Raw genomic sequence first — 121,896 nt, 5'->3', positions numbered from 1 at the left:
AATTTATGGGGTGACGAGTATAATTCTAGGCAACATTCCACAGAAAATAGCCTTCCAAAGTTCCCAAGCTGCGAGGTGGCTCGGGGACACATTTCATTCACCAGGCCTTCACGCTCTGATCGCCCGCTCTGGAGATGGCTGGATCTCGATTTCCTTCTTGTGATCACTCCTAGCGCATGTAGCACCCCCTACACCACAATAAACATCAGCCCAGTTTCGGGAGTCACTCTGCGCTCTATGGCCTTCAAATCCCAGCATCCCGGCACTTCCGGTCCCGAGCTTCCGGCCTTGTCCCCGCGGCGCGGAGGCCTTTGGGAGCGGCTTCCTTGGAGTCGAACCTAGCAACGCCTGGGCGTCCAGTTCCGGCCTGCGGAGGCTCAGGCGTAGCTTCTTCCCTGGGTCCACTCGTCGTCAGCCCGCTCCCCTGTCGCGCGAGGTAGGAGAAGGACCCGGGCCCCTCGCAGACACCCTCCCTGCTGCCCTCTCTACAAGCCCTGTGCGTGAGCGGCGGCAGGGTCGCGAGGGCTGCGGAGCTGGCGGGCTGGGGGGCTGGCGGCGCCCAAGCCCCGCTCTGGCGAATGCGCTCCCTTAGCCAGCACTTTGTTTGGTGCTCCTTTTGAGAGGGTGGTCTTCCCCGCTCTACCTGGCCTGACAGCCTGGCCCGAAGTCAACGGCTTGGCGATGCTATGGCACCAATGAAACTTTTAGAGTTTCACAGTGGGTTACAGCGGACATTTCTAATACTTGCATCAGGTGAAGCTTTGGTATTGCCGAGTAATCGGGAGTAAGAGCAAAAGTACAGAAAAGAATGAATCAAGTACAGTCTTACAAAGATAAAAGCATATCTTCTGGGGATTGCTTCTAGGACACCCACTTTCCCTGGATACCAGACTTCCTAGGTGCTCATTCACATTCATAAGATGGCATGATATTTGCACTGTATCTAAGCATTTTCCCATTTTGTTATTGCTATGTGATTGTTATGCCGAATATTTCGGGAAATAATGAAATGGGGGTGGGGAGCCTGTGCATGTTAAGTAAAGATAAAAAATTTTCCCCAAATGTTTTTAGTTTGCAGTTGTTGAATCTGAGGGTGTACAGATAAGATGCCTGGCTGATTCTACTTTTTCCCCCAAGCCTAAAACCCCACGATTCCTTTTCATCTTTAACTCTGGTTGGGAACTTGGAGAAACTACAATAGACATTTTGAGTGTGAACTGTATCAAGGTAGAAGTCTATAAAAAGAAAGGACTTTCCCATGTAAAATAGTTTCACTGGCAATGTTGAAGTGACAGCATCCCAAATTATTTTTGAAACACCTTGGAGCGTATAGAAATCCTGAGTTGTATTATCTGTGAGCCACTCATAGTTGTTAGTAAAGAGTAATTAATTCATTTAATATTTTCTAGCCTGGATTTCCTCATCTTTAAAAATTTTTGTAATCCATTATTGGCCTGTTCAGTTATCTATAATGTCTCCCAGGTGTGTGTGCGTGTAAATGTGGTTAAAAGCCAGGAGAAAGTGTAGTTCTAAAAGCTGATTGTTTCAATACCTTATGAATAAACTACACTGACATCCGAAGAGTTTGTAAGTAGGAACTTCTTCAGTGTATGATTTGAAAGTGTGATCCCCGGAGCAGCAGCTTCAGCAGTACTTGGGAACTTTTAATCAACATTCTAGGGTCATGGAGATGGCCCAGTTGGTAAAGTGCTTACCGAAGAAGCATGAGGACCTGTGTTGATCCCTAGTACCCCTTAACCTAGTGTGGTGGCTGGTTGAAGGCAAGATGATTTGTGCTGCTCACTGGTCAGCTAGCTTGGCAAAATCGGCTCCAAGTCCCAGGGGGAGATCTTGTCTCAAAAAACAAGGCAGGCAGTGCCTAAAGTGGATGACCTCTATTTTCACATGCACACATTTACAGCTTCGTACACACATGCACAAAGAAGCTGCCATACCCACACAAAGGAATTCACATTCTAGCTGAGCAGAACAACTCATACCTGTTTTTCCACTGCTTGGGATGTGGAGATGCAGGAGTTCAAGGCCAGCCTTGTCTACATGTTGAGTTCAAAGCCAGCCTAGGCCACTTAAGATACTGTCTCAGAAATAAAACAACCCTTCCCCCGCAAATAAATCCCAATGAATTTACTTTCTGAGGGTGAAGGAATCTCCTTCACTTAAGATTTTCTGAATCAGAAGTGATTCAGATGGCTGAGGAGCTGAAATGAGAAACCTTTAAGCTTCTGGCTGATGCTCAAGTTTGAGAGCCACTGGTTTAGCAGAGGATTTCCCTCTTACCTGTGAGGGGTAGAGTCAAAGACCCCAGAAGGAGTTTATAACCCCTTATCACACTCAACCCTTCTTACACTGTCTTTTTTCCCCATATACATGTATACCTACAATAAAGTTTAAATTATAAAAGGAACTATAGAGGGGAGGGGAAAATAGGAAAGGGGTGAACATTTGAAATGGAAATAAATAAAATAGCCAATAAAAAAAAGGCACTATAAGATATTAACAGTAGTAACAAAAGAAAAGTATTTGTAATAATATATTGAGATGGAAGTAATATAAATCTGGTTTGTTACTCTAAAATTTTTGCTTTCCTGTTTTTCCACTGCTTGGGATGTAATAGAGTTGGCACTTAAATGAGATACTTTATGGCTTCTCTTCTACGTGCTTGCTTGCCAACATCTCTGTTCTTATCTAGTGATTAGCAAAATTACAAGCACTCTGATACCAGAGCAGTTAACCTGGTAGCTGAGATAGGTGTATGTGACTAATGGGCTGGTAGCCTATACAGTGTGTATACACTGGCAAGGGGAATGATTAACATCTCAAGGGGCATTGGTTAGGGTGGTGTAATATTTGTCACTCTGCTTAAAAAACAGGCAGCTGTTCCAGAAGCTAACCCAGAGTTCCTATTTGGCCCAGACATTTCATACGTAGGTATGTAGAATTGAGCATCTACTCACCTATGGCTGGAGATAAAACTCAGCAGTTAAAAGCACTCCCTGCTTTCCCAGAGGTCTTAAGTTTCCAGCACCCATGTTGGCCAGCTCCCAACACAGATACATAAATTTTGAAAAGAAAGCATATTCGGGTAAAAACTTAGAGCCAACCCAATATTCATCTCCTAAAGAACAAAGAAGCCAAGTGTTGTAGTTTTATTATTCAGCCATGAAGAAGAATATAGTATAATGAGATTACATCATGACCCCCGAAAACTTGCTAAGTGAAAGAAGCCAGGCATAAACGCCATATACTATATGGTTTTGTGCACATGAAATCTTGGCTAATCAACAGAGGCAGGAAGTCAGTTAGTGGCTTTTGGGGCAGGGGTGGGGGGAATGAGAAGGAGGGATTTGGAGTCACTGCTAAAGAGCCTCAGGGTTTTGTTTGTTTGTTGTTTGTATTTTGTTTTTATAGGATGAAGAAAATGTGATGGTTGTACACCATTTGAATATATTGAAACCGAATGAATAATACATATTATTTATTAAGACTTAAGCTGGCTGCTAAGTTACTATGTAGCTGAGGCTGACTTTGAGTTTCTGAGCCTTTTACATCTACTTCTTTAGAATAGTACCATCACGTCCTTAATTATAGTTGGAAAGGAAGAGTCTTAATCTTTTTACAACAAAGGTTCTCAATGTGAATCTTGATCCTGTTGCCATCAAATGACCCTTTCACAGGGGTCATCTAAGACCATCAGAAATATCAGATATTTATACTACAATTCATAACAGTAGCAAAATTACAGTTATGAAGTAGCAGTGAAGATAATAAGGTTCATCACAACGTTGCTTTAAACATCTTTATTAAAGCTTTGCAACATTGGAACGATTGAGAACCACTGTTTAAAAACTGAAGTAAACAGTGAACATGGTTCACTGTTATATTGACCCAGAAAATACTACACAACTATGTAAACCAAGAGGTTCACATCTCAGTGTTTTGGTCGTGGTTATCCTGTCTTTAATCTGAGCTATAGGGAGATAGAACAGGCAGATCTTGGCAAGTTGTATGCCAGCCTAGTGTATACAAATAGTTCCAGGCTAGCTAGGGTTACATAGACCTTGTCTCAAACAAACAAGCAAACAAACAAACAACAACCCCCACCAAACAAACAACAACTACAAATCACTTGTGAAACTGATCATGTCATCAAAGGTAGGCATATCAAAAAAAAAAAAAAAAAAAAAAAAGCCACCGAGTATTTGAAAGATGTCAGTTTAAAGAGTTGGTTTGCACTCCGGGGAAAATAACAGTAGAGCTAGTAAACATGCCTAGGCCAAAGAGTGGGCTCGCCATCAGACTGGTGGCCCAACAAAGAGTGCTGCCTTTTTATTTCACGTGTTAAAGAATGCAAAACAATGTTGAGCTAAAGGGTGTGTTTGTTTATTATTGTGTGTGCATGATGAGGGTGAGTATAAGCCCAGGGCGCCTGTGGTGGTCAAAGGACAGCTCTGAGAAGTCTGTTCCCTCCAGTCACCATGTCATGGGTTCTGGGGATGGAACTAAGGTCACCAGGCATAATTGGCAAACACCTGTATCTGCTGAGCCATTTCACTGGCTCCTGCACGGGGGGCAGAAATGTAAAGTCTCTGGTTATTGGTCAGGTACAGGTAAACAAAGCTCCCAAGGTGCACTGCTGGACTTGTAGTGTTCACGGCAGGGTTAACCCAGGCCTGGGCTCCCTGTCACATTGAGGTGATCGTCACTGGAAAAGAAAAACCAAACTAACAACTATTTCTAAGCTAGCAGAAAAGGCTGCACAGGAAAAAGATCACAGGAGAAACCAGCGAAGCAGAAATTTACAGGAGAAATCTGCAGAAAATGAGAGCAAATACAATTTAAAATGGAAGGGTGGGGATGTGTAAGGGGTAGGGAAAGGGGCTTAGAGTATATGAATTCTCAGAGCACTATTTTACCTCAGGAAAGGTTCTGAGAAACCACATAGACTAGGCATTGTGCCAAACAAGAAGAATGAAAGGAGTTTTCTTTGGAATTGACCAGCACACCTAAGATACAAGGTAGACGTTGCAGCTTACTGCTACATTTCCTGAGTGATTACCTTCCCCACCACCACTCCCAGTTTTCTTAAAACACTGACTTGAGTTCAGCGACACTTCGGGACCCTTTTCTAGATGCTCACGTAGTTAGTACGGTTACAGTTATGTTTGTGGTAACCACACACCTCTCCTTCAAATCCACTTTGGATTGACTCCCCCCCCCTTTCAATTTTTTCAGCACATTTAAAGACTCCCACTTGGTGGTGGTACATGCCTTTAATCCCAACAGAGGCAGGGGCAGGTGGATTGAGGCCAGCCTGGTCTACAGAACAAGTTCTAGGACAGCCAGGGCTGCACAGGGCCTGTCTCAAAAAACAAAACAAACAAAAAGACTTCCAGCTGTCCAGCAAAGTGCAGACTTTCTTAGTGACTGCCTGGTGCCTGGTGCCTGGTGCCTCCCGTCATTTCTACACCACTTCTTTTATGTCCACTTGTCTCTCTCAATAGATCTTCTTTCTGTGCTTTTCTGAGTAAATTACAGATGTTAAACTTTCCCCCAAATACACTGAGTATGGCTTATATTTGGACATTTGTTTAGTTTTAAATTTTTCATAGAAGAGCAGAGCCGAGCACACATTTGCTGGGCGTCCTGTGCAGGTGCTGCCTGGTGGAGTTACACCCCTTGCTGGGCTTCCGCCTTGGATGCCAGCATGACCCAAATTGAACATTTATCATCACTCCATAGCATTCTCTCATGCCCATTTTCTTCTCCACTACTCAGCCCCAAGAAGCGCCATTGTTGTTTTCTTGTGTGGCTGGGCTTTGCCTCTTCTGCAGCTTCACAGAGGTAAGGCGATGCCCAGTGTGCTTTTTTTTTGTAAGGCTTCTCTCAGCACAGGGTCTATTCCATGCTCCTTGTTGTGACTAGTACTGACCATCCGGGGCTCTTAGAACTAAGGCTGCTATACACACACTAAGGCTGCTATACACACACTAAGACTGCTATACACACACTAAGACTGCTATACACACACTAAGGCTGCTATACACACACTAAGCCTGCTATACACACACTAAGGCTGCTATACACACACTAAGGCTGCTATACACACACTAAGACTGCTATACACACACTAAGGCTGCTATACACACACTAAGCCTGCTATACACACACTAAGGCTGCTATACACACACTAAGGCTGCTATATACACTCTAAGGCTTCTATGCACACTCTCACATTAATATTTTGGTGCACACATATTTTCACGTTTGTCACATGAAATAGAACAGCGTTTCTAGGTGATGGAACACCTAGAAGTATTATGGAACAGCTGACCTTCCCCAAAGCTGTAACACTATATGCTTCCACTAAGGATGGATAGGTATTCCGGTCGCCATCCTCTGCTGACCTTGTGTGTTGTTGGTCTTTATAATTGCTGGCGGTATAATGGGTTTTGCCTTACATTTTAATTGATCATTGCATTTTTTTTTTTCTGTACTCAATTTTTACCTCTAAAAGTCAGGGTAATCAACTGTACCCCTCTCATTGCCTGTAACTTACATAAAAGATGTGGAACAAGAGTGGTAGATATGTTTTGATAGTTTGGAGAATTTGTAAAAAAGCTATTGTAGAAAAATGCAAATGAATTTGAAGAATTCTTTGTTTGAACTAAGAATCATTTCTTAGGCCTGGAAGTGACTGGTAGCATGCTTGAGACTCCGGATTCAATTCCTAGAATCAGAAAAATTAATTCTGGGCTGGAGAGATGGCTCAGCGGTTAAGAGCGCTGACTTCTTCCAGAGGTCCTGAGTTCAATTCCCAGCAACCACATGGTGGCTCACAACCATCTGTAATGAGATCTGATGCCCTCTTCTGGTGAGTCTGAAGACAGTGACAGTGTACTCCTATAAATATAATAATAAATGAGTCGTTAAAGAAAAAGAAAAAATAATTTTTATATCAGGAACATTTTTATATTGCTGATTTTTAACAGGTACAAATGATGGAAAATGTTCATCTGGCGCCAGAAACAGATGAGGATGATCTTTACTCTGGCTTCAATGACTACAATCCAGCCTATGATACAGAGGTAAACACTGATTCATGAGGACTTTAAGTGGGTTCCTTTTTATTCTTATGTCCTTCAGACTAAGTAACGTCTTAAAAACTAGAAAACTAATTCTTGAAGAACCTCATAATTCCTGCCAATGGCAGTGGCTGCTGCAGACGGGGAGCTCATGAGAAAGACGGTCAGAATAGGACAGCTTTGTCCCTGGACTCTTCAGCACGCTAGCCATCGGTATAAATAAAGATGTAGATAACCTGGAGATACCAAAAATCAGATTTGGTTTTCTTCATTTAAAATGTTTTAAAAAATATTTTAACATTTTGTTTTATGTTTTACCTGCGTGTATTTATGTGTACCATGTGCATACCTAGAGCCTGCAGAGGTTACAATGGGGTATCAGATCCTCTGGAACTGGAGCTACAGACAGTTGTGAGCCAGGGTGCTAGGAACCAAACTCAGATCCTCTATAAGAGCAGCAAGTACTCTAACCACTGAGCCACCCCACCAGCCTCAGTTTGTTTTTGCTTTTCCAGTCCCTACTTTCTTATTTGGGAGATGTTGACACACCTCTGATCTGGATCGTAGGCTGGGAATGCTGCTCTGTTTTCCTAGCACACACACGGCCTCGCCTTCAGTCTCCAGCATGATCTTCAAGGATGTTTGAGTAGAGACCACCTTTGTAGTACTCGAAGTTTTACCTGCCTTGTAGTTGTTTTCCTCTTATTATGCATGGATTTTATAGAGAAATTGGGACACAGAAATGAGCATAGAGGAAAACTTACAGTCATAGAGACTGTTTCTCTGAAGACTAACATACAGTGCTTGTCTTACCAAATATTTTCTCTAACACACACACACACACACACACACACACACACACACACACACATTTTTAGTTTGGATAATACAGGATCATACTGTGCATTGGTTTTTTTTTTTTCATGAATTCCCACTTATGTAAGTTAATCTGTTTAATATTTAATGTTATAATAATTACAAAGATGAAGTTATTACCAAGCCAAATTTAAATATTTTCACCCATTCACATCTGTTATAAAAGTTTCAGTTCATGAATTTTGTCAAAACAAAACAGAAAACTTTATAAAAGTTATCTTAACCTTATATGGGTAAAAGGATGAAAGCACAGTTGGGCAGCGGCGGTGCACACCTTTAATGCCAGCCCTTGGGAGGCAGAGCCAGGTGATCTCTGTGAATTTGAAGTCAGCCTGGTCTGTATAGGAGTTCCAGAACAGCAAGGGCTACATAGTGAGAACCTGTCTCAAAAAGCAAAGCAAAGCAAAGAAAGATGTGGTTAATTTAGGTGCAAGCATATGAGAATGAAACACTAGTGTTTGAAGGACTTTAGAAATTCTCATTCTGTTCTAGAGTTTTGGATTTGGCTTTCCGGAACTTTTGCTTTGGTGTAATGTAGCTGTCTGTGTATTTGACATGTAGAAAGAAAGCAAGAAGGCAAATAGGCATGGGTCATTTGTAAATCTCTAATACTGATCATTGTAAGGACAGTCGTCGGATGTCCACATGCCTGTTACCTTAGCACTCAACAGAAGAGTAGGAAACCATAGAAACCTGGGAAGATAACGAAAAAACCAACAAATTGTAACTGAAATAATTATAACAATGAAATAGCAGCTGCAGTCACCTGAGGATTATCTACACTGTACTACAACCTAGTATTTTGTTGTGTTCTCTTGTCCTTTAACATATGCAGTTGTTTCCCTTCTGGTATACAAACACACATGTATGCAGATAGAATCAATTTTGTATATTTGATATAAAGTTATAAGCATGAGAAATTCTTGTATATAATTCTGGTTATGTAGATACTTAGTTCTGATTATCCATAGATTTTTTTGTTAATTGATTGTAATTATTTTATATAGATTAGCCTTATTTATTTATTTATTTATTTATTTATTTATTTATTTATTTAAAGTGTTTTATAACAAAATACCTGAATCTGGGAACTATGTAGAGAAAAGAAATACTTAGCGGACAGTTTTGAGGCTGAATATCCAAGGTCAAACAATTGTATCAACTCATTCTTGTCAATATCATATTGCATTACCGTTTCTTAGTAACAAGTATTTCTTGGTGACATTGCCATTTGTTCTGTAATGCATCATGATGTGGAGGTGTCTCCAAGAGAAACAGACCTCATGGTGAGATAGACAGCCATAGTGGAGAAGGGCCAGTCTTACTCTTCAACATCCTGTTCTCAGGACCAGCATGGTCTGTGCCACCACACTGAGGACTGAGCCTCTATCCTTAAACCTTGGAGGTAGAAACCACATCCAAACCATAGCAGCAAGTGTGTTTTTCAGGAAGCAGACTGAAACAGATCAAAGGCAAGAGTGAGGGTTGTGTTCAGTGTATCTGAAGTTAGTCCAGAAGCAGAAAGTGAGAGATGGGCAGTTAGTAAGACAGGCTGCCAGGTAGCTCGGGAACATGCACGTCCTGCCTTGACTAGCAGTCTTTCCCTCAGACTTCTCAGGGGAAACAAAGTACAGGTCGAGTCAGAAAAGTTTATTTTTTTGGAGATGTCGGTTCCCACCTGCAGTGAAGGTTTCTGGTGTTTCACTGGTTCAAACAGAAAAGGAACGGAGAAAATATTTGCCTTCTTCCTTGTAGTGAATATGGCCCTTTCTATCCTTAGGTAGGTACAGTAGTGTGATCTTGGAATATTAGAGGAAGGAAAGGGAGGGGAGAGAGAGAAGGGTAAGCAAAAAGAGAAAGGGAAAGATTTGAATCTCATTCCACTAGCTATGAGGAAGAAAGGAGGGAAGGTCTTGTCCTTGAATATCTGACGTTAACCAGGTGATGGCACCACCCTCTTTTAGGGCTTTTGGCTATTTTAAATGACATTAAATAAATACACAGTTCTCAGCTGGAGAGATGGCTGAGCCATTAAGAGCACTGACTGCTCTTCCAGAGGTCCTGAGTTCAAATCCCAGCAACTACATGGTGGCTCACAACCATCTGTAATGGGATCTGACGCCCTCTTCTGGTGTGTCTGAAGACAGCTACAGTGTACTCATAAATAAGTACACAGTTCTCAGTCATAAAAACTGAGTTTTCTGTGAAGCATGAAGTCAAGGGTACACACCAGCAAAACTTATTCTACTTTTGAAGATCTTTGTGCAAAAGCAAAGTTTCCAAAGACTCCAGAGGAATAGAAGGAGCATTGACAGTTGGGATTAGGGGTATAGAATTGGAAGACAGGATCCTGTCTGCATTTGGAGTAAGATGGATTATAGAGGGTTTTGAATATGAACCAGAAGAGTTAACTTTGTTATACTTATTTTGAATGTTAAATTTGCCTTTTTACCTTAGGAGTTGGAGAATGACACGGGTTTTCAGCAAGCGGTGAGAACCAGTCATGGCAGAAGACCTCCAGTAAGCAAACTATAAATAAGTTTGTAGAAATGATGTCATGAATTTACCATTATGGTCGTGTTTAGGTGTACAGCCCAGTGATGCTAAATACATTTACACTGCTGAGAGGCAGAGCTTCAGAATTGTCTGCTCTGGTGAATGCAGAACTTTAAGCTGTACGGTGGTGATTCAGGCCTTAAATGCCAGCCCTTGGTAGGCAGAGGCAGGAGGATTTTTGAGTCTGTAGAGTGAGTTCCAGGACGTCATGGCTACACAAAGAAACCTGTCTGAAAACCAGAACAAACCCAGCCCAAACAAACAAAAACCTCCTGTCAGTTAATGGCTCCCTTGCTTTTCCTTCCCTGACACCCACTGGGGTTGCTGCTGTGACTGGGGAGTGAGATGATGGGTGCTGGACTTTGTCCTTCATAAATGTTCTTGAGGGTCGTCGGTATATTCTCGGTGTTGTTCACTTTCAGATCTGTGATCTGCAGGGGTTTCCTCCATTCTGTGGACGGTTTTCATCTTGTTGGTTGAGTTCTCTGGTACTCAGACTTTTCTGGCTCAGTGCAGTCCGGTTTGTCAGGCTTTGGTGTCCTGTCCTAGAAATCACTGAAGGCTAAGGCTGTCAGCTTTTCTTCTGTTAATTTCTTCCAGGAGATTTGTAGATTTTGTCTTCAGTATATTTTGAATTAATTTTATGTGTGTGGTATAAGATTTAAGAATTGGCTTCTTCCCTCTGAATGTTGAAAGGCCGTTCTTTCCTTCTTGAATGGTCTATTTTAATTTATGAATGTTCACATAAGCCAGTTTTACTACTTTCTAACAACACCAGAGTTTCCCATTGTTTTCAGACCCGGAATTGCCACCTATTCCTGTTTTTTTTTTTTTTTTTTTTTTTTTTTTTTGTTTGTTTTATTTTCTTTTGGTCTTGTTTTGTTGTAAAGATAGGGTCTCACTATGTAGGGCAGACTGGTTTTAAACTTGTAAGGATCACAGGGTTACAACACCATGTTGGCTTATTCCTTTTTCATTGTTCCCAGTTTTCTGCTAAAACTGCTGGTCTTCTGTTTGATTCACTGAATGTACTAAGCATGGTCATGCTTGTATGGTATTTCCACTATATAGTTGCTTTCTAACTTTCTTTCCAGATTTCCCCCCTTTTTGTCTCCTGTCTGGCTTTACTGCACAGTGTTTGAGATGGCCAGCAAAGCCGAAGGGTTAGTCACTGGGCTGCCTCTCCAGTCTGCCCTTTCCTCCAGCACTTACTACCTCAGTTTGAATGTCAGAGTTTTGCTCAGCTTCTCGGCCATTCCTGTGGAATGAAAAGAAATCTTGGGGGGCAAGAGCTGCCCCAGTGCAGGCTCCTTTTCTTACTGTCTTAAGATTCTATGTCTTGAGGCTGGAGAGATGATGGCTCAGCAGGAAGACTGCTCTTCTAGAGGTCCTGAGTTCAAATCCCAGAAACCACATGGTGGCTCACAACCATCTGTAATGGGATCGGAGGATAACAACAGTGTAGTTATATATAATAAATCTTAAAAAAAAAAATCATGTCTTTAGTAGTTCTCCAATGCATTCCAAAACAGAGACTTATTGATTTTATTATGGCTTAGGCTACCTCCTAGCTAGCTCATCTAACTTAGTTAACCTGGCTTTTCTAGTCCACATCCTGCCACATGGCCTGTTACCTCTCTCACTCCTGCTACATCCTACCTCCTCTGTGTCCCACTGGTGAATTCTCCTGCCTCTGCTCCTTTTCCCAGATACTCTCTTAGCCCCAAAGTCTCACCTTCCCTTTTCTGATTACCTGTTGGCCATCAGCTCTTTATTAAGACAGTCAACAAGTGAGGAAGGTGTATTTTACCAAATACTGAGGCAGGTGATGAACCGTAAGAATAACAACACAAGAACTATCCAGTACTAAGCTCTCAGCCTGTACAGCAATCAACAATTCACAAATACAAAGACACCTTCCCACAGTGTACAGAACGGTTAGCTCAACACCTGGGCACTGTGTGCGCATAGTGGTGGTTGGAGTCTCTCTCTCCTTACACTTTTCCATGGTTCCCAGGATTAAACTCGGGACTCTTGTTTGTCTAACAAGTGCTTTTACATGCTGAGCCATCTCACCAACCCTAACTTGTTTTTGGAACAAACATTTTTGTCTCAGCCCTTTAGTGTTCTCACTGGGGAGGCATTGTAAGGCCATAGTCTAGGAAGAAGTAGAATTCCTTTTTGAATGATACTCAGTTGTGCTCAACAAATAACATGTTGAGGACACTTTTACATGGTCTCTTTTGATTCTGGTTCCAGTTGTATGAAATATAATTTGTAACCTTTGCGTGCAGTCTCTTTTTTACTTAAAAGTTGAAGAAATTTGGGCTCAAAGATATTAAATATAGTAGAGGGAGGGTTGGGGTTCAAGTCCCACAGACTCCAAAGCCTGGGCCTGTTGTTTGTGTCTGTGGCTGGTGGTACCAAGTGTGCAGCATGCATTGAATGAATGGTAGATACACGCATGAAAACTGGTCTTACTTATTAGGACCTCAAGTCATTCCTAAGTCCCGTCCCTTTAAGATGAATTTCAAACTGAGTCTCCTCAGCACATTCAGTAACTGAACTCCCTAGTTTATAAACAGTCATTCTAAGTGCAACATTTCTTTCTTTCTTTCTTTGAGATTATAATTATAACATTTCTCTGTTCCCTTCCCTCCAAACCCTCCCATATACCCTTCCCCACTCTCCTTCAAATTCATGGACTCTTTTCATTAATTATTATTGCATGCGTATTTATGTATATACATATGTATTTCTATATATAACCTGCTCAGTTTATATAATGCTATTTACCTGTGTGGCCATTTGACACTGGACAGCCAACGAGTGTGCTCTTCCCTGGGGAGACCACCGAATACAGCATCCTTCTTTAGTGATGAGTCTCTTTGCATTCTCTAATGTAGCGTGATCTGAGTCCTGCTCTTTTTCCTCCCCAAGGTAACTGCTAAAATACCAAGCACAGCAGTCAGCAGACCCTTAGCTACTGGATATGGGGTAGGTTCCTTTAAGTCTAAAATATTGAGATGCTTCTTAAATATATAAAAGTTCATACAAGACAGTTCTAAATAAATTGTGCTTTGTCAATTCATAATCCACATGTTTACCTATATATTCAAAAGTCTACTTTGAGCAATAACTGGATATTTCAGTAAGTTTGATTTATGCATAACTATATCTCATTATCCTTTTCTATTTGTAGATCTTATTACTGATTGACTTCTGTTTTCTACATAATATAACAAACTCCGATATATTGTTGAGTTCTATAAGCATAATAGTGTTTATAAGAACTTAACCATTTAATAGATAAAGATCTGAAACTTAAGAAAATGTTTCAGGGATCTGTATCTGAGTTTTATCTCATTGATCCTTTAGGGAAGATAGTCTTTAAACTCCCTAGAGTAATAGTCCTTTTACCCTTATTTAACTTTCCTAACTATGTTTCGGCTCACATAAATGAAATGGCAGAAAAATGAAAGACTGAAGTGGAGTAAGTTTTAAAGTCTTTATGACCATGCACTCCACGTCAGCAAAATGGCTTCAGAGTCCAGAGGCCCTGAGCGTGCCTTCGTGGAGATGAGCCTGAGGGGAGGTTTGCATTTGGTTTTAGAGGACAGATATTTTCAGTTTTGCAGATCAAATGGTCTTTGTCACAACTAATCATGCAGTAGTGTTTGTAATATAGCCTCAGGCCATATATAAATAGAGACCTTAGTCCAGTACAACTTTGTTCACAAAGGTGGATTGTCATTTGCCTACTCCTGATAAGAGTTTTGTAAATTGATACCACACTATTACATAACAAGTGGAAAATTATTTTTGTTTGTGCTTATGGATAGAGAGAAGAAAAAATTAAGAGATGCCTACAGTTTTATCTGTAAAGTTGCAAGCTGCTATTTTAGGAATGTGTTTAATTTGTTTTTCTGCTTTTTTAGTCCAAGACATCCCTGACATCATCAATGGGAAGGCCGATGACAGGGACAATTCAGGTCTGTCTGCTCTTGTGGTTTATTTGTGCCTGTCTTGTGACGTGGAGTTTATTACAACAGATTTTTCCTCTTCTGGTATTTTAACAGTTCTAATAAAGTCATTACTTATGCAGTACTGTTAATCCACTTTTCATTGTGGGTTAACATTTGGGTTGTTTTGAATTTTCAGAAGTAGGCTTTCTTGGATTTGTATGCTCCAGTCTCAAGTGAGAGGTTGTTGAGGTTGACAGTCTGATGCTTTGCCCTTCTGGAGTCACTGGAACTCGTTCTCCTGTGCTGCCGTTTACAGTTTCTATGGATTCTCCTGTGGCATGTGCATGCCAGACGTGCAGGAGTAGCCAACAAATAAGCTAATTAGTGTGTTCTTTTCAAACTAAGACAATAACAGTTAGTTCCAGTACTTAAATTGTAGAGGGAAAAGAGGAAGAGTCGGATTGTTGCGTGAGGATACAGAAGTAAGACGTGAAGAGATGGTTACTAAAAGTCAGGCTAAAGTAGGATGTGTGTTATGTGCAGAGTTGTCAGTTGTTTGAAACGACTTTTGCTCCTTGAAGGATGGAGTTGCTCGACCGATGACCGCCGTGAGAGCAGCTGGCTTTTCCAAGGCAGCTTTGCGAGGTTGGTGCCTTCCTCCAGAACTTCCCTGTTGTTGTATATACAGATCACTTCCACTTTAAATACAATCAAACATGACACTGTGATTTTAGAAAAATCCACTACAAGTGAAAAAGGAGTAAGCTGTCTGTGGTGGTTCACACCTGTAACCCCAGCACCTACGAGGCTAAGAAAGGTGTGGGTTACATGTGGAGAGCCTGCTCTAATAGATGACTGAGAGGAAATGGCGGGTACACTTGTGCTATAGCTCATGTGGGTGGGGTCACACCAGTGTGTGTGTTATGTTGAACTTTGTACCTAAAATATGACTTGTGTAAGTTAGAACTTGATCCTAAAAATGAGAGGTGAAAATATTTGAATATGTAATCTAAATAATTAAAAGTAAAACTAACAAAATTAATGTTTATTATATGAATAAAAATGATAAAGCTAATAATCCCAGATTATCCCTTACATGCTTGATAATTGTAGAGTTCACAGAAATATAGATCTCTGAAGGAAGAAAGTGAATACTGTGGGAATAATTGATTTTGTTTTTGTTGATCTGTAAGTTTTGTTTATAGTTTCATGTTTGTTAAAACTCCTAGCAATTCTCATGCATATTTATGGAAGTATGCAGGCGCAGGTGTAACAGCTATCTTGCCTGTTGAGCTTACACTGCTTAATCAATGGTAACTTAATATGCTCAAGATTCTCTTCAACTCTGGATCATAAACTCAGCCCCTTGAATTGTGTCTCAGGTTCTGCATTTGACCCCCTTGGTCAGTCCCGGGGCCCAGCTCCTCCTTTGGAAGCCAAAACTGAAGACAGGTATGGGAGGCTTTGTGCTGCTGCTGCTCCTTTGTTTTTGTTTGCTTGCTTGTTTTGTCTTTTGTTTTCCTTTTTTTCTAGATACACTGAACTAGCTTGTATGAGCAGCACACCAATGAAACTTCATTCCCAAATCTGGGACTTAGTGAAGGATTAAAAGTCTAGGAATAGTCATGCAAGTTTATTCAACTGTTAGTTGACTGAAGTTGTCTGATTTTCATGAATAGTGATTCTCTTCAAGGACAGACAGAATTATAAATGTTATGTAATTTTGAAAGGGTTTGTTTTCAAAGAAAAATTTAGTAGTGTAACTTCAGTGGGATTTTATTTAGTTCTCAGTGTACATTAAGAGTTAACACTATTTCCCTGGAAGAAAATGGTAGCAGTTCAATATTAACATTATTCTCAAATGTGATTGCTTTGAAAATTGTTTATTTGTGTGTGCATGTATGTGTGTGTGTGTGTGTATGTGTATGTGTGTGTGCATATGTGTGTGTGCTTGTGTGTGTGTGTTTGAGGCAGGGCCTCACTATGGCCTTTTCTGGCCTGGAATGCTTTATGTGCACCAGGATGGCTCCCAGTCGGACACGTGCTTCCTCTGCTGCCCAAGATCTGGCAGGTGCCCTGCCACGGTCCAGTGAGCCTGACTGTTCTGCATCTGCCTCTATTACTAGTTGCTTGATCTTGGCAGGACTTTCTCATCTAATTTATTTTTTCAGTAAAATATAATGACAGTTCTCACATCAACTGTTTATAAGAAGTAAGTGGAGTTAAGACAGTACATTTAGTTCTGTGTGAAATTATTACACTTGACACTAAGTGTTTATTTTAATGTTTATTTATTATAAATAATTCTCTAATATAATTATTAAGCACAGTAGTGTGGTTTTTAAAAAACCAATTTTATATATATCCTTATTTGAAATCTATTTTTAAAGAGTAGTAGTATTTAATAGGTCATGTTAACTTGTGATATAGATTTTAGTGGTTGGATGATTGAAATCATACTGTTTTTTCAACAGTCCAGAAGAAAAGATTAGACAGTTGGAGAAGAAAGTAAATGAGTTGGTGGAAGAAAGCTGTATTGCCAACAGTTGTGGAGACTTAAAACTGGTAAGTTGGTAAACTAGGAGAACTCAGATTGTAAGATGTGCGGATGTCTGTATCTACTTTTAAATATGTTTGCTTTTTTTTTTTTTTTTTTTTTTTTTTTTTTTTTTTTTTTTTGCTGTGACTGGCCTTAGGGTTTGAGTAAGGGAATTATTATTTTGAGAATTTTGCCTTACAAATTCTTATATCACAATTGAATGACTGAACAATTTTTGGCATTATCTTTTTAAGGTTTATTTATATCTTATGTGTATGAATGTCTTCCTGTATGCGTGTATGTTTACCACATGTGTGCAGAATTCTGTGACGACCAGAAAAGCACGTTGGATCCCTTGGAACAGGAGTTACAGATGAGCTGTCATGTGGTTGCTGGGGACCAAGCCCTGGTCCTCCTCAGTAGCAGCAACTGCTCTTGACTCCAGAGCCACCATGCCAGCCACAACTTCTTTTCCCCTTGACATAGGGTTCCTCTGTGTAGCCTTGGCTGTCCTGGAACCCACTTTGTAGACCAGGCTGACCTGCCTCTGCCTCCAAGTGCTGGGATTAAGGGCATGCTCCACTACTACCCAGCTCCAGCATTGTTTTTTAATCTTTTCTTTGTGGTACTTCCACAACTCAGCTACCATGACTCATGATTCACATTGTGTGCTGTGGAGTACTATTTTCCCCTTTTAATGAGACAGGGTCTCACTATAGCCAAGAGTTGCCTCGAACACATGATCCTCCTGCATAAACATTACATTCTGAGTGTTGGGTTGGGTGGGGGTGGGGTAGGCATATGCTACCATGTCCAGCTTTCTAAGTTCTATATTTTCATTGAAACCTCACCAAACCTTTTTTTTCTAAGTAAACCAAAAAATCTTGGTTTGCTTTTCAGAAAATCAACTCTACATTTTAATGTGCAGATTTAATTCATTAATGATTAACTCCCAGGTTACCAGAAATGCATTGAGGGAAGAAACAGAAATACTCTCTTTAGAGTAGTGGTTCTCAACCTGTGGGTAGTGATCTCTTAAATAGGGGACACCTAAGATATTTATATTACAATTCTTAACAGTAACAAAATTGCAATTATGAAGTAGCAACAAAATATACTTTATGGTTGGGGGTTACCACAGCATGAAGAATTGTTTTATTTTTATTGTTTGTATCCTTTTTTTAAAATTGGATATTCTCTGTATTTACATTTCAGATGTTATCCTCTTCCCACTAATCCCATCCCCTGCTCCCTCTCCCAACCTCCCTCTCCCACCTCAGGGCCTTGGCATTCCCTTACAATGGGAAAAAGAGCCTTTGATGGACCAAATTCCTCTCCTCTCATTGATGCCAGAGAATGCTATCCTCTGCTGCATATGCACCTGGGGCCATGGGTCTCTCTGTGTGAACTCATTGGTTGGTGTTTTTGTTCCTGAGAGCTGTGGTGGGTTTGGTTAGTTGATCATTTTGTTCTTCCCATGGTGTTGTAGCCCCTTTCAGCTTCTTCAGTCCTTTCTCTAGCTTCTTCATTGGAGTCCCCATGTTCAGTTTGATGGTTAGCTGCAAGCATCCTCCTCTGTATAAGTATGGTCCTGGCAGAGCCTCTGAGGAGGCATCCATATCAGATTCCTGCCAGTAAGCACTACTTGGCATCAGCAATAGTTTGTGGGTTTAGTGGATGCATATGGGATAGATCCCCAGGTGAGGCAGTCTCTGGACGATCTTTTCTTCAATCCCTGCTCCTTTATTTGTCCTATTATTTCCTCAAATGAGTGTTTTGTTCTCCTTTCTAAGAAGGAATGAGGCATCCACCTCCTGGCCTTCCTTCTCTTTGAGCTTCATAATTTCCGTGAATTGTTCCTTGGTTATTCTGAGCTTTTTGGGCTAGTATCTGCTTATCAGTGAGTACATACCATGAGTGTTCTTTTGTGACTGGGTTACCTTACTCAGGATGATAACTTCAAGTTCTATCCATTTGCATAAGAATTTTATGAAGTCATTGTTTTTAATAGCTGAGTAGTACTCCATTGTGTAAATGTACCACAATTTCTGTATCCATTCTTCTGCTGAAGGACATCTGGGTTCTTTTCAGCTTCTGACTATTATAAATTAGGCTGCTATGAACAGGGTTGTGCATGTGTCCTTGTTAAATGTTGGAGTTTTTTTTTTTTTTTTTGGGTATATGCCCAGGACTGGTATAGTTGGGTTCTCAGGTCCAATTTTCTGAGGAACCCCCAGACTGATTTTCAGAGTGCTTTTACCAGTTTACAGTACCACCAATAGTGGAGGGGTGTTTCTCTTTCTCCACATCTTCTCCAGAATCTTCTGCTACCTGAGTTTTTTATCTTAACCAATTTGACTGGTGTAAGGTGAAAGCTCAGGGTTGTTTTGATTTGCATTTCCTTGATGACTAGGGATGTTGAGCATTTCTTTAGGTGCTTCTCAGCCCTTTGATATTACTCAGTTGAGAATTCTTTGTTTAGCTTTGTACCCCATTTTTTAATTTAATAGGATTATTTGATTCTCTAGAGTCTAACTTCTTGAGTTCTTTGTATATATTGGATATTAGCCCTGTATCAAATGTAGGATTTGTAATGTTCCTTTTCCAGTCTGTTGGCTGTCGTTTTTGTCTTCTTGACAGTGTCCTTAGCCTTACAGAAACATTGCAACTTCACGAGGTCCCATTTATTGATTCTTGATCTTAGAGCATAAGCCATTGGTGTTCTGTTCTGGAAAGTTTCTCCTGTGTCTGTGTGTTCTATCTCACTTTCTGCTCTATTACTTTTAGTGTACCTGGTTTTATGTGGAGATCTTTGATCTACTTGGATATAAATTTTGTACAAGGAGATAAGAAAGGATAGATTTGCATTCTTCTGCATGCTGACTGCTAGTTGAACCGACTTCATTTGTTGAAGAGGCTGTTCTTTTTCCATTGAATGTTTTTAGCTCTTTTGTCCAAGATCAAGTGACTGTAGGTGTGTAGGTTCATTTTTGGATCTTTGATTTTTATTCCATTGATCTACCTGCCTGTCTCTGTACCAATACCATGCAGTTTTTATTAGAACTGATCTGTAAAGCAGCTTGAGGTCTGGGATAGTTATTCCCCTGGAAGTTTATTTTTTGTTGAAAATAGTTTTTTGCTATCCTGTTTTTTTTTTAATTATTATTCCAAATGAATTAGCAAATTGCTTTTTTTAACTCTATGAAGAATTGAGTTGGAATTTTGATGGGGATTGCATTGAATCTGTAGATTGCTTTAGGCAAGATGGCCATTTTTACAATGTTGATCCTTCCAATCCATGAGCATGGGAGATCTTTCCACCTTTTGAGGTCTTCAGTTTCCTTCTTCAGAGAGTTGAAGTTCTTGTCATACAGATCCTTCTCTTGTTTGGTCAGGGTTACCCTAAGGTATTTTATATTGTTTGTGACTATTGTATAGGGTATCTTCCCTAATTGCTTTCTCAGCCTGTGTATCCTTTGAGTAGAGGAAGGCTACTGATTTGTTAGAGTTACCCACTTTGCTGAAGTTGTTTATCAACTGTAAAAGTTCTCTGTTGGAATTTCTAGGGTTACTTAAGTATACTATTATATCATCTGTAAATAGTGATATTTTGACTTCTTCCTTTCCAATTTGTATTCCTTTGACCTCTTTTTGCTGTCTAATTGCTCTAGCTAGTAGTTCCAGAACTATATTGAATAGGTAGGGGGAGAGTGGGCAGCCTTGTCTAGTCCCTGATTTTAGTGGGTTTGCTTCAAGTTTCTCAACATTTACTTTGATGTTGGCTGCTATTTTGCTGTATATTGCTTTTACTATGTTTAAGTATGGGCCTTGAATTCCTGATAGTTCCAAGACTTTTAATATGAAGGGGTGTTGAATTTTTCAAATCCTTTCTCTGTATCTAAAGAGATGATCATGTGATCTTTTTTCTTTGAGTTTGTTTATATGGTGGATTACGTTGATGATTTCTGTATATTGAACCATCCCTGCATCCCAGGGATGAAGCCTACTTGGTCATGGTGAATGATTGTTTTGATGTGTTCTTGGATTTGGTTTGCAAGAATTTTATTGAGTATTTTTGCATCGATGTTCATGAGATTAATTGGTCTGAAGTTCTCATTCTTTGTAGTGTCTTTGTGTGGTTAGACTTAGAAGAATGATTTGGGTAGTATTCCTTCTGTTTCTATTTGGTGGAGTACTTTGGAGAGTATTAGTATTAGGTCTTGTATGAAAGATAGATAGAATTCAGCATTGAACCCATCTAGTCCTTTTTTTTTTTTTTTTTTTTTTTCTGATTTTTTTTTTTTTTTTGCTTGGAAGGCTTTTGATGACTGCTTCTGTTTTGTTAGGGGTTATGGGACTGTTTAGATGATTTATCTGATCCTGAATTAACTTTGGTACCTGGTATCTGGCTAGAAATTTCCCCATTTCCTCCAGATTTTCCAGTTTTGTTGAGTGTAACCATTTGTAGTAGGATCTAATGACTTCTTGCATTTCTTCAGTTTCTGTTGTATGTCTCCCCCTTCATTTCTGATTTTGTTAATTTAGATATTCTCTCTGCACCCTCATTAGTCTGGCTAAGGGTATATCGATTTTGTTGATTTTTTCAAAGAACCAGCTCCTGTTTTTATTGATTCTTTGTATAGTTCTTTTTGTTTCTACTGTGGGCTCCACTTCTTTCTTCAAGAGGGAAAGATATCAGGGCACAGTCACAATCAAAGCAAAATCAATCTCTAACCATCCAGGGTCTGGGATTCCATTCATGAACTTCTGGCCTTCTCCAAGGGCTTGGATCACTTCTCCAGCTCTACCCTTTGTAGCACACACTTTGTCTTCTAGGTTCCAGCTACCTGTTCTCCACTGCTGCTGCTGTTCTTGGTGGTCATCTCATGGCACTGGCATCTCCAAAACACTGCTGTCAGTCCTGGGGCACTAATTGCCACTGAAGATGCACCTTCACCAATGGCCTTTCATGGCCTCTCACAGTGCTGAGCCTCAGCTGCTTTCCATGACTCCTTCATTCCTTCAAAACCAGTACCACCTAGGTGACTCTTACACATTATCAAGTCCAGCCACAGCACAAGGTACAACCTTGGCTATCTCTGGAACACATCCTTTTTGTGCTCTCAGAAAACAGTTCCCAGAAGATTTCACCTCAGTGATGCTGGTCTATTCTTAATCACCACTAATTTCTTAGCTCTAGCTGACCAGCATCAATAGTCCCAGTAATACAAAGGTTTTGCTTTAGTAATTCTGGTATCTTGTTAATAACAGCTGATTCATCAGCCCCAGCTAACCAAAACCACAGAATCTTCACAACCAAAACAGCAACAATCCTGATCAAAGAGTCTTTACTCTTCCCTCTGAAATCTCACAAGCCAGGCCTCCATCTTCTGCACTGTTCTCAACATTATCTTCCAAGCTCCTACTGAACATCCCACAGAGCTCTTAATATCCCAGTGGCTCTTGTAGCTCAAAGTTCCAAAGTCCTTCCACAGTCCTCCCCCAAAGATGGTTAGGTTGCAACAGAAATACCCCACTTCTGGTACCAATATGTCTTAGTCATGGTTTCTATTCCTGCACAAACATCATGACCAAAAAACAAGTTGGGGAGGAAAGGGTTTATTCAGCTTACACTTCCACATTGCTCTTCATCACCAGAGGAAGTTGGGACTGGAACCCAAGCAGGTCAGGAAGCAGGAGCTGATGCAGAGACCATGGAGGGGTGTTACTTACTGGCTTACCTCCCATGGCTTGCTCAGCCTGCTTTCTTATAGAACCCAGGTTCTATAAGAATACCAGCCCAGGGATGGCACCACCCACAGTGGGCTGGGCCCTACCCCTTTGATCACTAGTTGAGAAAATGCCTTACAGCTGGATCTCATGGAGGCATTTCCTCAACTGAGGCTCCTTTCTCTGTGATAACTCCAGCTTGTGTCAAGTTGACACAAAACCAGCCAGTACAAACAGTATTCTGGGAAATTTTGTATGGGGCTGCAAGGGCATTCAGAGGAATTTGATGTGGGGTGTGTATTCATTTGTGCATCATATAGATGCATACATGCTGGTGAAAGGCTCTCTTACCAATTATAAGTCTGATGTCAGGCTTTAGAGAAGGCAAAAGATGCAGGAAGAAAAGAAAGAGTCCTGGTGAGACAACGAGAGCAAGTCACAAGTCCAGAAAATATCAACTTGGACTTAACCTACTCCGTAAGTGTTGACGTGCCTGCTGAGGACTGCATGCTTACCAGGGTCTCCTTGGTCCTTTTGTTATGTTGTTTCTTTCTCTAGTGTTAAGGATCAAACCCAGGTACTGTACATGCTGGTCAAGTGTTTTTATCATATTCATCTCTAGCCCTCTTGTAGCATTTGAGAGAGAGAGAGAGAGAGAGAGAGAGAGAGAGAGAGAGAGAGAGAGAGAGAGAGAGAGAGAGAGAAAGAGCTGACTGTGAAGGGATGTGACCTTTTTAACCTTAAAACCCACTCCCAGTGACACCTCTTCCACAAAGCCACATCTCCTAATCTTTCCTAAACAGTTTCACCAACTGCTGACCAAGCATTCAAATATATATGGGCCATTCTTGTGTAAATGACCACAGGTACCATGTGATAGTTTGACAAATGTATGCTTTGTTTAATGCTTATGTGGGATAAAGTATATCTATGTTCTCAAACATTGATCATTTCTTTATTATAAAAGCATTCAAATTCTTTTCTTGTAGCATTTAAAAATATGTAGTATATTATTATTAATTTTTGTTCTCTTGATGCAAAATAACACACTGCAACTTTGTTTTGTTGATACTCTTTCTTAATACACAGCCTAGACTGACCTTAAATTTAATCCTCCTGCCTCAGTCTCCTACCTGATAGGATCATAGCATGTGCCATGATGCTTAGTTACAACATAACCTCTCACTATAACTGTAATATTGTACATTGGCCAGCCCCCCCCCTTTGGTTTTGCCCAGTTTTAGTTTTTAAAATTTATTTTGAAAGTTAAAAGTTTCTTCTGTATTTAGAATTAGGCTAATACATGTTTGTGAGATTTTTTTTTTTTTTTTTTTTTTTTTTTTTGTGGCTTATATAAGATCTCTTTTGTTTAATTAGCCATTCAGTTAATTGTTTTTTATTTCTGTGGTGGGAATTGAGCCTAGGGCCTCATGAGTGGCAGGTAAGCACCTCATCATAGACTACATTCCCAGTCCTTAGTTGTCTTAGTAAATAATTATGCCTCTGTTTGCAGGCATTGTTAATGTTTATGCCACCCAGGGTTGTCTTATTGAGATGTTAATGTAGATTTCTGAGTCAGTGACTATGTGAAGACAGTGGCAAAACTAAAGCCTTTGATTTCTACAAATGTGTTTATAATGAAAAGATGCTTGTTTGATATTTACATTGCTGTTTAAAGAGTCTCACATGCTAAATAAATGGAAAAGGAAACATCTGAACTATATATAGAGCATGCCGTTAATTCTAGCATTCAGGAGGCCAAAGCAGGCAAATCTCTGGGAGCTGAAGGCTAGTCTATGTATCTATCAAATTCCAGGTCAGCCTGGGATACATAGTGAGAACCTGTCTCACTCAGAAAAAGATCATGTTATACAAAGTCTTCTCTGATTCATTTTATTGTTTAGGCTAATTTACCTGATATTTTTATTTATAAGGAGAACTAAATAGTTCTTTTCTTGATTATTCCTTTTCTACCAATAACACTAGCAATGCACATTTGTTCTCTGTGGGCTTTCCTGAGATTATTGAGTGACAAGTACTGTGCGAATTAAATAAAATCACATAGAAAGTTGAGTGACGTGAGAACAGCTAGCTCTCTGTCATCGGCAGTCGGTCTCCTTGTGACATGGTAGTTGGACATGATTGGCTGAGTAGCTTGAGACAATAGCTTTGTTCAAGTAGGGTTTTTATTGTTGTTGCTTTTGTTTGTTTGTCTTTGAGACCGGGTTTCTCTATAGCCCTGGCTGTCCCGGAACTCCCTCTGTACATCAGGCTGGCCTCAGAGTCACAGAGATGGCTCTTGCTTCTGCTTCCTGAGTGCTAGGATTTAAGGTGTGGGCCACCACTGCTTAGCAGGTGTTTTAAGCTTTAGAATGACTGCAAGATTGGGGGCCTAGAGTGGTTATTATGTGGCTTTTTATAATGTTTCTTTCCTAGGTCCTTTTCAACTTGGCCAGTCAGTATTCTGCTAATGAAATGTACGCAGAAGCACTAAACACATACCAAGTTATAGTGAAAAATAAGATGTTTAGCAATGCAGGTGGGTGTCTATAAATGTAGCTTTTGTTTTTTTTTAAGATTTATTTATTATGTATGCAAAGTTCTGTCTACACAGCCAGAAGAGGGCAGCAGATCCCATTACAGTTGGTTGTGAGCCACCATGTAGTTGCTGGGAATTGAACTCAGGACCTCTGGAAGAGCAGCCAGTGCTCTAACCACTGAGCCATCTCTCCAGCCCAAATGTAGCTCTTTCATAGTGTTAATTATATTTCCTCACTTTATGCTTTTTTAAAATAATGTGATCTATTCTTTTAAGTAAATTTATATTTATGATGTGGTGTCCTTCTTAAAGATACTGTGTGTGAAAATCCATATAAATATAGGAAGAAAGGCAGTTGGCATGAAATTAACTGGCTAATGGTAAACAAAAGTTATATTCCAAGCTGAGAGAGGTGGCCCATGCCTTTAATCCCAGCACTGAGGCAGAGGCAGGAGCGTTTTTGAGTTCAAGGCCACCTGGTCTACACGGGAAGCTCCAGAACAGGCAGGGCTACAAAATGACATCCTTTCCCTTCCGCAAAAAGAAAAAAAAATTATTCCGTCACAATAGGAAGAAGGGGGATGGTAACCATATGGAATGTTTCTTTCCTTGGGTGACTGATCTCAGGAGATAAGTGTATATATTATATATTTTTTGTTGTAATATTAAAATTTATTAGAGTTTTCTTTAATAACATTAAAATATTTAGCATTATTGAGTGTCCTAGTCAGGGTTTCTGTTCCTGAACAAAACACCATGACCAAGAAGCAAGCTGGGGAGGAAAGGGTTTATTCAGTTTACACTTCCATATCACTGTTCATCACCAGAGGAAGTCAGGAGGGAACTCAAGCAGGTCAGGAAGCAGGAGCTAATGCAGAAGCCATGGAGGGATGTCACTTACTGGCTTGCTTCCCCTGGCTTGCTCAGTCTGCTTTCTTATAGAACCCAGGTCTACCAGCCCAGGGATGGCACCACTCACAATGGGCTGGGCCCTCTCCCTTGAATATTAGTTGAGAAAATGCCTTACAGCTGTATCTCATGGAGGTATTTCCTCAACTGAAGCTTCTTTCTCTGTGATAACTCCAGCTTGTGTCAAGTGGACACAAAACCAGCCAGTACACTGAGAAATTTACAAATGTCACGTATCCCTTTTAAAATGTGTGTGCTGCATGCGTGTGCAAACACAAATGCACGAATGTGATGCTGTACTTGTGGAGACTGGGCAGCTCGTCCGAGTCTCCTCTTCCTCTGGTCAGTCCAGGTTGGAGTCAGCCCCCCAGGCTTGCACAGTGCTTACCACTGTTTCTCCTGGCCCGTGTTCTCCTTGGCACAGTGCACTTGAGTTTGGAATAGAAACGGTTGTGTAGCCATCTTAAGTCCCATGCATGAACATATGACGGTGGTGTACTGTTTTGATGTTAGAATTTTATATATAAACGTCCTAAGTGGGCTCGTGAGATGGCTCAGCGGGTAAACACTCTTGTACATATGGAATGACCTAAGTTTAGTCCCCAGATCCTAGGAAGTAGCAGGAGAGAACCAACTCCCATGAATTTTCCTCTGACCTCCACATGTGTTCTATGGCTTTCATACCTGCACACATATACGCACAATAATTTTAAAAACATTTAAAGACTCCTAACTTGAAAATGAGGTTTAGAGAATATAGGCTATGTTTATCTATATTGTCATAGGAAAAGTACAAACGTGAAAATGTTTATACTCATTTTCTTTTAATTAGGAAGACTAAAAGTGAATATGGGAAATATTTATTTAAAGCAGAGAAATTATTCCAAAGCCATTAAGTTCTACCGAATGGCCTTAGATCAGATCCCAAGTGTCCATAAGGAAATGAGGTAAGTGTGAAACATGTGAAACATGGTGTCTAAATTTTAAGTGACTCTTAAGACACAAGATGACTTGTGGTTTGTTGTGCCCGGGGTGAACATTTTCATGTGTCTGTAGATGGGAGGTAGAGATGAAACTTGTTAGCTCATGTTTCAGACGTGGGCTTTTGCTCTGTTCACTTGTGACTATTTGCATCTATTTACGTAATGGCAAATTCAAGGTTCAAGGAATAGCATGTGATCAAGTAAAATAAAACTAAGCTAACAGTGCAATGGTTGGTAACATTATACAGCTTAACACCAACACAGCCATAGCAACAGTCCTGACAGCACAACAGGCTACAGTGCAAGACTAGAAACCAAGACCCATGGGCACACTCTCCCTGCTGTTTGAGACAGGTGGCCCTAAATGATCACTGTGGGATAGAAAAGGTGGAGAAGCCGGGATGTTTTCTACTGCTACAGTATTTAAGAACAAAAACCATATTTATTGGTTTAATGTTCCCCAGGACATTTGGTTTGTGATAGTCCCGGTAAATACTGCTGTTCAGCAAATGTCACCTAACTTAACATGATACTCTACAAGTACCCTTAACTCAGGTAAGACCAAGAATTTGAGCATCTGAGGAAAATAACTTGGGGGCATACGTTACATGGTTAATAATGGAGGCAGTGTGTGCAGTAGTGATTCAGCCAAGGCAGGAGCTGCAGAGGACTACCCGAGAGAGTCTTAAGGAAGGGCACTGGAGGTGGGTTACATTCATGGGATGTTGATCCTGATCCAGTCTAATTATGAGTAAACAATGAGATTATGTTCAGACATACTTGGAAACGAGGTGGGATCACACCTACCAGAATGACCCAAAATGACAGATATTGGTGGAGATGCTGATAAATTAGAAATTTCATGTACTGCATATTTGAAACTTTGGAAGACAGGCTAATCTTAAGAGGTAAACATTTTCCATGTGGCCAGCAATTCTATTCTTAGCTGTATACCCAGAGGAAATGAAAACAGACATTGTTTTAAAGGTGTATATGTGAATATTCATAGTAGCATTAATCATGGGATCAAAAAAGTGGAGGTAACCTAAAATTCCATCAGGTAGGCAGTAGATCAGAAAATATGGTGAGGCCAAGTATGGCAGCACACATCATTTATTCCAGTACTCTGGAAGCAGAGGCAGGCAGATCTCTATGAGTTCAAAGCCTGCCTGGTCTACATAGAGTCCCAAGCCACCTAGACAGCCAGGGATACATAGTTGAGACCCTGTCCCAAAAAATACAATAGAATAAAGTATTAGCTATACTATATATAGAATACTATCTAGTGATTTTTAAAAGGTGGTGAATTACCAACACTATAGTATAGAGGGACCTCAGGATTGTGTCAGGGAGTGAAACCTGACTCTTCATAGGATTCTGTTTATAGGAAAGATTCTATTAACTAGGAAAAGCAGAGAGACAGAAAGTAGAGTAGTGGCTGCCTATTGCTCACTGTGAGGCTGGGGAACAAAGGTTTTCAGGGTAATGCATGGCTATTGTCCCACATGTGTAAATACAGCTTTGATCACTAAATTTTGTGATCTCCTGTTACACTATGAGAAGCTTTTATAAATTAAAGAGTAAAGTGAGAAAGAGACAGGGAGATTCAGCACCTGAGCGTCAGAGCAGGGAATCGTGCTGTTTAGGTTGATTGGTGTTTCTCTTCGTCTAGGATTAAATAATTGGTGTTTTCTTTGCTTAGGATTAAAATAATGCAGAACATTGGGATCACGTTTATAAAAACCGGTCAGTACTCAGATGCCATCAACTCATTTGAGCACATCATGAGTTTGGCCCCAAGCCTGAAGGCAGGCTTCAACCTCATTCTCAGTTGTTTTGCCATTGGAGATCGAGAGAAAATGAAGAAGGCATTCCAAAAACTAATTGCTGTCCCCTTAGAGATTGATGAAGATGATAAATATATCTCCCCCAGTGTGAGTATGAAAATGAGAGTTAACAGCGTCTCCTGCTTGTTTGTCTTTCTGTTTCTGTAAATGAGCTAACTGGAATTTCTCAAGGGGCATTGTTGTATTTCACTTGCTATTTAAATTGAACTGAGAATGGGACTCTTGAAATAGAACTAGACATATGGTTAAAGCAGACACACAATTTTAGTCAAAACTTTAAAAGAGGAATCATTAAAGATATAATATTTGACTATACCTAGACCATGAGACCATGCAGCTTTTTTTCCTGGTTAGTTTTGTCAGCTTGACACTAGAGCCACCTGGGAAGAGGGGACCTCACCCGAGGAATTGCTTCCATCGGGTTGGCCTGTAGGAGGGTCTGTGGGCATTTGCTTGATTCAGGTTTGATGTGGGAGGGCCCAGATCGCTGTTGGCAATGCCACCCTGGGCAGGTGGCCCTGGGTTGTCTAAGAAAAGTAGCTGAACAAAGAAGGCATGAGGAACAGTCTGCATGGCCTCTGCTTCTGTTCCTTGATGCCAGGCTCCTGCCTGAGGGCCATGCCCTGCAGTCCACTGATGATGCACCGAAACCTTCAAGATAATAAACTTCGCACACCGTAAGTTCTTCTGGTCAGTGTTTTTATCAGAACAGTAAGAAACAAACTACAACAGTAATGCTGAGGGTTGACGCTAAGCCTTGCACATGCTAAACCACTGAGCTATATACCCCATCTGACTACCATGGCACTGAAAATTTTTGTCTTGTTTGACATGGGATCTTAGCCCAGGCTAGCCTCAAACTTGCTCTGTAGCTAAGGGTGGTTTTTGGATTTCTGCTACTGACTTCACTTTCTGAATGCTAAGATTACAAGTATATGCCTCTATGCCCAGTCTTATATAGTCTTGGAGATTAAACTCAGGGCTTTGTGGATCACAGGCAAACTTTCTACGAACTGAACTACGTCCTAGACATCCTTAGCCTTTTAGGAACAGGTCCATATTTTACACACGAGAAACTGGTAGAAAATACACCAAAACATTAGTTTCTGGGTAGTTGGATGTTGTTGCTTTTTCTTCTTTCTCCTCTTGCTTTTTTTTTCCCTTAATACTTTGAAGAAAGTTCCCAAGTATTTATGCATAAATGGTTAGCATTCTATTATATTAAGTCAAACTACATGAAATTTCCTATGTTTATAGGTCAAAGTGGAAATTTTTTTTAACTTAATAGAGTTGAGCTTCATGGTTTATTCTTTGATGGTCTCTTAAATTTGGGTAGCCTGGAATTCATCATATAGCCCAGGGTAGCCTCAAAATTCTCTTTGTCTCTCTGTCTCTGTCTGCCTGTCTGTCTGTCTGTCTGTCTGTCTGTCTTTCTCTCTCTGTGTGCACATGTGTGTATGCATGTATACATGTGTATACCTATGATATGAAGGCCAGAAGTTAATAATGGGTATCTTCCCCAGTAGCTTTCCACCATATTTTTTGAGACAGAGTCTTAAAACCTGAAACTTACTGGAACAGCAAGACTGGCTGGCCAGCAAGCCCCAAGGATCATTCCTGGCTCTACTTCCCCAACACTGTGATTCTTCCATGGGTGCTGGGAATCTGACCTGGACCCCTAGCAAATACTTAACTGAGTGTTTCGTTTCTCTGTCTCCCCTCTCCCTTCCCCCCAGAAATAATTTTTCCTGATATAATATAGGGGTACTGTTGTTGCTAGAAAAGAGCAGAATAGGCTATGAAGCCTGATACCTGGCCTGACACTCAGAACTCACTCTCCTTGCCGCTCAGCTTATGTATAATTATAATAACGTGCCATATAAGACTGTGAGGGTTGAATGACCAGTCAATGTCAGTTTTTTAAGCATACTCGGAACATAATGCTGGATAAATATGGATTGTTATGTATTATTTTCATACCGAGGAAAATGGTGTGTGTTATTTAAAACCCATCGGTGTTTGTCTAGGTGGGGCTGACTGTCTCGTGCCTGCCACGCTCAAACTGGTGCTGTGTCAGTGGGCTGGGTGGTCCCAGCCCCATCCTTATTCTCAGCAGGGACTTATGTGGTTTACACTAAGCATGAATAACCATGAACAGACTTGGACTTAAATTTAGAATTTACATTATTGTATATTTATACACACAACCACAGTGTTTGGTACTATTCTTTCTGGCCTGGCCCTTTTAGCTGCTGTTTGTAATATATTTAGTTCCATGGAAAGTGTGATAGGCAGTCACCAAAACCACAAAGCCAACTTCTTACATGTGCCCTATGTAAGGAAAATAGATTAATGTATGCATTGTTTTGTACATCTAGTTGTTGGGTTTTGATTAGAAATCTTAAGTTTTAAATTTTTATTTCTGGCTTATTTTTCCATTTTCTTTTTCTAGGATGATCCCCATACTAACTTACTGATTGAAGCTATAAAAAATGACCATCTTAGGCAAATGGAACGTGAAAGGTAACATTTTGGCCACTAACTAATATGGCTTTAGGTTTTAGAAAATAACCACCTTCTCATTGATTCTTACAAAACTTGTCAGTAGCCAGGAGTGATGTTAGCACCTTTACTCCCCACACTCAGAATGCAGAGGCAGGAGGACTCTGAATTCCAGTCTGGTCTACAAAGCGAGTTCCAGGTCAGCCAGGCTACATAGAGAACCCTGTTTCAAAAAACCAAAATCCAGAGCAAACCAAGCTCAATCAAAGGTTAGTTGCATCTGTTCCCTGAGCTGAGCTGTTACCCCCACTCCTCTACCTTTCGGCTCACTTTTCTCCTTTAACCTGGTCTCACAGGACAGTCATCCTCACTCAGTGTATGTTTAGCAGTAGGATGGTTAAACCTAGGCCTCCTCCTCTACCACTGATCACATCTCTAGCCTCTTCTTTCTTTTCTTTGCCTTTTATTTTGATGTGGGTTCACTAAGTTCCCTGACCTATCCTTGGATTTAACCCAGGCTGCCTTTGAACTTGTGATCTTCTTGCCTCAAACTGGGATTACAGGCCAACTTTACCAGGCCTGGTCTTATTTAGTTAATTCTTAACCATTTCTCTGTAATTCTCTTTCTCTATCCATTTCATATTGTGTAACAATTTAGTTACCTTTATTTTGTTAAAAAAAATAATTGTCTTTTTGTCTTGTCTGCTAGTTAAATATCAAATTTAAGGAAAAACATGTAGTTATTTTATTGTTTTCTTTATTTTTATTTTTCACACATGTGCATAATGAATTTTGATTATATTACACCAAATATGAGCCTTTTCCACACCAAGATTATACAAGTCTCTGGACATTAAATGGCTGACCAAAAACTCGCATTTCATGCCACCTCAGTTCATGCAGACCCCACAGGTTAAGGGCCCAGTCCCGTAAGCCTCTTCGTCCCCTAATATAGGCAGCAGCAATAAGCAAGGCCTTGGGTTCTGACTGACTTCCTATGAGGCAGGTTTTTTGTTGTTTTGTTTTGTTTTTTAACCAACCCTTCTTAGAATCTATAATTTCCTCAGAGTACACAGAACTTGGGGAAACCCTTTGTTTGTATGTGCCAGTTTGTTGTAAAGGATGCAGCTGAGAAACAAGCAAGTGGCTAGGTACCCAGCATGAGCTCTTGGGGAGACCTGTAAGGTCTTGTCCTCTCCTTCTGCACTCCCTGATTACCACCTCTGTGCTCACCAGCCTGATCCTCCCTACGCAAGGCTCTGCACTGGAGACATGACTGATTACATCGCCATTGTTGATGTCTGCCTTCAGCTCCTTTCCTCTCGACATTGGGATGTGTTTAAGTCACTGTTCTATTGCATGACCACGACAACTTTATAAGGAGAGCATTTAATTGGGGCTTGCTAGTGGTTTCAGTGGTTTAGGCCTTTATCATGAGGGGAGCAGGGCAGCAGGCATGGTGGGCATGGTGCTGGAGAAGTAGCTGGGAGCTACATCCTGATCCATGGGCAGAGGGAGCCTGGGCCTGCTGCCATGAGCTTTTGAAACCTCAGAGCTTCCTCCAAGTGACTTTCTCCAACAAGGCCATACTTTCCTATTCTTTTAATCCTTTCAAAGATTCCGCTTCTTGTTGACTAGGCATCCAAATATATGTGCCTCCTAGGAGCATTCTTATTCAAACCACCTTACGATGAGAGACTGAAAATCTAGACATTTGATCACATATGTTGATTCCTGCCAATCCAGCTCCATTTTTATCCCCATTGAGACAAGGTCTCATGTAATCTATGCTGGTTTCAAACTTGTTCTTTTAATAAGGATGACCTTGAACCCTGGTCCTTCTGAACCTATCCCCCCAAGTGATCATGTGGTTCTTTGAACCTTTTTAGGGACCAGAGACTTATTCTTGTTAGCATAGCTTGTGGCCAGGAAAAAAAAGCATACTTCTAGCATGAAGGAAATTCTGAAAGTTTTTGGAGCTTTTTGCCAAATATCTCCATGTTTCTTCTTCTTTCTTATTTTGAGGGTTTTACTGTGTCCTCCCTAGCACTCTGCATGTAGGAGCACAGTAGCACATCAGACTTGGTTTCTTATTTAGTGCAGTTCCTCACACAGCCATCCTCCATCGAACATGACTGAAAGATCACGTATGTTCCATGGTGAGGACAACCTTTTGTTTTCTTAACTGTGACAAATATACAATGTCCTGATATGTGTTTACTTAGGTCTTACTGTGTAGCCCAGGCTGAGCTGGAGCTTATGGTCTTCTCCTGCCTTCTGGGGTTCAGATGTGAGTCACTGCACCTGACATTGAAACATTTACTCCCCACCTCCCTCAAAACAGGGAGTATGCAGCCCTGACTGTCCTGGAACTTGCCTGCCTCTGCCTCTGAGGGCTGGGACTAAGGCACGAGCTACCTCACTGGCTCATTTAGTCATTCTCTGAGTATACAGATCAGTGGTAATAAGTACATTTATGTAATAGTGTAACTAATATCCAGCACTCCACTCATTTTCCAAAACTAAAACTCAATACTCAGCACATTCATTAAACAGTAGCTCCAGTGTGCACTCAAATACTACTCTCTGGAAACCACTGTTCTTCATTCTTTCTCTGTGGTTTTCAGTAGTGTAGATACCTTATATAAATGGAATAATAAACTAGTTTTCTTTTTTATTTTTCTATTATGTGTGGATCAGTGTTTACCTGCATGCACATGAATATATCACATCCATGCTCACTGCCAGTGGAGGCCAGAAAAGAGTATCAGATCTCCTAGAACTGGAGTTAAAAGCCACTATGTGGGGACTGGGAATTGAAACCCAGTCTTCTGGAAGAGAACTAGTGCTCTATATCTACTGAACCTCTCTACCCTTGAGTCCATCTTTAAAACTGTTGTGTCTATAATCTAAGAAAAGTAGACTAAGATAAATATCATCTATCATTGTAAATTGGTGTATCCCCTTTGGAATACAACTTTTCATTTTCCAGTGATAGTGACAATGTGCATTTTATAATATGCAAACACACACACACAGATACACACTTTTAAAAGTGTGTGTGTGTAACATGCAGCTGGGTGTGGTGACCTAGTCCATGTCTTTTCCCATCATTTAGGAGGTAAAGACAGGTGGATCTCTGTGAGTTTGAGATCAGCCAGGGTTACACAGAGAAACCGTTTCTCAAAAAACAAAACAGGACAACAAAGGCAAAAGTAGCATTTTCTTGTGGGGAGTTGTGTGTATGTGTGGTTTATGTGTGAGCATGTATACATATGCGTGTAGATGTACAAGCGCAGAGGTCAGAAGTCAGTGTTGCTTATCCTCTGTCACTCTCCACCGTTTGCTGACTGAATCTAGAGCTCAGCCAGGGGCTGGAGTGACCACTCAGTGAACCCCTACGATCCCAGGGCTGGGTTACAGGCACATACTTTCTGGCTTTTTACGTAGGTGCTGGGACCCAACTTGTGCTTGCTAAGCAAACAGTGACCCACTGAGCCATCTGCCCACTCCTATACACTGTTTCCAGCTCACTTGCATGTATGCAGGGTATGTTAATATAGCTGTGGAACTTTGTCTGTGTTTCATTACTTCTTTACCTTGTTAGAGTCATCATCAAGCAGAAGAAAGGCACACAGGTATCCCAGGAGGCACTCACATAGCTAGCTGTGTTTGCTGGTTGTGTTTAGTCTGACTTACAGACATGTCTCAGGATGTGTGAGTAGTAGTCTTGGGATTGAACCAGGTTTAGTCATGATGGGAATGAGCTGTGATACTGATCCACACTAGCCCTTGTTTTGAGGGTCAGGATTTTACTGTGTAATCCAGAGTGACCTCGACTGGCTCAAACTCAATCCTCCTGCCTCTACTACCCTTGTGCTAAGATTATATACACCACCACTCCGAGCCTTTCCTTGGTTTCATCTTGTTTTAGTTTTTGGGTGTTGTTTTGCTTGTTTGTTTGTTTTTGTCTTTTTTTTTTTTTTTTTTTTTTTGAGACAGGATTTTTCAATATAGTCCAGGCTGTTCTGAACTCAGAGATCTGCTGCCTTTCTTTTTTCAGTGCAAGGAGGCAGGTCCTCCTCACTCCTAGCTGTTATGAACACATTTCTTTTGTGGCTGTTTGTCTTCTACTAAGCTTCTGTGGTATGGTAGTTTTGCTAGATTATCTTCCTAATTAAATTTTCAGAATTAAATATAAATTCTAAATATAACTTCTTTGTTTTTATAATGCAGGAAAGCCATGGCAGAAAAATACATCATGACAGCTGCAAAACTCATTGCTCCTGTGATCGAAGCATCTTTTGCTGTGGGTTATAACTGGTAAGAGTGAGATTCAGGTTCAAGAGTCTAGGCTATACCTGTCTTCTGAGCTGTGGGTACTTGTGCCCCTTGCTAAGTAGGTTTGCTGCTGACTAGGAGCCTGTCTTAGTCAGGGTTTCTATTCCTGCACAAAACATCATGACCAAAAAGCAAGGTGGGGAGGAAAGGGTTTATTCAGCTCACACTTCCACATTGCTCTTCATCACCAGAGGAAGTTGGGACTGGAACCCAAGCAGGTCAGGAAGCAGGAGCTGATGCAGAGGCCATGGAGGGATGTTACTTACTGGCTTGCTTCCCATGGCTTGCTCAGCCTGCTTTCATATAGAACCCAGGTCTACCAGCCCAGGGATGGTGCCACTCACAGTGGGCTGGGCCTTCCCCACCTTGATCACTAGTTGAGAAAATACCTTACAGCTGAATCTCATGGAGGCATTTTCTTAACTGAAACTCCTTACTCTGTGAAAACTCCAGCTTGTGTCAAGTTGACACAAAACCAGCCAGTACAGAGCTTGTTGCATGTGACCTATATTTTTTACTAAAGGTTTTAATTATTTTTCCCCTGGCTTTCTCTGAAGTTATTGAACCATATATTTAAATTTGTCTTTTCCTCCATACTTGATTCAAGAGCTCCATAGGCACCTACCTAGTCTTGTTTCTCTTCAAAAACTTGAGGAAACACCATATAAACTTCCTGATAACTTGCCCCCTTCACATCTGTTTGTTAATTTCCACCAGACTTTAAATTAGACTTCCATGTCACTTTCCTCTTGTGTGGTATTTTCTCTCTGATGTTTCTTTGATTTCTGAGACTTCATTGGACTTCTCATACCAACTTGCTGTGTGTGTGTGTGTGTGTGTGTGTGTGTGTGTGTGTGTGTGTGTGTGTGTGTGTATTTTTCCAAGAGCACTGTTTTTTTTTTTTTTTTTCCTGGTTGTTTCTTTGGACTATGGAGAATGGGGGTGGTTTGTAGTATTTTATTTTTTAAAGATAATTAAAGTAGTTGTCTTAGCATTCTCGCTACTAGTTCATTCACAAAGTGATGCATTGAGGATTTATCTAGCTCACAGCTAGTGGGACTGCAATTTTCCTCTAAATACGTTTCTAATTTTATTTTGTAAATGCTTTTGTTATGTTAGACTTAGGTCATGCCAAGCTAGGAGATCCTCGTTCTTCTTTATGTGTTGTAGACGAGGTCTTTCGTACCTTGGCCGCCTTTGAATTTCAGTAGCTGGGAATGACCTTGAATGACCTTCCTCTCTCCATCTCCTCAGATTCTGACCACAGGTCTGCACTGCTCTGCCAGCCGGCTTGCCTGCCTCTTCCTTTTAAGGAGGTTCTCCTTCTGTGGTTCCATTAGTCAGGGTTTTGTACAAGGAACAGAAGTGAGAGAAGGAAAAAAGAATATAGAGGGCTGGAGAGATGGCTCAGCAGTTAGGAGCACTGACTGCTCTTCCACAGGCCCAGAGTTCAGTTCCCACAACCACTTGGTGGCTCACAGCCATCTGAAACTATAGTCTGTCACTAGTTCCTTGGCATCCTGTGCTCTCTTTTGGTATGCAAACAAATGCAGAAGAAAAGAAAACACCCATATCCCAAAAAATACATATTTAAATAAGTCTTTAATAGATATAATGCATCATATATATTGCTAATATATATGATTTATTAGAGGAACTTATAGGCAGTGGTCTGGGAAGACAACAATGGTTGTCTCATGACTCTAAGGCTGAAACTTTAAAATCTAATTGTTCAGTTCATGGGCCCGGATGTCTCACAGTCCTAGTCTGGCATGAGAGTCTTGAGGATCTCAGCAGAGCTGATGATCTTCAGTACACATTGGCATCTCAAAATTAATTTTAATACAGGAGAAGCAAGATAATGAACGTGCCAGAGAGAGTGAGAGCAATCAGGCGAGAAGCAAAAGTTCCTGTCTCGCTGTCTTCTAATGAGGGCTGCCACTAAAAGGCTCTTCTCATCTCAAATAATCCAGTCAGGAAAGTCTCTCACCGTACTTCCTGGCAGCTTGGGCTTTAGTTCATTCCAGCTTAGATTATCCATCACAGTGGTCCAGTCTAGAACTCACTTGACCCTTCTACCTCAGCCTCCCAAGTGCTAGGATCACAGGCATAGGGGACAGTGTACCTAACTCCCATGTGTCATCTTGTAACTTTTCAGATCACTCATGTCAGACATTCAAGCCGAGGTGAATACCTTTGCTTGAATATATTTTGTGGTGAGATGGTGACCACCCCATTTAACAAAAAGATAGGTTTGCTTAGGAAATGTTGATAAACAGCTACACACAGGACAATAAGCATATCAATATTGGAATCTATCTAAAAGGATACATTTTAGTCTATTTGTGTGAAGACCAACCTAATGAAGGAGGAGTCTAGGCAGAACTTAGTCGATAGGTTCTGTTACTTGAGTTCCAGATTTTCCCTCATATATTTTTATCTGAGCCTAACATTTTAAAATATAAAATATAAAATTTATCTTAACCAAAGAACACAGTGTCCTATTATATTTTTCTTAATTTTTTATTATTATTTTATTTTATATGTATGGGTGTTGTCTTAGTCAAGGTTTCTATTCCTGCACAAAACATCATGACCAAGAAGCAAGCTGGGGAGGAAAGGGTTTCTTCAGCTTACACTTCCACATTCCTGTTTATCACCAGAGGAAGTCAGGAGGGAACTCAAGCAGGTCAGGAAGCAGGAGCTGATGCAGAGGCCATGGAGGGATGTCACTTACTGGCTTGCTTCCCCTGGCTTGCTCAGCTTGATCAGTGTGTGTGAAGACAAGCAACTGCAGTTTTCTTCTCTGATGCTTGCTTACTGCCTGAGACTGGTCACTCACAGAGACTTCCTACTGAGACACGATGCACTGTAGCTCATACATGTTTGTATGTTCTTTATTCATATCCTTACCACCTCTGCCAGGGTTCCAGTTCTTAAGCCTCACAGGATCTGGCAGTAATTCATGTGCATGCGTGTGTGTAGGTGAATATTTTGTAACCCTAGAGTTTCTGATTGAAATTAAAGACTGTTTTGGGCCTATGTGTCTTAACCTGGTATCTGCCCACCATCTTGGCGACATCTCCCCTAAGGATGGTTCTATTCAGTGAATGAAAGAAAGGTCTAGGGAGGGAGAGTTTGGGATAAATATGCTGGAGGATTTGGGTAAGGTCTGGCTCTACAGATACCATAGGTCACCAGGTCAATAATAACATCTACTCGATGTTTTCCAAGCAGAAAACAAGTATCTCCTCCTTTGAGGAAATACCCTTGAGTGATCACAATTCCTGGTTCCCCCGGTGCTCAGTGGGCACAAGAGCCTTTGTGCCCTCAACATGCTGCTAGCTCAGCTTTCAGAAATACTATAGAATTATCAAACAAGTTGTTTGTTTTTCTCTAAAAAACAGGGTCATTGACTCCTCTATCCCAACCTTCATATTTCTGGGCTAATTTTTAGTGAGCACATGGCTCAGGTTTGATGCTGTTTGTGACTCCCTCCAAAAGGTTATACTTATTAATGACAATTCAGTTTGCTTCTTTTTAAAGGAGATTTTGTTTTTCTCATTATATATGTATGGGGAATGGGATGTGCTCGTTGTCCCATGGAGGGCAGAAGGGGATGGCATCAGATAGATCCCTTGGAGCTAGAGTTACAGGCAGCTGTGAGCCTCCTGAGTGGGTGCCGGGAACTGAACTCGGGTACTCTAGAAGATCAGTACATGTTCCCCTTAACCGTTGGGCTATTCCTCCAGCCTCTGGGTCTCTTTGTACCTTGTTACTGAGTCAGTCTCTCTTGTTTGCTGCTGCTACACAGGAATTCTTCTGACTCTGACCCTCATGTGCTTGTAGGAGCGTTAGGAGTACAGACACATGCCACTGTGTCTGGCTTTTTGCATGGGTTCTGGAGATCCAAGTTCAAGTCACGAGACTTGAGAAACAAGCACTTTGACCCACTGAACCTTGCCCTTTGTTGCTTTCTGAGGCAGCATGGAGCCCTGGCTGGGCTTCAGCTTTGGCCTTCCCACTACTGGGCCTACAGCCATGCACACACTTCTGGTTTGCTCTGGGAGCATGGCTGGTGTGGTTCTGTTGCCCCTCCTCCCATAAGGCTGTATGGGGGATTTTAGATGGGGTGAGCACTTGCGTGTTGATAACTCCTTTCCCCAAAGTGATTCTGATGTTTGCAACACATTTGTTGTTGCTGCTGTTGCTGCTGCTGTTAGCAGTGGTGTCTCATTCGAATGCCTATTAAAATAGGGGATTTAACACAACCTTAAGGGGCAGTCAATCTGTCTAGACCAATGAAATCAAAATGTCTGTGTTTGGGTCACAGTCCTGGGGTCACCTTACCTGTGTCTGACACCGCTCTGCATCATGCCAGTAGCACACTAGCCACATGGCCCTGTTAAAGTGAAGACACAGTTAATCCTACAGGAGACAGCTTTCCCAAAAGGACCCAGGCATGCAGTAAGTAGTCTTGTTCGGTCTTTACGTTTTCCACTTGTTTCTTCTGGCATTCTTTTAAACTTATTCCCATATGATTATATCATTTTAACATTTTTTTTTTTTTGGTTAGAAGTAAAGTGTATACAAAAATTATATGGACCAGTTGGGAGCACTGACATGTTTAGATGTGATACCAGCTCAGGAGGCTGAGGTAGGTGTTTCATATGAGCCCAGTAGTTCAAGACCAGTCTGAGCAATATAGATAGAACTCATCTAAAATGTAAGTTATACAAAACAATATCAGCTGAATGATGTGTCATGAAACAAACACCCATGTGGCTACTGTATTAGCTTGATAAGTAAGATTTAAAGACTTTCAGCACCTAGGAAGATCTTGATGCCAGCTCTTCAACCACACTCTTCAGCCAAAGGGAGCCTGGTTCTCCTCTTCACTTCCTTGCTTTTCCTCCTTAACCACCTTGGCAGGCTTCTCTGCACTCTGTGGTATAGATTTTCTGGCTTTAAACCAGATACAGATCTGTATTATGTGTTATAGAATCTGTATTGTAGATGGAATCACACTGACTATGTTCCTTTGTTCATGGCTTTCTTTACCTTATGTCTGTGGATGGTTTCCATGTCCTAGTAGATAGCTGTGGTTTGTTTGTGGTTTCATTGCTGCTGATGTTGTTGTATTACTGTGTGTCTGTTTTCATGTTAGTGAGCATTGTGGTAATTTTCAGTTGGAGTTTGACACTGTTATCAATATTGTTGTATGATTGTGGCTGTGGACCTTATTTATATGTGGGGCGGCTTTAGGTTATGTGTACATTCAACTTTCAAGAAGATGCTACCAAGTCCTGGCCCTTCTCCCTCAGCAGCATATAGAAATTCTTAGCATATTTTTTAGTTGTTCATCTTAACCAACAGCCTGTCAGCATTGTGGTTTTTGATGTGCACTTCACTGATGGCTGATTAGTGTCATGTGTTAATTTGTCACAATTTGGGGGGGGGGTGCTGAGTGCCATTGTTTTTTGTTTTTGTTTTTGTTTTTTTTTGTTTTGTTTTGGTTAGTAGGTCCTCTAAAGGATGCCTTTGTTTATATCAACTTTATGAAAATATCTTCCTGTTTTCCTGAATAGTTTTGAGGCTTGTTTTTAGCTTTATTTGTTTTTGGGACAGGGTCTCACTATGTAGTTCTGGCTGTCCTGGAGTTCATTATGTAGACTGTTATGTGATACTGACCGAAGTCTAGACTGAGGGTCTGTATTAAGCTGGCCAGTGACTGCCTTCTCACAGAGAAGCCTCTTATCCATTTTACAGAGAGCTTTTAGATACAGAAAACCTGTATCCTGCTTGGCAATTAGAAGAGGAAGTAAACCAAGCAATCAGTTTGACAGAAACCAAAACCATGCAGTTAGCTGGGGCATTTTGACCCCAAGTTTCTCGAACAGGGTTTGGTATCTTTCCACAGGACTTTTAATGTTGGGGGTCAGAAAGGTGAGGTCAGTTTGTGGTTAAACCAAAGGTAGAGAAAACTTTGCCCTGTCACAAGACCTTGCTGGCCACAAGCTCTAGAGATCCACCTGCTTCTACTTCCTAAGTACTGAGATTAAAGGTATGTGCCACCATGCCTAGCTTTCTTAAAGTTTTACCTGTCACATTTAGATAGAAGATTTATGTGGAAGTATCATGTAAAGTCAACTCTAGTTTTTCTTTTTTTTCTTCCCTTTTCTTTTTTGGGTTGTCACTCAACTCTGTATCAGTTGTAAAATAGTTATTTTTCCCATGCTACTATAATCCCATCTTTGGCATATATCAAGTGCCTATGCATGGATTGATTTATTTTTGGAGTCTTTACCTAAAACCAATTTCTTTTAACTATTTATAATTCATAACAAATATTGTTATCTGATAATGTTATAGTGTAAATGTTCATTTCTCAACAAAATTTGTGTGTTGAGATCTTAACCAACAAGATTGTAATGTCAGGAGATGTGATTTATGGGATGTGATATGTCATGAGGGTAGAACCGTTATGGGTAAAATTAGTTCCCTCTTAAAGGATACTCTGAGTAACTAGCTCCTTCTGATATGTGCGGACCCTGAAGAAAGACACATGACCCTTTTCAAAATGCAGACCCTTACTAGAAAAATTGTAAATGCCCTGATCTTTGACTTCCTAGCCTCTAGAACCCTAACAAATAAATTTGTTGATTTTAAGCTGCCCATTTGTGGTACAAGATAGAATTATAAGCATTATAAATTCTCTTCTTTGTTCTTCAGGATTGCTTTGACTGTTCTTGGTCCTTTAGGATCAGTTTTTAATTTATACTCTCTGCCTCTGTTTCCCTCTCCCCCAACCACTTCGATTTAAACTTAAATCTATAAAATAATATTAATTTAATAAATTAATGGGCTTAAGTTTTACGGAAAGGCAAAATTGAACAGGATGTACAGAGTATTCCCACAAATCCCTCATCACCTACTGGCCTGACCCCTCCCCATCATCATTCTACACTAAGTGCATTTGTCACCACTGATAAGCCTATATAGACACATTATTGCCCCAAGCCTGTGGTTTAGGATTCCTTCTTTGTGTTGTGAAACATGGCAAGAATGTATTTATGTATCTACTGGAACAGTATCACACAGAATATTATCTTTGCCATAAAATGCCCCAATCATTCATTTCTCCACCAGCTCACAGACTTGGCTGCCATGGATCTATATATTGCTTCCACAGTTTTATCTATTCCTTACTGTCATAGTGTTGGAATCATATATTATGTAGCTTTTTCATGTTAGTTCTGAGACTTAGTAAAATGTAAGTTTCCTCCATGTGTTTTATCGTTCGATAGTTCACTACTTTTCAATGTTTAATAATGTTTCAATTTACAAGTGAATTAAATTCGCCATTCAAGGATATCTTGGTTGCTTCTAAGTTTTGGCAATTGTAAATAACACTGCTAAAAGCGTCCATGTATAGGGTTCTGTCTGAACATAAATACGTTTTAAACTCTTGAGTGAATACCAAAGAATATAACAGCCAGATCATATATATAGTAAGGACATTTTGTAAGAAACTGTCCACTGTCTTTCAGAGTGGCTGTACCTGATAAGTTATTTCTCCATCAATAAAATGGGCCAATTCAAGCCATTTCATTATATTAAACACAGGTGCTCTTGGGCAGGTTCACTGGCCTCAAGGAAGAAGGCCTGGTAGGGACTGAGGGATCCCGGAAGAGCCTGGAGGCCAGGTCTGCTTTGGTGTGTGAGATATGTGAGATATGTATCTCTGTCCCTTGTCCTGGCATCTGAATCCAAACAGTGCTGTTCTCCCTTCCTTTCAGCAGAAGTGAGAGTTCCCATTGCTCTACATCCTTGCCAGAATTCATTGTCCATGTCTTCAGTTTTGTCTTGTCTAATTGATATGGAAAAGTATCTCATTGGAGTTACATTTTTTTAATTTCCTAGTGATGTCAAACACCTTTTCTAAGGGTATTTGCCAAATGATTATTTTATATAAATAGTTAATTGTTAAATTTCAATTTTATATTTATTTGTTGACTAGTACTGGGGATGGAGCCTAGTACCTTATGCAGGTTAGTCAAGATTCTGCCAAGCTTGGTTCTTGGACTTTTTTTCTTTCCTTTCTCTCTCCCTTCCTTTCTTCCTTCCTTCCTTCCTTCCTTCTTTCCTTCCTTCCTTCCTTCCTTCCTTCCTTCCCTTTCTTTCTCTCTCTCTCACACACTCTCTCTCTTTCTTTCTTTCTTTCTCCTCCTTTTCCTTCCCCTCTCCCCCTTTTTTTAGGTCCCCATGTGATATGTATCCCAGACTATTCTGGAACTTTCAGCCCTCTTGCATCTTGGGATTTTAGGAGTAAACTATTCTCTTCAGCCCAATTTTAGAGCTTTCATTTGTTATTGCTTGGTTTCAGGAGTCCACTATTTTTTGTTTTAGTCCTTTAATGAGTAAGTGCTTCACAGTTATCTTCCCAGTCTATAGGTTTTTGTATTTGCTGCTTTTGTGTATCAACTTGACATAACCCTCCATTTATTAGTCTTCTAAGTTTCTTTTAATATCACATTTTAGATTTTTTATTAATTTGTTTATTTGTTCACTCTACATCCCAATATCCATCCCCTTCCCCCATCTCTTCCCAGTAAGTACCCCCTCCCATACCTCCTCCCCTTCTCTGAGAAGGATGAGGTCCACCTGGGTATCACCCCCTCCTTAGCATATCAAGTCATCTAGATACCTATATATCTTTTGTTACATTTGCCTTATTTGATGTTGTTTTGGTTGTAAACAAACCTTTTTGTTGTTGTTGTTTTTGTGTTTCTAGCTGGGGGTTTTTCTCTGTGTCTAGCTTTGCCTGTCCTGGATCCTTTGCTGTCTGATGAGACAGGCTCTACTTTATCTCCCAGAATTTGTTTTTACTGATTACACACCTCTTTCCCCAAATCTGGAGCATTGCTTTTAGGCCATAAAACTCGACCTTATGAGTGATGTCACTCATGCTTCACAAGAGCCTAAGTGACTTGTGTGTTACCTTAGGGCCAGGCCAGGCCTGACTCGCACAGACACTGTGTTCACTCAGTCATTCTCCGTAGACCCTTATCCTGAGCACTGTTTCTAAGTCAATAAGAAACTATCTTCAAGATGAAGCGTATCTACTCTGCAAAGAGCTTCAGTGTAAGTGTGTAATGTTTAATATAACCAGTAATGTGAAATGTAAAACTGTTATACTCACAGGACTGAGTTTATTGTCATCAGAAAACTTCTTTTCCCAAAAATTGGGTTATGCTTAAATATGGCTAAAATAAAATGATCTGGGCCAGACTTTGGAAGTCCTGGTCCAGTGCCTGTTACATTAAAATTGGGCTGAGTTTTATTCTTGTCTCTTCATGGATCATTTTCTCTTACCTGCTTCACAGCCTGTGGGGAATCACACCACATTTAACAAATTAGCTTCTTTTCTCATTATTTTTTAAAAAGTGTGTGTGTGTGTGTGTGTGTGTGTATGTGTGTGTGTGTGTGTGTGTGTGTGTGTGTGTTTGTGACTGCAGGAGTCAGTGAATAACCTTGGATGTTGGACCTCACCTTCTAAATCTTGTTTGAGACAGGGTCTGTCTTTTTCCTCTCTACTGTTGATGTCGGGTAGGCTGGTTCTCTAACTTCCACAGGTTCTCCATGTCCTCCTTTCTGGTCTTCTCAGAGGACTGCTGTGGTTACAGACATTCATACTGTCAGCTGGCTTTTGCCTGGGCTCTGTGTTTGTGTGCAAACACTTTGCTCACTGAGCCGTCTCTTGCATGCTTGTTGATTTTTGAGACAGAGCTTTGCTGTGTATCCTAGGCTGGCCTCAAACTTGCAATCCTCCTGCCTTTCCTACCACAGCTTCTTTGCTTTACTAGATGTCTTAGTTAGTGTTCCATTGCTGTGAAGAGATACCATGGCCACAGCAACTCTTAAAAAGGCAAATATTTAACTGGGGCTGGCTCACCTTTTCAGAGGTTCAGTCATTATCATCTTGGCAGGAAGCATGGCAGTGTCCAGGCAGCCATGGTACTAGCGAAGGAGTTGAGAGTTCTGCATCTCGATCTGACTGCAGCCAGGAGAAACTGACTCTTCTGCACTTGGTGGAGCTTCAAAGCTCACTCTCACAGTGACACACTTCTTTCAACAAGACCACATCTACTCCAATGAGAACATGCCTCCTAATAGTGTCACTTCCCGTGGGCCGAGCATATTTAGACCTCCACATTAGCACATTGATTTAATGCTCAGAAGTGATGATGCGAATGGTTTTCTGTTTCTAGTCTCAGAGGACACAGCTTTCAGCACTGCTCACTCAGGCGTACAACACAAGTTGGCACACAGACTGCTGCATTGGTTAATGCTACTGTAGGAAGCCATGGCTGCATTCTCCCTAACCTCGTACATTTGTATTAGTCAGGTGTCTTATACTGAAAGCACTTCAATCCCACAAGAAACGACTGTAAATTGTTTTCCAGTAGGGGTTTGAGAAATTAGATTCATCAGTATTTTTTATCATTATACTTTTAATGTCTTTCTTAAAAGCCAGCAGCCACAACAAAAGCAAATACTTCATTATTGAGGCCAATGATAGGTCAAAAAAATTTAAGTTTTTTTATTCAGTAAGTTTCAGTTGAACTAAGTTGATAAACATACTAACAATGACAAAGCAATCTAAGTGATTACTACTCTGACATAGTTACATTTTATAAGGTAAAATTTCCTCACTTAGTAGGAATGCCTAATTTATAAACTGGGGCCATGGAAATCTTCTTATATTGATATCTGGGTTGAGAATTAGTAAAGATAAAAGTAGGTGGGCAGAATATTCTAAGGAGAAGGAAGAATATTTTCTACTTTCCAGATCTCTGAAGTCCTTCACATACAAATCTGTGTGCAGATGTATGTGTGTGGGCATATGTGTGCACACACATACACACACCAAAATACTTAAGCTTTAAAGGTGGAGGACCTCCCAGATTCCTCCAGCTATATACTCCTCTGCTAAGGATCCATCTAGATCCTTAGATTTTTATTTGTTTGTTTATTTGTTTATTTATTTATTTGTGAATGTGTCTGTGGGTGTTGTAGTGTGCATAGAGACGTTTGAGCACAGGCTTGGTTGGATATGGAGACCCAACTCAAGTGGTTCAGCTGTGCAGCAAGTGCTTTAACCATTGAGCCATCTCACTGAACCATCGTCATATTCTTTATCTGTGTCCTTCCTAATTGTGTGTGTGTGTGTGTGTGTGTGTGTGTGTGTGTGCATGTGTGTGTGTGTGTGATAAACTTGTGTGATTCTGTGTGCTGTGATAGTAAGGAATAGGACCTGAGGAGCCCTCAAGAGCCCCTTCTCTGAGGCAGCATCAGGGTGCAATGTGAGCCTCAGCCCACCCAGAGCAGGAATCTGAAGCATAGGACGGTCCTGTGCTCATCAAGTCAGTGTCAGAATCACGTTAAATTATACAGCAGCTAGTTTTTGTGCTGAGAGAAACAGAAGCTTGCTTTATGTAGAAGCGTCAGCATTCTGTGTTGGAAGTTTGGGTAGAAAAGTTTTCACCTCAACACTTGTACCTCTTACTGTCTCTTATATCCAATTCCATATGCTTTCTCTAAAACTCAGTATAGGCCAGCTTAGTCTGTTCTCTCACATGGTCTTCATGCAATGTAATTCAGACTTTTCATCCCCAAGCATATCCTCTCTTTTATCCCTGTCAACATGTTAACATGTACTAACACGTCCCATCCTGAACTGCCCATCTGAGGTGATGGGACCACTAGTTACCTGGCTGTCTAAGTGAGAAACCTAAACTTAGCTCCATGTCCCTTACCTCAGTGACCACCCATCAATTCTGGCTCCTTTCTCAGAATGACCTCGTCTCCTCTTTCTTCCCATATAGGTTTAAACCTCATTTTGTCAGGACGTGTCCATTCTGTCTACCTATCTCTGACCTCAGTGACTGTCAGTGCAAATTGGCACATTTCACACCATCTTCAGTACTTGACCGTGACTTTGAGAGTGCTGAGTGCATTCTTTGTCTTGCTACAGAGGTTCTAAATGACATAGCTTCTGCCTGCTTCCCAGGCCATCTCTCCACTTCTTGAGTGCTTTCTGCTTCATATAATAGGTCTGTCCGGCTTGCTGGCCTACACATCTTTAGAATGTTGTTGATTCATCCTAGGAGACCTTTCTTTTTCTCAAGTTATTCAGACTTGTCCTTCACACCGAGCTACAGTATCTGTGGAATCCCCTTTCTGATCTGGTGTCTCTCACCTGTCTTCTTGGACTTCTTTGTAAAGAGCTTACTTTACTGTTCTTTCCTCACAGGTGAGGGACAGTATTGTATCTACTCTTGCAGCCCCTGTACCAAAACATAATGTCTGACATGTAATAGACATTTCATACGTATTTGCTGTGTATACCTAGGTTTCCAGATTATTGTTTTGGAACTCAAATTTCATGAGCCATGTCTTCAGATTGGAACAGATGGTCATTCAGTGGGCTATAGTACGGGGGAGGGGGAAACTTTAAGTCCTCTGTCCCTGTTTCAAACAGAGAGGCTCTTTTATATATGGGACTTTTTAGGAAAAGGTTCTGCTGAAGAAAGGGATTCTATGTTTCTAATTTTGGTTTGGGCTAGTGAAAGAACCACACCCTCAATGACAAATATTTTGTTTTATTCACTGAAGCAGGTTTAATGAAATATCCATGGCCTCATGTGTCATGCTCTTTGTTGTTTTTATCATTGTTTCTAAAATTTATAGATAGTTTCGAAGCTGTTTGTATTTTAATGTTAATTCCACTTCCCCAAGAAGGGCTGCCTAGTCATATGACTCCAACTGAACCTTCATTTTAATTAGTAAAATAAAGGAAAACCAGTGACTGGGTGGGCTAAGGGAGGTGGAGAGGACTGAGAGGTCTGAGGAGGTCAGAGGACAGAGGGTGAAGGTTGTGGCAACATGGAGTTTCCCAAGCACCAGCTAGACCCAGGTGATATTTATTGGTGTTAAATAGCTATGAACATTAAGGATTTTATCTTATATGAAGGGTAGTTTGTATCTTTGTCTATTTGATGTAATATTGTTGTGTAGAGGGTTTGTGGATTGAAAGTTGAACATATAAACCTGTATGAAAAGCTATGGGGCTGTAGAGTTGTATTTATGTGGGGTTTGGGGGTAGAGAAACACCCCGAAATGGAGGCGGAGAACAGGCAGTAGTAAACTGCCAGGGAAGGGAGTTGGGCAGGCAAGTTGGGCCATGGTGGCAGCTTGGACCGGGCGCCAGAGGTGTGCGCAGCACCGTATCAGGGTCAGGCCTGAGGAGTGAGACCTCAGGGCCAGTAAAGAGATAAGCATTTTTATTTTTTAATATTTACTGCAACAAAAATTGATATGCATGGTGGTTTGAGTAAGACGGGCCTTCATAGGCTCATCTGTTTGGATGTTCAGTCACCATGGAGTGGCACTATTTGAAAAGCTAGAAAGGTTAGGATGTGTGGTCTTGTTAGAGGAAGTATGTCACTGGCAATGGGCTTTGAGGTCTTAAAGGCCCATGCCATCTCAGGCTTTCCCTCTCTGCCCATGGATCAGGCTTAGCTCTCAGCTACACCTTCAGCACTGTGCCGTCATGCCTGCTGCCATGCTCCCCACATGATGATAATGGACTAAGTTCTGAAACCATAATGAAACCCCCAATGAAATGCTTTCTCGTGTAAGAGTTGCCATGGTCACAGTGGAGAGTGGTAGAGGATGGCAGCTAACATTGATCTCTGATCTCCAAATGTGCATGAATACATACATATGTGAATCCAACAGAAGAGTACACTGCGCACACACACACACACACACACACACACACACACACTCGAGTGTGCATGCCCGGATGCATGCATACATACATGTATTTGGAGAAAATGAACTGAAATAAAATAATAGAAATAAATCAAGTACTTTGCTTTTCTTATAGGTGTGTGGAAGTAGTGAAAGCCTCTCAGTATGTGGAGCTGGCCAACGATCTGGAGATTAACAAAGCAATTACGTACTTAAGACAAAAGGACTTTAACCAAGTAAGTGCCACAGCATTCTGCATGTTAGTTGGTCCAAGCAGTGAATTCAGGGAAACTTCTTTCTAGATTGCTCTTTGAGTACTGTACTCCTGAGCTCCACTCACCCAGAACTCTGACAAGATTTTATATGTTGGTTATGTTTATTAAAATGTAAATACTTCCCACATACAGCATATTGTTAAATTACCAAACCTTATGTTGTCCAGCCCTTGAAATTTCAGACTGTTGTGCAAAGTGCTAAGGCTTGTAGAAGCCAGTGTGTGCAGGGAGCCCACACAGTAGTCTGATGTGCTTCTATTTTGTCCTCTGCAGAATGGCTTTCTTTGAGGCTGTTTCAGGTGTTTCTTATGACAGATGGGTCCCGTGCTAGACACTGGCTTAGAACCTGGGATCCCTCACTGGCACGCTGCTACCTGTTGTCATGAGGAGGGGTGGAGCACTGTGAGCCTTTCGGTACTTGCTCAAGTACAGCAGAGCTGAGACAAAAGCAGACGTTCACAGAGCTTCAGAAAAGAGTGGATACCAACGTAGGACAAGCAGAGTACATTGGTTTCCTAGTTTATAAAGCTAATGGCTAGTGCCCTGTGTACTTGCAATTCAAGACATCATTTGAGTCAGACAGCAATGCCCAGAGGAAGCCACAGCATCTTTCCTTCACATCGTCTAAGCCTGTGCTTTCTCTTCCTAATGAAGGACCTTTCTCTGAAAACAACAGAAAGGGGTAGCTTCTCTCCAGAGACCGGGGATGAGGACTCTGGGTACTAATAAAATAATGGATATGTTATAATACCAAGAAGTAGGTGATTGCATGTGTTAATTCTCCATACTTACGTTTACATCTTTTAGTATTAACAGAGCACTAAAACCTTCCAGAGATCGATTCCTTATCACTGCTCTGTCATTTTACCACTACACCATCACCCATGAAAACATCCCTCTCAGGGCTGGAGAGATGGCTCAGAGGCTAGGAGCATGTTTTTCTTTGGCAGAGGTTCTGAGTTTGGTCCCTGTACCTACATCTGGGGGTTCACAACTGCTCATAAATCCTGCTCCAAGGAATCTGATACTTCTCTGGACTCTTTGGTGACCTGCATTCACATGCACATAGTCACTTAAGGACATACACATACACACATTTGGAAAACTAATAAAAGCAAATCCTTTTTTAAAGTGCCACAGTCAGCCTCAGTGGCTCATGCCTGTAATCCCAGCACTGGGGAGGTGGAGGCAAGAGAATCAGAGATTCAAGGTCTCCTCAGTTACTGGTGAGGGTTAGGTCAACCGACCTCCATGAGACCCTGTATCAAACAAACAAACAAACAAACAGACAGACAGCCATTGTAAGTCTATTGCTGGAGAATCATGTGATGTAAGACAGATGGATTGACTGGTCTCTGTTTTCTTGCTGGAGTGATCTTGGGACCTGAAAAGTAATATATGAGCATAAAGTAGTGTATGGTTATAAATGACACAATGAAGAAAATTTTATTTCTCTTCTCTTGACATCTTATTTTTTAATTTTATCTTACTTTTAGAAAAGGTAATAGTACATTGCCATAGTTCATATTTTATAACTGCTTGTTCAAAACTAAGCACTCTTGGCGCTGGATAGGTGGCTCATCAGTTAAGAGACTAGCTGTTCTTCCAGAGGTTCTGGGTTTGGTTTCTAGTACCCACATGGCAGCTCACAAGCATCTATAACTTTACCTCCATTGGATCAGACGCCTTCCTTTGGTCTCCATGGGTACCAGGCACATAAGTGATACACAGATATACATGTAGGCAAAGCACTAATATATATAAAATAATAAAATAAAAAATTTAATAGAAGCACTCTTAACTTTTTCTGTTAAAATTACCCCAGATCTTATCATCTCTTGTTCACTTTGCTCCTTCCATTCAAAATATCGTTTTTGTTGGTAGTCATTTGTTTGTTCTGTTATGCGGTGTGTGTGGTGTGTGTGTGTGTGTGTGTGTGTGTGTGTGTCTGTTTGCGTGCACACACGTGCCCATGTGCAAAGCTGGGCTCCAACTCACTCTTATTCTCCCCTAGCTTGAAAAGGCAGAATACATGTTTGGATGTTTCCTCTCCAGTGTTAGAGTAGTCTAGAGATGTCTAACAGTTTCTTAAGGCCATGAAAACCCTTTAAAAGGGCACTAGCATACTCTTATGGGAACCAAAATTATGAAATTTCGTTGTTTTGTTTAGTTTGTGATGCTAGGCGTCTAAGACCTTTCTCGATAGGCACTGGACCTCTGGTCGATACCTCTGGTTTGGAGTTCAGTGTTTAAAACCTTAGTCTTAACTAAGCCTGAGTCATCCTGCCTGCGGGTGTGGCTCCTGCCTGCAAGGCACATTCTTCTGGTTAGCTGTGGGTGTGGCTGATGGCGGTAGTAAAATGAGGACACACGTTGGCCTCAAATAGGAGATCTCAAGGTGCCAAGCAAATGTGTATGTGTTTAAAAAGGAAGAGAATAAAGCCCACTCTCTGTTTTCACCTTCTTCTCATAGCAGAGTCATTTCTCAGTTGGATCCCATGTAAGTTGGAAGTTCATGTAAGGCGCCTAAGTGTTCTGTGTGCCATTTAGATAGCTTTATATCACACTTGGCAGGTGGCTCAACATGTACTTTGATTTCTCAGGACTTGAAGATGAAATTATATATATCTACTTTAGATAATATTTTGGCAACATTCCCAGAATTGTTGCCTACTATTGATTTTGAAAACTGTTTAGCCATCCATTTTTTTCTCTCTTAGCACCTTAGTGACATTTATAGAAGCCCCCATCCCGTGTTTTCGTCTCCTTTGTGTTCTTTTTAAAGAACATCTTTCTGAAAATACATTCATCCTTTTGCTGCACTTCATCCAGAATGTTTGGAGGGATTTTGGTCCTCAAGCTCTCTCCAGTGCCTCCCAAGTAGTTTATAGTGTTTTTCTATAAATTCTCTGGTTATTCTCTATTGGAAAGTGGTCCATAGATTGCTGTGTAATAGCTGCAACCAGAAGCTGCAGCATATTCTATCAGGAGCAAATTGGACTGCCAGGTAAAAGGTGTGAGGTCCTCACCCCAGTCCGTAGCTGGCCTCTTCTCATCATCGGTCCTTTCTTCATCTGTGTCTGATCCTCTGTTAAAACTTCTGATTGCTCTTAAATCCAGTTCTCCTTTCTTGTTTTAAAATGTCTGCCTTTCTGTTCGGTGAATTCTTATCTTAAATGAAGTGCTTGCCGCTGTCTTCTTGTGTATACTGCCCCTCCCTTCTGTCCTCTGTCTTCACCTCACACGGACCCCCTCCCTCCTATACCCTCTGTCTCCACCTCACACAGACCCCTCCCTCCTATACCCTCTGTCTCCACCTCACACAGACCCCTCCCTCCTATACCCTCTGTCTCCACCTCACACAGACCCCTCCCTCCTATACCCTCTGTCTCCACCTCACACAGACCCCTCCCTCCTATACCCTCTGTCTCCACCTCACACGGACCCCTCCCTCCTATACCCTCTGTCTCCACCTCACACGGACCCCTCCCCAGCCACACCTTTGGATACTGCTGTGGCAGTGTGGTAATGTTGGACAATCTGTGTCTAGGCTGTGGACACGCTGAAAACGTTTGAGAAGAAGGACAGCAGAGTGAAGAGTGCAGCTGCGACCAACCTCTCGTTCCTGTACTATCTGGTAGGTTTTGGTTTTTACAACTAAGAGTCCTTTATGTAACAGCTTCACCTTACTAAATCTGCGTAAGAAGACTGGTGCAAACTCCTCGGACTCAGGTGCACCAAGGGCCTGACTGTGACCGTGCTGAAGGGGCAGGGTTTTCAGAATGAGGACGAAGACTGTCCCTAATGAAACGGGGGTAGGGAGGACTGGTAGTGAGGAAAGCACCGGAGAATCATGGACTGACCACTGCAAGCTGACCTAGAGACAGTCAACCCCTGTGCTAGTGACAAAGAAAGTGGTGTCTCAGGTTAAAGGAGTGCAGAGTACCATCTGTAACAAGCATTCATTGAATGTCTACTAGATGCCAATCACCGGGGCTCCTGAAAGTGGGTGGCACCACTTATGCCAGTTGCCTTCCAATTGCAGACTTGATTTGCCCTTTCCTCTGCCTCAGATAGCAGCTTCTTCCCACCTCTTCAGGTTCTGCTGAGTCCCCACCCCAGCAGCCCTCACAACAGCCCCCTTCTGAGTTCTGGTTGTTGTCCAGAAGACAGCGGTATACATTTTTGTTTGCCTAGCTGCATTCTGCTTCATGGTACCAATTTCTGTATAAGTTGTAGTTTAGAGTATACACAAAGACTCACACACAGATGTTCACAGCAGCAGTATTCATAACAACCAAAAGGTGAATGTAAGAAAGGGGTAAGCCAAATGTGGTACATCCATCCATTGGATGTTAGTCAGCCATTAAAAGCAACAGATTGTTAATACATGGTACCTTACAAACACACCAAGTAGAAGTGGCTATATCCCACTTAACATCCAGTGTCCTGGAGGAGAGAAATAGAAAGAATACAGATTTCCAGAAACTGGGAGAAGAGAAAGGAGAGCATCGCTGCTAATGGACACAGGATTCCTGTGGAGAGGAAGCAGATTATCCAGGAGAGAGGCAATAGTGGTAACTGCCTAACACTGACACAGATGGCCATGCCACGATGAAGTAAGGGGTCTGTACACCTCGTGTAAGGGATGACAAGGTCCTTATTAAGCTTCTGGCTGAGAAAGAGAAGGTAGTACATAGGCATTCACCTGGTGGGTGACACAGCCAGGTGCAGAGCAGGGGACAGATGAGGCCCTTCCAGCTGTTTCAGGGCCTCGGGTGGGACGGCAGTGCACAGCAGGTGGGGACGTAGGGTTTGGGCATTGAACATGGAACCACCTGCATATAGATGCTGTCATCAGACCATGAAACTTGGAAAGACAGCCACGAGGAGCTTGGCTGTTTGAACTTGACAGCTACAAACATTTGTTTAATTCATCTTTGTTTATCATCTCAGAAAGTCATCATTTACAGTCTCAGAAAGCCATTTTAGTAATCTCTGAGCACTCTAGAGAGATGTGAAGAAAGCCGCTCTATCTTTTATGCTTTGTTTAGGAAAACGAATTTGCCCAAGCCAGCAGCTATGCAGACTTAGCTGTGAACTCGGATAGATACAACCCATCAGCCCTCACTAATAAAGGGAATACGGTTTTTGCAAATGGCGATTACGAGAAGGCAGCTGAGTTCTATAAGGAGGCCCTAAGAAACGATTCTTCTTGTACTGAAGCACTTTATAACATTGGTAAGTTCCACATGGCAACTTGCATTAAGGAATTGTCGGCCTTCCTTTAAGAATAACAAATTATTCCAAATGGAGTTTATAATTCAAAAGCCATGCTATGTAAAGTTTGGGTCAGTGTTAGTTGCTCTCCAAGAAGACTTTTTAATATCTGTATCTACCACAGTTAGAAGACCATGTCTTCAAGTTTCTGATGATATGGGATGATGTTTTTAAACTTTTCCCAAATAGGTAGAAGGAAAGAAAATCATCTTTCTTTTTTATTATAAAAAAATGTCAAATGTACTTTTTAGTGCCACAGTTTGATACATTTTAACATTTTGCCAAATATGCCTCAGAATTTTTAACATTTTTTTTATTTTATGCACGTGGGTATTTTGCCTGTATGCCTGTCTATGCAACACACATGTGGTTGGAACGCACAGAGGTCAGAACGGGGTGTCAGATCCCCTGGAATTGACATTACAGATGGTTGTGAGCCACTGTACTCAAAGTGTGGGTACTAGAACCCAAGCCTGGGTCCTCAGGGAGAGTAGCCAGTGCTCCTAACTGCTGAGCCACTTCTCCAACCCCTCATATTTTCTCTGTATTATTTGTACTATTCTAATTCACGGAGGCCCATCCTCACCCCATCCCCTTCCTGTCCTTCAGAGGTTGCCAGATATGGGCACTGGTGCTTCCAGGGTGTTCCAAACAAATACGTGCCTTTAGGACTGAACTCGTTTCTTTAGTTAATGGTGTTTCTTTTAAATTATGCTTTTCTCTGCATGTGTTGTTGCTTGATTATGAATTTTGTTTGTGTTTTTGGCTTTTTTTCTTGTCTTTTTTTATATTGTTACTTTTCTTTGTAACAGTATAAACCATTTCCTAGTGTTTAGCAATTTGCAGATAAAGGCAGGAGGAGAGGGTGCCCGGCAGATGACTGGTGCCTGCCACACACTTAAAAATCCAGGCAAGGCAGCACATGCCTGTCATCCCTTTGGTAGGCAGAAGGCTGGCGATAAGCTGGGGTGTGCTGGCCAACTAGTCTAGATGAGTTGGTGAGTTCCAGGTTCAGTAAGAGGCCCTGCCTCAACAAATAATGTGGAGACGACTTGGGAGATACTCATCATGCATCTCTGGCCTCACAACTCTATGCATGTGCATGCACACATACATGTACATGACATACCAAGAGGAAACAATAAATCAAATCCATATTCATTGGTGAGAATGATGGAATGGGCTGAACTAGTCTGTTTAGAGATTGGACTGTTTTTAATGTGCCTGATAAAAGGAGGAAGACACACTGCCAGCCCTGGAGGTGAGGTGTGGACTAGGGGAAAATAGCTAGTCGAGGCACCTTGCTGAGAGATGGCAAGGAATGGAGCGTGTGACATCTGAGATCTGGACAGGGTTTTACTGGCATAGGACAGAGACGGGCACAGGTGTTTCTAAAGAGCTTAATTGCCTGTTCAGTGCTGATTTTTTTCCTTTTAGTTTATAAGTTCTAGATATTTTAGGTTCTTTTGTATATTTTCTTTTTTTAATTGGATATTCTTTGTATTTACATTTATTTCAAATGTTATCTCCTATATTCCCACTCTCATCCCCCCTCCTACTTTTAGATTCTTACAGCTTTATTTTTCTTGTGTAATTTAAAAGTAAAATTCGAATTTTTTAAAGATTTATTTACTTACTGTATGTAAGTACACTGTAGCTGTCTTCAGACACACCAGAAGAGGACATCAGATCCCATTACAGATGGTTGTGAGCCACTATGTGGTTGCTGGGATTTGAACTCAGGACCTCTGGAAGAATAGTCAGTGCTCGTAACCACTGAGCCATCTTTCCAACCCATACTTTGAATTTTTAAAACATTTTATTAGCAAGCATTAATCATATATAATAATAGGTTTTATTATGACATTTGCATGAACATAATGTATTTCTGTTATATTTACCTCCAGTCCCATTACCCTCTCTTATGTCCTCACTGCTGTGATCCCTTTCCTCTTCCCAACTACCCTCACTTCTACTACTAGTTCTTTTGAATTTTTTTTGTAATGAAATAAAAACTTACATTTGTTCCCAACCTGTACAATCAAGTATCACATTTATCCCTTCATCTCCCCTGACTTTAAATGTCTCTTAATTATGTTTTATAACTGCATTTAGATCCAAGGTATTCTACTTTTTGAGTCAGTTTGTTGGATCATGTCTGCTATCCTTGGTGTATCCCCCTGCTCCACTGTGTGTGTGTGTGTGCACACACCTGAACTCAATAGAGCTGTCTGTAGCTTGTCTGCTTGGAGAAATCTCACCTACTGTTGTTTTTTTAAAAAGTCCTCAGTTCCCTTTCCTTTTCTCTTTGGGATGAATATTTGCATACTCTTAAATATTCATCCTGTGGCTCTAAGGACAATTATACCAGTGATGCTGCTGCTTTCTTTCCTCTCAAGGCCTCACCTACAAGAAGCTGAACCGTCTGGATGAAGCCTTGGACTCCTTCCTGAAACTGCATGCAATCCTTCGGAACAGCGCACAAGTTCTTTGCCAGATAGCAAATGTGTATCTCACTTGAAAACTTAAGGACATAATTAGTTCCCTCAATTGGATATTACATATTAATTATTAAATAATATTAGCCGTAGAGATAATTGGTGAGGATAACATGACAGATTTACTGCTAAAAGTGCTCACTTGGTAAAAGATCATTTGAATCCTAAGAGTAAATAGATTAAAAATTAAAACTTAAAAAATTTAAAAAACTTTGACAAATTAAAAAAAATTAACTCTTAATTTTTATAAAAAAATAAGTGGAGGAATTGAAGACAACATTTTGAGTACACATAGCTCTGATTGAAAGTCAGTTAAAGGGTTGGAGAGATAGCTCAGTAGTTAAGGGCAGTGACTGCTCTTCCAGAGGTCCTGAGTTCAGTTCCCAGCAACCACAGGGTAACTCACAACCATCTGTCATGGGATCTGATGCCCTCTTCTGGTGAGTCTGAGGACAGGTACAGTGTACTTTTAAATGAAAGTCAATTAAATACTTTAGTATTGTATTAAATCATACAGGATATTGACGACTAATTAGTATTGTTGCCTTTGGGTATATAGAAATAGTGAATAGACATATAGCTCTGAAAACTCTCATCCTCACAATTCTTCAGTACTGTGTGGCCAGTTCATCTGCACTCATGGGCTGTGTGCTGTGTGTGCAGGATTAGAGCCTGTGTTTGGATCTCTGTGCATGTGCTGTATGAAGCATTGCTGTCACGTCAGCAGCTGTAACACGTAGCTTTCTTGGTTTTCTCACTCACTGTTAGGAGAGCAGGCATGAGTTTGTGTTTTTAATACCTCTTACTATACTGGAAAAGCACTTTGATTTCTTAACTGACATTGTCCAAGGTACGAGTTAATGGAAGATCCCAACCAGGCTATTGAATGGCTGATGCAGCTGATCAGCGTTGTTCCAACTGATTCCCAAGCTCTGTCTAAACTGGGAGAGTTATACGATAGTGAGGGAGACAAGTCCCAGGCGTTCCAATACTACTATGAGGTAGGTGTGCTGCCTCACTTTCCTTCCAGTTTCTGACACGCATTTGAAAGGGAACAGGCCCTACCTAACATTTTAGAAAGGCTTACTAGTCTAAAACAATAATGATTTAGTTAAAATAAAACAATTATAATTTTGATTCATTTTAATTAAAATGAAAAATACTAACTCACTTTTAAGAGTTGTGTGTTTACGTATATGAGTGCTCTGTTTGTGTGTGTTCCTGCATGACAGAAGAGGGCATCAGGTCCCATTACAGATGGTTGTGAGCCACCATGTGCTTGTTGGGATTTGAACTTAGGTTTCCTGAAGAGCAGCCAGTGCTCTTAACTGCTGAGCCATCTTTCCAGTCCCTAAGTCATGATTTGCATCACCTGATTCTTTAAAATATTTACTATGACTCAGATCATATATAGCTGAAAACTGTCAAGTGTGCCTAAGATTTTAAGTCTTCTATAGTTTTAAAACTAGAATTCTTTTGATAGCTTATCTTTTTATAAGAAATCTATCTAACAGATAAATTAATTCTTCTGTATTGTTACTAAAGTTGAATTGTCACCTTCTACCTTTTCTCTAGTCATACAGGTATTTCCCTTCTAACATTGAAGTCATCGAATGGCTTGGAGCTTATTACATTGATACCCAGTTCTGTGAGAAAGCCATTCAGTACTTTGAAAGAGCTTCCCTTATACAGTAAGTATCTGAATTTTATGTTTAGTTAATGTCTTACATTAAGACTTTTTTAATCCCTAAAAATAGTATCTGATAAGCCTAATAAATTCATGAAAATATCTTAAGTTACCTTTTTTTTGTATTTTGTGCATTTTTCTTTGTCTATGTTGTGACAATATATTTTCTTTTACATAGGAATTTAAAAAACTTTTATAATATACTTTATCTGTTTTTTTCTTTGTATTTCAGTGAGAAATAGAATTTATTTATAAATCAGAAAGAGACTTTCTCAGTCTTAGGACAGTTTTATTGCTAACAGAGTCTTAATGGGGGAAATTGTGTTGGTGTCAATTTACAGTTGCTGCACATTGAATATTAAAAATTAAACTGTTTTAAAGTTTAAATTTTTTCTATTTTTTAAGTTTTTATTGGATGTTTTTCACATACTTATTTAAACATGATGAACTGTATGACATCCTGCTTTGTCTTTGGCCAGATTATATTATGAGATGAACTGTAACTTAGAATCATTGGAAGGGTGGCAGAAGGCCTGGTGATATAAGTAATCTGTGAGCACTGCCCTTACTCTTCCATGTCCCCCGGGTCCTCATCCTTCTCAAAGCTCTGCAGTTCCTCTCAGTGTTTATGTTTCAGTTCCTTGAAGATGGCTGTCTTCCATGTAAAGTCCCTTTATAACTTCTCTCCCTAGTTTTCTCTGCATTCACTTCATTTGCTTCTGTTCTTCTGCCCTTTTTTGTGACAGAGGCATTCAGTGTACAATAACTACAATTCCTGTATAATTTTAATCATGTATTTTTTGTTCTGTACACTATAATTTTCTTTCTGGTATGCTAAATTGTATGTAACTATGTTTTTATTTTCAACTGATACATAATAATTTTAGATATATGTGCTAAGTATATATTCATTCTTCTGTCACATAGATCCTTATATATTACAGACAGTAGGCAAATGGTTTAATTCAAGTTAATTTCCTTTTGTAATATTTACAATAGAAGGGTCTCTCCTGGTTGTATTACTTATATTTTTGAGGTTCTTAGTAATTTAGTATGTTTCTAATTTAAGCCTATAATTTTGTTATATTTTTTTTATAAATTACATCTTAAAATATTAAAAATTACTATCCCAAGCTGAGTATAATTGCTTATGTCTGTAATACAGTGCCTGAGAGCTGAAACTCCTCAGGTCCAATTTTCTGAGGAACCGCCAGACTGCTTTCCAGAGCAATTGTATGAGCTTGCAATTCCAGCAACAATGGAGGAGTATTCCTCTTCCTCCACATCCTCACCAGCATTTGCTGTCACCTGAGTTTTTGATCTTAGCCATTCTGACTGGTTTGAGGTGGAATCTCAGGGTTGTTTTGGTTTGCATTTCCCTATGACTAAGGATGTTGAACATTTCTTTAGGTGCTTTGCAGCCATTCAGTATTTCTCAGTTGAGAATTCTTTGTTTACCTCTGTACCCCATTTTTAAATAGGGTTATTTGATTCTCTGGAGTCTAATGAGTTCTTTGTATATATTGGATATTAGTCCTCTATCAGATGTAGGATTGGTAAAGATCTTTTCCCAATCTGTTGGTTGCTGTTTTGTCCTAATGACAGTGTCCTTTGCCTTGCAGAAGCTTTACAATTTAATGAGGTCCCATTTGTCGATTCTTGATCTTAGAGCATAAGCCATTGGCGTTCTGTTCAGGAAATTCTCCCCAGTGCCCATGTTTTCAAGGCTCTTCCCCACTTTCTCTTCTATTAGTTTGAGTATATATGGTTTTATGGGGGAGGTCCTTGATCCACTAGGACTTGAGCTTTGTACAGGGAGATAAAATGGATCGATTTGCATTTTTCTACATGATGACCACCAGTTGGACTAGCACCGTTTGTTGAAAGTGCTATGTTTTTTTTTATTGGCTGGTTTTAGCTCCTTTGTCAAAGATCAAGTGACCATTACTGTCTGGGTTCATTTCTGGATCTTCAATTCTATTTCATTGATCTACCTGCCTGTCTCTGTACCAATATCATAGAGTTTTTATGACTATTGCTCTGTAATACAGTTTGAGGTCAGGGATGGTGATTCTCCTGGAAGTTCTTTTATTGTTAAGAATAGTTGTTGCTATCCTGGGTTTTTTGTTATTCCAAATGAATTTTCAAATTGCTCTTTCTAACTCTATGAAGAATTGAGTTAGAATTTTTATGGGCATTACATTGAATCTGTAGATTGCTTTTGGCAAGATGGCCATTTTTATTATATTAATTCTGCCAACCCATAAGCATGGGGAGATCTTTTCATCTTCTGAGGTCTTCTTCAGTTTCTTTATTTAGAGATTTGAAGTTCTTGTCATACAGATCTTTCACTTGCTTGGTTAGAGTCATACCAAGGTATTTTATATTATTTGGGACTATTGTGAAGGGCGTTGATTCTATAATATCTTTCTCAGCCTGTTTAGCCTTTTAGTAGAGGAAGGTGGTTGATTTGTTTGAGTTAATTTTATATCCAGCCATTTTGCTGAAGTTGTTTATCAGGTTTAGGAGTTCTCTGGTGGAATTTTTGGGGCCACTTAAGTACACTATCATATCATGTGCAAATAGTGATATTTTGACCTCTTCCTTTCCAATGTTGACCTCCTTTTGCTGTCTAATTGCTGTGGTTAGGACTTTCAGTACTATGTTGAATAGGTAGGGGGAGAGTGGGCAGCCTTGTCTACTCCCTGATTTTAGTGGGATTGCTTCAAGTTTCTCTCCATTTAGTTTGATGTTGGCTACTGGTTTGCTGTATATTGCTTTTACTGTGTTTAGGTATGGGCCTTGAATTCCTGATTTATCCAAGAGTTTTAACATGAAGGGGTGTTGAATTTTGTCAAGGCTCTCCGGATCAGATTCCCTATAGTATTTTTAGATACAAGAAATCCACCCTAATAATCATAAACAATCTTGAGAGATTTCAGATAGTAAATCCAAAAAGGAACAAAGTTGGAAAATTCAGAATTTCTATTTTTAAAATGTGCTTGCATTTGCCATAATAAAATAGTCTGGTACTGAAGGGGGCTGGAAAGACAGACGAAAGAACCCAAAATTCGCTTTCATACATGGGAAGATGATTTCCTAGAAAGTCATCAAAACCATGCAATATAGAAAGGACAGTCTTTTCAATTAAAAGATGTTGACTAACTAGATACTTATATGACAGACAAAAATAAACTTTGGAACCAACTGGTGGTATACACCAATGATTCCAGTACTCTGGGCTGAGGCAGAAGGATTGAGAGTTCAAGGCCAGGCTGGGCTACAAATCAGTCCTCCATCTCAAAAATTATATAAAAAAAAATTAACTTAAAGTGGATTGAAGACCCAAATAAATGTAAGACTAAACTAAAAATTACAAAACACAAAATTCTTGGTAAAAATTGTTCATGTCATTGAATGTGGCAAAACTCTTAGAAATGACATCAAAGCACAGAAATAGACAATTAGACATCATCCTGTTTTCAGTTGTCTGCTGATCATATGAAACAGCAGCACACAAGTGACCCACAGAGCTGGCCATTCCCCAAAATATATAAAGTTCTACAACTCAACAGTAACAAAGATCAGCAAAGTTTTTTTCAAAGATGGTATAGAAATTGCTGCTTAGCGTATGCAGAGATGCTTCTCTCCATCCCACTGGGGAGTGCAGATCACTAATGTGCACGTGCAGCAGAGTTGGACTTATGAGGTATTTAAACAGAAGGTAGGCATTGGGAAGGGATGTGTTGGTAGGAGGCCTGGAGAAGTTGGGGGAAAGTAGGGGTGGGTGTTATCATATTTCATTGCATACATGCTTCAAATTCTCAAAGAATTAAAAAATAATGAGAGTGACATTATTTTTAATTTACTAAAAATAATGAAAAGGTGAAGTATCTCATGTAGATAGTTTGCAAATACTCTAAAAGAAACATTAGACTCACCATAGGACAACATAAGACCTAGCCACATTTCTCCTAGATAGACATCTAAAGGAAGCAAAAGTGAGTGAATATTCTATTACTTGAGCTAACAACCATGGAAGTCAAATGATAGTTACAATCTGAAGAGGAAGGGTGATGCTCAGAGACAAAGAGAAACCCCTGTGTGGTAGTGCAGTGCTGAGAGTCTGGTATTAGGAGCTGGCATAGAATAGTTGATTCTGCAGGTTGTGAAAGGATGTTAGAGGCTAGGACAGGCCTCCTGACAGAGGGAGTGCGTGTGACCTGGAGTCTAGCTCCTGCCTGGGTTTTCGGAAGCTGAAGGTTCGACAGTGGCTAGTGGGTGAGGACTGGAGAGGCAGAAAGGGACTGGAAGGTATATAAACTGGTTTAGAACCCTGGGTATAGCATGTGTGTGAGAAGGTGACAGGTTTCAGAGAGAAAGTATAGTTTACTACATATTTTATTTAGATTGCAGTGCGTAGGTGTGTGGGCAGTGGGCATAAAATTAATGATTTGCCACAGCAGTGCTGAGGTTGAGGCTTGCCATCAAACTAGGTTGGCATTGGGAGGCTGTCTGAAAGCCACTGGTAAGTAGAAGAGATTTGAAGGGCAGGAGAGTATTAACTAGGTCCCTAGGCTGTTCCTCATTCAGATCCTGGGGAGGGGGGTTGTTGTTGTTGTTGTTGGTGGTGGTGGTGGTGGTGGTGGTGTTGTTGTTGTTGTTGTTGTTGGTGGTGGTGGTGGTGTTGTTGTTGTTGGTGGTGGTGTTGTTGTTGTTGTTGGTGGTGGTGGTGTTGTTGTTGTTGTTGGTGGTGGTGGTGTTGTTGTTGTTGGTGGTGGTGTTGTTGTTGTTGTTGGTGGTGGTGGTGGTGTTGTTGTTGTTGGTGGTGGTGTTGTTGTTGTTGTTGTTGGTGGTGGTGTTGTTGTTGTTGTTGGTGTTGTTGTTGTTGTTGTTGTTGGTGGTGGTGTTGTTGTTGGTGGTGTTGTTGTTGTTGTTGGTGGTGGTGGTGGTGGTGTTGTTGTTGTTGGTGGTGTTGTTGTTGTTGTTGTTGGTGGTGGTGTTGTTGTTGTTGTTGTTTAGGCTCTAAATACATGAGCCTGTATATTATCAATACAGATTAAATAAACAAAAGGTCAGAAGGAATTAGAGGTAGAAAGCTTAATGAATGTTTCACAGTCTCATTATTTTTGTTCTATCTCTAATTGCGCTAATTTCTTGCTTTTATAGACCCACCCAGGTGAAGTGGCAGCTGATGGTAGCCAGCTGTTTTAGAAGAAGTGGTAAATGTTTGACTTTTTCCATTTCTTATTTAGTGTCTTTTCCTTTGGGTAATTATGATTATAAACATGTTCCAGTTGAATGCTTATTATTAAACATTAGCTTTCTAAATAGCTACACATAATTGAATCACATATTAAAAACATAATAATTACTACATACAGAAAAAGCTTTGCTTACAGCATGGGCATGGCGTGTTTTGGTTTTGTTTGGGACAAGGACAGGGGCTTGGCACTGGGTTTGAATTAAGAGCAAGCCTGGGTACACCCAGCCTTCAAGGTAGAACTAATGTGTTCCGGTAACTCCCCTAAAAACGGGTTGTTTCCCCAAGATAACCCCAAAATGATCTTTTTATATTAGTTTCTATTTCCATTTTCTGCCTGAGTGAGTCTTAATTCAGAACTGGAACAGTGGGAACTATATATAATTACAACAAAGGTCACTAGGGCAGAGGTTCATGCTTCTTTCTGTTCTAATGGTGCCTTTAGCTTAGAATGCCAGAGATTCAAATAGGAGGTCAGTGTGAAAAACTTTATAAACCCTCCCATAAACCATAAAATGCCCAGGAGAAGATAGCCAGTCTACAGGAAGCTTAGGATGAGGTTGTTACTGTTCGCCTGTGTGTGGAGGTTTCCTGATACCTGTCAGTGTCTTCAGGGTGGCCCTGACATACATTTCAGACTTAGTGGGGCCCTAAAGCAGGCGCTGGAAGGCTCCCTCTTTCACATTACCATGGCTCCTGTCAGAGTTTGACTGTGAGGTGCACATTTATTTGTACAGGACCACTGAGCCACACCCCAAGCTCTGAGTGGATCTTAATATTCACCTTTGAATTATTTCTGTTGAGAAGTAAAAACTGAATTCCAACCATTTCTTTCTACTTCAACCTTTTTTCAAGTTTGTTTGTTTTTATTTATTTTTTTGAGCCTGGTCTTGCTGTGTAAGCCTGGCTGGCCTGACACTCACTGTGCTGTCAGGCTGGCCTCTCCTGAGCAGCAGTCCTCCAATGTCTGCTTCCGAGTGCTGAGATACAGGATGAAACATCACGCTCACATTAGTCATATATTTTCTCCCAGAAATTATTCAAGACTGATGAATACCTTCTGCTAACCCATTAAAGTATGCCGATACTTTGGATTAGAATCAAAATTTTTATTAAATGTAATAAGATTTCTATAACTCTATATAGCTAGCTACTATATTTTCCTGTTTCTTTATTTACAGGTAACTACCAAAAGGCATTAGATACTTACAAAGAGATTCACAGGAAATTTCCAGAGAATGTTGAATGTAAGTGACCTTACATTTTATAACTTTGAAGGCAAGGAACACGTTCCGTGTTCTACTAGATAATGAAATTTGCTATAGTAGTTGTATGTATAAATGGTCCTCAGTTGTGACATGTATGTTTATAGTTTTTATTTGGTCAGGAAATTTGACTCCATAAGTATACATTTTTATAGAATTTAGTTGTTGATGTGTTTAAGTATAGTAACTCATTCTGTTTATTATTAAGCAAATCTACATCTCAAGCTTGTATGATAAGGTTTAAGAACAGATTTGGGGGAAAGTAGCTGTAGCACCATTGGCAGGTACTTGCCTGTCGTGAACATGCACAGCAACTAAAACCACATCTGCTGACACAAGCTTGTAGTCTCAATGCAGAAGTTCAGAGTTCAAGGTCATCCTCGTGTACCTGAGTTCATAGAGACAGTGATGTTTTATAGGGAAGGCATTTGTAGGATTTTTAATGGAGTATGGATAGATAGACATACAGACAGATAATGTGTGCCACAGTGTGCATGTACAGACCATCCATATGTCCCCTCCTGTTGTGCTGTGGATTTGAAACCTTTCACAGTGATAGTGAAGGAACTATGAAGTCTAGTCTAAGAAAAGTAGGAAATAGCCACATTCGTCCACTTGCACGTCACCACTAAACTGTCAGTTTCATCCTGAGTTGCCTTGGGGTCAAACAAAAGCAGAAAATCATAGTCCACTTAGAATTTTTATTACTTCTGTTAAAAATCAACGAGCAATTGCTTGAGAGGAAGTCTCTTCATTCATGGTAATGATAGTCGTTAGAGTTGTGGGAGATATTGAGAACAGTTCTGTATCAGAGCGAGCATCTTTGAAAAGCCTTTTGTCCTCAAAAATAATAAACACATGCAGCCTGTTACAGCGAACACACTTCCCTCCTGAGCCCAGGTTTCTCTTGGTGCAGCCTGATCCAAGGAATAGGAAAGTCTCAGCCCGGTTCTTGTAAGAGCAGCACTGCAGAGAGTTGGAGCTGGCTAACGCTGATCAGAAGTAGGCTCACCACTTCAGGCAGACACCAGTGAGGAGGGGCCGAAGGGCACTCGCCTGCAGAGCCCTTAACAGTGCAGACTCTCGCTCCTCCTTCAAAGGCTGTTTAGGTTCGCAGTGGAGCCAGGCATATATTTTCTGTTCCTGTTTAAATACCTTTCACTGTGGTCCAGGCACATGAGGGACCCCTCAGGAGCCAGAGGTCCAGGATTGTAAATGAAAGTAATATATGGTTGATTGAGGGGGTCCCTGCAGGTATCAGATGGGAGAGTCTAATGCCAGGCAGGTCATTGTCAGCATATTTAAAACACAGTGCAATTTGGGAAATGTTTCCAGGCATCGATCAGTCCAATTCCAGGTTTTCAATAAAGCTTAGAAAGGAGGAGTCTGGGATAATCATTCTGGGGAATTTGGGTGAGGTCTGTCATGTTCACTTTATTCTCCACAGATAGCAAAAAGGTCACCAGATCCTTAACAAAATCCACTCCAGGTTTCTTCACAGGAAAATGGGTGTTTTATCTTCTACAAGAAACACCTGTGTATTTAATATTCCTGGTTTCTCTAGTGATCTGTGAGCCCAACAGTTGATCCTGGAGTACAGGGCATTCAGCAAGTTGCATAAGCAGATGCTTGGACTCTACCTATTTTATTTTTTCTTTATAGAGTGTTTTAAGAGTTTCCTTAAAAATTAAATTAATAATTATGTACATATAAGAAATATCTAAGATGACTTTTGTCTACATAATTTTCAAAACAAGTGGGATCAATGGACTATCATAACTGGGGCCTTAGTTAGGGAAATTTGTGGAATGTTATCTGAAGCAGAAACATTTTCTGGTGAATACAACAATACTGCTTCTCAGGGAACTGCATACATGAAAGCAAACATCTATACACACAAAATAAGAAAATTTCTAAACTTAAAAATTGGCCTATTTAACAGCCTTACAGATGATACCATGCATTTCAGAGGGCAGCTACCAAAACTGTTATAGGTTTTATTTGTTTAAATTGAGTCTTCTGTAGCCCACTCAAGTCTAGAACTTACTATATAACTCAGCCTTTGAACTAGTCATTTTTATTTTTCATAAATTGCCTCTAAGCTGCTCTTCTGAGGCAGGGCAGAAGAGAGAGAGAGACATTGGTGTATCATTCACAAGGCATAAACTACCCTTGCATTATGAACTGCTAACGTGATGTGTATACAGGTGACTTATGTAGTAATTTTGACCTGGCACTGAGGAAAAAACATGTAGAAGTTACCAGCCAGAAACCACTGATCTTAGAAAGTCACTGGGGAAGTAGAGGCAAACAGAAGAGCAGCAGGCATGAAATGTGAGTGCTTTGGAATGTGTAGTCTAGGGAACTTCTTCTTTAAGGACGGAAGTAGTGGCCATTTGTTGGCTGCAGGGAATGTCGCAGTATAAAGAAACTGCAGATGTGCCACAGAAGCGCAGCTATGAAAACCAGTATCTGTGGAAATGCAGTCGCCCGTAGACAGTGGACACGCTAATTCTGACAAGAGCTGGCACACTTACACAAGAGGACTGAAGGATCAGCTGAAGTAGGACACTGACCTGCATGTGGAGCAGAACAGGACCAAGGAAGACCACAGTCTTCTCTGTTGGCAAATGGAGTCTGGGTAAATCTCTCCTCATCTGAGTATCAGAAAGAAGAGAAAGAGCAGCATGGAGCAATGGAAAGTACAGTTTACCAAGGAAATATAAACAAATCCATAGGATTCAATCATAGTATGAATTAATAATTGTATTGCTAATATAGTATATTAGTAATCAATAATAAACTGGTGTTGTTAATCTGTTGGCTGATAATTTAATGAAAGAGGTAAAGTTGTTATAGGAACCAGAAGAGGATCTGAAGAAGTAGCTGTCCCTCTGTCTCAGAAACAGGAAGTTAGAGACCAAGCTGGAAAGACAACGGGATGGCACAAACAAAGTGAGACTGGAAGAGTGCTCACAAGAAAGGCTCATGCGGAAACTAGAGATATGGGAGAATTAAAGTCACGTGGTCAGAAAACTGGGAGTTGTTTGTAGAGACAACAAAAGATACAGACTGTAAGAATTGATAAAGAAGGCAAGAGAGGGCTGAAGAGATGGATGGCTCAAAGGGTAAAGGCATGAGCCTGATACCTCAGTTTAATACACCTACTCCAACACACACACACACACAATTTAAATAATAATGATTTTAAAGTTATACACACATGTTCAGTTGAGACCAAAGAAAAGAAAAAAAAAAGAAAGAAAAAAGAAAAGGGCTATCAAGAGACAATCTAATTGAAGGATGTTGCCAATGAGTAAACCTGAACAATAGCAATGAGAGCAGAAATCAAGTTACGGAACAAGAAAAGAGTCCAGAACAGAAAAGAACTCATCTACAAAGAAAGCCAGAGACAGGTAAATACCAACAGTAGCACAGTCTACCTCTGCATGTGAACTCAACTGAACCATGGTCTTAGAAGCTTAGGACCTAGTAAATGTGCTCCTCTCACTCCTTGGAGAAGCAAAAGACTGGCTTAAAACTTAATTTGAAAGTTCACTAGAAAGGAAAAAAAAAAAGAAAAGAAAGGAGCTCAAATGGGAATTTTTTCTGTGTTTAATCAAATGAAGATAGAAATTAATTTAGCATCTATCTAACAGTTATAAAGTATAATTTTGATGGCAGTGTGGTAAGGGGAGAAACATGCTGCACACTTCCTTAGTCTAAGGCTGGCAAGAAGTGTGGTTTAAGCCTGGCAGGATGGTAGGTGCCTGCAGCCCCAGCATTACTGAAGGAAGCTAGACAGACGCTTGAGCATCGTAGTGAGAGCAGGCGAGAGAATACAAGCCTGTATTCTGATAGAGAAAACCATGAGAGTGCCAGCACCTCCTGCTGAGTGGTACTCCACTCCTGTGGAAAGGATGCTCTGACTCAGAGAACTGATGTTGCCATTGGAAGGCTCCTGGGAGCTGGAATTGAGTTCCTACCAGGAGCCTGAGTGGTTGAAAATTTGGATTCATGGAATCTTCTGCTTTGTAACTCATCCCAAGGAATAGGCATATTTGGAACTACTTTTTCCAATTAAATAAATAGAATTTCAGCATATCGTTGGATATCTTTCAGGTATTAGAAACTATTTTTTAGAGATGAGAAATATAACTTGGTAGAATACGTGCCGAGCAACCAAGGAGCTGAGAGTTTGATCCCCGGCGTTGCTGGAGCCGGGCATAGTGAATTGTAGGCCACACTGCAGTGCATGAGCCCTGTGCCAAAAACAAAACTAGCTTTTAACTTAGCTTTGCCTATTCTCTTGATAACTGACAATAGAGTACAAAAAATACCTAAAATGTTTAGGTTTTCTGGGAGTAGAGAAGACATGATTAACTTTCATTTTTCTTGATACCTTTACATATTTTATAAATATTCTACCATAGCCTGCATTGCTGAGTGAAACAAGTTACTTTGAAATGACACAGAAAAATCTCAAAGTATCGAGACAACAAACGGTAGAAGTCTTATTAATTAATTTTATTCTCATTAGTTAGAAAGAAAATCATTTTGGTTGTTTGTTTTGTTCTGTTTTTAATTCACTCTTTGTGTCTTAAAGCTTTTTTATTTTGAGACAGGGTCTTACTCAGTTCAGGCTGACCTGAAACTGGCAGCCCTCCTGCCTCAGCCTCTCAGTTCTGGGATTATAGATGTAAACCGCCACACTTTATCTAATTTTGCTAATTTTATTAGTGTAATCTTAAATCCAGATGCAAACACTAACACACACAACAACAATAGCTGCAGTGAAGCAGGTTTGATGGCTCCTGCCTGTAATCTCAGCTCTGGAGATAAAGACACAGGCCAGAGGTTCGGGCCACCCTAAGCTACCTAGCAAGTTTGAGGCCAGCCTGGGATATAAGAGACCACTTGTCTCTAAATAAATAAATAAACCATTTGTGTAAACACAACTAAACATGTTGTGTGAAATGTATGTGATTACTGTTTCTTTTTTTTTTTTTTTTTGCTTTGATTTGTTGTCACTTTCTCTTTTTTCTCATTTATTTATTAGATACTCTGTATTTACATTTGAGTTGTTATCCCTTTCCCTCTGCCCTGCTCTCATCCCCCCTCCCCCTCCATTTGCCTTCACAAAGGTGCACTCCCTTCTAATCTCCCTCTCTAACCCATTGCCTTGGCATTCCTCTACATTGGGAAAACATACCCTCCCTGGACCAAAAGCTTCTTCTCACACTGATGCCAGACACTGTGGGATCTTCAGATACATATGCAACTGGATCAATAGGTCTCTCAGTGTAAGCACAAAGGTTGGCATTTTATTCCATGGAGTTGTGGAGGGTTTGGTTGGTGATAATGTTGTTCTTCCCATGAGGTTACAACCCTTTCAGTTCCTTCAGACCTTTCTTTAGCAACCTCATTGGTGTCACCAAGTTCAATCTGATGGTTAGCTGCAAACATGCTCAGCTGTATCTGTATGACTAACATAGTCCTTGAGGAGGCATCTCTATCTGGTTCCTGCCAGTAAGTACTTCTTGGCATCAGCTATAGTGCTTAGATTTGGTGGCTGCATTATGTGGTGGATCCTTAGGTGAGGTGACTTCCGAATTATCTTTTCTTAAATCCCTATTCCTCTATTTGACCTTGCATTTCCTCCTGTGAATGTTTTGTTCTCCTTTCTGAGAAGGACTGGGGCATTCCCATTTTGGTCTTTCTTCTTTTTGAGTTTCATAATGTCTTTGTGAATTGTTTCTAGGGTATTCAGAGCTTTCTGGGGCTAGTATCTGCTTATCAGTGAGTGCTTACCTTGTGTGTTCTTTTGTGAATGGGTTACCTCACTCAGGATGATAGTCTCTAGTTCCTTCCATTTGCCTATGAATTTCATGAAGTCATGGTTTCTAATAACTGAATACTACTCCTTTGTGTAAATGTACCACACTTTCTGTATCCATTCCTCTGTTGAAGGACATCTAGGTTCTTTCTAGTCTGGCTATTATAAATAAAGATGCAATAAACATGGTAGAACATGTATCCTTATTATATGTTGGATTGGGGTATATGCCCACGAGTGGAATAACTGGGTCTTCAGGTAGTACTATGTCCAATTTTTCTGAGGAACTGCCAGACTGATTTCCAGAGTGGTTGTACCAGCTTACAACCCCACCAACAGTGGAGGAGTGTTCCATTTTCTCCACATCCTCGACAGCATGTAATGTCATCCGAGTTTTTGATCATAGACATTCTAACTGGTGTGAGGTAGAATCTCAGTGTTGTTTTGATTTGCATTTCCTTGAAGACTAAGGATGTTGAGCATTTCTTTAGGTGTTTTTCAGCCATTCGATATTCCTCACTTGAGAATTCTTTGTTTACCTCTGTACCTCATTTTTTAATAGGATTATTTGATTCTCTAGAGTCTACCTTCTTGAGTTCCTTATATATATTGGATACTAGACCTCTATCAGATATAGGATTGGCAAAGATCCTTTCCTAATCTGTTGGCTGTCGTTTTGTCTTCTTGACAGTGTCCTTAGCCTTACAGAAGCTTTGCAATATCTTGAGGTCCCATTTGTTGATTCTTGATCTTTGAGCATAAGCCATTGGTATTCTGTTCAGGAAACTTTCCCCTGTGTTTGTGTGTTCTAAGCTTTCCCCCACTTTCTCTTCTTATAGTTTCATTGTACCTTGTTTTATGTGGAGGTCTTTGATCCACTTGCACTTGAGCTTTGTACAAGGAGATAAGGTTCTATTTTCATTCTTCTGTATGCTGACTGCCAGTTGAACCAGCACCATTTGTTGAAGAGGCTGTCCTTTTTCCATTGAATGTTTTTAGCTCCTTTGTCAAAGATCAAGTGACCATAGATGTGTGGGTTCATTTCTGGGTCTTCAATTCTGTTCTATTGATGTAACTGCCTATCTCTGTACCAATACCATGCAGTTTTTTTTTTTTTTTTAAATCACAATTGTTTTGTAATGTATCTTGAGATCAGGGATGGTGATTCTCCCAGAAATGTTTTTATTGTTGAGAATAGATTTCACTATTCTAGGTTTATTGTTATTCCAGATGATTTTGCAAATTGCTCTTTCCAACTCTATGAATAATTGAGATGGAATTTTGATGGGGATTGCATTGAATCTGTAGATTGCTTTTGGCAATGTGGCCATTTTTACAGTGTTGATCCTTCCAATCCATGAGCATGGGAGATCTTTTCATCTTCTTAGATTAATTTCTTTCTTCAGTCTTGAAGTTCTTTCATACAGATCCTTCACTTGCTTAGTTAGGGTCACCCCAAGGTATTTTATAGTCTTTGGTTATGTTGTGCTTTTATTTTCATTAAGTTCTTTTTTTTTTTTCTTTCTTCCTTGACCATATTATCATTGAGCAGAGCATTGTTCATCTTCCATATGTATGTGGGCTTTTTGTTGGTTTTGTTGTTATTAAAGACAAGCCTTAGTCCATGGTGATCTGATAGGATGCATGGGAGTATTTTAGTCTTCTTGTATCTGTTGAGGCCTGTTTTGTGACCGACTATATGGTCAGTTTTGGAGAAGGTACCATGAGGTGCTGAGAAGAAGGTACATTCTTTTGTTTTAGGATGAAATGTCCTGTAGATGTCTATTAATTCCAATTGGTTCATAACCTCTGCTAGTTTCACTGTGTCTTTGTTCAGTTTCTGCCTCTATGATGTGGCCATTAATGAGAGTAGGATGTTGAAGTCTTCCACTATTATTGTGTGTGTGGTACAATATATGCTTTGAACTTTAGTAGGATTTCTTTTTTTTTTTAAACTTTATTTTAAAAAACAAAGATAAAAGAAAAAAATTTTTAAACATTTTTGCATACATGTATACAAATACAATTGTGTCAGTGCTTGGCCTTTTTTTTTTTTTCTTTTTTTTAAGGTTTGATACTCTGCATTAAGGTGTTACTAGTTACAATGAGCAAAAAGTACATGTAAAACAGGGTGTAACCCGGAATTAGTCAATGTTTTCTTGGTGTGTAAAGATTGAGCATGACGTTTTTGTTTTGTTTTGTTTTGTTTTCTTTTTTACTTGAACTTCACACAGTCTGTTAGTTGTTTCTGGGGTAGTCCGAGCCTCTGGGGTTAGCATCCCACTATCAGTGACTGCATATTATGTCTGTTCTTTTGTGACTGGGTTATCTCACTCAGAATGATATTCTCTAGATGCAGCCATTTTCTTAAGAATTTGGTTAAGTCATTGTTTCTGATGGCTGAGTAGTATTCCATTGTGTAAATGTACCACAATTTTTGTATCCATTCATCTACTGAAGGACATCTGGGTTCTTTCCAGCTTCTGGCTATTATAAATAGAGCTGCTATGAACATTGTGGTGCATGTGTCTTTGTTGTATATTGGAGTAGTAGGATTTTTTTTATGGTTGTGGGTGCCCTTGTATTTGGAGCATAGATGTTCAAGATTGAGAGTTCATCTTGATAGATTTTTTTCCTGTGGTGTGTAAAAAATGTCCTTCCTTATCTGTCTTGATAACTTCTGGTTGAAAATCTTATTCATTATTAGAATGACTACTCCAGCTTGTTTCTTGGGGCCATTTGCTTGGAAGGTTTTTTTCCCAGCCATTTACTCTGAGTTAGTGTCTGTCTTTGTTTCTGAGATGTTTCCTGTATGCAGCAAAATGCTGGATCCTGTTTATGTATCCAGTCTGATAGTATATGTCTTTTTATTGGGGGAATCGAGGAAGAACTATTAAGGAATAGTGATTTTTTTTCCTGTTATTTTTTTGTTAGAGGTAGAATTATGTTTGTGTGCTTTTCTTATTTTGGTTTTCTTGCATGATTATTTTCTTGCTTTTTCTAGGGTGTAGTTTCCCTCCTTGTGTTGGATTTTTTTCATCTATTATTCTTTGCAGGGCAGGATTTGTGGACAGATACTGTGTAAATTTGGTTTTGTCCTGGAATATCTTGGTTTCTCCATCTATAGTAATTTAGAGCTTTGTTGGATATAGTAACCTGGCTGGCATTCGTGTTCTTTTACGGTCTGTATGACGTCTGTCCGGGGTCTTCTAGCTTTCATAGTCTCTGTTGAGAAGTCTGGTGTAATTCTGATTGTTCTGCCTTTGTGTGTTACTTGTCCTTTTTCCCTTACAGCTTTTAGGATTATTTCTTTGTTTTGACTATTCAATGTTTTGAGTATTATGTGTTGGGAGGAGTTTCTTTTATGGTCCAATCTATTTGGAGTTCTGTAGGTTTCTTGTATGTTCATGGTCATCTCATTCTTAAAGTTAGGGAAGTTTTCTTCTATGATTTTGTTGAAGATATTTACTGTCCCTTTTAGTTGGGAATCTTTGCCCTTTTCTACACCTATTATTCTTAGGTTTGGTGTTCTCATTGTGTCCTGGATTTCCTGATGTTTTGGGTTAGGAGTTTTTTGGTTTTTGCATTTTCTCTGACTGCTGTGTGAATGTTTTCTATGTTGTGTTCTGTTCCTGATATCTTCTCTTCCATCTCTTGTAGTCTGTTGGTGATGTTTGCGTTTATGATTCCTGATTTCTTTCTTAGGTTTTATATCTCCAGAGTTTTTTCTTTTTGTGTTTTCTTTTTTGTTTCTATTTCCATTTTCTATTCCTTCATCTGTTTAGTTGTTTTTTTCCTGTAGCTCTTTGAGTGATTTTTGTGTTTCTTCTTTAAGGGCTTCTATTTGTTTATGTGTGTTCTCCTGTAATTGTTTAAGGGAGTTATCCATGAGATTTTCGAAGATCTACATCATCATCATGAAGTATGATTTCAAGTAAGTCTTGTTTTTCTGGTGTGTTTGGCAATCCACTGCTTGCTGTTGTGGGAGAACTGGGTTCTGATCTTGCCAGATTGTCTTGGTTTTTATTGCTTAGGTTCTTTTGCTTTCCTCTTGCCATCTTGTTGTCTGTGATCGTAGGTGATCTTGTTGTCCCTGACTGGAGCCTGTCTCTCCTGTGGCTCTGAGGGCCTGTGGGCTCAGAAAGCAGATTGCTTTTGGGTGTTTGGCTCTTTGAGGCAGGCAGTGAGTTCTGATGGCAGTGACTCCTTTCTGTCTCCATGGGCTCAGGTGGGAGAGCTTTTTTGGGAGCTCAGCCATTTGCAGGTGGGTCCAGAGTCTTGATGGAATCACTGGGCCCTCTCACTGAGCTAGAAAGTACCTGATCCCAGAGTGCACCACCCTCTTTGCCCTCCGAGATCACCAGTCATTCTCTCTCGGACAGGCGGTTAGGGTATGTGGCAAGCTTCGGGCTTATTGTGGACTCAGACAGAAGAGCGCTTGCAAGGCTGTTCTGAGGGCTCAGCTGTCTGCTGGCAGATCCTGAGTCTTGATGGCGGTCACCCAGCCCTCTTGTGATTACTGTTTCATGCAGTGGAGTGATGAACACACAGAAATTCCAGGAATGGAGGTGTGGGATGGATGGGAAGAGAGCACACAGGCAGAGGCAAAGTGTGTAGATGTTCTAGTTCCTCACCTTGCTATCAGTTCACAGGTGTACACGGCTCTCTCTTGTGTAATTATCTTATACATACTTGATATTGGCTTCAAGCCTGACTATAAAGTATATGTTTTTTATGTGTACATTAGTGGTTAAAAGAATTAATTTAAAAGCAGTAAAAAGAACATTTACTGGTAGTATCACCATCTTCATGTTTGCCTGTGCAGCCTGTTTTGTATCCAAGTCTCATGCGTCTTTCCATGTTAAGTATGTATCTCTCATTGGCACATTGTCAGTTGTTAGAGCTGAGTTCTCATCCAGTGATCTCCTTGTACCTTGCTCTTTTTGTGGTCTGGTACCTACAAGGAAGTCAGTTCTCTCACGTCTAGAGATTGCAAGATATAGTTATAGGTTTGGGGTGGGGTAGGGGTTAAGAGAAGTTCTCGATGTGTAGCCCTGGCTCTTCTGGAAGTCACTCTATAGACCAGACTGCCTCGAGCTCAGAGACCTGCCTGTGTCTGGTGGTATTAAAGGTGTGTATTACCACACCCGGCTATGATCTAAGAGAAAATGAAGTGCTGTTCATGACAAGCCTCTCTGCCAAAAGGCCAAGATTGCTGATTTGTAGAATTGAACCTGCTCTATGCAGCTTTCCTTTCTTAAATTTATTTTTTTAAATTTAGGTTTGCGTTTCTTGGTTCGTCTCTGCACAGATATTGGATTAAAAGAAGTTCAAGAATATGCCACAAAACTCAAGAGGTTGGAAAAAATGAAAGAGATGCGGGAACAGGTATCTCATATAGGCCAGAAACTACTGTCTCTTAATTTTCAAAATGTCAGCCTGCTGTAGCTGGATTGCACAGGCTAGGAACTTACATCAGAAGGCAGAGTTGGAATTTTATTCAGCTGTAACAAACAATGAAATTCCAACAAAAGCTGGAAAACGAATGGATCTGGAAATATAATATTAAGTAAGGCAACTCAAACTCAGAAAGACAGAACTCACATATTCTCTTTCATAAGTATATCCCAGCCTGTGTCTGGGGTGTGTGTGTGTGTGTGTGTGTGTGTGTGTGTGTGTGTGTGTATTTGTAAATCAAAACCTGGCAAGGAGGGTAAAAATGAGTGCTGAGGACAGATGGAGGTGGCCATAAGGACACGTGAACCATGCGAGAGGTGGTTGGGGGCACAAGTGGAGGATGGAGGGTAGCAGTGTCTGAGAGGCGAGAGGAAGAAGAATTGACTAAAACACTGACATGCTGTCTACATTGTGTGTGCCATTTTTCAAAACAAGGCATCTTAGAAGCCAACACAACTTTAGCTGGCAAACTGAAATCTGAGAATGATTCGTGTATAGTCACTTGAGCAAACATTTCCATTTAGACCAGTGTGCTTTTACCATTTGAATGACAGCTGTTTCCTTGTCGAGTAATGATAAAGTGAAACAGAATTTAAAGCAGCGGTGCAGAGCTGGAGCTGCGCACAGGTCCTGGGTTCAGGTCCCCGCATCACTTGCACTCTAGGTCTGAAGTCTGGTCTCTGCAGGGCAGGCTCAGTGGACTAATGGATACATAGATGCCATTTTCCACAAGATGGAGTAACTTAGTAATTGGGAAATTTGATTTTTATTGGGGAGAACTGTGTCCCATGAAAACCTGTCACTTTCTGTGGCATCAGCACTTCCTTTCTTAGGGGTCAGTGTGGTGGAGCCCCATGCAGCAAGCGCCATGCGGGCAAATCTTAGAACATTTCTGCAGCTGGTGAAACGGCACTTTCCACTTTCCCATAGAACCTTCTCCTACATTGGAGCCTCGAACATTTAGGTTGCATATAAGTTTTTAATATTTGCCTTTCATCATTCTTAAAGCTAATATTGGTATATTAAAATAAAACCCTTTGTTTGTTTTTTCAAGACAAGGTTTCACTATGTAACTCTGAACTCACTATGTAGGCTGGCCTTGAACTCATAAAGATCCTCTTGCCTCTGCCTTCCTACTGCTGAGATTAAAGGCTCATGCCACCATGCCCAGCTAGAAATATATTTCTAAGTGACGAATAATGTAGTGGCAAATAACTTGTTTCAAAAATGCAATCGTCCTGGCTTTAGAAAAGGTCTGATGCCACACATTCTTGCAGAGTGTGGCTGGTTGTCTTTGCTTCTAGGGTGTGACTGATCTCTTGTATAAATATTATAAGCAAACTCATTTTGCTTTAAAAGTCTTTAAAATATCAGACTGGTATGTATTTGCTAAGCTAGGGTATACTGTTAAAAACTACTGTACTGGCTAATCTCTGCTCTGTACCAAATGTTAATGAAGTTACATAACCGTGACACATAAACCATTGTAAGAATACATTTAAATGATTATGATTGTCGTTATGTATTTAACAAGAACCCAGAAAGTGTATACTTAAACAAAGCACATTTTGGGATTGAATTCATTGTATGAGACCCCTTACATAGTACCATGGGTGCATGTGCAGACAGAGTCTCTGTATTGAACAAGATTCAGTTCCAAGTCCTTACAATCCTGTAGTGAGCCCAAGCTTCCACGGATACAGTTGCTTATGCAGCCTCTGGCGCTGGTGCCTGGTTTCCTAGACTCCTAAGAAGAGTTTCTTCCCACCCCTCAGAAGTAGCCTCTTAGCTTCTTGGCGCTTCCTTTCGGAGACTTCATAAGCAGCTTTTATTTTTGAGACAGGGTTTGGCTATTTAACCCATCCTTACAGGTTATGTAGAACTCTGCAGCTCCTGCTAGCCTCAAAGTGGTGGCAATTTTTTTTTTTTTTAATTTTAAAAAGACACATTTATTCAGCATCATGATCAGACTATTACATTTAGCAATCTACAGCATGGGTAAAAAGGAGCTACAGTAAAACCCTTTGTTAGAATGCTTTACACTTTCCACACGACAGAAACTGAAATAACCTGTGATACAAAGAGTCACAAATAGAGTCCTGGAGTTCTTGCCCACATGTGTGTACTGTCTAAAACATGTCTTCTTTGTAGCAGATAGGCCTGTGTGGTGGCAATTCTTTTTCCTCAGTGTGCTGGAGCTGCGGGTGGGAGCCACTCCTCCAAGGCCACAGTGGCTTTAATGTAAGCGTAAGCTTTTGGAAGCACTGATTACAAAAGACCTCTGGGCATTTACCACTAATTTAATCCCATCTTTATGTGAAACTTGGTTGAATCAGTGTAGCTGATGTTCATGCATTGTTTCTGAGTCCTTCTGCCCCTGCTCCTCTGCCGTATTGCTGTCTCTCTAGAGTAGCAGGACTGTTTCTAAAATCTGGCTGACATCTCTGGACTAATATCCACAAGGACTAAAGAACTTGACTAAAGAAGTTTACTAAATGTAAATGAATTGAGATGACGTTTAACCTCCAGTTACTATACAGCCTTTTCGTTCCTCTTATTTTATGTATTTATTAAGTAGCTTTCACTCGTTTCCTGTGTAGACCTGGGCTATTTCATATTCATCTGTACTTTGAAAAATAAAGCGTTGTTTTTATGGTGAAAAAGAATGGTTTCTTCTGAGAAGGTATCCTGAAGGGGATTAGACCAATATTTGGCAAGCCTTGTCATCTGAAGGATACAATTGATCATATAAACTCTCTATCAGGGAAAATATTTAAACATCACAAGAACAAACTATTTGTACAGGACCATAAGATTAGTTTTAACCAATAAATATGTTCTTAATCTGCAGTTAATTCTTTCCTGTTTTGTTTTGTTTTTTGAGACAGGGTTTCTCTGTGTAACCCTGGCTGTTCTGGGACTCACTTTATAGATCACTCTGGCCTCCAGCTCAGAGATATGCCTGCCTCTGTCTCCTGAGTGCTGCCACAACACCCAGCTTGTGGTTAGTTCTTACCCTTCATAACTATTAACAGTTCGGTGCCTGTCGAGCCTCCTCAGACACTTCCTCACTGGCCTCATTGTAACCTGTGATGCCAGCTGTCAGTTAGACATCATCTGTCATTACAGCTTCTCCTTAGCATTTTACGATCCACCACTGATATACGCCAGTCTCTTATCAAAGAACACTAATCCCTCTTCAGCTTCTGTGAAACCTATTTGGCTCCCACAGACTCTGTCCCTGGCTCCTTTTCTTTCTCCCCCTCCACCTGTGATTCCATTCTTCAGTGTTTCTCCTTGCATCATACACTGAAGAAACATCTTCTGGGTGTTCTCTCACTTGGTTCAACTATCAACATGGAATGGAGGGGAGCAAAGTAAGAGAAAGGCTATAGAAATAGGAAGAAGAGCCGAAAAAGAAGAAGTGACTAGTGTGAACTCCTATTTCTTGAACAGTTGTTGGGGGTCCCATTTCAGTGTGTTGTTCTTAGATTGTGAGCCTGTGGGGCAGGGCTCTGCTTCCTGGCTTGTGTAAGGAAAATCTTGGTGTGATGTAAGAAGTCTGATTTCTTCCTACAGGAGAAGTCGACCAGAGATACTCTTTGCAATAGCCATGTGATTGAAATCAAAACTACTTTCATCACACTCAGATTTTACCTGAAACCGCTGGAAAATGCAGACCTGACCAAGTGCTGAGAAAGGATAGGAGGAAGGAGGGACCATCCATTTTTCTTCTGCTAACGAAGGGGTTTGGCATCAGGAAGGAAGAGCCAAAGCACAGAGCTTAGGTAACGAGCTTTTGAGTGACCCTAGCAGCTTTTCCATGTTTTTAGTAGCAGTTTTCCCTTGGTTAACTTTAGACTGGGCTAGACATTAGCTATAACCTTGGGGACTGGGCCTGTAGCTCAGAGCTGAGGTGCTACTAAGCACTCAATCCGTGTTAGCTAATTCAACTGTTGCAATGATCCTGTGATGTTAGAGACAATTGTGATTGACATTTCTTTTGGATGGGATACATAGGCCCACAGTGGCTACAGAGCTTTTTTCTAGGTTGCTTGCTCTGGTTTGCTCTTTTCCTCCCTCTTTCTTTTTTACCCCTAGTCCTGGACCATTGAGATTGGCTTTTTTTTTTCTTTTGTCAAAATAAGAGTGCTATCTCTTTTTCATATTATTCAAACAATGACATGTTTAAAATTCAGAGCTGGACCTAGGAGCTAATCCTAGCTACTCTGGTACCTGAGGCAGGAGGATGGCAAATTTGTGGCCAACCTGACAACTCAACAAGACTGTCTTAAATAATTAAGATAGGACTAGAGATACAGCTCAGCAGTTGAGCACTCTCCTGGTGTGTAAGTAGCTCTGAGTTCAATTCAATACCATGGGTGGGGCGTGGATCCAGACACATGACTTTTATGAATAATTCTGATTTACTAAGACAGGATCTCACACAGTTTCCCAAGGTGATCTCAAACCCACAGTCCTGCCTCTGCCGTCCCAGTGCTGACACTGCAGTCATGCGTCATTGTGATCTACTCTAAATAACTTTTCATTCAAACAAAATGTGTAAAGGGTGAAAATTACTCATACCACTTGCAGGGATCACTTAACATGTTTTATTTCCAGGCATTTCACAAATGCACATAAATATATATAATACATATATTCCTTTTTTTTTCTTCTTTTAGTTTCTCAAGACAGGGTTTCTCTGTGTAGCCCTAGCTGTTCTGGAACTCACTGTGTAGACCAGGCTGGCCTCAAACTCGAGATCTGCCTGCCTCTGCCTCCCTGGTGCTGGCATTAAAGGTATATATTCTTAAAGGGGGTGACCTTTAAAAAAATATGACCTTACAACTTTTAAGTTAGCCAGATAGCTTTGCTGATAACACCGGTGGCTGGCAAAGGCTGTGGGTTTTACTGTTTATCCCACTGTATGGCTGCTTCTCACTTAAGCACCTAGGAACTAAGAGCCTCATTGTCATGGCACGATGACTCCTTCCTTATCTACCCTCATTCCCCGCCTAAAATCAGTGTGACTCACTCTGAATTTTATTAACAAGCCTGTGTCTCCCAAGTGGCAAAAACATCACAATACTTTTTAACAAGCTGCTATTGTATTATTGAAGTGGAACCAGCCCTTGGCTGGATCCGAGGTTGGCCATGGAGCCTGGCAGGCCACATGGCCAGGCTGTCACTGTGGAGTCACTGAGCTTGGCTGCAGATTCTCATTTGCATCAACCCTTTGTAGTCGTTAATTTTTTTCAACCCCACTTTTAATGATGGTTCCTAAATGCGTTAGCCTCCCATCACCCACCAGAGGTAGTGAAAAAGAAACATTATTAGGATATGGGGAAAGCGGACCTGTTTAGAAATGGTTCTTTGGAGCAAATCCCATTTGTGTTTTCAGGAAATTAGCAATCCAGTTCATAGGTCAGCAGTGGGAGCTCAATCCATTCACCAGAAGGTCATGGTTATACCAGCAGTCTAGTTCAGAAGTGTCGGCATAGCAGCAGCAGTGGCATGACCAAGCAGAAACAGCCAGGCCTCAGTCAAATCAGCATGAGTCAGCAATAGAGACCAGAGCCATCTGGACACCAGAAGTTCTCAGCTGTGCCTTTCTCAACAAAGCAAAGATCAGTGAAAACTTGAGACCAAGAAGCATTGAAAAGCCACCTCTACAAGCAAGCCCCTCTTGATCAAAGGGGCCATTGAGTCCTATTTTCTCTCCAAACATCATGTATCCTCCACAGGTTTTGCCTTAGTATGAGACTGGATCAGCTGACATCATTCTGAACATTGGCCCAAGTCCGAAGAAGGGCAAGACAAATGGAGCTCAGCAATGAAGTGTAAGGCAGACCAGTACATGTGGGTCATTATCGAAGACTCCCTCATTACAAGGTTTTTCATGTGCTTGCTTTAGCAAAACATTTTTTCACCTGTTTCTGCTTCAGCAAAACGTTCCTTCACGGGTTTGCCACTGCAAAACACCACACGGCACAATTGACTTTCCAAAGATCCCTTAGGGTATCACTTCAACTCTTTTTACAGAATAATACTTTTGCACCTATTTCACTTTCACAGTTTAGTGCTCTTTCATCAGAAGACCAAGTGGGTGATGGGCTAGAAGGGAGCCTAACACATTTAGGAGCGTCATTAAAAGTGGGGTTGAGAAAAATTAACGACTGCAAAGAGTCGGTGTAAATGAGAATCTGCAGCCAAGCTCAGTGACTCCACAGTGGCAGCCTGGCCATGGTCTCTTTAAGCCTCTAACTCCACAAATTTTAGCTCTGCCCCATTATTATATTAATAAACTACTCACTCAACCTCATCTCAGTGGTGCCTGGACTCCTCCCCTTCACCCTGCTGGCTACCACTTTAGTGTATTCCGCTGTGATAGGGAGGGGCTGTCTTCCTCCACACAGCCTAGCAGCAGCGGCTGGATGGTTGGATAGCTCTGTAGCCTGGTTCTTCCTGAGCTCTTCCTGCTTTGTCTCTGCTCCACCTCTCACTTCACTCCCAGGCAGCCCTGGAATCCCTGAGGGTACACCAGAGTTGAATCTGTGGCCTGGTGGGATTGCTGTTGGCATGGCTGTGTCCCTGGGTGCTTTCCTCTGCATCTGCGGAGGAAGAATGTATTCACCTTAAGTTCTGTTGGCCAGACCTGTATCGAGTATGCAGTGGCAGACATGAAGAGCTAACCAAGACTTCACAGTTCCTTTTCTTTGAATCTCAGTATTGCCTTGGTGATTTGTATACAAAATCCTTGTCATAGCCTGTAAGTTGGCCCATTCCTTCTGGTGGGATTTGTTGAGTTTTAAAATGTGTGTGTGTGTGTGTGTGTGTGTGTGTGTGTGTGTGTGTGTGTGTGTTACAAAGAGAAAGAGTGAGAGCTGCAGGAGATACAATGTGCATGTGGCACAGTGTGTATGAAGGTCTGAGGACATCTTTCAAGAGTTGGCTTTGCCTCCACTGCATGTTTAGGGGTAAAACTCAGTGAGCATGCTTGCACAGCAAATGCGTTTATCTACTGAGCCATCTGGCCGGTATTTGTTGGATTCGAGTGTACATGGATGCTGATCTGGAAGTGAGGATGTTAGGGAAATCCTTGAGCTAGCAGAGACAAGTGGGGAGCCTCCAGGGACATGCATGCATCTCTGAATAGAAGAGCTGGAGGGAAACTACAAGTCTGGCAGGTGAGGAAGACAGCCACATGCCTAATGGGATGTGCCACCTCCAGTTCCTGTAGCAGGCAGGTGAAGAGGACAGAGAGCAGAGTTTTGTAGGCTTGGGCCAAGACTGACTATCTCGCTGGTGCCTTGCAGTGTCCATCTGTGTGGCTGGCCATTTCCTAGTGTCCTGGGAAGGAGGTGAGTCACAGAAGCAACAGAGGCTTAGGTTTCTCTTGGTGAGTGAGCCAGAAAGATGAATCAGACAAGGGCTGACCAAGGTGGGCCAGGAGTCTAAATGGACAGAGAAAGGAGACTTATGGTTGTTAGGAACATAGGAACAAACAAGGGAGTGGAAGGCTGTAGATGCGGATGGGGCAGCGTGGTGGGTAAAATAGTTTGGTGCTTGTAGAAGCTAGTTTCTTTCTAAGTGTCCTGTTCCAAGTGTCCTGAGCAGGATGCAAGAGCCATCTTCACATTTGATAGGGTGGCTCTGAAATTGGATATTGTGATGCTTACAGCACTGTTCTTTCTGGTATCTTTAGTTCTATTCCTAGTTTCCTCAAGGCTTTTCTCACGAAGGGATGTCAAATAATCTCAAAGGCCTTTCTGCATCCATTGAGGTAATCATGATTCAGAAATACTCAGTCTGCTTATATTATTATTGCATCTGCTGACCTGCTCTACATCCTTGCAAAGATGCCATCTTGGTTATGATGTATCATCTTTTTAATGTGTTCTTAAATTCAGTTTGCAGGTATTTTATTGAGAATGTTTATGCCTATGTTTATCAGTGAAATTGTTTCATAGTGTCCTCAATTTTTGGTTCTGTCCTTACCCAGAACCTAATACCTAATTGGTATTAGGATAATGCCAGATTTGCAGAAGGAGTTTGGTATAGTGTTGTCTTTCTCCTTCTGATTTATTGAAAATATTAGGAACAGTGGTGTTAGCTTTTCTTTGGTTGTATGGTAGAATTTGCAGTGAGCCCATCCAGTCCTGGGCACTGTTGTTAGAACTGATTGTACCTTCAGTGTCATTGATATTTACAGATACCGTTAAGTAATTTCTATCTTCTTGACTTAATCTTGGTGAGTTGTATGTGTCTAGGAATTTATCTATTTCTTCTAAATTTTCCAGTTCTTCAGAAGTTTTCAGTACATTCTATAATAATCCTCCTGAGTTCACTGGAATCTGTAGTGATCTCACTTTTTTATCTTTAATATTATTAATGTGAGTCTTTTTTTTCTTTATTTGGTTAAATTGGGTAGCTATTTGAAAATAGCTCTTTGTGTTTTGTTTTTTTTTCAAGGAACATTATCTTTGTTTAACTCTGTTCTCTTCGCTTAGTCTCCATTTCACTAATTCTGCTCTGGTCCTATTGTTTGTTGCCATCTGTTGTTTTAGGATTCAACTTGAGATACATCATTAGGTTATTTATTTCAGCTCTCTTTAATTAAAAAATAAGTGTTATTGTGAGTGTTTGTGTGTGTGTGTGTGTGAGAGAGAGAGAGAGAGAGAGAGAGAGAGAGAGAGAGAGAGAGAGAGAGAGAGAGAGAGAGAGATTGGAGGTGGAATGCATGCAACAGCACACATGTGGAAGTCAGGGACAACTTTGTAAAGTTGATTCTCTTCTGCCTTTAAAGTGGGATCTGGGAATCAAGTTCAGGCCACATGACTTTCAAGGCAACTGCCTTTCCCCACTGAGCTGCCCACTGGCCCTCTAATGGTTAATGTGCACGGTTGTTACTATAACTTTCCTCCTAGAGCTGATGAGTACTGGCTTCATTCAATTCTAAGAATTTTTAAGTTTCTCTTGATTTCGTCAACAACCCACTGGTTGCTCAGTCTCCAACTCTTTGTGTATTTTTGGTTTCCTCCTGCTACTGACTTCTAGTTTTATTCAACTGGTAACTGAACAGATATAAAGCATTAGTTTTTATTTGTTTGCTGCTGTTAAGACTACTAGCCTACAATGTAACCTCTGTTAGAGAATGTCCCATGGGCTGCTGAGAGGAATGTGTATCCCATATCCATTGGATAGAATATTCTGTAGATATATTAATTTTCAGTTTAACTGCAGTTTACTGATTTTTAGCTTGGATGATCTAAGAGAAAAATGATGTATTGAAGCCATTGTTGTTGTTGTTATTGTTGTTGTTGTTGTTGTTATTACTGTGTCAGGACCTATCTGGTCCTTTGGTGTTTATTTTTATGAAATTGGGAGTTCCAACACTTAATGCTTATTTATATATGACAATTATTACATTTTGTTAACAAATTGTTGGGTTGAATACAAATACATTATATGCATGTATGAATATTAAATAATTATTTAAAAAATAAATTTAAAAAAAAATTGACACTTAGTGAAACACAAAGACCCTTATATTATGGAAAGAAATTTAAGGAAAATCACAGCTTCCCATGCAAGCCTGAGGAACCAGCATCCATGTAAAAGGCACATCTGTAATCCCAGCACAGAAGGGCAGAAACAAGAGGCTCTCTAGAGCTTACCAGCTAGCTAGTGTAGCCATATCCCTGACGTCCAGATTTAGAGACCCTGTTTCAAAAAATAAGGTAGAGGGCAACTAAAAAGTCATTTATCATTTGACTTTTGGCCTCCATGCACATGTTTTCTCACACACACACACACACACACACACACACACACACACACACAGAGAGAGAGAGAGAGAGAGAGAGAGAGAGAGAGAGAGAGAGACAGACAGACAGAGACAGAGACAGACAGAGACAGAGAGAGAGAGAGAGAGAGAGAGAGAGACAGACAGACAGACAGACAGAGACAGACAGAGACAGAGACAGAGACAGAGAGAGGGAGAGAGAAACATACATTTGTACATAATGCCATTACAGCCTGGAGACGTTGGCCAAATCTTAGGTATGTGTGAGATTTTAATAATGCTTTAAAAATTTAATGTCAAAAGACAAGATGCCTTTTTAATCCTCCAATGGGACTGGGTCAAACTGTTACACATTTGGGATAGAGAAGGAAATGCCCTTTGTATGTACATGTTTTCTTCCTCTTCCACTTTTTTCCCTCAAACTGTTACTATGTTTGAGTCCTGATCCTTCTCACTGAGAAGATGCTGTTTGACTTTTGCTTATGTGGCTGTGCAGTGGTGGTGGTTGGGCACAATGCTATTTGTGTACTTTCCAAAGGATTCTGACCTTTTCCGTGTTCAGTCAGCTTCAGCTTGTGGGTGATGATGTGGTCTTGAGGGTCTTGTGGTAATCTTAGTTTTAAATTTGCTGTCCTTGGTTATGTGTTCTGTAGGGAGGTCACTTACTCTCTTCCACTTGTCTTCTTATTTCTTGCTGTAGCGCATAAAGTCGGGAAGGGACAGCAGTGTGGGTTCTCGGAGCAAACGAGAGGGGAGTGCTGGCAGCGGTGAGTATCTTCTGTGCGCCACAGCACTGGCTTTGGCAGGTTTCTAGAAACACTGAAATTGTCTAGAAGTGTCTTTTATGTTTTATGTTCTTTGTGTATTTATATACACAGTAAAACCTCACATATTCTAACTTGGCAAGTGGTTGTTCTGATAGGGGTATATATTTAGAAATGTTACCATATTTTAGTTCTTAAATTCCATACCTGCTTCTGTGCACTGCTAATTAAGCTCAGGGTGGGGAGTGGCATACATGGGCATGTGAATGAGGTTTTACTGTGTTATAATTTTAAAATTCCCATGTAAAGACCTTAGCATGAGAAGTCGTGTGGCTCAGGGATGCTGACAGCCGGACCTTCAGTCTGACCTCCGTGCAGTGCAGGCTAACGGGAAGATAGACTCGCTGGGTGGCCAAGTTCTTCCTTGATCTTGACAGCACACCTGTGCTTGTGAGCCAGCTGTAAATACTTCTCATGCTTTCCAAGTTCTTGACGCTTTAAAATCCCTTGATTTTGGCTCCGTGTGACATCACTTTTTAGTAAAACATTATAATAAATTTACTATTACTTTTCTCAGTTTCTGTGAGGTCGTAGTAGTGACAGTAGAAATGTGATGGCTTTAAAGACACTGACAGAAAGAACCATAAATGCCAAATTAAGATCTTTGCGTTTTCCCTACATCCTTTCATTCCCACGATCAGGACTGTCCTGCACGTGTCCTGCTCTGGCTAGTTAACCAGCAGTGTAGCCTTGTGGCTCACTTGTGTGACAGTGACAGAGGGAGAGGAGTAGGGTGTGGTCACCTACTCAAGACAAGACAGTTGACATCAGGTAGAAGGATTCAGGGTTCAAAGCCACTGCCAGGGCTGCATGGGTAGGGAATGCACATGGGTTTTCTGATTTTTCTGTGGATAGAAATGCAGTTGACACAAAGATCCTATTGTGAAATCAGAGCTCTACTTTGCTAAATAAGTTTGCACAGTTAGAGTTATCAGTGGCATGTAGTTCTGCCCAGACAGCTTGTTTCCTTGAGAGGTAACCTTCTCCAGGTAGACTTCTGGCTTCTGGCCTGTTTCTCTTTAGTCTAGAAGAGCCGTGACACAGAGAGAGAAGTGAGAACACTGAAGAGGCAAAGCTGAAGGCGCATCAAAGGCTGTGTTCCATGTCCAGGAGCAGTTGTCCTTGTCAGCATCCCATAGCCTTGCTGGACACTGCTGCCTTCTTACTGACCCTAGCTTCAAAATACCGCCCCAACTCTTGCTCTGTAGATCCACCTGACCTTCAGTTAAGCCGAGCTGCATCTTGAGTCTGAAAGGATCTAGGCTACCACTCCTTCATTAGCTGGAGGCAGCTGTAAAGCCCTCAGGCCCCTGTCCAGAGGTTCTAAGCTTAGTAGGTTGTGAAGACAGAAGCTAGTGTGGCTATCAGAATATCTCCTGAATAGCCACATACAACACCTCCCTGTGTTCTTAGTCCAGTGTCACATATGAATAGTCCACTGAGAAAAATAAAGCCTGAGCATAGCTCCTATCATGTTTTATACCTAAAGTTAACATACAACAAAACCTGAAAACCTGGCCTTCACAGTTTATAGACTTTTAAACTATCAGTGAGAGACTAAGGATCTATTATAAAAAATTGTATTAGCCAAGTATTGTGCAGCAAGAATCTGTACATGCAATAAAAGAAATTCCTGACCCAGGCCAAGTGTGACCCACCTGTGATCTCAGCCCTGGGCGACCAAGACAGGAAGAAGATCTGGAGTTCTGGGCCAACATGAGCTATACTCCAAGACCCTATCATCCTTTCCCTCCCCCAAAAGAAAGAACTCTAGAAGATTCCTTAGACCAAACTGATAGTACATGATTATAGAAACAGGAAGCCATGTGACCTGCACTCTTCTATAATGAGTGTACCTTTTATAGCTGATCTTTAGGATACTCATTGTGCAGTAAAATTCTAGGACTAGACTGGGTGAGAGAGCTCCCACCTGTAAGCCCTGCACTTCGAAGGCTGAGGCAGGAGGATCACTACCACAGGTTTGAAGGCAGACTATGCAAAACAGTTAATACCACATCTGCCTGGTCTACAGAGACTGTCTCAAAAACAAAACAACAACAACAACAACAACAACAACAACAAAACAAATAAACTTAAAGAGAAAAAATTCTAGCAGCAGCCTCCACAAACTCTGCGGACACTTTTCTGTAAAGCTCGAGTTTTCAGAATAAAACTTAGTCTTTTTCCAAAGCTCACGACCCACACTCAGAGCTGCCTGTTTATTTGTAGACCTGTGAAATCCCTCTGGAAGCCTGAGCCTCCTGGCTTTCCCAGGCCCATGAAGGATGTGCTGTAGGAGGGCGTCTGGAAAGTCTGCCCAGGGCTCTCTGCAGTATACAGGGAGGATCTTTAGCCTTACCCCCACCTGGTGGCCCCTCCACACCTCTCCTTAACTCCTCACAGTGGAGTGAGAGAGAGAAGGGAGCCTCCTCTGTCAGGGATGCTGCCCCAGCCCCACCTCCCCACTGCTCCACTGTCCCACTGCCAACTCTAATCAAGTTTGCTTTCTCCCATCCTTCCATTTCAACCAAAACAAACACTAACACACAAGTGAGCTGTATGCCCAGGACAGCTGCTCCAAGGAGAAACTCAACCCTGGTGGCATTTTCCAAGCAGGGCCTTGTGCCACTCGGTTTGTTTGGCACCAGTTTAAAGGGCAGCCTAGGACCTTCCCAGGGTGCTGCTGTTTCTAACTTTGGCATTTTGTTCATTATTTTCTAACACCTCAAACATGTCAATACTGATGTTTCCACTTTGTCCTGTGGTCAGGTGTGAACACCTCTGTCAGCACCCACCCTGAAATCAGTATTAACAAGCTATGGCTGCCTTCTTCTGTCCTGCCTTGAGAGTCTGCCACCCCACCCCACCCCTGCCCCAGGACCTGGCAGGAACCAGGTGTGGTGGCACAGGCCTTTAGTCTCAGCACTCAGGAGGCAGAAGCAGGTGGATCTCTGTGAGTTCTGGGATAGCTGGGGCTGTGTAGAAAGATGCTGTTTCAAAAACAGAGAAAGAATGCAGTGCTCCCAGCTAGCTTTTGAAAGGCTTACCTAGAAGAGTACAAGGAACTTGGATGTGTCAGGATTACTGGTTTACGTAGCATAGCTGTCTCTGCACGGTTCACCTCTTGAGAGCTCTGGATTTGTTGATTGTGTTTCAGACTCAGAATAGACTCACCTCTTCCTCCCCACAGTAGCTCAGGACTCAGAATCCTTTAGAAGCTTATTAGATTGCCAGAGCTCACTCCTAGCATTTTACTACCAAGTCTGAGGAGCTCCCAGCCCGGCAGAAGAACCAGGGCTCCACTTTGAGTGGATGCCAAACTTGAGTGTTATATGGTTACAGAAAAGGCTATTGCTGTTGTTACTGTAGCCAGTTCCCAGTATCTGCCAGTATGGTCTTCCCCTTAGGTCTCAGCCTGTCATTGTCACTACAGGGATGTCACCTCGAGACACCCACGGCTCCTCATTTACCCTGACATACATGACCCCTATTGCGGTCGGTGTTTGGAGACACTCGCTATGGTGGCCAGGGCTGACCTTCAAGCTTGCGGCCATACTGCTTCAGGCCACAGACATGCACAGAAGTTTTTTGAGTTTTATGTTTACAGAATTAGCTAAAATGAAATAAACATAAGTAGTTTTAACTACTTGAAGTAAAATTGCATTGCTGTTTTACAAGCTGAGTTTAGGAATCAACGTTTAGTAATATATTGATAGACATAGGAAAAAAGATTAAACCAAGCCATAATGAATGTCAGCATCTAAAGTCAAAGCCATATGCTCTATAATCTCAAACTCTTCATAATCCCATATTTCTGTTCTCCGTGGATAAACTGAGGCAGAGTATAACCCTGTTCTCACCTGGTGTGCTGGTTCCAGTTAAGGGGCCAGGAAACCGTCTGCACACGTCTGCTTCTCATGTGTACCTTGTCCTCACGGCACAAGGACACCTGCTGCTACAAGACTCGTTATCCTGTGGGGTTTTGTGGATTAATTTGAGTACTGTGTTATTGAGGGTTTGTTTTAAATTGCTCTTTTTTGTTTGTTCTGTAAATTTTTTTTAGTGGCTTGCTGTGTTTTTCCGTGTGATTTTGACAATGTCCAGGATGTGAACTCCCCCAGTGCAAATGTGTCTTTTATGTTCCAAGTGATTTTATAATGAGAAGAAAGCACTATGGCTCAGTGAACAGAAATTCACTTTTCAGTCAACTTTTTGAGGGACATTTGATTTGGAGATTATGGTCCCAAAAGTGGGCAATTTTTTTTGTTGTTGTTTAAACTAGAATAGCTTCCAGTATTTTTCCTGGGTATTTATGGCATTGCAGAGTGAAAAGACAACACTCCTGTACTCCAGGAGTAGAGAGAGCCTCAGATTGCATCCTGGAGTGGTCACTACAGTCATTCCAAGAAGGTATTACACCTGACACTTGGGTCACCTGGAAGGAGGGAGTAGGCCACTGGGATAGAAAAGTTTTAATATCATACTTTAAACTTTAAATACCGGACACAGAAATCAGATCTGGGAGGGAAAGACAGAAGGACAAGTCCTGAGGGCCAGGCTGGGGACTGTCCTGTCTGAGCATTGTTCCTGCCAACCTCACCTTGAGCAGCCCTTGGCTCCAAAGATGAAATTGCTGGTGTTACTAGACACCATAGTGTCTGACCACTTTGCAGCATGTGGCCTTCTTAGTGATAAACATTAGAGGACAGAGGGACATACGATGCATGCTCCCGTCCCTCAGTGGCAGAATCTAGAACTTTACACATGGTAGTATCCACTGTTAGCTGCTCTGCAGGGCATTCTTTTTGGTTTAGTAATTCTGTAAGCCAAGCCAGACCATGGATAATTTAGACTTAAAGCATCTTATATACATTATACCAGTGAATGGGCATCAGACTAAATTGTTAGGCATATGAATTTGAAGGTATTGTTATTGAAATGTTCTGAAATATTCTTTGCCTTTCCCCAATCACTGAAAACTATGTAACCCATTCTTAGCTTGTTATATGCACGAAAAGACGCAGGCCTGTAGTATGTCAAACCCTGCTCAGGCCAAGCTTTCTATGATGGTAGTGACAGGAAGTACCAAGGAATTTCCCTTGATATCATAGGCTAGTTTATAGTGGCCTTACTAAGTACACACCCTGAGCTGTGAGATTCTGTGTCCCTGACCCTCTCCTAAAACTTCAGTAGGCTTATATCTCAGCTACCTCCAGAAACATCTCCCTTAACAACTTTGTGGTGTGTGTTCCACTTCTGTGTCTTTGGTAGAACATGTGCCCTTCCTCTGGCCCTCAGCTTGTCCTGAGTTTAAGATCACTACGGTTAGTTCTTCAGTCCCTGAACTCACTTCCTGTCTGTGAACTCCTTTGTCAAACCATATGGTAAATTAGCCTGAGCAAGTCACTAAGCACTTTGTCATGGCTCCCTGTCAGTAACATGAGACTGAAAATAGGATCCACCTTTTTAGAGTTGACAAGAGGAAGTAGTGAGCTTACATAGACCAGGCTGGACTTAAACTCACAGAGAGAGATTCACCTGCCTCTGTCTCCTATGTGAGGATTAAAGGCTGTGCCACCATTGCCCCAAAACACACAAACTTATTTTTATCAGTTATTCCCTTGTTTTTCCTCCTATCTCTGTGTTCTGTTTTGAAATAGGTCTTGTTGAGCAAGGTGTGGTACACATGCCTTTATTCCCAGCACTTGGGTGGCCGAGGCAGGCGGATCTCTTGAGTTGGAGGCCACCCAGGTCTACAGAGCAAGTTCAAGTTCAGTCAGGGGTACACAGAGAAACTATCTCAGGAAAAACTGTTAAGAGAGAAACAGAGAAATAAAGAAATAGATTTTCTATGCAATGCAGGATAGCCTTCAGCTCTCAGTCCTCCTGCCTCAGCCTCCAAAGTGCTGGGGTTTCAGGTGTGAACCTCTCTACCCACAAGTTCCTATCCACAGCAGGTACTCAGTAAATGCCAATGTCCTTCTGTCTTTCCCTCCCAGATCTGATTTCTGTGTCCGGTATTTAAAGTTTAAACTATGATATTAAAACTTTTCTATCCCAGTGTTTCTTCTGCTCACCTCTTCACGGAGTCCCTGCATAGTCAGTTCTCCTGAGGTCTCCCCGTCAGCTGACTGCTTAGGACGTTTAGATCAGCAGGGAAGGCATGAGGGCGAGGATCACGTGTGTCTGTCGCTGTCCATTTGCATTGGTGTTCCAGATACAGACTCCCACACTCCAGACTCAGTCTTCCCGTTACTGTCATATCAGTGTCACTTTTAAATTATCTAGGGAATTAGGAAGTCAGAGTCATAGCCTACAAAAGGGAAGAAGAACACATGTGGAAAGAATTATTTTCATGACATAATCTGAGGAAGGACATGCTTATTTTCTTAGAAAAGCTTTGTTTTAGGAAGTACTTCCTTCCAAAAATAAGCTGACAGTTGCCATTTGAAGGGCTTCTTAGCTCAAGAGAAAGGCAGGATTTGATCTGCAGAACCCAGATAAAGAGCCGTGTGTAGTGGCACCTGCTTGTGGTCTCATTGCTGGGAGGTGGAGTCCAAAGGGTCTCTGCAGCTTTGCCAGTAAGCCAGCCTGTTTTAATCAGTGACTACGGCTGATAGAAGACTTTGTTTCCAAAAAGCAAGGTCTTAGGCACTTGATGAAAAATGACAGCTGCAACCGTGCACACACACACACACACACACACACACACACACACACACACACACACACACACACACACACAAACACAGAGTGGGAGGGAGTGACCCAGATTCAAAGAAAGAGTTACACGCACATTTAGCATATTGAGTCCCCTCCGGCAGTTACTGCAGTCTTCTGCTACCTGCCAGGACAGGATCTTTTACCAAGCTTCTTCTATCTTTTTATGGAGGATTTTGCCTTCGGAAACCCTAAGTTTTGGACGCTCTAACGTAACAACTTACAGAGGTGCGGCCAGAGTGCCGTCATAATGTAAACTAGGAAGTATCCAGAGATCTATAAAATAAGAAAAATGCAAAGAATGTTTTTGGATGTTTAAAATGTTTTATGGGTGTGACTTCATGGAAATATTTAAGATAAAAGCCACCCACAAGCTGTCAGGTGCTCAGAGTAAGTGCTGTGTCCTTTCCTTCTGTACTGTGCACTTTGGAGTCTAACATTCACCCAAGCAGCGCAGCACAGAAGGCACGGAGAGCAGTGTTCCCGTTGTCATTACTTATGCGAATGTGATACAGACTCGGGCGGGCAGATCGTTGCTTTTGGATCTGATTTGAAAACCTCACTCTTATTTTAACCATCTAGAAAATTAACAAAAGTGAATTACAGTAATTTTTTTCGTTCTCTTTACAGTTTTTCTGCCTTGAGTTTTTCAACCACTGTAAATAATTTTCACTCTTAACACTGATAATTATTAGTGTTAAGATCTAGGATCTAGGCATAAGTGTTTCCAGGTTCTTGGCCTTTTAAGAATGAATTAAAGCCCCGTGTAGATTACCTTTATCAAGCAAAGAAATAGAACAGTTGAGCTAAGCATTGTCAGACTAACAGCCTGCTACCCAGCTGAGGGTAATCTGGCTACTCTTTCAGGGCTTCCTATCCTGGAGTCCCACTGAAGGGGCAGCTTGGTTAGTGTGGGCATACTTTAGGTGGTTCTCTCTTTTGACTGGTAGGTTTCAGTTACATAAACCCTTGTTTACTGTGAACGTCCCTTCCCATAATGCATCTGATTCTAATCATATGTATGCCTCAATTATGCCCAGGCATAAGAGGATCTTTAAAAGTTCATGTTGAGGACATAATTTGCCTACTTGCATATGTACCCAAAGTCAGTCTAAGGTGGGTTGGCCCATTGCCTATAGCTCCCATATGGCATTCTAGGATGTGTTCAGTAGAAACCAAGGGTTATTAAAGGGTCGCTCAGGAGAGTAACATATCATTCTTGTTTAGAGCAGGTATGAACACACTCTCTACAGGTCAGGGTCCTAGGTTGCTGGCAGGTTGCTGGGGGCATTGTTGAGAGCTGGATGTGTGCATAGCCCAAGTTATTCTCTGTGCTCACCTGCCCCTTCAGGAAGCACATTGTCAGTTAGCAAAGACTGCCTCTCGGGAATTGACTTCATTTTTATTTAATAAAGCATGTTATAGAAGTGTATATAGTTAGGTTTTAACCTTATCTAGTTTGGTGAATAGACCTTATATTGAGAAGATCAATCACCCTGTCATGGAGGCTGGCGAGAAGGTTCAGGGGTGAAAAACACTTGTGCTTCTATAGAGGATCCAGGTTCAATCCCCAGCACCCATGTGGTGGTTCACTACCATCTGTAACTCCAGTTCCAGGGGATCATACAGTGCACATATATACACACAAGCAAAACATTCATATGTATAAAGTAAATAAATCTTTAAAAAGTTCTGAAGAATCAGTGTCACAAGACAAAAGAAGAAGAGTACATATGTAGAAGTGGTGTTATGACTCCTTGGCATATTAAACAAATGTATTTTTATTTTTGTTTTCAGATAGTGGCCAGAACAATAGTGCCAGTAGTAAAAGTGAACGACTGAGTGCCAAGCTCAGAGCTTTGCCTGGGACAGATGAACCTTATGAAAGTAGCGGTAACAAAGAAATAGGCAAGTGCTGGTCCCCAGCTGTCCCTGACCCCCTCCAGCACAGCTGGTCTAGGGAACACTGGGAGGTGGCAAGTGTCCCAGGGAATTGCTGAGAATGTGACTTGTGCAGACTGAAGTCACAGCCTTGGAAGAGCATTTCTGTTCACTCTGAGTCATTGGGTTTGCACTGTCTGCATTCTTCTCAAGTCTCTTGTTTTCCCTACTGCTCTAACTGTATGACCTCTTTTGAAACCTAGATGCCTCCTATGTGGATCCACTGGGGCCTCAGATAGAAAGACCGAAAACGGCAGCCAAAAAACGCATTGACGACGACGATTTTGCTGATGAAGAATTAGGAGATGACTTGCTCCCAGAATAATATAAACTCTAATATTGTGTGTGTGTGTGTGTGCGCGTGTGTGTATGTGTGTGTGTGTGTGTACGCGCACATTTGTGGAGGCCAGAAGACAGCCTCAGATGTTCCTCAGGCACCATCCATCACCTTTGTAGATTTGTGACAGGGTTCCTCTGGCCTGGAACTTGCCATATAGGCAAGACTGGCTGGCAACCCCCACGGATCTGCTTGTCTCTGCTTCCTTGCTGCTGAGATTATAAGCATGTGCCACCAAGCCCAGCTTTCTTCAAACCAACTCCGGGGCTTGAACTCAGGTCCTCCAGCTTGCAAGGCAAGCACTTTCCAATTGTGCTCTCTCTGGCCAAATAAGTTATTTACCAAAGGAAAGAAACTGCCTTAAAGGTAATGTTCATGTTAAACCTGGGTCAAATGTCCAAACTTTAATTTTGTACACTGTTGAAACTTTTAAGTGTATTTTGTTCTCTGAGGATGGACTTGTGTTATCATTTTTAAAAATGGAATAAAAAACTATGTAGCTACTATTGTAGGCTAATGACTTTCTTATTGACCCACAGTGAGCCAGTAGTGAGCTTACTATATTTTCATGACTTAGAAATTATTAAGATAACTATGATCTTTACTCAAGGTACATTGCCTAGAGTTTAGAAGGGTTCTTTGGAATCTTTGGGATTTTGTCTCATTATTAAGACGGTTCTATTTTGAAGGCAGCACAGGAAAACAATTAGAGCAACACAGACCTGTAACCTTGCTCTTGTTTATGGTTCCCACGGCTGAGTACAACCATGCCTCAAAACGGTGGCCCATTCCTTGCTTTGGATATGAGCTGGGGCAGAATGGTTTCTGTTTCTTTAGACATGTCTGAGAGGCTCTAGATAGTCCAAAGAACTGGCTGCTCCATCTTATTTGTCTTGAGACCAACTCTTGTCCTGGATAGTTGGTCTTGAACTTGTGGGCTCAAAAGAGTCTCTTGCCTCAGCCTCTTGAGTAGCTAAGACTGAAAGCAAATGTCACTTCACTCCAAAATATTTTAAAATATGAGGATATTGTGGGGTACCCATCCCCAATACATCCTCACACCCAGCATTCATGGAAGAGGAGGCAGAAAGAGTGTCAGAGCCAGAGGATTAGGACAGCTCCTGTGAGACAGTATCTCCAAATATGATGGAGAAGCTGCACACATGAGCTCTCAACAATATGGCTGCCTGAACAAGGTAAGCATTAACGACATCACCAGCTGACATGCCAATGTGAACAGGGACAGTTCCGCATGGTCCCACCTCTAGAAGAAGAGCTACAGGTGGTCATTGCCTGTCAGAGAGTCGGTCTCCTCCAGGGATGAACTTCGGTATAAGTGTCCAATCCCAGTAGTCAGGTTCATAAAGTGCATCATGGAAGACTGAGGGTGTAGGAGCTTGAGTGAAGTGGGCCAGTGTTCATGTGGTGGTGACGGCTCGCCTACGTGTCCACGAAAGAACATGGGATTTGAGGAGGACAGATCTAAGTTAGTGACCTTGGAGAAGGGGAGAAGGTAGGAAATGTAATAGGATATTTGTATTGAATGCTGTTAGTGTGATTGTCTGAATGTGACACGTCCCCACTGCCTTGTGTGTTTGCACATCCTGTCCCCAGCTGGTGAAGGTGTTTTGGGGTGTTACCTCATAGGAGTCATAGGTTGGTTCTATCTCCTGGTCTATTGAGCTGTGAGCGCGCTTTCTGCCTGCTACACTTCTGCATCCCAGAACCTCCTGCCACCGTGCTTTCCTGCCATGGATTGGATTCTCTCAATCTGAGCAAAAATAAATGTCTCCTGTAAAGTTTCTATTTTCAGGGTCAGTGATGAAAAACAACCAACCAATATAATCAGCTTTTAACTACTGTGACAAAATGCCTGAACTAATCTAGAGAGGGGAGGTTTATCTTAGCTTAGAGCTTCACTGACTTTAGTCTTTGGTTACTTGGTCCTTGTTATGGTTTGTATATGCTCAGTCTAGGGAGTGACACTATTAGAAGCTACTGCCCTGTTGGAGTAGGTGTATCACTGTGGGAAGCCAGTCTTCTACTAGCAGCTTTCAGGTGAAGATGTAGAACTCTCAGCTCTGCCTGAATCATGCCTGCCTGGAAGCTGCCATGCTCCTACCTTGATGATAATAGACTGAAACCTCTGAACCTGTAAGTCAGTCCCAACTAAATGTTGTCTTTATAAGAGTTGCCTTGGTCATAGTGTCTGTTCACAGCAGTAATCCTAAGACAGTCCTATTGCTTTTAACCTGTGCTGGTACTGGTGGTGGTTTGAATGGGAAAGGCCCCATAGGCTCATGTATCTGAATACTTGATCACCAGAGAATGGCACTGTTTGAAATAATTAGGAGGTCTGTCTTTGCTGGAGGAAAGTGTGTCACTAGGAGTCTTAGTTAGGGTTTTATTACTGTGAACAGACACCATGACCAAGTCAAGTCTTATAAATAACAACATTTAATTGAGGCTAGCTTACAGGTTCAGAAGTGCAGTCCATTATCATCAAGATAAGAGCATGGCAGCATCCAGGCAGGCATGATGCAGGAAGAGCTGAGATTTCTACATCTTTATCCAAAGGAAGCCAGGAACAGACTAAGCATCCTCAGGCAGATAGGAGGAGTGTAGCCAAGCCCAGCTCCACAGTGACACACTTCCTCCAAGAAGGCCACACCTTCTAATAGTGCCACTCCCCGGGCTAAGCATATGCAAACCATCACACTAGGGATGGGCTTTGGGGTTTCAAAAAGCCCATTCCAAGCCCAGAGTCTTTCCCTTTCTGCTTTCTGTGGGTCTGGATGTAGAACTCTCGGCTCCTTCTCCAGCACCATGTTTGCCTGGTTGCCACCATGTCCACCACCATGATAATGGGCTAAACTTCAGAATGGTAAGCCAGCCCCAATTAAGTGCTGTGGTCATTGTGTCTCTTCACAGCCACAGAAGAACACCATGACAGTACCGGAAGTACATTGTGGCAGAACAACCTTGCATACTTGGACTTTGGGGGATACTTTTCCAAACAAGGAAAAACAAAACAAAACCTTGCTAATCTGAGCTCAGCTTTTTTTGTACGGATTCTGGGAGACTGACCTCAGGTCATGCATGTATAGTAAGCACTCTAGTGGCTGAGCCATCTCCCCAAACAATGTGTGAGTTTTAAAAAAGGGCTTATTGCAGACAAGTACTGCATAATGAAAGAGCACCATAGGACTATAGAATGGGATATAAAGGTGAGCAATGAAACTGGACTAAAGGAGACTGAAGACCGGAAGTGCAGGGTTAGTGAAAAATGGCATGATCTGAAGACAGAAGTGCAGGACAGGACATGCATGGGTGCTGCAATCAAATACTAGGATGCAGTCAGCGCTTTCTGGATATGGCTACACAATTTGACATCAAAGATGAGACCAGGGTTCCGGGGAGACAAAAATTCAAGTGGACACTTAGAACCAGGGTGTTATTGTATTCAGGTTGATGGTGCAAGATTAAGAAGCAAAGAACAATGAAAGGTCCAAGTGTTAAAAATCCCCCATGAGTAGGAGGAGCTGGGTACATGGAGGCTGTGAGGGGAGTTCTGTGAGGGAGCCTCTGAGGAGAGAAAATGTTTGCATGTGCACCTGACTCAGAAATCCAAGGTCAGCATGGAAGTAGCCAATCCCACACTGGCTTTGGAAGTGATAGTGCCCTAGTGCCCAATAATGACTGAAGAGATGCCCTGCAGTTAACATTGTCCATCATTCTTGCTGAGGACCCGGGTTCAGTTCCCAACACTCACATTAGGCCACTCACCTAATTTCAAGAGACATTGTCTCTTCTAGCCTCGTAGGCACCTCAAGTGTTGCTCCAACAGCTTTGCTAGACTTAGGACAGCTGAGTGAAGCCATCTAGAACTACAGATGGTTATGAGCCACCATTTTGGTACTACTTCGGTTAAACACTGGTCTTCTGAAAGACAGCCAGTACTCTTAATTGGATTAATCTTTAAAATTGTGTATGTAAAATGATGTGTATCATTGCTACAATGCATGTGCAAGTCAAGATGCATGTATGTGCAGATCAGAGGACAGCTTTTGAGTGGATCCTCTTCTTCCAACTTTATTTGGGCCCCAGGAATAGAACCTGGACCACCTCTAGAACATGACAAGCCTGTTTCCCCACTGAGCCATCTCCCCAGCCTCAAGTTTGGAATAATTATTAACATGTCTTGTATCTTCATAAAATGTTCAGATCTGGGGATTTTTTTTTTAATCTGCACGTATTTATAAGCTTTGCTCCTCTGTTTAATCACAAATGAATCTTATGCGCTACTCAGCGTCAGTTTTCAATACCTGGGGGGGGGGGGGTTCCACAAACTGAAAACGGTTAAAGGTAACCCGGGAGAGGTGAGTTGTCCAGTGGTCAGACACTGGAAGGTACTTTGTTGATTGGCACAGTGGACTTCCATGGAGCTCTGGTAATGACAAACTACCCTGAAATACTCCTACAAATGGAAAGTAAGTAGTTTTTGAGGGCCAATGCCTTTATTCCCTTTTTACTAGAAAGGAGACAATATTTACTAAGTGATCCAGGCAACCCAGTATCCTAAATACCCTATAATATATGGGACAGTAAGTTCTCTCAAATTAAGTTTTATTTGATTAAACAATCGCAAAACTCAAAAATTAGCAGTATAAAAAAAGAAATGATTTCAAGCAATCACAAGCTATAAGCTATATATTGGCTATCAATACATAAATTTAAGGTTTAACTAATTTTTTAACATTTAAAAAACGTGGCTATAGCACATAATTCAATAATCTCTGCTGCAGCAGGTGGAAACTCAAGAGAATGAACATGTGATCCAATTGTATATACTGCTTTCCCATAGATGAACCATCTATAAATACAGCAATTGTATTTTCTGTGGGCTGCATGTGTAAATTTACAGGAAATAAAAAAGGCATGCATAGGGAAAAGAATTAACAACTCATCTTTTGGATAATGATTATCAATTGTCAATTTTGCCTGAAAAGTTTGCACAAGCAATAGGCCAAATATCAGTACTTAGCAATAGCCAATTTAATTGTTTGGAGTAAGGAATAAATATTTCATCAGGTTAAGACATTACATTAAAAATTATATATATATATATATATATATATATATATATATATATATATATATATATATACCTTCACTATTCTATCATGTGATTCTCTTTTAACACAGGAAAGGTTTCCTAATAGGATGTTAAAACTTTACTTAAAGAGGAAAAAGGATGAATTTACATTAATGGTTTCTTTTACCAAAAGGACTGCTGTGGGTATAAGGCAAAAATACAGACAGCCAATAATTGATTATAATCTATAATATATCTGTTGTTAACTAATTGCTTTCTCTATGTTCTCTGCAAAACTTTTCATCTCTCAGTTAACTGCAGAGGAGACTAGAATTTGCATCTCTGGAGAACAACAGAGGTTTTAGATCTGTGGTGAGCTTAAGGAGAGGTTAACATCTGACTTTTGAAAAATCATATAAAGTAAATTATCCTTATGAATTTGCTATGCCATAGTGTGACTAGGAAGACTGATAACCCAATTATTTGGATACTTTTCTAGAGCAACAACCACTCTCTAAAATTATAAAGCTCTTTGTAAAAGCAAAAACTCCAGCTAACAAAGCATCTACAATAGTAAACATTGAGGATTTTAAGTCCCAACTTCCTGCGTGGAAGCAGTATCTGACATAACACAAGGACTTCAGCCATTCCCTGAGGCAAAGCTTTCCAATGACACCCATTGTTTCAAGGGCTTTCAAAACCCTAAGCAGATATGCCAAAAGCAAACCCATTACAATTACTATGCAGAGGAATAGTGTGAAAACAATCTTTGAAAATCTATGGTAATTCTTTGGAATGGCAACTGAAGCGGTAAGCCAGGGTGTAAATTCCACAGCCTCAACCCTTCACAAAGCTGCAGCAATTTTTACCTGTTTGATTTTTAAACAGTTACAAATATAGCAGAATTCTAGGGGGAATTAGAAGGCTCGATGTGGCCAGCTTTCAGTTGCTCCTGCTCTAGCTATTGAGTGGCCAAGAAATTTTTTTTCTGAAGCTGACTAACCAATATAGGGATGTCACCTTTTAAAATATTTTTATCTGTATGGTGTGCAGGCTTGTCAATTAAAAATACCTTAAATACGTTTTTTCTTTTCTAGGGGTAACTGCAACGGGCTCCTATTTAGCCCTGATTTTGTTTTCCCAACCCTTGGTTAGGCAAATAACCACAATCAAACACTTGTAACGTAACTTTAGCACTTGGACTATATAGAAGGACTCCCATTAACATGCAAATTAGAAATATAAGGCTCAAAATATCTTTGGTGATCTTCCTCATCTTCTCAATGTAAGAGATCACTGCTTTGCAATGGACTCTCACTTTGTAACTGGGTAACACTAACCATTTTAGGCCAAGATTTTCCATTTATTTTTAAGGCTAACTCAGGCCTTTCAGGTTTTATAGCTTGCACCCAATATAAGCATCTGAAAAGCCAAATCCTTTTCCAGTAGGAAGAGCCTGCATCCCCACTTCTGGAGTTAATACTGTGTAGGCAGAGACCAAGGTCCAATCCTGCACTGCCTGGGGTAGCTCTGAAGAGGTAGATCCAGTCTTTCTATAAGGCCTGTGGCAACCTGAAGAGCCATGTTTGCATTTTCATAAGCCAATTGTTTCACCAAAAGCATTCCAACATTAGCAGCTCCACTTTCTTCAGACATTTAATCAGCCTATCAACGAACTCTTGAAAAAGTTTAGAAGGCAAAACTTAACCCCTAAACAATCTAGTCTCTCCAAAATCAAGAAATTGTGCATCAGAGTGCATCAGCTTTATGCTACGAAGTTTGGCTGCTAGTTTCTCACACAAACTATAGTGCAGCAATACTGTCTTAAATCCTGTCCTATTACATATAATATAACCCAATTTAGAGGGATTTCAGAAACCTGTTTTCCTGGGCTGGTTTTTGCCATGTGTTGTTGTTTAGAGTGACTTCAACCAAGTTACTAGTTTTAAACAATTTTTTTTTGTTATCAATATTGCAAATTTTGAATCATACCCAATTACTTATAAGCAAATAATTTACCACCAAGACATCCAGAGCATATTTATAGCTTTAAAAACCAGTCAAAAGCAAACATGAAGTAACCACACATCTTATATATTTAAACCAGATACAATTCTCACTTTTTCTAACTATAATTTCAAGGAATGAGCACCTTGTCACCTGCTGAGCTCAGTAAACACAGAGACTTTTCTGGGAGAAGCAATGGAACAGCTCTAAGTGGAGAAGCTGCCTGCACCTTTATCTAGGAGCCACCAGGTTCCAGCAGGTCTCCAGCTGAGCTAAACTATTAACTTCAGGTGTAGGGCCCCAAATACCTGCTTTCTATCTTTAATTTTTAATTTTACCCTATTAGACACGAGTTAAAACTAAATTGAGACAAACAACCAACACATAACATTTTAACCACTCTTTCTTTTGAACATGAAACAGGAGTTAGACTCAAAGAAAAACACAATTGTGGACACAAATTGACACACATGGATGGACAGACAGCTTGGCGTGCCAAGAGACAAACACACAAGAGAAGAGAATTACATGTGTCAAAGGGACCCTGATATCTTTCCTAAGGGACCCAGAACCAGAAATAGACATTTCTCCAGTGAGAACTAGAGAGCCAGGAGGTCTCCTGATCCTCCGTTCCTGCTTGAAGAACTCTGGAACAGTTTACGTTCTTTTTTCTTCCTCTTTTGCCAAACCATCCCAGAAAAGGGAGAGGACTGTTTCCCTGTTGTTTGAGCATAGGCTGGAGGTAGAGGGGCTGAGGGAGCGATGACCCTCTCTGGAAAAAAGCCCTTTTTATTTTTATTTTATTTTATTTTTTAAACAACTTTATTTTACAAAACAAAGATAAATGTACAGATTTTAAACATTTTTTCCTTAAAATTATACATTTTTGTCAGTACTGTTTTTTCAGATATTAAAATAATTTTTACATAAAACTATATGAATATATTTTTTAGTCAGTACTTGATTTTTTTCAAGGGCTTGACAGTATACATTGAAACCCTAAGAGTTACCGTGAGCAAAACAAAACGCAACATGGAAATAGTCAAAGTCTTCTTGTTTTGTAAATATATATTTTTTTGTTTTCTTTATTTCTTGGACTTCATACAGTCTGTGAGTTGTTTCTGGGGGAGTGCAAGCCTCTGGGGTTAGCATCCCAATATCAGTGACTGCATATTATGTCTGTTCTTTTGTGACTGGGTTATCTCACTCAGGATGATATTCTCTAGATGCAGCCATTTTCTTAAGAATTTGGTTAAGTCATTGTTTCTGGTGGCTGAGTAGTATTCCATTGTGTAAATGTACCACAATTTTTGTATCCATTCATTTTCTGAAGGACATCTGGGTTCTTTCCAGCTCCTGGCTATTATAAATAGAGCCCCTATGAACATTGTGGTGCATATATCTTTGTTGTGTATTAAAGTGTCTCTAGGGTATATGCCCAGACGTGGAATAGCTGGGTTTTCAGGTAGTACTATATCCAATTTACTGAGGTATCGCCAGACTGATTTCCAGAGTGGTTGTATTAGTTTGCAACCCCACCAACAGTGGAGAAGTGTTCCTCTTTCTCCACAGCCTCCCCAGCATCTGCTGTCATCTGAGTTTTGGATCTTGGCCAATCTGACTGGTGTGAGGTGGAATCTCAGGGTTGTTTTGATTTGCATTTCCCTGATGGCTAAGGATGTGGAGCACTTCCTCGGCTGTTTCTTGGCCATTCGGTGTTCCTCAACTGAAAACGTTTTGTTTAGCTCTGTACCCCATTTTTTAATAGGGTTATTTGATTCTCTGGTGTCTAGCTTTTTGAGTTCCTTGTATACCTTGATTATTAGGCCTCTATCTGATGTGGTGTTGGTAAAGATCTTTTCCCATTCTGTTGGTTGCCGTTTTGTTTTCTTGACGATGTCCTTAGCCTTACAGAAACTTTGCAATCTCATTAAGTCCCATTTGTTAATCTTTGACCTTAGAGCTTGAGCCATTGGTGTTTTGTTCAGGAAATTTTCTCCTGTGCCTATGTGTTCTAAGGTTTTCCCTACTTTCTCATCTAATAGTTTCAGTGTATCTGGTTTAATGTGGAGATCTTTGATCCACTTACACTTGAGCTTTGTACAAGGAGATAAGAAAGGGTCTATTTTCATTCTTTTGCATGCTGAGTGCCAGTTGGACCAGCACCATTTGTTGAATAGGTTGTCCTTTTTCCATTGAATGTTTACTGCTCCTTTGTCAAAAATCAGGTGACCATATACATGAGGGCTCATTTCTGGATCTTCTATTCTATTCCATTGATCCACATGCCTATTTCTGTACCAGTACCATGCAGTTTTCACCACAATTGCCTTGTAATATAGCTTGAGGTCAGGGATAGTGATTCCCGAAGATGTTTTTTTTTTTTGTTGTTGTTGAGGATGGATTTCGCTATTCTAGGTCTTTTGTTATTCCATATGAAATTGCACATTGATCTTTCCAGTTCCATGGAGAACTGGGTTGGAATTTTGATGGGGATTGCATTGAATCTGTAGATTGCTTTTGGTAGGATGGCCATTTTTAAGATGTTGATCTTTCCAATCCATGAGCACGGGAGATCTTTCCATTTTCTGAGATCCTCCTCAATTTCTTTCTTTAGAGGTTTGAAGTTCTTGTCATACAGGTCCTTCACTTGCTTAGTTAGAGTCACACCAAGGTATTTCATAGTTTTTGTGACGATTGTGAAGGGTACCTTTTCCCTAATTTCTTTCTTCACATGTTTGTACTTTGAGTATAGGAAGGCTACTGATTTCTTCGAGTTAATTTTGTATCCAGCCACTTTGCTGAACTTGTTTATCACCTGTAGAAGTTCTCTGGTGAAATTTTTGGAGTCACTCAAGTACACAATCCTGTCATCGGCAAAGAGTGATGTTTTTATCTCTTCCTTTCCGATTTGTATCCCCTCGATCTCCTTTTGCTGTCTAATTGCTCCAGCCAGGACTTCCAGTACTATGTTGAATAGGTAGGGGGAGAGTGGGCAGCCTTGTCGAGTCCCTGATTTTAGTGGGATTGCTTCAAGTTTCTTGCCATTAAGTTTGATGTTGGCTGTTGGTTTGCTGTATATTGCTTTTATTATGTTTAGGTATGGACCTTGGATTCCTGTTCTTTCCAGGACTTTTAACATGAAGGTTTGTTGGATTTTGTCAAATGCTTTCTCAGCATCTAGTGAGATGACCATGTGATTTTGATCTTTGAGTTTGTTTATATGGTGGATTACATTGATGGATTTCCTTATATTAAACCATCCCTGCATCCCAGTGATGAAGCCTACTTGGTCATGATGAATGATCATTTTAATGTGTTCTTGGATTCGGTTTGCAAGGATTTTGTTGAGTATTTTTGCATCAATTGTTCATAAGTGAGATTGGTCTGAAGTTCTCTTTCCTTGTAGGGTCTTTGTGTGGTTTAGGTGCGAGGGTTATTGTAGCCTCAAAAAATGAGTTAGGTAGTATTCTATCTGATTCTATCTTTTGGAATAGTTTGGAGAGTATTGGTGTTATTTCCCCAATAAACATCTGATGAAATTCTGCACTGAACCCGTCTGGACCTGGGCTCTTTTTGGTTGGGAGACTTTTGATGACTTCTTCTATTTCTTTAGGTGTTATAGGGTTATTTAGATGGTTTACGTGGTCCTGAATTAACTTTGGGATCTTGTATCTGTCTAGGAATTCGTCCATTTCCTCCAGATTTTCCAATTTTGTGGAGTATAAGTTTTTGTAGTAGGATCTGATGATTTCTTGAATTTCCTCAGTTTCAGTTGTTATGTCCCCACTTTCCTTTCTGATGTTGTTAATTTGTATACTCCCTCTTTGCCCTCTAGTTAGTCTTGCTAGGGGTTTATCAATCTTGTTGATTTTCTCAAAGAACCAACTCTTTGTTTTGTTGATTTTTTCAATGGTTCTTTTTGATTCTATTTGGTCTATTTCTGCCCTAATTTTGATTATTTCTTGCCATCTACTCTTTTTGGGTATATTTGCTTCCTTCTGTTCTAGGGCTTTTAGCTGTGCTGTCAGGTTGCTGATGTAAGCTCTCTCCCGTTTCTTTTTTGAAGGACTTAGGGGTATGAGTTTTCCTCTCAGTACTGCTTTCATTGCATCCCATAGGTTTGGGTATGTTGTGTTTTCGTTTTTGTTGAATTCTAGAAAATCCTTAATTCCTTTTTTTATTTCTTATTTGACCCTGCTATCGTTTAACAGAGCGTTGTTTAGTTTCCATGTGTATGTGGGCTTTTTGTTGTTTTTGTTGTTGTTAAAGACCAGCGGTAGACCATGGTGATCTGAGAGGATGCATGGGAGTATTTCAATCTTCTTATATTGATTGAGGCCTGCTCTGTGTCCAATTATGTGGTCAGTTTTTGAGAAGGTGCCATGGGTTGCTGAGAAGAAGGTGTATTCTTTTACTTTAGGATAATATGTTCTGTATATATCTATTAATTCTAGTTGGTTCAAAGTCTCTGCTAGTTTTGCAGTGTCCTTGTTCAGTTTCTGTTTCTATGATCTGTCCATTGGTGAGAGTGGGGTATTAAAGTCTCCCACTATTATTGTGTAAGGTGAAATATATTTTTTGAGCTTTAGTAGGATTTCTTTTATGAATGTGGGTGCTTTTTTATTTTGAGCTTATATGTTAAAGATTGAGAGTTCCTCCTGACCAGTTTCCTTGGTAATGAGTAAAAACTGTCCTTCCTTATTTTTTTTGATAACTTTTGGTTGGAAATTTACTCTACTTGATATTAGAATAGCCACTCCAGCTTGCTTCTTGGAGCTGTTTGCTTGGAAGTTTTTTTCCACCCTTTAACTCTGAGATAGTGTCTGTCTTTGTCTCTGAGATGAGTTTCCTGTATGCAGGAAAATGATGGATTTTGTTTATGTATCCAGTCTGATAGCCTATGTCTCTTTATTGGGGAGTTGAGTCCATTTATGTTAATAGATATCAAGGAATAGTTGTTTCTGTTTCCTGCCATTATTGCTTTTGTGGGTTGAGTTGTTTCTTTGTCTTTTTCTTCTTTTCGTTTTCTTGTTTTTACTAGGCTGTATTTTCCCTCATTGTATTGGGTTTTCCACCTATAATTCATTGTAGTGCTGGGTTTGTGGTCAGATATTGTGTAAATTTTGATTTGTCTTGAAATATCTTCATCTCTCCATCGATGGTGATTGATAGTTTTGCTGGGTATAGCAGCTTGGGCTGCCACTTGTGTTCTCTTAGGGTGTGCATGATGTCTGTCCAGGCTCTTCTAGCTTTCATAGTCTCTGTTGAGAAATCGGGTGTGAGTCTGATTGGCCTGCCTTTATATGTTACCTGACCTTTCTCCCTTACTGCTTTTAGTATTCTTTCTTTGCTTTGGGCACTTGATGTTTTTACTATTATGTGTCGGGAGGTATTTCTTTTCTGGTCCAACCTACTTGGAGTTCTGAAGGCTTCTTTTATGCTCGTGGTCATCTCATTCTTGAAGGTAGGGAAGTTTTCTTCTACAATTTTGTTGAAGATATTTACTGTGCTTCTTAGTTGATACTCTTCTCCCTCTTCTATTCCTATTATCTGTAGGTTCGGTCTTCTCATTGTGTCCTGGATTTCCTGGACATTTTGGGTTAGGAGCTTTTTGTTTTTTGCATCTTCTCTGGCTGTTTTGTCTATGTTTACAATGTTGTCTTCTGCCCCCGAGATTCTCTCTTCGATCTCTTGTAATCTATTGGAAATGCTTGCTTCTGTGATTCCTGATTTCTTTTTTAGGTGTTCTACTTCTAGGGTTATCTCTTTTTGTGTTTTCTTTATTGTGTCAATTTCCATTTTAAATTCCCTCTTCCATTCCTTCATCTCTTTGATTCTGTTTTCCTCTAGTTCTTTGAGTTCTTTGAGTGTTTTTCTTGTTTCTTCTTTAAAAGCTTCTGAATCTTTTTGCTTTTCCTCCCGTTCTTGTTTAAGTATCTCTATCAGCATCTTGAGGTATGATTTCAGGTCTGTGTCTTCCTTTTCTGGAGTGTTTGGAATTCCGATGTTTGCTGTTATGGGAGAGCTGGGTTCTGGTGTTGCCAGGTTGTCTTGGTTTCCTTGGGATATACTCTTTCGCTTTCCTCTTGCCATTTTGTTGTCAGTGATATGTTCTTGCCTTTCTCTTGTATCTGGTCTGTGTCCCTGGATCTCCACTAGTCTTGTGGCAGATGGGTCGAGACCTGTTCTATGCCTCAGAGTTGCCAGGTGGGAACAGAAGTTCCAAAGTTCTATTCCTGGTTGCTGGATCAGACAGGGCGGGGCAGGGCAAGGCAGGGGGTGCACTTTCCGTGTGCACTATGCAGAGATCTCTCTGCTCCCTGGCAGCCCAGGTCTCCCACCCACCAGTTGCTCAGCCTCTAAGAGCCTCCGTTTTAGGTGGCAGATGTGCCAGGCTCCGCTCTGTGTCCTGAAGTCGCCTCCGGATGGAAACAGAAGTTCCTAAGTTCTGTTCCAGGTCACTGGATCGGGCAGGACAGGGCAGGTCATGGCAAGGGGTGCACTTTCCGTGTGCACTCCACAGAGATCCCAAAAGTTCTTTCCATTTCTGCCCCAATTTCTCTTGTTTTAGCATTATCACTTAGGAGAGCATCATTCACCAACCTCCAAAGAAAGAAAATGGTGACTGCTAACAGTACAAAGGAAATCGTTGTCCCCATTTTAGTTTCACTTAAAGAAGATTAGAAAATAATAACCTTTTAACATTTTTTTCCCCAATACGTCCCCCTTTTTACTTACAACTGCTGGCTCCCAGGGACGATCCCGTCAGGGTCTCCTCAGTTTCCATTCTTGGTGGAACCTCCAGATGACGTCACCCGAGCTGTCACTGTCACTGAGCCTTGGACAGAGGTCTGGGGGATTGAAAAAGAAATGCACACACACACACACACACACACACACACACACACACACACACACACACAGAGGCCACTTAATAATGGGTGAATGCCCTTGAGAAATATTTTCTATTTTATCATTATTTTTCCATGTGAATCTTCAATTTTTTCAAAATTCTTTTGATATATTTTTTCAATTTTTGATAAATATTTTCTGTCTTCTATTTTATCATTTTTTACATGTGAAATTTGAAATTTATCAGAATTCTATGTTTCTACAATTTTCTCAGAAATATTTTCTATGTAAATATTAAATTTTACCAAAAAATTTCTATGTACATTTTTTGAGAACCTTTTGCTGTTGTCTATATTATCAGGATTCTTTTCCATATGAATCTTAATTTTAACAGATATTTTTCTTTATATTTTTTCATTTTTTCAGAAATATTCAAAGTTTTTCAAAATTTTTTATATGCATCATCATTATATTTGAGAAATATTTTCTGTCTTCTATTTATCAATATTACTTTTCAGGTTCAATTTTATCAGAATTTTTCTATGAAATATTTGTTGCTTTTTTCTGAGAAATATTTTCGATGTAAATATTCAATTTTTTCAAAAAATTTTACATACATCTTTATGTTTTTGAGAAACATATCTGTCTTCTATTTTATCAGGATTACTTTTCTTATCTCCTATTTTATCACGATTATTCTCTATGTAAATCTTCAATTTTATCTGAATTCTTTCTACATATTTAATTTTCTCAGAAATATTTTCTATATAAATATTCAAGTTTTTTGAATAATTTTTATACAAGCATCTTCAATTTTTTTGAAAAATATTTTCAATGTCTTCTATTTTGTCATGATTATGTATAATGTGACTTCAATTTTATCTGAATTCTTTCTACATATTTAATTTTCTCAGAAATATTTTTGATGTAAATTTTGAATTTCATCAACAAATTTTTCGGCATGTGCATTCAAATTTCGAGAAATATTTTGTCTCCTATTTTATCAGGATTAAATTACTATGTGAATCTTCAACTTCATTATATTTTTTTCTATATATTTCTTCAATTTTCTTAGATATGGTTTCAATGGAAATATTGAATGTCATCAAAATTGTTTTTTACATGTATCTTCAAGTTTTTCAGAAATATTCTCTGTCTTCTATTTTATCAGGATTGTTTACAATGTGAATCTACATCTTCAGTAGAATATCTTTATTTATTCCTTCAATATTTTTAAAAATGTATTCAATGTAAATAGTAAAATTCATCAAAAAATTTTCTACATAAGTCTCCAATTTTTTGAAAGATATTTTCTGTCTTATTTTTTTAACTGGATTGTTTACCATATGATTATTCAACTTCAGTAGAATTCTTTCTATATATTTCTAAAATTTCCTCAGAAATATTTTTGATGTAAATATTTAATTTTTTTCAATAAATGTTTTTGTATGTATGCATCTTCAATTTTTTGAGAAATAATTTCTTTGTCTTCTATTTTATCAGGATTATTTTCTATGTGAATCTTTACTTTTATCCAAATTCTATTTATATGTTTTTTCAATTTTCAGGAATATTTTAGATGTAAATATTCAGTTTTTTTCAAAAAAGTTTTATACATGCATCTTCTAGTTTTTGAGTAACATTTTCTGTTGTCTATTTTATCAGGTTATTTACAATGTGAATCTTAAAGGTCAGTATAATTTTTCAATAAAATTCTTCAATTTTATATTAGTATTTTTGATATAAATATTCAATTTTTTTCTAAAAGTTTTTTACATGTGTCTTTATGTTTTGGAGAAATATTTTCTGCCTCCTATTTTTATCAGGATTATTTTCCATGTGAATCTTCAATTTTGTCAGTACTTTTTGTATCTATTTCTTCATTTTTCAGAAATATTTTAGATTTTTAAAAAGATTTACTTATTTATTGTGTAAACAATAGTCTTCCTGCATGTATGCCTGCACACCAGAAGAGAACATCAGATCTCATTACAGATGGTTGTGAGCCACCATGTGGTCTATTTTTAATTAAAAGGGAAATTATACAATGAAAAAGAAATTTCAATAGTGAGAAAAAAAAGAGAAGAAATAAAATGAAAAATATTTGAGCAAGCCAGGAAGAAGAAGCTGGCAAGCAGTATTCTTCCATGGTCTCTGCTTCTGAGATTCCCTTGAATCACTTCCTTGGCTTCCCACAGTGATGGACGTTAGGCCCTCAGAAAGAAATGAGGACTAGCGGAAGATATTTAGTCCATGAGGGGCATCACCATCAGAAGTAATTAATGTAGTTCTCATGGGGTAGGCACACATAAATGGGTTGCTATAAAGAAGCTTGGTACTTTCCATCTTCGGCTCACAGTGGGTTCTGGTTCTCTGTTTACTTCTGCTATGTTGTGATGCTGCTAGGGGCCATTGCCAGAGTACTGATATGAGGTGGTGAAGACCTTCCATTCATGGTGATCAGAAGCCAAGTTAGCCTCTTTATGTATCATCCAGGATCAGAAACTTTTTTTTTATAATAACCAAAATAGAATGACACCAACTTTAAGCCTTTGCTATCTCTAATCCCATAACAAAATGTAATCATCTTTACTGGTTCCATTTTCAAGAATAATTGGAAGTTTGGAATCTTATGTTCTCCTGAGAATATGGGATTATAACTAAACTCTGGCTTGTCCCCATCACTTTATTAATTTAGTCGTGCATATTAACTCTATATCATGAAGGTCTTGTTAACTCCACTTCAAGACTGCTATTTTTAAACTGTCTTCCAAAGCACCTTTTCTCTTTGAAGTTCCTTGCCAAAGTATGTGCTAAATGTCTGGCTCTTCAGAGCATGTGGCTGGCACCAGAAGAACCCCAAGGAAGATGAAGACTCTGCTCTTCAGCACCTTCTCAGAGAAGTCTTAAACTTTACAAAGCTTGATAGGAAGTCACATCCTCACTTTATCCTTTTCTGGCACTGGCATCTCCTTAGAGGCTTCCAAAGTGCTTTCTCTGACAGCAAGTACAGACATCTGGCTATAGGATAATAAAAACCGTGTAACGTATGTAGTGCGGATGCCGTTTTTTCTGAGGCAAATAGGGTGAGATGTGGCAATGCACGAGATGCAGCCTATTCCCCAAGTTTCTAGTTGTCAGCAGTGTTTAAATACGTAGCTCAAAGCAAATGCAGATCAGCAAAGTCCTGGAATAGAAATTTCACTCTTTCCTGAGATGATTCATTCAGAAAAGTTATTTATTGCAAACATAGTTTTAAGGCCAAGTGCTTATTACTCATACATAAATATATCTTATTGGCTCTAAAATTCTTTTTATAGTCATGTAAACTGGAGCAGAAAATTTACTCCAGAGCATGCAATGTCAACAATAATCTTAGACATGCTGAGATTATTCTAGGAATGACAGATGTCTTTAATGTGAGGCCACAGAAAGGACAATATGTGATTTTTTTTCAGTTTGGATTTGAGCCTGAATTTAAGTGGTACAAAACCCTCTCACCCAGAGCTTCATTGGAAAGAGCAAAGTATGGCGAACATCTTTAAACCTTAGAGAAAAGTAGTACTTACTCTTGGTATAAGTTTTAGCAAACCTTCATTATCCTTATGTGGCAGAAATCTGTGTAAAAATCCTAAGTGTTCTTTCTGTTATAGCAAGCTTAGAATGTGCCTAGACCCCAAACTTACTCCTATATCATTTGGTACTGACTTAGAGGCAAAACCACAGGGTGGATCAGCAGAAATTTTACTGTGGAGTACAGGTAATTTGTGGGGTGAGGTCATTGATGTGTATAACAAGATCTCACAAGCCACCCCCTCTTCTTGGCAGTATACCTAGGCTTTCTCCATCCCCTCGGCTAGTTCTCACTTCCTTCCTGTTCTTACTGTCTCTTTCTACCTAGCAATCTGCTCAGGGAACATTCTTTGATATTTTCTTCCAGCATTTCCTGTGGGCTCCCTAGCCCCCTTTGTGTTCCCTGCTTTCAAGTAACTCTTCTTTCTCCCCAGGCTCCTGCCACTTATCAGTGAGGAAGAGTGTATCCTGAAGATTCTGAGCTATAATCCAGTTTCAGAAACAAGCAGTTCCTCTCTGAAAAGGCACCACATGTCAGAATTACAATCTGAATGAGACTTGTGAAAATAAGGTTAAGCAGGAATGCACAAGAATTAGCAAGGTAAACATAAAATTAAAATAAAATTCATTTTGTTTTCTGAGGCTTAGTAGGATGCAATGTACAAAGCACTGAAGAAAAACAACTTCTTTATTTCACTGTAGCCATCGAAGGCAGGTAGGAGTTCCAAAGACCGTTTACAAAATGATAATGGTGGTGGAGTGGTGACGATGTTTTCCTAATTCAAACCATTTATCATTATCCATGTTGCCACGTAAGATTGAGGGTTAAACAAGCCTGGTATTTACACAGAGTCCTGAAGCTTTCAAATCTGTCTGCATCTCCATCAAATGTGTTCTAAACAATGGCATACTTGGCATTAGTCTATCATAGGGAGTGGTGGCATACCTCAGGTCAGACAGACGGTGAAAGAGCTTTCCTTGATCAAATGTATCCTCCTGTCTCTGCACAAGCAGTTCTAAGTCTGCCTTTCCTGCTTCCCATAAGGAGCATCTGGGGCATTTTAGAAACAATGTCAAAGCCCAGGCTCAAACGTATAATAATTAAATTAGAACTTTTTTGGAGCTGGGTCAAAGAATTAATATGTTTTAGAAACATTGTGTGTCCCTTAGGGGATGCCAATGAGCACTGAGCAATGATCTGAATAGCTTCCATTATCACAGTAATATTGGACCACAGATGGTATACTCAGCTTTGAGACTTAAGTCATGGTCAACTAAACTAAGCAACAGTCAACATGCCCTTTCATTCTCTTACACCAGATGTTTGGAGATACTTGTTTTAGTAGTGAGAATATGGTGAAATCAAACAGCACAAGAAAACAGAAAGTTTGAGATAGTAGAACGTACCACGAACTCCATTTCTCCACTCTTTAACCACTGACTTATAATTTATCATAGGCCTCAGTGAGACACTAGGGTGAGAGAATTCTAGTGGCCTAAAGTAACTAGTGGCAAGGCAGACCCAACTACATCTAAACCAAATGGGTTCTTGTCTAGGTTCATTTCTAAGAAGCGATAAGCATCCATTCAACATGGGCCTGTTATTTTAGTGACCATGATAAATGCTCCTGAAATCCTGAAGTAAATAGAAAAGTGAGTTTGCGAAAACATCTGGAATTTACTCTGCACAGATGCAACTTTTACATTAACCTTCTTCCTCTAAAACTGAATCTAGAGACCTTTCTGCAGAAGGAGTGGACTAGTATAATACTAGACAGTTTAATACAATATTAGATTAAAACAATAAACCAAGACGAAAAAGAAATAAAAGTAAATAAGTAATAAAGATGTTACAGGAGAAGAAGAAAAAAAGAAAGCAGCAAATTTTATTGTATTTTCTTTAGAATTGAGAGTTATATGTAGCTATGCAGAATAGCAAAATACGGTCGGGTCTTCCCACCTCAACATAATCAAGGTAATGCCCACAGACTTGTCCATGGACTCATCCCTTACTTAATTCTAGGTTGAGTCAGGCTGATAGCAATCACTATTACAGGAGTAGTCAGATAATATTCGGTAAACTTGTTCATATTGGATCCTTGCTATAATGTAAAAGAATGAAGTAGAAAAAAAAAGTACTGCTTCCATAGTTGAGACTTCTGATGGAGAAACCATTCATTTAACTCATTTAAAAGTTATTTCTTGACTGTTTACTCTGCCAGCTGCTGATCTGTGTGACCTAGATTGAACAGCAAACCTAAGAAAGCATCACAGCACAGTGATCTGTGGAGCTAGCTGAGGTAGGTCCGAGTAGCCCTGATGATCAAAGACTTGAAGAGTTTCACTAGAAAGTTGACCGAAGAAGTATAAACATACATGTTCTTACTAAATTGCATTAGTTATTCAGAGTTAAAATATTAAACAGTCTGAGATTGCTAATGAATTAGTAAAAAACAAATATTTTCCTCTACAAAAATTCTAAACTCTACCTTAAAAAATAGTCATGTAGAAAATATTAGACTTCTATCTATGCATATAATGATTATTGCATCTCTGATATTATAGTGGAAAAGGACATTCAGTGAGATGATACACTGTCTAAGAACAGGGAACAGGTGAGGCAGGGTTATAAATGACAGTCACCAACACTAGTACATCTAGGAATCCTTGAAATCAGGTCATCAACAATCAATTAAAGTAATAGTACTCTAGGCCTTGAAGGAGAAATGACTTCCTAACTACCAGGATCAATTTCCCAGAAGAAAAGCAGGATAGATCACCTGCTTTGATTCTCAATAAACTAAGAGGCAGTAAAGCCATAACGAAGGATTTTGCACATACATACGTGCACTTCTGGCCACTGAAGCAGCTATAATAGGCTACTTCTCATTCCCCCAAACTCACTCAATTATGTGAAGCCCTCTGGTGAAATATAGGGACTAAGTAATTTGGCCCAACCCTCAGGAGCCCCTCTCATCTTTCAATATTTAATATATCTTTGTTTAATTTTTGACCCATCCTACTTTCTTTTCACCTTCATTAAACTACCTTATTTTATGCAATATTTTTAAACCTACCATTAAGGATCCTATACTCCAGATGCCATAGAAAGTTGGGTATCCAATATGAGAGCTATAAAAGATGGTTGTCACTTCCAAGAATATCCTGGCACGGCAAGAAGTTGGCATTCCCCTGAAGGCTTCCCTGTTGTTCATTTCCGGCCAGTTATATATCCACAGTGCTCCGGGTACTTTCTAAGTATACAGGTATCTGGCAGGCACTTGGTGCATACAAACACAGCTCTTTAATATTCTGCTTCTGTACAAATAACCCAAAGTATGAGACAGTAGGTATAAAGCATGAAGTTCAGTGGTTAACTGTGAAGACAGTGAAGCCATTCTCCTCTGGACTAAAAGCTCATTAATTAAAGAATTTGAATCATCATAAACTGTCTTCAGCTAGTGTTTAGCATACAGATTAGCACACAGTCCCTGGCCTAGCATTTGAAAGAAATGAAAGTAGGTCTAAAAGACATTCCAAAAGCAAGAATAATTTAATAAAATGAAAGTGGATTATTAAAACACTGGTAATATTTGCTTATACAGAAGTCTTCATTCTCCCCTCTATTACACCCCACCCTCCTTAAAATCTAGCTCCATTATTAAGATTCAGCATATGGGCATTACAGTGGATTTTTAAAGTAATAGCAGCAAGGAACACAGTTCTTTGGCAGTCTGGTGGGTTTTCTATGTAGGAAGTCCACAAAACATTGATATGTAGTACATAAAGCTAAAGCTTCACATAACTAACAGTATGTTTTAAACTTGCTGGAAGGACTAATAAATTTTGACTCCTAATACATACTCCACATCTCTAGTCTAGCAATCTCCTCTATTTTTTTAAGAAAGCCAAGGATAAAATCATAACAGAAAAACCCAGAGTTTCACAGTGACTCTGCAAGGGCTGTCTTCTCACTAGTGTTACTGAAATTGAGATAATAATCCCTACTTCAAGAGACCAATGATAGCCAATTTTTTTGTCAACAAACTAATTAAAAGAACCTTGTTAATATCCAACCTAATTAATATACATAAATGAAACCCAGTTAATAGTAAGAATCATAAAAGGAGATTTATTCAGTGTGGCAATATAGGGAAGAGAAACTAGTAGATTCAGTGATTTTCCTACCCAAATGAGTCTTCAGGGGTTTTTTAGATATGAAAGAGTGATAGTGATATGTACGCATAAGCATTCCAGGTCAACAATCAGTCCTGGCCGTAAAAGTAATTTTGTAAGTTTCTTCCATAGTGAGAAATATTTTAAAGAAAGAAGTTTGTGCTTAGGTTGACCCATGCGTTTCCTGTCCCAGCTGAGACAGGGTAATTCCATTTTCTTTAATAACTGATAGCCAAAGTATCCACTTAAATTATATTTATTTTTGTCAGGCTGGTTACTTTAGAGCCACACTTCTAATGGAGGTAGGCTAGGTGATTTTCCTCCTGGCGTCCAGGAGATTCAGGCTGCAGGAAGGCTTCTTCTCATCTGAAGCAAGTACGCTTTCATGGCTAAGAGAGAGGAGCTGGAATGTGCCCTAGGAAACTTGTTAGCTCTGGTCTGACTCAGCAGCTGCTGTACTTGTCCCCTGCCCTGAGCTCATGGGCAGGGGTTAAGAAATATGGTGGAGCATGTAGAGCTATAAAAGATGTTGTCAGGCTGTCTGCTATGTTGCAGGAGACTTAGTCACATGTGAATCAGCACAAGAGACAACACTGTCACAAGAGAAGAGTAACAAATTGACGGGAGGTAGAGGAAGGTGATACCCAATTATTCTTATGTGGTATTTAAAATGCAGCCTAACTGCGATTTTTAAACTTCTTTGTCTAAATTACCTTTTGCAACCTTCTTCTCTATTATCTATCTAAAGGAACCTACCAAATTTGCTCTCCTAAATGGTTCCACATGAAAAAAATACCGTAATTACACTAGATGTCAATGTATATGCCATACAAATAGCTGAACGTTATCCATAAAGTGAGGAAGACGCTTCGTGGGCTTGAACAGATGGCTCAGCCACTAAGACCATTTGCTGCTCTTGGAGAGGAATTGAGTTAGTTTCCCAATCATTCACATGGTGCTTGCAGCTTCTGTAACTACAGCCCCAGCTCCAGGGGATCATATGGCTTTGGCCCCAATGAGTTGTTGCATTCATATTTCCATACTTACACCCATGTATACATTTTACATAATTTAAAATAAAATATTTTTTAAATAAAAGAGTTTATTTATGTCAGGAATGACATTTTTATTCCCCTAGAGGTTATATCATTCATACACTTGAAGATTATGATCCAGATTTAGAAGAATGAAATTGTAGAAAATTGTTCTAGATCTAGAAATTAGATAGGAAGCATAGATAGATGATAGATAGATCAATAATAGATAAATAGATAGATGGGTAGATGATAGTAGACAGAAAATAGATGATAGGAGATAGATATATAGGTGTTAAGTAGGTATGTAGATAGATAGATAGATAGATAGATAGATAGATACATAGATACATAGATACATAGATACATAGATACATAGATATATGGGTGGGTGGTAGGTGGGTGGATGGACTTATGGAAGGAAAGATAGATAGATGATAGTTAGATAAAAAGATGATTGCTAGATGACAAATGTAGTTAGATGTTTGACATTTTTCTCACTAGCCATTGTGCCTCAATCACATTTTAATATTCCTCTAATAGATGAGGGGACCACAACAAATAATTTCAACCATGAGCCTAGGCTTTCTGTAACCTTCTATAGAGCCATCAACATTTTTCTGTATGCTCTGCAATTCTTATCATTGTTGTTTCAGATGCACTACACTTTTAGCTTAGATCATATCTACAAAATCTCAGAGTTCTTAATGGTATAGCAAGAAGCTGAGGTTAAAAAAAATCAACTAATAATCAATCAAACAAACAAACAAACAAAAACTCTGTGATGTGCCTTGTTCTTGACTCTCCGTGGGTAGAGTTTGGTTCACCCTAATTTTCTGAGAATCAGTGATGATGGCTTCAAAATCCCAGGGCCTCCAGACTTGACAGGTTCTGATTCCAGACAAGGAACCATCACAATCTCTTTTAGTCTTGAAAGAATCTGAATGAATGGGAGATGACAAATATGGTTTTTTAAAGTACATTTGTCAAAAATGTTGAGGCTCAGAAAAGAATTTATTTATTAAATTTTTCTACCAGATGAAGAATCAACAGAGGCAGAAATAAATGGTGTTTCTTCTAAATCCATTTTCAGAACCTTCTTGGGAGTTAGGCTGTAACATTCACCATCCTGTATCTATGTTTTAGAAGCAACATGTTGCTAGAGAAACTTGAACAAATTCATTCATTGAATTCAGTACATATTACCTCATGTATCAAATAGATCATAATCTCTGAATGATTCTGCTCTATTGAAGTATAATTTGTATGTTTAAATCCCTAGATATTAAAGAGCAACTTGAAGGAGTTGGTGCTCTCTTTCCACCATTAGGGATTTTGAGATTGAATTCAGGTCATCAAGTTTGGTTACAAGCAACAAGATGCTGAATGATCTCGTTAGCCTATACTTAAAAATTTCTTACTACCAGATGTTTATAAAAAAATGTGAGAGGGACTGGATATGTAGCTCAGGGAGAAGAGCACTTTCTTAGAATTAAATAGTATCAGGAGTCTGATTCTCTGCACAACACAATACTGGGAACATTGGTACGAACTTGTAATCTCAGCACTTGAAAGAGAAAGGTAAGAGAATCATTAACTTTCAAGATCATTGTAGTTACACAGAAAGTTTTAGGACATGTAGACTACATGGGACCCTATCTCAAAAAAGGACATTGACAACAACAACAACAACAACAACAACAATAATAATAATGAAGATCTAACTTAAAATACTATTGCTATGTCTCCTAATTTTATTAGTCTTTTAAGCTATCTATGCTTTTTCTAATTTCCTATGGCGAGTTGAGATGGCCTTCTGAGGTTTGTTTTGTCTTATTTTTATTAGCTGTCTTTTATATAATAACTCTGTTCAAGAATTTCAAAATTAATATTTAATCAATAGACTTATACTAAGTGATGGAAACTTTAGAAGAAATAAAAAAAAACAAATCTGGCATTTTCTCTTAACATTTATCAAACATCTTGATGGCCTTTCAGACAAGACATTACTATTTGCATTTCTTGGCCACTCCTATACTAGTGGAGTAAACATCATCATATGTCGGACTTATTTCCAGCTATCTCTCCAAATAAAAACACATGGAGCCTGTAATTTGCCATGGGAAGGAAATATGCAGCTTTTCTGCTGTGTACTTTGAAGAACCAGGAGTTAGTCTGACTGCTCAAGGTAGAACCAGAAATTTCATGGGTAAAGGGAAAAAGTGATACCAGCAGTATCCTCAGGAAGTTTTACTTC

General features: G+C 40.3%; 1 protein-coding gene across 1 annotated transcript; it reads left to right on the top strand.

Moving 5' to 3' along the window:
• Positions 1-339: 339 nt before the first annotated feature.
• Positions 340-97,256, top strand: IFT88 (intraflagellar transport 88). Its single transcript, XM_080925949.1, has 26 exons — positions 340-436; positions 7,011-7,106; positions 10,437-10,499; positions 13,476-13,532; positions 14,474-14,527; positions 15,082-15,145; positions 15,883-15,952; positions 16,975-17,065; positions 23,142-23,246; positions 25,206-25,308; positions 27,050-27,164; positions 28,903-29,134; positions 31,500-31,570; positions 35,786-35,872; positions 49,845-49,944; positions 53,534-53,620; positions 55,038-55,224; positions 57,663-57,771; positions 58,612-58,762; positions 59,337-59,452; positions 64,618-64,670; positions 65,893-65,958; positions 77,094-77,200; positions 87,778-87,844; positions 96,419-96,529; positions 96,766-97,256. The coding sequence occupies exons 2-26, from the start codon at positions 7,017-7,019 to the stop codon at positions 96,885-96,887; spliced, it is 2,478 nt and encodes an 825-aa protein (XP_080782075.1). The 5' UTR covers positions 340-436; positions 7,011-7,016; the 3' UTR covers positions 96,888-97,256.
• Positions 97,257-121,896: the final 24,640 nt, after the last annotated feature.

This window comes from Micromys minutus (assembly GCF_963924665.1).
Source record: "Micromys minutus genome assembly, chromosome: 12".
In the NCBI taxonomy this organism is placed as follows: domain Eukaryota; kingdom Metazoa; phylum Chordata; class Mammalia; order Rodentia; family Muridae; genus Micromys; species Micromys minutus.
Note: the sequence above shows the minus strand (reverse complement) of the source record. Positions and strands in the feature narration are given on the sequence as shown.

Bases quoted from the DNA above. Each gene is read 5' to 3' on its own strand.
- IFT88 (XM_080925949.1), top strand. From the start codon at position 7,017: ATGATGGAAAATGTTCATCTGGCGCCAGAAACAGATGAGGATGATCTT. The intron at 7,107-10,436 runs GTAAACACTGAT...TTTTTACCTTAG, and splicing joins ATCCAGCCTATGATACAGAG to GAGTTGGAGAATGACACGGG. The intron at 13,533-14,473 runs GTAGGTTCCTTT...CTGCTTTTTTAG, and splicing joins CCTTAGCTACTGGATATGGG to TCCAAGACATCCCTGACATC.